The sequence below is a fragment of the Rhinopithecus roxellana genome, chromosome 11, assembly GCF_007565055.1.
Source record: "Rhinopithecus roxellana isolate Shanxi Qingling chromosome 11, ASM756505v1, whole genome shotgun sequence".
Classification (NCBI taxonomy): Eukaryota; Metazoa; Chordata; class Mammalia; order Primates; family Cercopithecidae; genus Rhinopithecus; species Rhinopithecus roxellana.
In genome coordinates this window covers 130,297,313-130,440,637 of record NC_044559.1, presented here as the reverse complement: position 1 = coordinate 130,440,637, position 143,325 = coordinate 130,297,313, and the positions used below count along the sequence as shown (strand labels likewise).

The 143,325-nt window shown below is 45.0% G+C and overlaps 1 long non-coding RNA gene and 1 pseudogene across 1 annotated transcript; one reads left to right on the top strand and one right to left on the bottom strand.

Annotated features, from left to right (window-relative positions):
* Positions 1-50,065: 50,065 nt before the first annotated feature.
* LOC104671888 lies at positions 50,066-112,883 on the top strand. Its single transcript, XR_749332.2, has 3 exons — positions 50,066-50,333; positions 109,898-110,436; positions 111,823-112,883. It is a non-coding gene; the product is annotated as an uncharacterized LOC104671888 (long non-coding RNA).
* Positions 112,884-134,310: 21,427 nt separating this feature from the next.
* On the bottom strand, positions 134,311-134,802 carry LOC104671887 (annotated as a pseudogene).
* Between the last annotated feature and the right edge of the window lie 8,523 nt (positions 134,803-143,325).

Here is a 143,325-nt window from a genome sequence, read left to right as displayed (position 1 = left end):
CTGTGAGGAAATCACTGGTCTGCCCTCGGCCTCAGTTTCCCCATCTGTGATTGGTTGGCAGCAGGATCTTCCAGGGTCCGTTCCAGCTCTGAAGGTCTGTGATGTGACCTGAGGTGCCAGGAAGCCTTCTCCCTCCCCTGCCTAGCCCCACAGGCACATGGAATTCTGCCACTGGGTGGGGCATCACTTTTCCCTCAAAGGAGTTTTCACAGTGCAAAAGCATCTGAGATGAGAATGAGCATCCAATCAGGTGATCACACCACAAGGCAGAATTTCTCAATGTGGGGTTCTTGGATCACCTGCAATGAGTTCTTCACCTAAAGGGGTTTTTTTTATTATTATTAATTTCCCCTCTTCTCTCTCTCTCTTTTTCTTTTTCTTTTCTTTTCTCTTTTTTTTTTGAGACAGAGCTGTCTCCTAGGCTGGAGTGCAGTGATGCAATCTCAGCTCACTGCAACCTCCACCTCTCAGGTTCAAGCAATCCTCCCACCTCAGCCTCCTGAGTAGCTGGAACTACAGGCCTGCAACACCATGCCTGGCTAATTTTTGTATTTTTAGTAGAGATGAGGTTTCACCATGTTGGCCAGACTGGTCTGGAACTTCTGACCTCAAGTGCTCTGCCTGCCTCGGCCTCCCAAAGTGCTGGGATTACAGGTGTGAGCCACCATGCCTTCCTCTCCTTTTCTTGAATGTGATACCTTGGGCTGCAGCAGCTACCTTTCAACCATGAGGAAAGAACACGGCATGCAAACAACAAGCTAAGGATAAGTGAAGCAGAAATATAAAAAGAAGCTGGGTTTTCGTTGGCATTTCTGAATCATTGCACCAAACTTGAAGACCCTTACTTTCTGTGTGAAATAATTAAATATCTATATTGCTCAAGCAAGTCTTGGTTGACTCTTCTGTTATTTGCAGCCCAAAGCCTTCCAAACGGAATCAACTGTCCTTATCACACTGAATAATAACAATCCTCTAGGGAGGGGATTGTTTTTGACTCAGAGAAGTGAAGTGACATAGTTAATGTCAAGCTGGCAAGTGGCAATACCTCTTTGGGAAGGAGCTTTCAGGTTGGGAGGATTTGATTATTGGTAAGAATTTAATTTCTGTCTCCTTTACTGCATCTGTCCTATCATAGTCTGACCATGGGGCATAACTTCCTCCCTTACCATTCTGGTCTTTGGTCTTCTCTCTTTCTCTATCATCCCACTCAGGGTCTCAGACTAGACCCAGGAAAAGCTGTTGTGGAGTAGCGGGGAGGTAGCAAGTCACCACAGTGCATTCCTCGATGGGCTTTTCCTAATGAGTGTGGCCAGATTCTGGTACCAATGACTGCGGAGAAACCCAAACCCAACTCAGATAATTCTGGCCTCTAAACAGCCCCTCTTTGGGGGAGATGTTATAGCAAAAGAGAGAAAGAGCTCAGAGACAAAAACAGACAGAGGAAAGGAGGGAAAAACAGCAGGAGAAAGAGTAGAGAAGGGGGAGGATGAGAAGATGGGAGAAGAGAGGATCTCAGGTTAGAATTTGACAGGCCTAACATTGAATCTCAGTCCAGACACTGACCAGTAGCTGACCTAGAAGGGTAGGGAGATTCGAACAGGCCCTTTGGAAGGCAGGGAATTTGAGAGCCACAGTGGGGTGAGCAGGGGAAGAGTAACCGCTCTAGACCCTGCAACTGATTCCCCAAACCCTGGGTGGTGGTTGTGTTTGTAAGGAGCCCTCTCTGAGGGCTGCCCTGGATTCGTGGGGAAGGCAGGGGCAGGAATGGCCTTAGACTAGGGGAAAAGAGGAGGGCCTGTGTCAAGGCACAGAAAGCACCTGAGCTTTGCCTCCATCACCTTTGGGCAGTGGCCAGAGAGGAGCCTAGGGATGACCTTTGGCCTGGGCAGTGGGCAGAGAGGAGCCTGGGGTTGGCCTTTGGTTTGGGTAGCAGGTAGAGAGCATCCTGGTGATGATCTTTGGCTTGGGCAATAACTGGGGAGGGGCTGGATCACATGTCCCCAGGGTCTGGCATACAGCCAGTGCCCTCAGCTGAAGTACTGAGCCTAGGGCTGGTGGGTGAGGAAAGGAAGGAGCAGTTTTCCAGCGTTAGCCAGGAGGCACAGGGCTGGGGGTAGAAGGGGAGTAGCTCCTCTCCCTGGGACTTGCCCTGCTCACCTGGCTAATGCCTCATGCCTATGACTTCAGGCTGGCAGACATTGCTGTTTCCACAGAGCCTTCCCCAATCCCTCAGGCCAGATGTCTCCTTACGGAGCTGTTGTAGGGGTTTAAAGCATGTCAGGGAATTCGGCCCGGCGCACTGGCTCACCTCTGTAATCCCAGCACTTTGGGAGCCCAAGGGGGTGTGGATCACGAGGTCAGGAGTTCAAGACCAACCTGGCTAACATGGTGAAACCCTGTCTGTACTAAAAATACAAAAATTAGCTGGGCATGGTGGCATGCAACTGTAATCCCAGATACTTGGGAGGCTGAAGCAGGAGAATTGCTTAAACCTGGGAGGCGGAGGTTGCAGTGAGCAGAGGTCGCACCACTGCATTACAGCCTAGGTGACAGAGGAAGACTTCGTCTCGGGAAAACAAACAAACAAACAAAAAACAGAATTTTTAGACACCTCTTTCATGAGGAGATGGAGTCTATGTCCCTTACCTTGAACTAATTTGATCACACAAGAAAGGCCTCTGCGACAGCCTTTTTGAACAGAACGTAGTGGAAGTGATGCCATGTGACTTCTGGGGCTGGGTTAGAAAAGGTCACATCGCATCTCCCAGATTCTCTTGAGCCCTTGATCTGAGAGCCATCAGGTGTCCTGTAAGAAGTCCATCTCCCCTGAGGAGGCCTCCATGTGTAGAGATCACACAAAGTAAGAGGCAGCCAGGGGCCCCAATTCATTCAGCCCCCGCTGTTTGAGTCTTTCTATCCCAGGTGCCAGATACACTCATGAAGAAGCCCTTGAGATGACACAGTTCCAGCCCCAGCCACTCTGGAGCTGTATGCCATGCATGAGACCCAGAGTGAGAATTGTCTAGTTGCATCCAGGTAACCTCCAAATTCATAAGCAGAATAAAATGATAGGGTATTAGTTTTCAAGGGCTTCCTAGGTAAGGAAAACAAATTGGGTAAAACAACAGAAATTTATTTTATCACAGTTTCAGAGGCCAGATCTGAAGTCAAAGTGTTGGTGGGGTTGGCTCCTTCTGAGGGCTCTGAGGGTAATTTGTAATTCTTTTTTTTCTTTTTTTTTTTTTTTTTGGACATAGAGTCTCACTCTCTTGCCCAGGCTAGAGTGCAGTGGTGTGATCTTGGCTCACTGCAACCTCTGCCTCCTGGGTTCAAGCGGTTCTCCTATCTCAGTCTCCTGAGTAGCTGAGATTACAGGTGCAAATCACCCTGCCTGGCTAATTTTTGTATTTTTAGTAGAGATGGGGTTTTGCCATGTTGGCCAGGCTGGTCTTGAACTCCTGACTTCAGGTGGTCTGCCCGCCTTGGCCTCCCAGAGTGCTGAGATTACAGGCGTGAGCCACTGCACCCAACTTCTGAGGGTAATTATGTTCCAGGCCCTTCTCTCACCTTCTGGTGGTAGGCAATGCTTGGCATCCCTTGGCTTGTAGCTGTATCACTCCAACATTTGTCTCCATCTTCACATTGTGTTCTCTGTGTGTCTCTGTGTACAAATTTCCCTCCTCTTGTAAATATACAAGTCATATTGGATTAGGGGTTCACTCAATCCCAGTATTCCTAATCTTAACTCATTACACCTACAATGATTGTTATTTCCACATAAGTTCACATTCTGAAGTACTGGGAGTTAGGACTTCAGCATATCTTTTGGGGGGACACAATTCAACCCAGAAGACAGTTATCATTTGAAGCCACTGTTTTGGGGTATGTAGCAGTAGTTACCCAGAACACTGGAAGTAAGGGATGGCTGGGGCAGGAGCTAAAACACCAGTGTAAATGTAGTGAGATGAAAAAAATTTACCAGAACATCCTCTGGGAGGCGACTGTATATGGCTGGAATAATTTATTTTCTGAGTAAATAAAACTGAGTAGTTTGGGGTTGAGGTGGGGCACTAGATCTTACCCCCAGAAAGTGTATGTTTCAATAGCAACATGTAGTTGAATAATAACAGACAGTTTCCCTAATGCCTTCTAAAGTAGGAAAAGAACTTGGGTTTTGCTTTGTGGGATAGTCCTTTCTCTTAAATAAATGTTGAATTTTTATAGAAAGAGAACCAATTTGAATATTAGAGTGTTTCTGGCCTCTATATATCTCAGAATAGTGTTGTTTACTAATGCTTACTCCATCAGAACACTGATTAACTGTGAGGTGCAGTTGCCTGGTTAAGTGTTGGGCTTCCCCATAGACTGTAAATGACCCTGTGGGGAGGGACAGGTTCAGTCTTGTTCCCCACTAAATCCTCAGAAGTTCTCGGCACAAAGTAGGTGGTTCATAGTTATTTGCTGAAAGCATGAACATTAGAAAAGTAACAAATGGTTTTAAATCTATATGATGACTAAAGACATACAAATCTATTAGCTGCAAAACATCTAAAAATGCTAGAAAAAGTACTTTTGAAATCCCTTCAGTTAATGGGAGAGCCTGTAAGAAGGTAAGGGAATTACCAGAGGCCAGAAACAAATTGGAAACATCAGCCCAGGAAGTAAGTGATTATGAAACTGCTGCACACTCTGAGGACATCTACCTCACTGGGCAGCCTGAAACCTCCACAGCTTCTGTGGCATAAGAAAGAAGCAAGAGGTCATAAAAATTACCAGGAAGATTAAAAAAAGAACCAAACAGAACTTCTAGAGATTTAAATATATAAGGTATGAAATTAAAAACTCAATGACACAGTTAAATAATTGAATAGACACAGCTGGAGGTGGAATTTGTAAACTGGAAGATAGATCTGAAAAAATTACACGTAATACAGCATAGAAAAATGGAAAATATGAAAGAGGTTAAGAGACATAAAGGATGGAATAAAAAATGTTTAATATACATCTAAGCAGAGTTTTGAAAAGTAATTATAAGCAAAAAAGGAGAGAGGCAATATTCAAAGAGACAGTACCTGAGAGTTTTCCATAATTATTAAAAACATGAATCCTCAGATTCAGGAATTCCAATGACCTCAAACAGGATAAATAGAAATAAATCCATACATACCTCATAGATACATCATATCTGTAGATACATCATAGTCAAAGTGAAGAATACCAAAGACAAGATCTTAAAAGAACCAGAAAAATAAGTATTTTTTTTGTTCACACTTCTTTTTTTTTTTTTTTTTTTTTTTTTGAGAAAGGGTCTCACTCTATTGTCCAAACTGGAATGCAGTGGTATGATCTCAGCTCACTGCAACCTCTGTATCCTGGGGTCCATTGATCCTCCAGCCTCAGCCCCTCAAGTAGGTGGGACTATAGGCATGTACCACTATGTTTGGCTAATTTTTATTTTTTTCTAGAGATGGGGTTTTGCCATGTTGCCCAGGCTGTTCTTGAATTTCTGGACTCAAGGGACCTGCCAATCTCGGCCTCCCAAAGCACTGGGATTACAGATGTGAGCCACTGTGCCTGGCCACACAACTTCTGCAATTAGAAGAAATTAGACTAATGGCTGATTAGTATAACAGCATCAACATCAGCAATGAAACACAGAAAGAATATTAATTTCAATAGGCTTTTAAAAAGTCCCAAAACTAGGGACTATACACCCTAGTGAAGAACTACATACCCCAGTGAAACTATCTTTTTGGAGTAAGTGTGGATCCTAGGTGTATACTCAAGAGAATTAAAAGCACATATCCATATAAAAACTTGGACTTAACATGTTCATAGCAGCATTATTCATAATAGCCAAAAAATGGGCCTGGTGTGGTGACTTATGCCTATAATCTCAGCACTTAGGGAGTATATTAGTCCATTTTTATGCTACGGGTAAAGACATACCTGAGACTGGGTTATTTATTTATTTATTTATTTATTTTTATTTTTAATTTTTTTGAGTCTTGCTCTGCTGCCCAGGCTGGAGTGCAGTGGTGCCATCTCCACTCACTGCAACCTCCAGCTCCTGGGTTCAAGCAATTCTACAGCTTCAGCCTCCCAAGTAGCTAGGATTACAGGCGTCTCCCACCATACCTGGCTAATTTTTTTTTATATTCTTAGTAGAGATGGGGTTTCTGGCAAACAAAATCATGTTGGCCAGGCTGGTCTCAAACTCCTGACCTCAGGTGATCTACCCATCTTGGCCTCCTAAAATGCTGGGATTACAGGCGTGAGCCACTGTGCCTGGCAAGACTTGCTCATTTGTAAAGGAAAGAAGTTTGATCGACTCACAGTTCCACATGGCTGGGGAGGCCTCACAATCATGGCGGAAGGCAAAAGGCACATCTTATATGGTGGCAGACAAAGAGGGAAATGAGAGCCAAGTACAAGGGGTTTCCCTTATAAAACCATCAGAATGGCTGGGTGTGGTGGCTCACGCCTGTAATCCCAACACTTTGGGAGGCCGAGGCGGCTGGATCACCTGAGGTCAGGAGTTTGAGACCAGCCTGGCCAATATGGTGAAACCCCGTTTCTACTGAAAATACAAAAATTAGCCGGGCGTGGTGGTGTGTGCCTGTAGTCTCAGCTACTTGGAAGGCTGAGACAGGAGAATTGCTTGTACCTGGGAGGCAGAGGTTGCAGTGAGCTGAGATCACATCACTGCACTCTAGCCTTGGTGACAGAGCAAGACTCTGTCTCAAAACAAAACAAAACCTATCAGATCACATGAGACTTATTCATCATCATGAGAGCAGTATGAGGAAAACCGCCCTCGTGATTCAATTATCTCCCACCAGGTCCCTCCCACAACATGTGGGAATTAAGGGAGCTACAATTCAAGATGAGATTTGGGTGAGGACACAGCCAAAGCACATCAGGGAGGATGAAGCAGGAGTAGTGCTTGAGCCCAGGAGTTTGAGACCAACCTGGGCAGCATAGGGAGACTCCATCTCTACATTTTTTTTTTTTTTAATTAGCCAGGTGTGGTGGCACGTGCCTGTGGTCCCAGCCACTTGGGAGGCTGAGGTGGAGGGGATCGCTTGAGCTAGGGACATCAAGGCTGCAGTGAGCTGTGGTCATACCACTGCACTCCAGCCTAGGTGACACAGCAATACCCTGTCTCAAAAAACAAAACAAAACAAAACAAAAACAACTGAAATGTGCAGGAACTAACGAATGAATAAATAAAATGTGGCATAGTGGCTGGGTGAGGTGGCTCACACCTGTAATCCCTGCACTTTGGGAGGCTGAGGCAGGTGGATTGCTTGAGCTCAGGGGTTTGAGACCAGTCTGGCCAACATGTCGAAACCCTGTCTCTACAAAAAACACAACAATTAGCCAGGCATAGTGGTGTGCACCTGTGGTCTCAACTACTCAGTAGGCTGAGGCGGGAACATTGCTGGAGCCCAGGAAGTTGAGGCTGCAGTGAACTATGATTGCACCACTGCATTCCAGCTTGGGTGACAGAATGAAACCTTGCTTAAAAAAAAAAAAAGTGTTATAGCCATACAATAGAGTCTTACTTGTCATGAAAAGGAATAAAATTCTAATTCATGCTATAACATAGATGAACCTTGAAACCATGCTAATTGAAAGACACAAAGGCCACCTGTATGATTTCATTTATGAAATGTCCACAATAGGCAAATCCATAGGGACAGAGAGTAAATTAGTAGCTGCCAAGGGCTAGGGGTATTGGAGGGGAATAGGGATTGACTGCTCATGGGCATAAAGTTTCTTTTCTGAGTGATGAAAGGTTCTGGAATCAGATGGTGGTGATGTTTGCAAAACCTTATAAACATACTAAAACCACTGAATTATATGCTTTCAAAGGGTGAATTTTATGGTATGTGAATTTTATCACAATAACAAATGCAAAAAACAAGACTAAGTTTGGAAATAAAGACATTTTCATTTATGCTAAAACTGAGAGAATTTATATACAACAGACCCAATGCTCCCCCAAAGGAATTTCTAAAGAATGAACATGAAGAGAAGAAAAATGATCTCAGGGAGAAAGTCTGAAGTATTAAAAAAAAGATGAATTGAGAAAATAATAAAAATATGGGTGAAACTAAATAAACACCCTTACTGACCAAAAGAATGTCTGTTCCATGGGGTTAAGCAAGAGATGAAGCTAAAAGACTGGGCCTGATATGAATGGAAGTAAAGTGTTCAAAGTGCCCTGCGTTGTTCAGTAGATGGGTACGATATTGGTTAATATTAGATCATGTTAAGTTCAGTAATCATTTTAAAATTTGGAGAGTTGGCTGGGCACGGTGGTTCAGGCCTGTCATCCCAGCACTTTGGGAGACCGAGGTGGGTGGATCACCTGAGGTCAGGAGTTTGAGACCAGCCTGACTGACAGTGAAACCCCATCTCTACTAAAAATACAAAATTAGCCGGGTGTGGTGGCATGTGCCTATAACCCAGTTACTTGAGAGGCTGAGGCAGGAGAATCACTTGAACCTGGGAGGTGGAGGTGGCAGTAAGCAAAGATCGCACCACTGCACTCCAGCCTGGGCAGTAAGAGTGAAACTCCGTCTCAAAAGAAAAGAAAAAAAAAAAAAAAAAAAAGAAATAAAGCCAAATATGTTTGTAATCTCTAGAAATATAGACTGAACTCTCCAGTTAAAAGGCATAGACTATCAGACTGGGTTAAAAAAGAGACTAGCCAAATGCTGCTTACATGAGACACATCTAAAACATGAGGACAAATAAAAAATTCTAAGTAAAACAGTTAAAACAAACAAACAAACAAAAACTAAAAAACCGAAAAACCTGAAAAATACTGACCAAAAGAAAACCAGCATAGATATATCAGTATCAGACTAAATAGACTTTAGGGCAAAAAGGTGTTACTAGAGATACAGAGGGTTGGCCTGATGTGGTGCTCCTGCCTATATCCCAGCACTTTGGGATGCTGAGGCAGGAGGATCACTTGAGGCCAGGAGTTCAAGATCAGCCTCAACAACATGGCAAAACCTTGTCCCTACAAAAAAAAAAAAAAAAAAAAAAAAAAAATTCCAGGCAGGATGGCATGTGCCTGTGGTCCCAGCTACTTGGCAAGCTGAGGTTGGAGGGACCACTTGAGCCCAATAGTTGGAGGCTGCAGTGAGCCAAGACTGGGCCACTGCACTCCAGCCTCGGTGACAAAGCAAGACTCTGTCTCTAAAAAAAAAAGTTAATTAATTAAAAAAAGAAATATAGAGGGTGAATGTAACAAAATTTAAATTCATCAGGAGAAAATTATAATTCTAACTTCATGGATACCCAATAATATAGCTTCAAAATATATGAGGTCTTTTATCAGATATATGATTTACAATATTTTCTCCCTTTCGGTGGGTTGTATTTTCACTTTATTGTTGGAGTCCTACAGGGCATAAAAGTTTAAAGTTTTAAGTTCTATTTATGATTTTGTTTCTTTTGCTGCTCATGCTTTTGGGGTCATGTCTAAGAATCCTTTGCCAAATCCAAGGTTATAAAGATTAAATAATTAGCCAGGCAGGGTGGCACATGCCTGTGGTCCCAGCTACTTGGGAGGCTGGGGTGGGAGGATCATTGGAGCCTGGGAAGTCAAGGAGGTGCAGTGAGTCAAGACTGAGCCACTGCATTCTAGCCTGGGTGACAGAGCAAAATCTTGTCTCAGAAAATAAAACAAAATGAAACAAAAAACTCTGTTTTCTTCTAAGACTTTTACAGTTTAGCTCTTACATTTAGGTCTTTGATCCATTTTGAGTTAATTTGTATAGTCCATTGACCTATATGCCTATTTGTATGCCAGTACCAAACTATCTTGATTACTCTTGCTTTGTAGCAAGTTTTGAAATCAAAAGTGTTAGTCCTCTTACTTTGTTCTTTTTCAAGATTGTTTTCGTTATTTTGAGTCCCTTGAAATTCCATATGAACTTTAGAATCAGCTTGTCAGTTTCTATAAAGAGGTCAGCTGGGGCTCTGATAGGGACTGCATTGAATATGGACTCCAGTCTTACATCACTGTGTAGGGTGACCATAGCTCCAATCAGCCAGTCCTTCAGAGGACAAAGGGCCTCCTGCCTAAGCTGGTCTGCCATGCCCCCATGTGTATGTCCTCAAGTGGCCCCATCAATGTGAGTGCTACTGGGACTGAACATGTGTATTAAGAGTCTAGATAGCTGAAATAGAAACCCAGGCTTCTGAGATCCTTCTAAGATTGTCACCATGACCGTAGTAATGGATGATCTTAGGTTGGGTCCCCCAGGAAGCAGACCCTGAGATGAAGATTTGAGTAAAAGTAGTTATGTGGGATGTGGGCCCAGGAGACACTGGTAGGACAGTGGGGAAGTGAGCTGGGTGGAGGGTGGGAGGAAATCAGGAGAGTGTGCCTAAATAAGCAGAGCATCACTGTGGGCATCTGAGGCTCAGTCCCTCTGGGAGAGGGAATAGAACAGAGCTTCTCAACCTTGGCCCTATTGACATTTTGGGCCAGACGTCTTGGACACAGAGTCTTGCTCTGTCGCCCAGGCTGCAGTGCAGTGATCTCGGCTCACTGCAACTTTTACCTCTTGGGTTCAAGCAATTATTGTGCCTCGGCATCCCAAGTAGCTGGGATTACAGGTGTGTGCCACCACGCCTGGCTAATTTTTGTATTTTTAGTTAGAGGTGAGGTTTCATCATGTTGGCCAGGCTGGTCTCGAACTCCTGGCCTCAAGTGATTCACCTGCCTTGCCCTCCTAAAGTGTTAAGATTACAGGTATGAGCCACTGTATTCAGCCTGGGCTGGATTCTGTGTTACAGGGGGCTGTCGTGTGCACAGTAGGAAGTTTAGCAGCATCCTGACCTCTACCACCGGATGCCAATAACAACCACTCAACCAAAATGTCTCAGATATCGCCAAATGTCCCCAGGAGTGCAAAATCATCTCAGATTGAGAACCACTGATGTAGGACATGACTCAGAATTGTCCCATCCATGAGGTGAGGGAGCTGGGGTATTTATACTCCAACTGTTGTAGGGCTGCTTTGTTGGCGTTAAGTCCCTAGCATCTCTGGCCTGTCCTGAGGGTTGACTGAACATGATCCCAGGCCAGAGGGAGCTCCCAGGCAGTATTGTAGGCACCCATAGTAAGAAGCCACCAGTGTGTATGGAAATATTGAGGACTGAGAGAGTGTGGGCACTCATAGTGCAGCTACATGGATCCTGCCATGTGTAGCTTTGGAGACCATGATTCCTCCTCAGATTTGCAGCTCGGCCTAGAAGCCTGTGTTATTGGGGCTTTGCAAAAGGAGCTTTGCATGTGCCAGGGCATACAGTGTTGAAACAACCTAACCCTGGGCAAGTTGTTGGCTCCTTGGCTGATTCTTGGTTCTATGCTCTGTCACAGGCCTGGCCCAACTCCTGCAGAATGAGGAAAGATGGCCTTGGAAAATTTCAGATTGAAAATCTCCAAATGATCTTGTTTGCTGGGTAGAAGGCATTAGGGGAAGGAAGTGCCCATAGAATTCTCTTCCTCTTCCTCCCTCCATCTCAGCTCCATAAAACAAGTCTCAGCTTTCTGTACCCACCTCTGACCTCTAAGGGTGTTCTCCTTTTTCAGTATGCTGTGTGACTCTGGGCAAGGCATACCTCCTCTCTGGACCTCAGTCTGTCTTCTGTAAAACATGGGCGTCAGGTGAGCCAGATAACCTTGAAATGTCCTTCCAGCTCGAGTGGCTGCTGAGAGCCCACGGAGGCAGCAGGGAGCCTCCAGGCAGCCAGAACCCGGGGGCCAGCGGAAAATGTGACTTCGTGACAGCTCGGCCCCCAGTGGCGCTGCTGGCCTCTGATCTTCGAGCATTTCCACAGTGCACCCGACACGTCGGGCCCAGTCATAGCCCAGCGCAGCCCCTCGCTCACTCAGGAACATCTGCTACAGCATTTACCACGTTAATAGATTAGCTTTGAGAATCGGGCAGGTGTTTTCCAACCAAGCCAGAAAACATCAAAATCACATTGCTCTCCAAGCCTTTCCGCACAGGCAATCGAGTTAGAATGACTCATACGGTCTAACAGATAATAAAACACACATAACATTTGCTTTAAGGTACAGGTGGGGGTATTTTGTCCCGCGCATAGGAGAAACAAAAACTCACTCTATTTGGGAATAGGGTAATTGAATACAGATGGGAGGAGGTAAATGAAAGAATTTAGCAAATATCTCAGTGGAATAGCTAATGGGAATGAGACAGAATAGGAAATTAAAAATTATTCGAAGCAGATGGACCATTCTTTGAGTTTTTAAAAATTTATTAGGACCGCGAAAAAATGTGTCTGTTTATTTTCTACGGCCATGAAATTAATGACTTGGTGAGTTTTGCTTGTGCAATTTTATGACTGCCATGTCATCTGTCATAATTTGGGGACTGTTTGATATGGATTTATGAATGTCCCCACCCCCCGCCCCTCCCTGATTTATTGGTGTGGGTCATAAGTGAATTAGGCTGTCCTCTTTTGGGGGAGCAGCTCAGAAGGTGGCTTAACCTCACAGGCCCTGGGCAGGGGCTCCGGGGAATTCCTGGCCAAAAGGTGAGTGGAAAATCTGTGGGGAAGCAGGAGGGTGACCTGGCTAAACTTCCTCTACTCGGGTGACCCCAGGCTGCCCTGGCCAAGGAGGTGGTGTCAAGACCGGGAAAACCAGCCCAAGCTGCTTGTGCTTGACTGGGGCTAGGGTGGGGCCATTGCTGTGGCCTCAACCCAGCGTAAGGGCCACCTGCCTCCTTGTCCCTCCAGTCCTTACAGCCAGGCTCACCTTCCCCCAGACCTGAAGCTCAGGGAAGGAGAAAAGTATTCACATTTATTTGGGGTCTGGTTGTGCCTGGCCAGGTGCTGGGGTTTAAGTACATTTTCTAGATGATGGTTAACACAGGGCTTTGCAACCCGCAGACATAAGTCCAGTTTTACTCTGATTCTTCTGAGCTGTGTGTCTCTGGACTGATCACTACCCTCTCTGAACCTTGATTTCCTCATCTTTAAAAACAAAATAGGGCCGGCACAGTGGCTCACGCCTGTAATCCCAGCACTTTGGGAGGCTGAAGCAGGTGGATCACCTGAGCTCAGGAGTTCAAGACCAGCCTAGCCAGCATGGTGAAACCCCGTCTCTACTAAAAAATACAAAAAATTAGCTGGGTGTGGTGACACACATCTATAATCCCACCTGCTTGGGAGGCTGAGGCAGGAGAATCACTTGAACCTGGGAGGCAGAGGTTATAGTGAGGCAAGATCGTGCCACTGTGCTCCAGCCTGGGCAACAGCCAGACTCCATCTAAAAAAAAAAAAACAACCAATCAAACAAAAAACCAGAATAGAAGCATCTAACATTAGGGAGTTTTTGAGGATCAAATGAGATATTGTAACAAACCCTGCCCCCAAACACACATAGCAGAGAGCTAGTAAGTGGTAACTATTATTATTCTTAATAATCATCCCGTCAACATCTTACGGTGGATATTGTTATTTCCCCCTGACAGGTGGGGAAAGAGGCTCAGAGAGTTTGAGTGATTTGCCAGAAGTTACACAGTTAAAGGGATGAACCTGGGCTTTCCTCCATGACGCTGGAGTCCATCTTGTTCTGAATTGGGTTATACCAGGCCCCAGTGGCACAGTTCAGGGCTACAGACTCATGACCTTGTCCTGTAGTTCCTCTGACTGGGGCCTAATCTCATTCCCTACCCAGCCTACAGGTCTATTGCAAACTCTGTCCTGGTGACCAGTCAGGCAGCAGAGACAGCCTCTTATCAATCCCATTGCTGGGGCCAGCTGGGCACCTTGCCAAAGTAAGGGCGGAGGAGTCTGTCCAGTCTCAGGGACAGGCCCATCCCAATCCCCTTACCTATTCTGACCCAGCTCACTGGACATCGGAGAGCAGGGCTTGCAATGGCAGGGCTGGAGGCTCCCCTCAGACCAGGGAGTTCTCTGATAGCGAAGCCTGCTTTTAACTAAATGTCATGCCCTGTGGTGTTTGACCTCAAAACAGGCTGTGGGTAGCGTTGAGTCTCATCTAAGTTCTTCTCTTCAGCTCCACCTGTTCCCAGAAGCCCAGTCCCCATGCCCTCTGTGCCCCTCTCAGTACCTCCAAATTAGAAACAATAAAAACTCCTATTTGCTGGACGAGTGTGGTGGCTTATGCCTGTAATCCCAGCATTTTGAGAGCCGAGGTGGGCGGATCACTTGAGGTCAGGAGTTCAAGACCTGACTGGCCAACATGGTGAACACTGTCTTTAAAAAAATACAAAAATTAGCAGGGCATGGTGGCAGGCATCTGTAATCCCAGCTACTCAGGAGTCTAAGGCAGGAGAATCGCTTGAACTCGGGAGGCAGAGATTATAGTGAGCCGAGATCACACCACTGCACTCCAGCCTGGGCGACCGAGTAAGACTCAGTCTCAAACAAACAAAAAACTCCTATTTGCCGAGCCCCTGTGATGGTCCAGGCACCGTGCAAGGTGACTTGTTTATGCAGGCAGCCATTTCTTCTTTCATTCATTAAATATCTGCTGAATACCTACTATGTGCCTGGCACTGTCCTAGCACTAGGGCTATGGCAGGGAACGACACAGACGAGGTGCCTGCCCTCACTGAACTGACATACCAGTGGAGAGATGGGCAGGCAACAGCATATCACTCTGTAACATGTCAGGTACATCAGGAGCTTTGAAGAACATCAAAGCAGAGTAAGGGAGAGGGAGGGAAGGAACAGGGATCTATCGTAGATAGCCTGATCAGGGAGGCCTCTCCAAGAAGGTAACATTTGAGCTGTGACTAGCCATCCAGGGAGTTTCCAGGCATAGGGAATGGCAAGTGCCAAGGTCCTGAGGTGGGAGGATGGCTGGTGAGTTTGAGAACAACAACGTAGAATAAACAAGGAGAATCTTTTGTTTTGTATTGTATTGTATTGTATTGTATTGTATTGTATTGTATTGTATTGTATTGTATTGTATTGTATTATTGTATTGTAGTATGGAGTTTTGCTTTTGTCGCCCAGGCTAGAGTGCAAGGGCACAATCTCGGCTCATTGCAACCTCTGTCTCCCAGGTTCAAGCGATTCTCCTGCCTCAGCCTCCCGAGTAGCTGGGATTACAGGCATACGCCACCACGCCTGGTTAATTTTGTATTTTTAATAGAGATGGGGTTTCTCCATATTGGTCAGGCTGGTCTCAAATTCCTGACCTCAGGTGATCCACCTGCCTTGGCCTCCCAAATTGCTGGGATTACAGGCATGAGCCACCGCACCCGGCTTATTTATTTATTTTTTTTGAGAAAAGTTTCACTCTTGTCACCCAGGCTGGAGTGCTGTGGTGTGATCTTGGCTCACTACAACCTCTGCCTCCCAGGTTCAAGTGATTCTCCTGCCTCAGTGTCCCAAGTAGCTGGGATTACAGGCACCTGCCACCATGCCTGGCTAATTTTCAAATTAGGAGAATCATTTTAAGTTACATTATCTCATTTAATCCTTACCACAGCTTCTCAAGGAGGGTGTTAACCCCAATTTTACTGATTGGGACAAGACTCATGGCGGTCAGGTTACTTGGCCAAAGTCACGCAGCAGAGCCAGGTTCCACACTCTACCACACGACTTCTCTGGATGTTACAACTGAGGGACACCAGCAGAGCAGGACCAGGGGTTCAGAGGCACTGGGGAGGGGGGCAAGGGGAGATGTCTGGAAGGTACAGCTATGAGCACAAGTAGGGCCTGCTCCTGTGGCCAGGAACTTTGTGGCAGCCCCAGCTATAAGGATTCTTTAAGGCCCCAGTGCTGGGCTCTGACAGGGCAAGATGGAAGGGAGCTCTGGGCTTAGTACCCGGCTGAGTTTCCTGAACGGTTTTCTCCAGATGGTCTCTAGAAAGATGAGGTTTAGGAAGATTGATTCCCTGAGAAGGGAGGACAGGAAGGAGAGGGGGCTCCTAGCTGGGCTGCCACAGTGAAAACATCTCTTGTCTTGGAATAAAGAAAATTCCTGCTTTGAAAGGTGTGGCTGCTAGGCCTCTGTGATGTGCAGGCCTCTGGAGAGGGACTGAGGACAGGAAAAGGGTGATGGTGGCACAGGGCTTTCCTCCTGAGGGGAGTGGCTCCACCTCCCTGGGCAGGGGCACCTGCAACTCCTACAGTGTTGTGGGCTTGCTTGGGTTCAGTCTCCTTGGCCAGCTGGGATTTCTCCATCTCCTGCTTCCTCCCTCTTTCACCTTTGAATGACTTTGGGCTTCTTGGAGATCCCCTGCACTCATAGCTTCATGCCTCCAGGCCTTTGCTCACGCTGGGCCTGCACCTGGAAGGCCATCATTCATTATTCTGTGGTAGGGTGACCAGTGAGGGGACATTACTGTATGTATGTAAGGTGGATGGTACATGGAACATGTATCATTGCAAGAAAACTGGCATCGAAGGTACAGAGGCCTCTTGGGAGAGAAAGGGTCAAGACTTCAACTCCTTTTGTGTAAGTTTGGAAGGTATTAAGAACTTTCGGAGTGTGTGTCTGATAAAGACTGTGGCAATATCCTAAAATTGATGGTGGGCTGAGTGTGATGGCTTATGCCTCCCAGCACTTTGGGAGGCAGAGGCCGGTGGATCACCTGAGGTCAGGAGTTCAAGACCAGTCTGGCCAACATGGTGAAACCCTGTCTCTAATAATACAAAAATTAGCCGGGCATGGTGGCACATGCCTATAATCCCAGCTTCTCAGGAGGCTGAGGCAGGATAGTTGCTGGAACCCAGGAGGTGGAGGTTTCAGTCAGATGAGATTAAGCCACTGCACTCCAGCCTTGGCGACAAAGCAAGACTCCGCATTAAAAAAAAAAAAAAAAAAAAAGATGGTGGTAAAGATTGCACATATCTGTGACTACTCCAAGAACCATTGAATTTTATACTTTAAATGGGTGAATCATATGATATGTGGATTATATCTTACTGAGCAGTATTTAAAACAACAACAACAACAAAAAGACCCAGTGACAGGGAAAGCTATTGAAGTCCTTGAAATAAAATCACCACAGGAAAGGGATAGGAGCAGTGGCCTGACTGGAGCATGGGGAGGTGGTGCTGGGAGGTAGTGGGGGAAAGCAGGCATGGAAATCTGCCTTGATCCCTTTGTCTTGAGTTGCCCTCTGAAATTTTGTATGTGGTGAATTATATATATATAATTTTTATTTTTTTGAGAGAGGATGTGGCTCTGTTGCCCAGGCTGGAGTACAGTGGTGTAATCTGGGCTTGCTGCAACCTCCACCCTCCCAGGGTCAAATGATCCTCCCACCTCAGCCTCCTGAGTAGCTGGACTACAGGCGTGTGCCATCACGCCAGGCTAGTTTTGTACTTTTTCGTAGAGATGGGGTTTTGCATGTTACCCAGGCTGGTGTTGAACTCCTGAGCTCAAGTGATCTGCCTGCCTCAGCCTCCCAAAGTACTGGGATTATAGATGTGATCCACCGCATCCAGCCTGTGGTGAATTATATATTTTAAAATTATTTTAGAAAATTTGACTGGCTCATGCCTGTAATCCCAGAACTTTGGGAAGCCAAGGTGGGCAGATCCCCTGAGGTCAGGAGTTTGAGACCAGCCTGGCCAACATGGTAAAACCCTGTCTCTACTAAAAATACAATAATTAGCCGAGCATGGTGGTGGGTGCCTGTAATCCCAGTTACTAAGGAGGCTGAGTCAGGAGTATTGCTTGAACCTGGGAGGCAGAGATTGCAGTGAGCCGGGATCACGCCACTGCACTCTAATCTGGGTGACAGAGTGCGACTCTGTCTCAAAAGAAAAAACATTTTTTTTTAAGAAAATTTCAAATAGATACAGATGCCAAAGGATTCTTAAAAAAAAAAAAAGTCAAGCAGAAGCTTTCAAATTTCAAGACAGAAAGAGAATAGTATAATAAATCCCTGTGTATTTATTGCCCAGCTTCAACAAGGATCAACTCTTGGCCAATCTTTTTTAAATCCACATCCTCACTCACTTCTGTCTTCCCAAATTATATTGAGTAAATCCTGCACATTACATCATTTTATCTGAAAATATTATTGTTATGCCTAAAAGAACTAATAGCACTTAAGATAATCAAATATTCCAGCATTATCCAAATTTCCAAATGTTTCATAAACAATTATTTAATGAAAATATAGTATGTATGAATGAGAATCTAAATAAGGTCCACACATCGTTAGTTAATACATTTCTTTTTCAAACTAAAGTTTCTCCTCTATTTTTTCTTCTTCTTGAGGTTGATTTGTGAAAGAAACTGGATTGTTTGTTAGGAAGAGTTTCTCACAGTTTGAATTTTCTAATTGTATATTTAGCAAGTTCCTCTGTACTCTGATTCTGTAAGTTGGAATTTGGGTCTGGAGGTTTGATTAGATTCAGGTGTTCTGTTGTTCTTGTCTCTGGTTTTGGCAAAGCTATGTCACTGGTGGTGATGTGTTCTATCAGGAGACACATATCTATTGTCTGTCTTTTAAAAATTAATCTTTTAAACAATTAGCCATTTGTTCTAAACTGTTGTCTTTTGGTGCTATTAGAGACCATTGATGATCAGTGCCTACATTCATAAATGTATAAGGGGCTGAAAAATCTATTATTCCTTCTTCATTTGTTAGTAAAGAGAAATACTTCTCTTCATTTACTCTTTGGTTATCCAGAGGTACAGCTCATATAAGAAAGGCAGGATTTGTCTTTTTATTTACTAGTCTTCAAAAGAACAAGTTAATTCCCTTTTATCGTCCTAAATTTGTTTATTTGCTTTTAGTATCATTATGAACTCATAGATTTAAAAATATTTCATGCACGGCCGGGTACAGTGGCTCACACCTGTAATCCCAGCACTTTGGGAGGCCGAGGCGGGCGGATCACAGGGTCAGGAGATCGAGACCACCCTGGCTAACATTGTGAAACCCCATCTCTACTAAAAAATACAAAAAACAAAATTAGCCAGGTGTGGTGGCGGGTGCCTGTAGTCCTAGCTACTCGGGAGGCTGAAGCAGGAGAATGGCGTGAACCCAGGAGGCGGAGCTTGCAGTGAGTGGAGATGGTGCCATTGCACTCCAGTTTGGGCGACAGAGCAAGATTCCATCTCAAAAAAAAAAAAGATTTCATGTATTTCAATTGGTTTTATTACCAATATGCAACTTGTTCCACCTTTGTCCAGTAGGAGGCACTTCAGGTTGGCTCCCACGTCCTTTTTTTTTTCTTTGGAGACCAAAGTTTCGCTCTTGTTGCCCATGCTGGAGTGTGATGGCACGATCTCGGCTCACTGAAACTTCCACCTCCCGGGTTCAAGAGATTCTCCTGCCTCAGCCTCCCAAGTAGCTGGGATTACAGATGTGCACCACCATGCCAGCTAATTTTTGTATTATTTGTAGAGACTGGGTTTCACTATGTTGGCAAGGCTGGTCTCGAACTCCTGACCTCAGGTGATCCACCAGCCTCTGCCTCCCAAAGTGCTGGGATTACACGTGTGAGCCACTGCATCTAGCCTCCTGAGTCCATTTGACACTACCCTAGTGGTCTTTGAAAAGTCCTTGCAAGCTGATCTGACATAGTTCATTTTGTACATTTCTTGCCTCAGAACTGGGTCAACCATTTCCCATGTGTAAACAAATCTAGGCTCGTTTTGGGGAGGGAGTACCCTCTATGACATCTTCGGCACCACGTTGGCCCTGGCACTGCAGCTCTGCCCAGGGGCAGAATGGTGAGTAGCCCTAGCTCAGTTCCCTTGTTGTGGACTTGCTGTAGTGGCAAAGGTCTCAGTGTAAACAACAGTTGCCTAAGAAAGCCCTCCTGCTCCCCCTAGACCAGATCAGCACCCCCTCTTTTACCCTTCCTGTTTTACCCTTTTTTCAACAATCAATATTCTTAGTTACAAGCAATAGAAACTGCTCCTGGTAACTTAAATGAAAAAGGGGTTGATTTTTCCCCAATTTTCTAATTGTAGTAAAATGTACATAATACAGATTAATGTATATACATAATACATCTTAATGCTTTTCAGTTATATAGTTCAGTGGCATTAAGGATATTCACATTGTGCAATCATCACCTCTATCCATCCCCAGAACTCTTTTCAACCTGCAAAACTGAAATTCTGTTCCTATTAAACACTAACTTCCCCACTTTCCCTCCCCCCAGCTCCGGCAACCATCATTTCATTTGTTGTCTATGAATTTGACTACTCTAGATATTTCATAGAAGTGGAATCACAATATTTGTCTTTTTGTGTCTGGCTTACTTGACCTTGTATAATGTTTGTTCTCAAGGTTCATCCGTACCGTTGTATGTGTCAGAACTTCCTTCTTTTTTTTGAGATAGAGTCTCACTCCATCACCCAGGCTGGAGAGCAGTAGCACAATCTCTGCTCACTGCAACCCCTGCCTCCCGGGTTCAAGCAATTCTCCTGCCTCAGCCTCCTGAGTAGCTAGAATTACAGGTGTGTGCCACCACATCTGGGTAATTTTTGTATTTTTAATAGGGACAGGGTTTTGCCATGTTGTCTAGGCTAGTCTTGAACTCCTGACCTCAAGTGATCTGCCCACTTCCACCTCCTAAAGTGCTGGGATTACAGGTGTGAGCCACCGCACCCAGCCAGAACTTCCTTCCTTTTAAAGGCTGAATGATATTCCACAGTATGGATATACCACGTTTTGCTTATCCATTCATCTGCCAATGGACACTTTTTTTTTTTGAGGAACCCTAAAGGGGTTGATTAAAAAGAATTCTTATTTTTATCTTTTTTTTTTTTATTCCAGTAATGAAGTTTTTTTTTTTTTTTTTGAAGTATTTGTTAGGATTTTGGCTTGGCTGCATAGATATAGGGTTTATTTCTCTCTTTACAAGAGAGTAAAAATATAAGATGATAGGCAGTTGGATCAGGAGAGGCTGCTCCTCAAATTTGTCCAGGAACCCAGCCTCCTTCTTTCTTGCTGTTGTACATTCTCTAGGACAGTGCTGTCCAATAGAACCTTCTGCGATGATGGAAATGTTCTCTCTCTGGCTGTCCAGTACAGCAGCCATTAGCTACATGTCCAGTGAGTATTTAAAACGTAGCCAATGATGGGGCCGGGTGCGGTGGCTCACGCCTGTAATCCCAGCACTTTGGGAGGCCAAGGCGGGTGAATCATGGTCAGGAGATTGAGACCATCCTGGCTAACACGGTGAAACCCCGTCTCTACTAAAAATACAAAAAAAATTAGCTGGGCATGGTGGTGGGTGCCTGTAGTCCCAGCTACTTGGGAGGCTGAGGCAGCAGAATGCCGTGAACCTGGGAGGCGGAGCTTGCAGTGAGCGGAGATCACGCCACTGCACTCCAGCCTGGGGGACAGACCGAGACTCTGTCTCAAAAACAAAAACAAAAACAAACAAACAAAAAAAAAACCACCAACAAACAAACAAACAAAAAAACGTGGCCAATGTGACTGAGAAATTGAGGTTTACATTTTATTTAAATTTTATTATTGATTTATTTAAATAAAAGGGGTTTTCACATATTTATTTCTGAACCAGCCTACTAGTGCAGCACATGTAAACGAAGAGAAAAACATTTTCCCAATCAAACATGTCTGACTGTCTAGATAGTGGTGACCTTGTCAGCTTGATAGTGTAAGATAGTGACCTTGATTCAGCATTAATATGTGTGTCATCTCATGCCTTGCTTGGTTCTTCTCCAATGTCTCCTCTTGGAGTTGTGCCTGATTTTATTGCCAGTTTTCATCTGAATCCACTGGGGAATGGGACGATTTTGCTTTTGTTTCTTGACCAGGAATCACTTGACCCTGAAAAATCTTGTGAGAAGACATGGCGAGAAACAGTTAACTTCACACACCATGATGGTGGAGAAAGGAAGAGCTTAAATTTTATTTAACTTTTATTAATTTAAGTAGCCACACGTGGCTAGTAGCTCCAGTATCTGGCAGCACAGCACTAGACCGCTTTCGTCTGCAGGGCTAGAAGTGCTTCTCCCTCATCCACCTTGGAGATTTCTGGCAGGGGCTCCCAAGCCGCTTCCTTTCAGGGGCGTCATCACTTCCTGTCACACCCCATTGGTCAGGACTTACCTAGATGCCCCGCCCCCCGCCCACCACAGCTGCAAGGGAGGCTGGGAAATGAAGTCTCTAGTTGAATAGCAGTAAGTCCTGCTGAGTTCAGCAGTTGCTGTTCCTAAAAGGAAGAACTGGGTAGAATGGATATTGGTGGACATTTAGAGACAAGGAAACTGGGCAACTCTAGACTGTTGCCAGGAGTCAGGAGGTGAGGAAGGCTGAGACTCAGGCTGTGAGGCCTCAGAGGCAGACATAAAGCTCAAAACTCTCGTTGGCGTGCAGATACTGAGTCCTGCTCGCCATGAATCCCCAGCACAGAGCATTGTGGGACACAACTGGAGGGTTAACATTGCCTCCCTGAATCTTCAAACAGGACCTCACAGCTCCACAGCTAACTATACATTCATCTACCTATCTAACTTTTTTTTCTTTTTCTTTTTAATTTTTCCCCCAAGGGCCCTTCAGAAATGAAAATCTTTTTTTTTTTTTTTAGAGACAGGGTCTTGCTCTGTTGCCCAGGCTTGAGTGCAGTGGTGTGATCATAGCTCACTGCAGCTTCAAACTTCTGGGCTCAAGTGATCCTTCCACCTCAGCCTCCCGAGTAGCTGGGACTACAGGAGCATGCCAACAGATCTGGTTATTTAATTAATTTTTTTTTTTTTTGAGATAGGGTGTCACTATATTGCCCAGGCTGGTCTCAAATTCCTGGGCTCAAGTCATCCTCCCACTTTGGCCTCCCAAGGCGCTGGGATTACAGCTGTGAGCCACCATGCCTGGCCTGTGCATTCCTTATTTTATCCTCAATAAAACCTCTAGGAGGGAGGAGTGATCACTATTCCCAGATTTAGAGAAGTTCACTAATTTCCCCTGGTGTTATTTTCCTGTGGTTGCTGTAACAAATTGCCACAAATTGGGAGGCTTAAAACAACAGAAATTTATTCTCTTACAGCTCTGGAGGCTAGAAGTCTGAAATGAAGGTGTCAGCCTGGTTCTACTTCCAGGGGCTTTAGGGGAGAATCCTTTCCTATGCTCTTCCAGTTTCTGGTAGCCCTGGCATTCCTGGGCTTGTGGCTGCATCACTCCAATCCCTGCCTATGTCTTCACGTCACCTTCTCCTCTTCTCCTCTGTGTGTCCACGTCTTCTCTTCTTGTCTGTCTCCAATTGCTCTCTTCCTCCTTTCATAAGGACACTTGTCATTGTATTTAGGACCCACACAGATAAATCAGGATAAACCCTTCTCAAGTTCTTTGATTATTCATATCTTTCACCATAGAAGGTAATATTCACAGGTGCACAGGTTCTGGGATTAGGACACAGACATATCCTTTGTGGGGGTCACCACTGATCCAACTACAGCTCAATTCACATGCCTGGTCAGCGGATCCCTGGGTTGCACAAATCCAGGGACACAGTGTTTAATGCAGTGGCCCTGCTGGTGACAGCAAAGCTGGGACTTGAATCCAGGCCAGCCTGAGTCCAAAGCCCACTGTGTTTCTATCTAGAATTTAAATTCTAAAGGTGTGTGAATCAGGGCAGTTCAACATGGCTGTCTGCTTATCAGTACTGAAGGTTGGATCCTCCAGGAACCACCCAGTTCCAGGCTCCCGGCTTTTCCTCTTAATCTCTCTTTTCCCTTTTACTGGCTCCTCCTCCCTTGCCCTGGAGGAGTGAGCTTTGCCTCTGAAGGGATAAGACTTCCTCATATCTATAAAGTGCTTTACCCTTTATAAAGCAATTTCACATAATATAATAACTTTTTTTTTGTTTGTTTTGTTTTAGCGTAGGTGCCATTTACTGTTCTTGATTTAAAAAGCAGAAGAGTTGAGTTCCTTTGTTGCTTTTCAAGGAAAAACAGACCCCAGATTTAGTTGATTTTTGCATATAACCCCTGCTTGATTTCTTTTGGGGGTCACTGGCCTTCGATAGAAAAAAATACCCACACTCTTGCAGCCTGAGGAAATGGAAAGGCAACAAAAGACTCGAGGAGCTCAAAGCAAGAAGAATCAGACCAGTGCTTGGGGCCTCCTCCTCAGGGCAGAGGGCTGCAGGGAAGGAGTCTGCTAAAAGCCTGGCTTTCCTCTAAGGGCACGGTGGGCCTGGGCTCCTCAGGAGGGCGCCAGGCTGCTTGTGGCGGCTGTTTCCAGAATCCCAGCACGTGTACCCTTGAGACGCTCATGCAGTCTCTGCAAAGCTGCCCACATGTCCACACTCGTAACCTACATGTGTGCACACATGCATACACATCCTGTCTCTCTCACCCACATGCACATGGATACATGATAAATGTTAATGCTAACACTTATTAAGCACTTTCTGTGCGCCAGCACCATTGATCAAGTGTCTTCGTGAATCATTTCAATCCTTATAACCCTGTAAGACCAGTAATATTATTTTCCCAATTTAGCAAATGTAGAAACTGAGTCAGAGAAAGGCAAAGTAACTTGCTGGAGTTAGATTTCAGCCCAGTCCAGCTGGGCCCAGAGTCCACACTGCTTCACCCAGACCCCCCACCTACCATAGTACGACATGCACATGTGTACACATGTACACACAGACTCCAGCCTGCCCATGTGGGCAGACACACCTGTGTTCATCGCACACGGCCAGACCTATGTGTGAGAAAAAGCACTCTGACACAACACTCACCCAACGACCCCACACGTACTGTGCTGCTTCCTCTCTTGCCTGTCTTCTCTCAGGAACCGGGTTTCTTTTCTTTTCTTTCTTTTTTTATTTTTAAGAGACGAGTTCTCTCTATGTTGCCCACGCTGGTCTTGAACTTCTGAGCTGAAGTGATCCTCCTGTCTCAGCCTCCCAAAGTGCTGGGATTACAGGCATGAGCCACCATGTCCTGCCATAGGAGCTGGTTTTCTTCTGAAGCCAATGACTGAGGCCAGGCTGGACTGGGTGTCAGAGTGAGGGTGGGGGTAGGGTGGCTGCTGACAGGGTGATGGAAAGCAGGAAAGTCACAAATAAGCAAACAGCCCTGCCTGGACACAGCTTTGACTGGGCGTTTCCTGAATGTCCAGGGACATGTTTATTTTTTGATGACTGTCCAGAGCTGACCTCAAGTCTCTCCCTTCCCAAGTGGCCATCTTCATGGAGTTGTGGCACTGTGTGGGTCTGGCTCAGTTGGGAGTGATGTTTACAAATGTCTCTCTTCTCCAACAGAGGCTGGGAGGCCCTTGAGGGTAGGCACTGTCTACTTTTCAACTTCATACCCCCAACTCAGGGTGTTCCTTGGATGCTAGCTCTCTGTCCCCAGGAGGTTGTAGTGGGCTGGAGAGTGTTCACTCCAGTCTCCTGGCCTTTGCTCAAGCTGTCCTTTGCCTGGGATACCTAATTCTTGTTCTCAAGGTAAATCCTACTCTCTTTCCTGAATCTCAACCAAATGACACCTCCTCCAGGAAGCTGTCTAGGTTCTTTCAAGGTGTGAGAAATCTCTTTCTTCCTCTGGCATTTAAATTTTTTTTTCTTTTCTTTTTTTTTTTTTAAGACAGAGTCTTGCTTTTTCACCCAGGCTGGAGTGCAATGGTGTGATCTGCACTCACTGCAACCCTGCAACCTCTACCTCCTGGGTTCAAATGATTCTCCTGCCTCAGTCTCCCAAGTAGCTGGGGTTACAGGCATGCACCACTGCCTGGCTAATTTTTTTTTTTTTTTTTTGAGATGGAGTCTTGCTCTGTCGCCCGGGCTGGAGTGCAGTGGCCGGATCTCAGCTCACTGCAAGCTCCGCCTCCCAGGTTTACGCCATTCTCCTGCCTCAGCCTCCCGAGTAGCTGGGACTACAGGCGCCCGCCACCTCGCCCAGCTAGTTTTTTGTATTTTTTAGTAGAGACGGGGTTTCACCGTGTTAGCCAGGATGGTCTCAATCTCCTGACCTCGTGATCCACCCGTCTCGGCCTCCCAAAGTGCTGGGATTACAGGCTTGAGCCACCACGCCTGGCCCTAATTTTTGTATTTTTAGTAGAGTGGGGTTTCACCATATTGGCCAGGCTGGTCTCGAATTCCTGACCTCAAGTGATCCGCCTGCTTCAGCCTCTCAAAGTGCTGGGATTACAGGCGTGAGTCACCACACCCAGCCAAAAAAATTTTTTTTTGGTGTAAAATACCTCTTAACTTTTCCCTAACTCATTTGCAGCATAAATATCTCCCATGGAGGGCTAATTTTTTTTTTTTTTTTGATATGGAATTACACTGTTGTTGCCCAGGCTGGAGTGCAATGGCACAATCTCGGCTCACCACAACCTCTGCCTCCCAGGTTCAAGCAATTCTCCTGTCTCAGCCTCCCGAGTAGCTGGGATTACAGGCATGTGCCACCACGCCCAGCTAATTTTGTATTTTTAGTAGAAATCAGACCAGTGGTTGCAAACTCCCAACCTTAGGTGATCTACCTGCCTCGGCTTCCCAAAGTGGTGGGATTACAGACATGAGCCACTGCACCCGGCCAGTGGAGGACTAATTTTAATTGTAGTAAAATACAGATAATATAAAATTTACCATCTTAACATTATTAAATACATTACACTTAATACATTAATAACATTACACTTAAATATATCCACACTCTTGTACAACCATTGCCACCATTTATCCACAGAACTCTTTTCATCTTGCAAAACTGAAACTGTACCCATTAAACAGTAACTCCCCATCCTCCTTCCCCCTAGCCCCTGGCAACCACCATTCTATTTTCTGTCTCTCTGAATTTGACTACTCTAGGTTCCTCAGAAAAGTGGAATCATGCAGTATTTGTCTTTTTGTGTCTGGTTTATTTCACTTAGCATAATGCCTTCCAGGTTCATCTGTGCTGTGGCATGTGTCAGAACTTCTTTCCTTTTTTAAGGCTAAATAATATTCCATTATATATATAGACCACATTTTTCTTTTTTTTTTTTCTTTTTTTTTTTTTTTTTGAGACGGAGTCTCGCTCTGTCGCCCAGGCTGGAGTGCAGTGGCCAGATCTCAGCTCACTGCAAACTCCGCCTCCCAGGTTCACGCCATTCTCCTGCCTCAGCCTCCCGAGTAGCTGGGACTACAGGCGCCTGCCACCTCGCCCGGCTAGTTTTTTGTATTTTTTTTAGTAGAGACGGGGTTTCACCATGTTAGCCAGGATGGTCTCAATCTCCTGACCTTGTGATCCGCCCGTCTCGGCCTCCCAAAGTGCTGGGATTACAGGCTTGAGCCACCACGCCCGGCCAGACCACATTTTTCTTATCCATTCATCTGTGAGTGGACACTTGGGGTGCTGCCACTTTTTGAATAATGCTGCTCTGGACATGGGTGTACAAATATCTCTTTGGCACTTTGTTCTTTTCACACATATTTATTCATTCATCTGTTGATGGAAATTTGGGTTGTTCCCAGTTTTTGTCTATTACAAATAAAGCTGCTATAAACATTCAACTACAAATCTTTGTGAGAACGTAAGTTTTCATTTCTCTTAGGCAAATATCTAGCAGTGGACTGGATCATTATATATATATATATATATTTTTTTTTGAGATGGAATCTTGCTCTGTCGCCCAGGCTGGAGTGTAGTAGTGAGATCTTGACTCACTGCAGCCTCTGCCTCCCAGGTTCAAGAGATTCTCCTGCCTCAGCCTCCCAAGAAACTGGGATTATAGCCACGCACCACCATGTCCAGCTAATTTTTGTATTTTTGGTAGAGACGGGGTTTCTACATGTTGGCCAGGCTAGTCTTGAACTCCTGACTGCAAGTGATCCTCCTGCCTTGGTCTCTCAAAGTGCTGGGATTACAGGTGTGAGCCACCATGCCAAGCCTGTTAGATGTATATTTAAATACATTGTTAAATTGTTTTCCAAAGTGGTTGTATCTTTTTTTTTTTTTTTCCGGAAAAGGATATTTTAAAAATTCAAGTAATTGCAAATAGCAAGCCAGAGGGGTCCCTATCCTGGGACCTACTCACTCCCTGACAGAACAGGGGAAGGCGGCCCCTGTACCTGTTATGTTCAGTTCAGTCCCCTTTGTCACTCTGCTGCAGCATCCGAGGGGCCAGGGCCATCTTCCCTGGGACTGAGGTGGCCCATAAGCAGCCTGACACATGCAGCCCCTCTTGCCCGAGAAGAGTATCTTGGGGGAGGGGAATGTGAGCAGAATAAGAGGCAATGAGAACGGATGTTCAGTGCTGGGAGCAGCAGCCGTGATAGATATTAAGAATGTAATCCCAGCACTTTGGGAGGCCGAGGGGGCGGATGACGAGGTCAGGAGATCAAGACCATCCTGGCTAACACGGTGAAACCCCATCTCTACTAAAAAAAAACCCAAAAAACTAGCCGGGCCTGGTGGCCGCGCCTGTAGTCCCAGCTACTGGGGAGGCTGAGGCAGGAGAATGGCGTGAACCCGGGAGGCGGAGCTTGCAGTGAGCTGAGATCCGGCCACTGCACTCCAGCCTGGGCGACAGAGCGAGACTCCGTCTCAAAAAAAAAAAAAAAAAAAAAAAATTATATATATATATATATGCGAACAAAACCCACAACTGTCCAGAGGTACTTTGTGGATGGGAGCCTGGGGGTGGGGCTCTCGCAGGCCGAGCTCCTTGTTACTGGCACCCCATCTGAGGAGGGGGAAACAGACTGAGTGGTGGAAGCAGGTAGGGTTGGGGCGCAGCTCCAGCTTACTTCAGGTGGCTGCCACAGGCAGCCTGGGCTTCACCTGGACAATAGGTGATCCTGCGTCTGCATCACTGCAATAGAGACTAGGATCCCAGACTGAGGGCAAGGGGGCTGGGGCCCCTGTGAAGATGAGTAGGGGCTCAAACCCCTCCTGCCTTCCTTTCTGTACCCCAAAGTGGGCCGTGCAAAGGAGTGCAGGGACTAGCAAAGGGAGGGAAGGAAGAAAAATAGGTGTGAGCTCCACGTGGTGACAAAGACACAAGTTGGGTGGGGGCATCCTGGGGGCCAAGCGCCCTCCTCCACTGGCCACACCTGTTGCCGCCAGGACAGTGGAGTGGGGCACGCCAGAATAAGAGGGGCTTTGGCTCCTTTTAAGGCCAGGGGAGCCTTCCCAGGCCCCTCTCTGGGAAACCAAAGGGAACAGTGGAGAAGCAGAGCCGGGGGCCCCCAAACCAAAAGCCCAGAGAGCAGTGTCCCTACCGATATGCGCGTGGGGACGCAGCAGGGGCTGGGTGGGGCTAAGTGGGATGTAGAGTGTGGCGCAAGTGTGTGCATGGGCGGGCAGGGTGGCTGGGAACTGAGGCCAGAGAACTGCTCCCCAGTCGCCGGCAGGGGCCCTGCAGTGGCTGCTGCGCGGCGCAGGGGGTGGTCGTGAGAGGGCAGGGTGAGGAGGTGGGGAGGGTGGGCCTGGGGGAAGGGAGGGGGCAGCGGGAGCTAGCAGAGCTGTCCAGGCCCAGGAGGAAGCTGCTACTCCTCTGAGCACTCCGTTGCCCTCCTCTCCCTCTCTCCTAGTTTTTTGGGTCGGCCCCTTGGTTTCCTTCCTGGAGTTGTGGTGGGTTTCCGGGTCTCAGCAGCGTCCCTGATTTTGCTGCCCTTTGGTGGCCCCGGGTCTCCCAGGTGTTGGCCGGGCTCCTGCGGAGGCTGCCTGCGGCCTACCCTGGCCCCCCTGCTCAGTGTAGTCCTTTTCCTGCTTGGAGGCCCAGGGCTGGCTAGATTTCGACCTGGACCCTCTCATCTGCCCTTCTCCACCGAGCAGGTGGAAGAGTAAGAGTGGTGGCGGGGATGCGCCAGCTCTGCCCGCTCTGCGGTGCGCGCTGCGGGGTCAGGGAGCAACCGTGCTGGGTTCTGACGCCCATGCGGGTGCCTTCTTGGAGCCGCGCCAGCACCAGAAATCGCCCGGGCTCGGAGTCCCAATTAGAGGCGATGGTATCGTTTTACATTCCTAGCAGCAGTGTACGAGGCCCAGTTCTTCCACATCCTCACCAACATGTGGTATGATCAGTCTTTTACATTTTAATTATTTTAATAGGTATGTAGTGGTATCATTGAGATTTTAATTTGCATTTCCCTAATAACAATTTGTCGGTTGGAAATATTTTTTCATAAAGTGTCTGTTCCAATCTTTTGCTGATTATTTTCATATTGGGTTGTTTTCTTATTATTGAATTTTGAGAGTTCTTTATATACTCTAGCTACAAGTCCTGTATCAAATATGTGATATGCAAACATTTTCCCAATCTATGGCTTGTCTTTTTGTTGCACTAACAGTGTTTTTTAAAAAATTTATTTTTATTTAATTTTTTTTTGAGATGGAGTCTTGCTCTGTCACCCAGGCTGGAGTGCAGTGGCACGATCTCGGCTCACTGCAACCTCTGCCTCCTGGGTTCAAGCCATTGCTCCTGCCTCAGCCTACCCAGTAGCTGGGATTACAGGCACACACCACCAAGCCCAGCTAATTTTTGTATTTTTAGTAGAGATGGGGTTTCACCCTGCTGGCCAGGTTAGTCTCAAACTCCTGACCTCATGGTCCGCCCGCCTTGGCTTCCCAAAATGCTGGGATTACAGGCATGAGCCTCTGAACCCGGCCTTTTTTTTTTTTTTTTTTTGAGATGGAGTCTCACTCTGTTGCCCAGGCTGGAGTGCAATGGCATGATCTCAGCTTACTGCAGCCTCCACCTCCTGGGTTCAAGTGATTCTCCTGTCTCAGCCTCCCGAGTAGCTGGGATTTCAGGCACCTGCCACCACCCCCAGCTAATTTTTTTATTTTTAGTAGAGATGGATTTTCACCATGGTGGCCAGGCTGGTCTGGAATTCCTGACCTCAGGTAATCCGCCTGCCCCGGCTTCCCAAAGTGCTGGGATTACAGGCGTGAGCCACCACTGTGCCCTGCCTCGATTGCACATCTTAAGGGAAGAGCATTTGGTCTTTCACCACGAAGTGTGATGCTAACTGTGAACTTTACAGGGCCCTTCATCAGGTCGAGGAAGTTCTTTTTATTTCCAGTCTGTAGAGAATTTCCATCATGACTGGGTGTTGAATTTTGTCATTTTTTTCCCCGCATCTATTTTTTTTTTTTTTTTTTTTTGAGGCAGAGTCTCGCTCTGTCGCCCAGGCTGGAGTGCAGTGGCCGGATCTCAGCTCACTGCAAGCTCCGCCTCCCGGGTTTACCCCATTCTCCTGCCTCAGCCTCCCGAGTAGCTGGGACTACAGGCGCCCGCCTCGTCGCCCGGCTAGTTTTTTGTATTTTTTAGTAGAGACGGGGTTTCACCGTGTTAGCCAGGATGGTCTCGATCTCCTGACCTCGTGATCCGCCCGTCTCGGCCTCCCAAAGTGCTGGGATTACAGGCTTGAGCCACCGTGCCCAGCCTCCCCGCATCTATTGAGGTAATCAGCTGGCTTTTGTCCTTCCTTTTATTAATACGGTATATTACATTAATTGATTTTTGAATGTTAAATCAACCTTGAATCCCTGGAATAAAACCATACCTGGTCATAATGTATTATGATTTTTATATATTATAATTTGCTAAAATTTCAATATGTACAATGATTATACACAATAATTACATTATCTAAAATTTTGTTAAGAATTTTTATATGAAGTATTAATATACTAGTCAACACTTTGCTCCTTTTGGTATCAGAGTGATGCTGGCTTCATAGAATAAGATTAGAAATATTATCTCCTCCTCGATTTTCCGGGAGAGTACGTAGAATTGGTGTTATTTCTTTCTTCAATGTTTGGTAGAATTCACCAGAGAAGTCATCTGGGCCTGGAATTTTCTGTGTGTATGTGTGTGTGTGTGTCTGTGTGTGCTTTTCTTTGTGGGGAAGTTTATAACTGCAAATTCAGTTTCCTTAATAGATAAAGGAATATTCAGGAAACCCTATCTCTACAAAAATACAAAAAAACTAGCTGAGCATGGTGGTACACCCCTGTAATCCCAGTTACTCAGGAGGCTGAGGTGGGAGGATTATTTGAGCCTTGGAGGCGGAGGTTGCAGTGAGCCGTGATTGTGCCACTGCACTCCAGCCTGGGTGACCTGGGTGACAGAGTGAGACCCAGTCTCTAAAAAAAAGGATAAGAAAATGATCTCCTATATTTTGTGTGGTGTTTTAGTTGTTTTGGCTGGGAGGGAAAGGGGAATCAGTCCGTTACTCTGCCTTGATGTAAATGGAAGGCCCTCGATGCTCTTTTGCTTTCAGCAATAGTGCTGATAAACTGAGAGGCTAGCTGTGCTGCAGGAGACTGAGGTGGCTGGAAGAAGAGTCACTTTATATGACAGGGTGTCCATCTCTGTGCCCATAGTTGTCCTCCCCAGTTGCACATCTTCCTGCACATCTATCTGCATGTCTGTCTGGAAATCTACCTGCATGTCTGTCTGCACATCTGTCTGCATGTCTGAAAGTATTCTGCTGGAGTCTGGGAAGCTGTCTGTGGCTGGGACAGAGTCCATCCTTTTTCCTGCTCAGGAAAACTCCATGCCACCCACATAATCATCCTGCTAAATTGCTTGATGTCCACACTCGAGTCCATCAGGCCTGGGCTGGCTGTGGACAGGCTGCTGATGAGCCAAGTAATTGCCTTTTGTAGTTCTAGTTAGGAAGACAGTGTAGGGTCTTCCTAACCAGAAGGGCTTTTCTGTTTTGAGTCTGCTGGTCCTGATCTGGGTTTTTTCCTCCCCCTCCCCTTCCACAGTAATCCCACAGGCTCTGGAGACCTGCCTGTGGCTCCTGACTGGAGTGTGGGTCTTTCTTGGACTGGGAAGGGTCTGGTTGCTGCTATAAGCCCAGACCAGGTCTTGGAGGAGCACTACCTAGCATTCTACATAATGGGTTTTTCCATGGGCCTCCAGGAGAGCTATTATACACCCAGAAGATCCAGCCTTTACCAGAGAGCTCTCTTCTTTTTCTCTCTTGCTCCCCTTCCCTATGCCAGGGAGTAGGCAAAGGTTGACATTTCCCACCTCCATAGTGCCCAGCTCATTCTGAGGCCTTTTTTTTTTTTTTTTTTTTTTGGGAGACGGAGTCTTGCTCTGTCGCCCGGGCTGGAGTGCAGTGGCCGGATCTCAGCTCACTGCAAGCTCCGCCTCCCGGACTTACGCCATTCTCCTGCCTCAGCCTCCCGAGTAGCTGGGACTACAGGCGCCCGCCACCTCGCCCGGCTAGTTTTTTGTATTTTTTTAGTAGAGACGGGGTTTCACCGTGTTCGCCAGGATGGTCTCGATCTCCTGACCTCGTGATCCGCCCGTCTCGGCCTCCCAAAGTGCTGGGATTACAGGCTTGAGCCACCGCGCCCGGCCTTTTTTTTTTTTTAAGAGTGGATTGGCACATAGAAGATGTGTCTATAACTGGTAGCACATTTCCTATGGTGCTTGGCATATGTCTTGGTCTTTTCGGGCTGCTATAACAAAATACCATAGACTGGGTGGCTTATAAATAACAGAAATTTATTTCTCACAGTTCTGGAGTCTGGGAAACCTAAGATCGAGGTGCTGGCAGATTTGGTGTCTGATGAGGTTCTGATTCCTTGTGGATGGCTGTCTTCTCACTGTAACTCACATGGCAGAAGGCACAAGAGATCTCTCTGATGTCTCCTTGATAAGTGCACTAAACCTATGCGCGAGGGTTCTACCATTAGGACGTGTTCATCCCACAAAGTCCCCACTTTCTAACACAATCATCTTGGGGGTTAGAATGAATTTTGTGGGGACTAAACATTTAGTCTATTGTAGGAAAGAAGAAAGGTATATTTATTTATTTTTTTACCAGATTAAATTTGATTCAAGGCCTCCTTTGTCAAGATGGATAATCAGTCCAAGAATTCTAGAACTTGTACAAGCCAAAAAAAAAAAAAAAAAAAAAAAAGAAATAAAAGGGGGATTAATTCAATTAAGTATATACATCCCCAATGGCCCATCAATTCAGCTACTTGGGATATCTGTATTCCAGGGGAATTTTCACATGAGTCCATAACGGGACACATACAGAGATGTTCACTGTGGTGTTGAATGTGGTGGTCTGGAGTTGGAAGCAATCTGGCTGCTGTCCTGTGTGAGGGAGGATGAGAATCAGTCATGGAGAAGCCTGCAAGGCAATATTTCTCAGCCCATGTGTCTCCTTTTCTGACAGATGGCCCTTGTTTGAACCCTTCCTGGGGTAAGCAACTCAGAGTGGTGTGTTTTGCTGCTGGGAAGCTCAGATTGTGCCAGAATTACATCTCCCTGGAGATGATTGTGGTGGGCTTGGTATCTTGGAGGGGTATGTGTGTGTGTGTGCATTTATGGGAAACACTGTGTTTTCATTCATCCATTTATTAATTCATAAAACATACGGTTGGGGGCAACAGCCCCATGCTAGGTTCTGGAGCTACAATGACCTCTGCCTTCATAGTGCTTACAATCTAATGGAGGAAACAGATACAGCTGATGATTCTGGCACTATGAGAAATAAGCATTTGTATGACAGGAGAGAGGGGGGACCCAACTTAAGGTTGATGGGCCGTAAAGGAAGACTCCTCTGAAAAAAGGAATATCTAAATCAGGCCTGAGAGCTGAGTAGAAATTAGGAAGGGGAAGAAACGGGGGTAGAGTGTTCCAGGTGGAGGTGATGTGTGCATGAGGGTGGTGTGGTAAGCGAGAGTGTGGCTGCTTCAGGGAACTGCTCTGCCTGGCTGGAGCAAGGCAGGTAAGTGGAGCCAGCTGGAGGAGAGGAGGCTGGGGATACACAAAGCCTGCTGTGTGATAAGGTGACCATGTAATTTATCATCCAGACTAGAATGCATTGAAACTGAAAGGTCGCTCTCCTAATAATATTGTTGGGATGACGGTCACTCTACTTGTAGGTCAAGTTAAAGAGTTTTAGTCTCAGGAATATGGGAAGCCACTGGGGCTTCAAGGAAAGAGAGATGTGACCTAGTTTGCACCCAGAGGGGCCTGAGATGGGGCTATAGGACTCAGAAACCTCCTACCATCCTTTCCATCTGCATAGAGGAGACACCTGAAGATTTGGAAACTATCAGAAGTCTTGGAGTAAATGAGCGAGGCAGCCAGGAGCCCAGAAATGGCCTTTGTAGTCCTGTGGGACAGGTGATGAGCACATTACAGTTGAGTGTGCTGCCTGGTTCCTGCCTGGTTCCTGACAGATGCTCCTCCTAGCAAGTGAATCTGCCCCCAGCTGAATAGGAAAGAGACAGTGATAAGAACTTTCCCATGAGTACCACAACTGGGGGATGCCCTGTCATGCCCCAGTTGCAGATGGAGGTGGGAAGGGAACAACCCCCTTCCCAATGATTTTACAAAGCAGGAGTGTGAGACGTATGATAAAATGTCCAGGCTCTCATTTTGATACCCAGGCACACTGGCTTCCAGAGTTAACCACTCAGGACATTGTCTGTCCCAAGCAGAGGCCACAGCTTGCTCTGAAGCTTACACATGGGGGAGTGATCATGGGGTCACCCCTGTCCATTCACACATAGATCCATAGACCCAGGTCCAGAGGACAAAGCACAAATTCTCTCCCTCCCCCTTAGGGGTGTTGGGATAGACAGACCCCAGAAATAATGGTAGCTTAGAAGGGAACCAAATTTCCAAAACTCCTCAAAGCTGTCTGTGCACATACCCAGAATATCAGAGTCATTCTCCAGTTGGGACTCAGGTCTCTTCCATCAGACCAAGAGGTGGCTAAGGATACGAGCTGGGTGTGGCAGACACTATCCATTGCATATCCAACAGCCACCCTGCTCCTTCCCTGTTAACAGTGTAACTTGTGTAATTACCAACTGGAGATTCTTTGATCTTAGGGAGGCAAGGACCAAGGGCCCTCCCCCAGTCCCATGAGATGAATCATGATTGGTCTAAACAAGTCATGACAACTCATTCCCTTGGCCAATGACTGGTGTGGATGGGGAGAAGGTAAGAGATATGGGATCTGGCTAATCACAGGCAAGGGTCCTCTTCCCAAATAAAAAGACAAAGCCTTGGCTGGGGGAATTCCTTTTATCCCATTTCTCTAAAACCTCTTCCCTTCCTGGACTGAAGATATGATGCTTGGTGTTGCAGAGGTCACTTTACAACCAAAATGCAAGAAGTTAGAATGCAAGGATGGTGAAGCAGGAAGATAGAAAGAGTCTGGGTTCTTGAAGTCATCATTGTGCTGCACCAGCCCTGGACGACCCTGCCCCTGGGTTTCTTGTTATGTGGAAAAAGTAACCTGCACCATGTAAGCTGCTGTAGCTAGGCATTCTGTGATGTGCAGCTGGAGGCTGCCTCTGAGTCCCACCCTCATGGAGCAGCCAAGGCTTCCATTTTGGGGGATTCTTGCTTCCATCCTTGAAGGAGGAATTGAATCACACAAAGACCTAAGGGTCTCTCAAGATCTCAAGACCATGAATCCCAGCTTGGCCTCTTCCCTAACAGGATGACCTTGGGTCAATTAGTTGTGTTGGGTCTTGGTGTCCTTGTCTGCACAATGGATGCAGTAACAGTACTTGCCTCATAGGGTTGTGGGAAGGAAGTGAGCTTGTCAATGGAAATCACTGGATATAAAGTAGGTGTTCAACAAAATCAGCTCCCTTCCCTCTCTGGGAGTTACACAGAACTGCCCCTCCAACCTGTCAGGTTGCCTATATGTTCAATGTGCATGTCACCCTTCTTGCCAGGAGAAGATTTGCATTATGGAACCTTGAGTTTTAAATTAAGTGTCAAATATAATTTGGCAATTCCAAGAATTAATTATGTGACTGCCTTCAGAAAAGCCAGGAAGCTCAACTCCAAGTGTGCAATTGGTGTCTGCCCCTAGGGAGGAAAGCTCTCTCACTCACCAGGGAATTGGATAGAAGAGGACAAGGATGGTGCTTTGCACATTAGTGCATTTCCCACCCGGGACCTTCAGAAGCAGGGCTCCTTGAGGAGTGATGAAGAGGGCAGGTGTGAGGGATAGAGAAGAAAATGTTACCAGGAGGTGTCCCCCTATCATGGGCGGCTCTGTCCTGCCTGGCCCCGCCCTCCAAAGCATGTGCACATTTGTCAGCAGCAGACACACGTGTGGCTGGTGTCAGTCCTCCTCCTAGGAGAGAAGAGAAGCATATCCTGCAAGGGTGGTGGGGGAAGAGAGAGACATGCAGGCCAGAAGGGAAGCCACATTTGTCTCGATGACAAACCAAGGACAAAAGCTCAGCCTGGAGCATTCCAGGAGGGGCCCACCTCTTCCTGAGGGCGGAGAGAACCGCTTCTCCTGTGTGTTTCCAGGGGGGAGACAGCGTGCAGGGAAGGAGCAGGTGGACGTGGGCATCAGGAACCCAACCCAAGCCAACCGCCCCCACTCCTACCCCAGCCTCCTGCCGCCCTCTCCAAGGAGTCTGGGTTTAATTTTCTGGTCAGTGTGAAAAGGAGGAGGAAGAGGATGAGGAGGAGAAGAAAGGAGGGAGTTAAAGTTCTAATGCAGTCGGCTGGGATCTGTCACTCAGCGTACAGCTCACTGACGACTCAGGGCAGCTTCAGCTGTAAGCAGCCGGTGATTTATGGACACCGAGTGAACTCCTGCGGCAGAAACCAGCCTTGAGATCAGAGCAGCAATAGGGCCCTTTTTTGGCAGGAGACAGGGCCTGCATTTTTCTCATTCATGCCAAACTGCTTTGCACGGCAATTAGCTCTGTCCTCATTTAGTCTCCAGTCCCAAAGGGTAATGAAAGTCATATATCATCTTCAGGACTGCTAATTATTGAGCTCGCTTACAGGTAGGCTTTGTAACTGTGAGAAGGGCCTGTCGGCCCAATATTTATTACTCTTCCAATAAGTAAGCAAAGAAGGAGGGGGTGGGTAAGGGAGTAGAGAGGGGAGGGAGAAGAAGGGAGGGAAGAAAAGAAGCGGGGGGGGGAGGCGGGGGGGGAAGAGGAAAAACAACTTTCTTGAAAGACAGCCCAACTCCAGCCCTGGGATCTCTGACATACCTTCTGCAAATATGCTCATCAGAGGGGAAACATCTTTATTCCACGGAGCCATTTTTCATGCCATAACAAACCAGCCTTCGAGTTCAGACAGTGGGGAGGGGAGGCCCAGCAGAGGGAGCAGCGGGCGGGGACCAGGGAGTGGGGATGAGAGTTGCTCTGGAGGGTGGGGAAGGGTACTGGGTTGGGAGTAGGGGACTGCGCGGGGGAGCGATGGGGAAGAGCGGACAGGAAGGGAGCAGAGCAGAAATAGAAGAAAAAAATTCTCTCAACCCCTACCCAGGTCCAGAACATTCCATCATCATTTCTGGACCTGATGCGGGGAACGGTGGGGTGGGTCAGGGCTTGGGCTGGGATTAGCTATGTCTGTTGCTTCCAGGTGTGGAGTGTGTAAGGTTAATACCAGAAACAGTTTTGTCTGGGCCCTTTGCCTTCAAGTTGATGGTCTCACCACCGAGTGGACATAGTGTCTGGATTATAGTCTGCACCAGCGATTTCCATGAGTGTGGTTAACTAAGGGGAAGGTCAGTATTTGTTTATACTCAAATGGACTCTAAAAATACAATTACTATTAGCTGGGGTTACTGATAGTTATTTTAAACAGAGAATGCAATTAAAGCAAGAGCTAAAGAAATACAAGTATTTAAGCACCATTAGATGCCATACTCCTAATACTCAACATGGAACCAATATTTGAGTGCCTACCTAACAGATAAGTCAGGCACTGTTCTAGGTATGGAGTTACTACACTGACCAAGATGGACGAGGTTCTTGCCCTCATGGAGCTTCTAGTCCAATGATCCATTCCTACTTATTGATCATGGTTTGTTTTCCACCTCCACTTAAATGATAATAACAGCCAAAAACCCTGACTTGAGTTATCAGCATAAATAACATCTGTGTTTATTATTTGTTATTATTAGTGCTTATTATGTGCCAGGCACTGTGCTGCAAGCTTTGTGTTCACATTTCTCATTGAATTCTCACAACCACTACAGAGTTGGTGCTGGTACTATCTCCGTTTTACAGACAGGTTAAGTTACATGTCCAAAGTCTCACAGGTAGTTAGAAATTGAACCCATACCATCTGGCTCCAGAGTCTATGCTCTAAACCCTGACACCAGATTTTCCTGAATTCATTCTGAATCATTTAAATTTCTAGTTAATGACATTGGTGCCTTGGTCTGCTTGGCAGCAGATGCCCTCCTGGACAGATTTTTTCTCTTCTGCTCTCAGCATCCCTCCCACTCTGGGCCTCCATGGATTGTGAACTCATTGACTTCAAACTAAATTAGAGAGAGACAGGTTGACTTGCAAGCCCTTGCAGTGAACACCTGCTAATCTGGAATCCTTCCTCAACTATGGGAGAAACGGTGACATGGATGAGTCTTCCTGATTCCATTCAGGGACATCATGTTGGAAGCCAGACACTGACATGATAGGAATATTTACACTATGGAAAATGGCAAATGCTACAAGTCAGGTCTTTGTGTTTGTTTATTTTCCTGAAGAGCTGGTCATTAAGCATTGACCAGCACACCGCTGGAGAGGACCCAAGGGGTCCTTGGGAAGGGGAAAACATTAGGCTGTAGCTGATGGCAACCTCCTGACACTCTGTGTCCATTGAGGAGAGAGCAGGGAGCACCAGAGAATGAGATAAGAGAATGGTGTTCTAGACCTGGCTTTGTGGCTGAGGGAGCGGGTAAAAAACTATTTTCAGAAATAGCCTGGATAGCCAGGAACGTTGGCTTACACCTGTAATTCCACACTTTGGGAGGCCGAGGCAGGTGGATCACTTGAGGTCAGGAGTTCAAGACCAGCCCGGCCAACATGGTGAAACCCTGTCTGTACTAAAAATGCAAAAATTAGCTGGGCATGGTGGCGTGTGCCTGTAGTCCCAACTACTTGGGAGGCTGAGGCAGGAGAATTGCGTGAACCCGGGAGGTGGAGGTTGCAGTGAGCCGAGACTGTGTGCCACTGCACTCCAGCCTGGGAGACAGAGTGAGACTCCGTCTCAGGAAAAAAAAAAAAAAAAAAAGAAAGAGCCTGGAGCTAAAAAATAAAGCTTACTTGAATTTAATTATGTTTTTACTCAAATATAAGGCAGTTCCACTACATGATTAAATACTGGGCTAGGGCTATGGGTCTGTATGTGGAGCCCATGTTTCTCTATGAGCCCCACTGTCTTGGGTCATGTTCCCTTGGCTTCCTCCTGCTTTCTTCTCCACCCTTGCAGCAAGATAGAACGAAGCCAGAAAACTGCCTCTTCTCTTCTCTGTGACCTTAGACAAGTTGCTTAGCTTCTCTCTGTCTCCGTTTTCTCTTCTGTGAGATGAGGATAATGGATTGTGCCTGCTCTTGGGGTGCTGTGAAGCCTGATGGAGATGCACATCAGATGCTGGGAAGAGACTTGGTGTATAAGAAGTTCCCAATATATGGTCAGTGTTGCTGCCATTTCTTCCCTGTATTGTCTCTTCTCTTGGGGGAAATGTGTCCCACACCAACCTCCTGGCTTCCAGGGCTGTACAGGGGGCCAGGGCTGAGACAGAGGGGCTGCATCGCCTCTCCAGAAGGAGCTGGCCTCTTCCACTGAAGCTGCACATCCTCATAGTTGTGTGTGAACTGTATCTTTCTAATTTACTTATGACACTCCTAGCAGCTATTGCAAACCTTTTTGTGTTCCTTAAGCTCCCACCACTGGGAGTGAGGTGTGATCCTGGTGTCTCATATACCCTGATGTGGAGGTTCCAGCTAAAGGGGCATGACCCTGGAATCTGCAGGTGGGTCAGCTGGGAAGGATGCCAGACAGGTATGCGGGACTCTGCAGCCTCCACTTGCTTTGAGCCAGTCTGTCTCTGCCCCTGTGGGGTCAGAAGTGCCCTCTGCATGGTCAGCTTCTGATCCTAGCAGGAGGGGGTCCTGGTCCTCCCCTTGTGCTTTTGGTGGTGACCATCTGTTGGGTGTCTGCCACAAGTCTGCCACCCCCCATGCTGCAGCTCTCTGGCCCCAGCTCAGGGAGATTGCAGTGCTCTTCTGTCACATCTCTCCCCACTCCAGGCATCTCCCCTACAATCTCTGAACACAAGCACACTATGTTCTTCTCTTCCATCTTCCAGTTGCCGCTGTCCCCTGGTCCTAGGGGACATATCCATCTACCAGCCTGGATGCATGTCTGCTCCCCATCCTTTCCTGACCCACTTTCTGGCTTTCTCTCCAGCCTACCCTGGAGCCCACCCTCTACTCTCAACTTCTGGGATTTCTTTCCATTTCATTCCTCAGTCTCCCACTCCTGTTACCTACCCTCCCATACCCACTTACCAGGGTCTGGCCTTTGTGATACTTTCTGGACCCATGACTTAAGGCTTCCTGAGAGTAGGTTGAACAGAGTGAGCCTTGAGCAGGGCAGGAGTGAGTGAACCAGGGCCTCTGACAAGATCAGGGTCCAGGTCTCCCTGCTCATTCTGCTGCTCCGTGTTGATTTCATTCCCTCCGCCCAGCTTTTCCTCACATCAGGGCATAGCTGCCAAAGCTATGACCTCATATCCATGCCCCTGGAGGATGAAGGATATCTATCCCTGAGTCTAGTTACAAATTCCTGAGGAAGGACTCCGGTTGTCCAAGTTGGAGCATGTGCTTAACCCTGGACCATTCACTGTCCAGGATAGGGTACTGGGGTCAGTCTGCCGGGGCCCCCTGCCCACTCTTGTGCATGGTTAGATATGGTGTTGTCCAGAGGAAAGGAGATGCAAGGCTGAGCGAGGAAAACATCACTGCCCTGCAGGTGGAGATGGACGACCCTTGAGATGGATGACCCTGACATTCCAGCACTAGCCACACCTGTGAGCCAAGCCACATTGGGCACTGAGTTCAAACACAGATGATCCTGCTCTGTCGGGGTTTGTCTCAAGAGAGCCACAGTTACATTGGCAGCAAGATCATAATCTTTTTATTTATTTAATGAACCAGAAGTATTAATTGCAGAAATTTGGGCAAAGTTCTGATGGGGTGGCCCCAGCCGAGGTTTGACTGAGGTGCACTGCCTAGTTCTGGGCAGATGAGACAAGAGTAGAGGGAGTGCGCCTGGGCCTGGGGCCTCAGAGCTGCGAGATGATGTCAGGAGCTGGGCAGCAGGTGAAGTCTGTGCAGTTGGGCTGCATGTTCAAGGCCTTTACCACACTGTCCTCTATCACCATGGAGAACTCTTGAGCCATCAATTCCCAAACAGTAGCAGCAACAAGTCATCTAGTAACAAATCAGACTGCTTCCCAAAGGCTCCAGTGGGGTCAGCTGGGAGCTGAACCTTGCCTTTTTGTGTTGGGGCTCCCTGCCACTCACCAGTCACAGATACAGTGGACACTCAGATATGCCACCACCTGGACTCACTTGGCCTGCAGAGCCCCAGCTTGCTCCACAAATCCCAGCAGGTGGGCTGTGGAACAACTCAGGGTAAGGGGGCGACTCAGAACCTGTGATGATGCAGGGCACTTGCACAGGAAACTGGGCTCAGGATAAAGAAGGAAATTCACTGACACTTTGAATTCATGGGTGGGGGTCTCAATGGCAGTCATAGAACAAAAAGTATGTTTCCCTAAACTTTGCTGCGTGTGTAATTTCCCCTCCATCCAGGCATCCATGTTTTTTCTGTGATCTGCCTGCACCAGGTACAGTAGGGACCAGGCGCTTGGTTGAGGGGGGCTGATCTGGCTTTGTCTGCAGTGGCCCACTTCCATGGACCTCTCTGAACTGGCCCAGCTCTCTTGTGAGTTACTATGGGGAAGGCTGGAGGTGTGGACACACTGCCTCAGGGCTATGGAAAGAGGGTCTGGATGTAGAGCCCTGGAGGGTGAATCTTTCCATGAGTACAACTCCTGCACTCATAATACTTCTTGCTACTTAGGGGGTCAGAGCAGATTTCCGAGGTGAGAAGGAGTGGGAGCAAAGACTGTTTATGTTAGGGGCAAGGCCTAGTTGTGAATTGTAATAAAATCTGGTGGGACAGAGGGCCATGCTGGGGGAAAGGAAGGGCCAGGGCACAATAGAGGGTGATAACTGAGTCATGGACTAGTCCCGGCCCTAGACTTGCCTCCTGCCCACAGGCCTCTGAGCATGTCCTGACCATCTTGCCCCTATTGTTCGGTTACTAATGCTACGTAATAAACCACTTGAAATGATTTTATTACGTCAGTTTCTGTGGTCAGGAATTTGGATATGGCACACTGAGAATGGTTTGTCTCTGAGACTTCATCAGGGCCAACTCGAAGACTGGGGGCTGGAATCTTTTGGAAATGTCTTCATTCATGTTTTCAATTGTTTTTATTGTGGTAAAGTATGCATAACATTTACCATCCATGGTAACAAATGTTTTTTTTTAGATGGCGTCTCACTCGGTCGCCCAGGCTGGAATGCAGTGGTGTGATCTCAGCTTACTGCAACCTCCGCCTCCTGAGTCCAAGCAATTCTCCTGCCTCAGCCTCCTGAGTAGCTGGGACTGCAGCTAACTTTTGGATTTTTAGTAGAGACGGGGTTCCGCCATGTTGGCCAGGCTATGCTCAAACTCCCAACCTCAGGTGATCTGCCCGCCTTGGCCTTCCAAAGTGCTGCAAATACAGGTGTGAGCCACTGCACCTGGCCTGTAACCATTTTTAAGTGTACAGTTCAGTGTTATTAAACACATTCATAGTGCTATGCAGTCATCACCACCATCTATCTTGAGACCTCTTCACCTTGTAAAACAGAAACTCTGTACCCACTAAACAATAATTCTCCATTCTCTCTTCCCTCTGCCCCCGACAGCTACCATTCTACTTTTTGTCTCTATGAATTTGACTACTTTAGTAGTCCACTTCCACCTGGAAGTGGAACCATGCAGTATTTGTGGTTTTGTGACTGGCTTATTACATTTAGCAGAGTGTTCTCAAAGTTCACTCATGATGTATCATGTTGCAGAATTCCCTTCCTTTCAAAGGTTGAATAATATGCCATTGTGTGCATATACCCCATTTTGTTTATCCATTCATCTGTCAATGGACAAGTGGGTTGTTTCCATATTTTAGCTATCAAGAATAATACTGTTATGAATAAGTCATCTTTCTCTTTTGGAGAATGATGTTGGCTGTCAGCTGGGACCTTGGCTAGGCTGTGGATCAGATACCTCTGTTGGCCTCTCTGTGTGAACTCTCTGTATAAGCTAGTTGGGCTTCCTCACACCATGGCAGCTGGATTCTAGGAGCCAGCATTGCTGGAGAGCTACCAGAAGCTGTATGGCCCTCTATGATAGCCATGGAAATCATTTAGTGTCACTTCTGCCACATTTTATTGGTGGAAACAGTCCCAAGCAGGCTCAGGTGGAACAGGATGGGAATTAACCTCCTTCTCTTCATGGAGAGAGGCGAGGTTATGTTGTAAGAGGAGCATGTGGAATGAGATATTGCTGCAGCCATTTTTGAAAACACAACCAACTACATCTTTGGAAAATCCATCTACCACATCTGTAAACTCAGGAAGATGAGAGGGGTTGCCTCACATGCACTTCACAGAGTGAGAAACTGAGGCTGCCAAAGTCATTGAACTGAAAAAGGGCCCTGAAAGCCCAACATCCATTCAATTTAGAGATTCCTTCTATAGCATTTCTGGGAGCTAGGCATCCAGCCTCTGCTTGAATATCTGTAGTGATGGGGAGGTCATTACCTTACAAAGGGACCATTTCAATTGTTGCATGGTTGAGATTGTCAAAAAGTTCTTAGATTGTGATAAAAACTGCTTCTCTGTAAGGCCCTTTCATTGTCTCTGATTTTGCCTCTGATGAATGAGGACCAGATAAGCTAGAAGGAAACCTCCGCTCTTTAGTGCTAACCATGTGCCAGCCTGTGCCTGGGGGTTTCACAGTCATTTCATGGAGAACAAGCATGTGTCAGACCTCTCAGTGTTGATGGAGATGTCACTTTGCCATCCTGAAGTCTTTCTCCTTTTCCTCAAAGACTGAATTTCCTAACTGCTCATCACCTTTGCCTGTGTTACAGTTTCTCAGAATTCCTAAAACATCATTTGGACATGATGCTCTAGTCTAACCTAGCTCATCTTTTTAATTTTATTTTTTAAAGAAGCCATATCATGGCTGGGTGTGGTGGCTCAAGCCTGTAATTCCAGCAGTTTGGGAGGCTAAGGCAGGAGCATCTCTTGAGGCCAGGAGTTCGAGACCAGACTGGCCAACATGGTGAAACCCCATCTCTACTAAAAATAGAAAAATTAGCCAGGCATGGTGATTTATGCCTGTAGTCCCAGCTACTTGGGAGACTGAGTGGGGAGGATTGCTTGAGCCCGGGGGTTCGAGGCTGCAGTGCGCTGTGACTGCACCACCACATTACAGCGTGGGCAACAGAGTGAGACCCTGTCTCAAAAAATCCCCACAAAACCTTATCACACAAGGCTGGCTCATCTTAAACTTGCAGTCAGCTGAATCCTTCAGTCATTTTTCACTGTAACTGCTGCTGCCCTGGTCTCTCCCATTGGTCCAGGAATCTTGTCATCACATGAGGACTAGGATAAGGATGAACATCCAGAGGTCAATTTTTGGCCCCGGAGGACTTCTGAGATTAAAATGTGTCTCAAGATTGGGACCTGTGGTCATGTCCAAGGTAGAGGAGGGGTCAATGGCAGCTCTGGCTTTCTGCTGGATGGCAGTGGGGGCAGGACACACAGCTTCATTCAGAGGCGTGAGGACCACCAGACACTTGCAGTACCCAGTACCTGTTCCTGTCTTGCTTGCGGATGGGCACAAATCATAGGGATAGGCAAGTACCATTACTGACAGGCTCAGAAGCTCAAGTGGTTTGGCCCTCACCTGGAAACACTTAGATCCATGCAGACTACTCAGACTGACTACCTGGCGTGAGGGGTGAGGTCACAGAGGGGACCATGGGGGAGGAGAGGATCAGAAAAGGCCACCACAGCCCTCCTTGTTCTCTGCCTCAGTGGGTTCTTATTCGTGTACATAAACATAAAAAGAGAGTAGAATCATGTATTTATTTTAGGTGAATCCTCCTAAATTGACATGTTCCCTGAACACAAGTCTGAGGGCTCTCTTTCATTGCAAGAGACAGAAAACAAACTAAACTTAGAGTAAGCAAGAAAGAGAATGCATTGACTCACTTGTTGGGAAGGCCAAGCATGGAGTGGGCTTCAGGCTTGACTAGATCTATGTACTGGAAAAATGCATTGGGATTTATCATCATTTACTCCTATGATACATTGGCTTCTTCCAGATAGCAGCAGCCATGCTGCTAGAAGCTCTGGGGTCCTAGCCTTACTATACGCAATCCAAAAGGATTGAAGAGCATATCTCCTTTGGAATCAATATACAAAATCCCAGAGAAGGACTCTGATTGGTCCGACATGCTTCACATGTCTATTCCTGGGCCAATCATTATTAGCAGGAAGATGGGATAGAATGATTGGCCAGGCTTGGGTCATATGTTTTTCCCCGTGGCCAGTGATTCCACAGGCACCTAAGGGCAATAAACAGGATACCCAGACCTTGGGTGACAGGCAAGTCAGAAACGGAAGCTAAGCTGTCAGATCCCTGGGATCTCGTGTCTGCTTCTTTTTGCCTACCTCCTCGTTCTTCTGTTTCCCTGTGAACATTGGCTTTGGTATTTTTTCTTCCTCAGCAGGTATGTACATGACTCAAAATGGCTGCCCCAGCCCCGAGCCCTATGTGACTTTCGAGAGCTCCACACCACCTGTGACTGAGTTCAGATTTTCAAGGAAGAGAGGATTCGATGGGTTTCAGGGATAGGTGTTAAATACTGGACCTATCAGTTGTGGCAAGGGTTAGGGATTTGTAGTATAAACACAGCTTCCGAGGTGGTCTTCCCCTTCAGCTGGCCTGTAGGGGTAGTTCGTTGGACAAGGGGGGCTGTGTGTGGGGCAGGCATTTCAGAACAAGATATCTTGCTGGTCCCAGGTGACCCAGAGAACAGCAAAGCATGGCACCATCTTGCTCTCAAGTAGTTTCAAGTCTAGCTGAGCAGGTGAGAGGCTCATCTGGTCCAGGGGTCATAGGACATCAGAGGAGGGCAAGGTCATTGTGGGCCAGAACACATGGAACAAGTTGCCTGGAGGCCGTAGGAGTGCAGCTGGCCTTTCCAGGTAGGCAGGAAGGAAGGGACATGACCCTGTGCCATGTGGAGGAGACATTGCCTCAGCAGATGCTCTTTTCTTCACACCTGAGCTGGCCCTGCTGAACAAATATGCAAATAGATTTGAAGTGTCCTGTCCATTAGGGAGCTTTTCCTCAGAGTATAAGCACTGGTCTTCCTGAGGCTTCTGTCTGACTTCTCATAACACCCTCTGTCCTTGAATTACCACAGAGTGCCCCTCTGTCCACTCACCATCTGTGTGTGCATGTGTGTGTGTGTACGCGCGCGTGTGTGTAGGTTATGGGGAGTTTTTCATGCTGTTTTGGAAAGTCAAGGAGTTTCTTCTCTCCTTAAAGCCAAGAATGGAAAAAAAAAATCTCCAGAATAAAAGGAAGGAAAAATAACCCTTTGCATTTGGAGAACGTAAAGAGATCTGTAAGCACCCTGAGGTGGAGACTTCTGTTGTCATGTTGTGGTCCACGAAAGTTCTGGAGTTGTCCAAATTCTCACGGCTGGGACTAGAACCCTGGCTTTTACTGCCAGCCCAGCTTCCCTGAGCCCTCAGGGGCAGTGGGAAGTGGGCCTGGCAGGGGTGGTCTGTATGTAACAGGAGTAGGGGAATGCCCCACCTTTACAAGGATGCAGTAGAGGCTCAATCCTAAAAAGCTCAGCCCAAACCAAGTCCAGAGAGGATTTGGAGGCTCCAGGAAGGAGCTAAGAGGTCACCAGTGTCTCCTTTGGGAAGGCGGTGAGAGTCCATCCCACATACCTTATCTGGGCAGATCTCATTTCCTGGTGGAGGAAAAGGAAGAGATCTTTGTGTTTCTCCTCTGTTTTTTCCCTTTCAGACAGACCAGACATCAGATCTCGGTCAGATAAATCCATCTGAAAGGAAAGGGGCTGAGGCCGAGGCTGGCACAAAGAAAAGGATCCCTTGCCAAAGTCACACAGGAAGGCACTCCGAAAGACCCTCCCCCAAAGAAGAGGGCGGACGGGGTTCTCCTGGAGCTCCCTTTCCCTAAGGGCTTGGTGTTCAACGTTTGATCCTAGTTCCACATGAGGTTTCATATAAGTGATTGTATTATTATTATTTTTTTGCATGGGTGAGAAGCCACAAATTATTAACGCTGAATTTCAAAGACTCCACTCTTCTCACTCAGGGGTGGCATCGCTTCACTGTTCAGGCACGGGAAGCCTCACAGAACGGACGTGGCCCAGACCTCACTTGACCTCTGAGAGGCCCTCAAGGCAGTTGCCCAAGGGCAGGGGCAGGGGACAGGGCAGACGGGGAGGACACGGAGCGGAGCGGGAAAGGAAGAGAGAGGAGGGGCGGGGAAGGAGAGGAGGGGCGGCGGGGAGCCGGGAGAGAAAGAGGGGAGACCCGGGAGAGGAAGAGGGGGAGGCCCGGGAGGGCGCGCGGAGGGGGTGTCAGCGAGGGGCCGCCTGTCAGGGTTCTATCTGCGCGATGATTGATGCGGGCCCGGGTTTTTCTGTCAGCCTGTCACGGCGCAGGAATGTTTAATGTTCTCATTATTGGTTACGCTGTTGTGTATATTTCTCTGTCAGCACCGCGGACCCAGCTGAACTGGCAGAGCACTTCAAAGGCCTACGGGTCATTCATCATCCCCATGACGCTCCGGCAAATGCTCAGCTTCAGCCCCGCGCCAGGGATTTGTTATGACTTGCGAGCCGCCTGACAGACAGGGCCGCGGCGGCCGGGAGGGGACGCGCGGGAGGCGGGCTCCGGGCCCTTCCTGTCACGCCGGGTCCGCAACTCCGACTCGGGGGGCAGGCGGCATGGCGCGGGGTGGGCCCACAGGGGCGACCCCCGGGAGGGGTGGCGGGAGGAGGCGGGAGGAGCCCTCGTGGGCTCCGGGGCGCCCCCACGCCTCTCCCTGCAGTCCCGCCCTCCTCCTCCCGGCGGGCGGTGGCCTCTCCCAAAGTTGTGCTGCAGACCCAGAGGTTGATGGGGGAAAAGCGAAACTTGCAACCGTCCAGGGCCAGGAAGGGGCGGGAGCTGGGAGCGAGAGCAGGAGAGTATCGGAGCTTTGTTTCCTTTCCCAGGCCGTGACATGATTAATCGTTTTCTTCTGATCTAATTTTGGAACATGAAAAACAGCACATTTGTCTTGAAGAAAAATGATGTGCCGAACTGCGCAGATGGAAATTTCGAGCAATGAGAAAGATTAAAGTGAAACCCCACTCCTTAGACCTAATCATGAGTTGTAGATTATTCTGTCGGCCCAGCCAGATGGTAGCTCTGATTCCACAGCCCCTTCTTATATTAATGAATACTCGACTGTTATATTTGACTTAGGTAAGTGAAATGTCTATCAGAGCTAATGGACTGCCAGCCAGCATAACACATGTTGTACCGCTAAGGGTCCTTCTGCATTTTTCATGTTTTATACTAATGTAGAACATTTTGTTTCCTACTGTTTTTCATCATTGTCACTGTTTGCTAAATATTTTCACATGGAAGGGGGGAGAGAGAGAGACAAAGTCAGGAGGAAAAAGAACCCCCCTCCAAACTTGTGTCCAAAGCTAATTTCCTCCCGTTGGGCTTGGCTATAACTCTACAAGTAAAACAGTCACCCCGAGCAATGCGTACAGGAACTCAATAGTAACGTGATTAAGTTCCTAGTCAACAAGACTACACTCGACTGTATGTTAACAAACCTAATTATAGCCCCGTGGTGATAAATTGGGCCAGGGCCCTGGTTGCACATCTCTGAGGTCATATCTAGAAGAGCAGTTTGACCCTCTTGTCTCAGGGAAGAGAATTGTCCTGGAGAGGGGTCCTTGGCTCAGTGTGGTAGAGGGGCTGTTTTCTCCTTGACCTGGTTGTCCAGCTCCTGGGAGGATGGGTGGATGCCAGGAAGCATTTCAGAGTGGAAGGTCATTGGCATGAGAACTGGGCATTAGGATTTGCTGGAAGAGGCCGGAAGGGCAGTGGCTTCTGAGCCATTGGCCCCTTTCACATTGTGAGTGGTATCAGGATGCCTGAGAGGAGAGCATGGTGTTTCTGCTTCATTGGATCCATGCAGGTCTTGGAGGGTGGTGGCTCACTGTTTCTGGGCCAGGTAGAGGGTGGCTCAGATACTCCCCTTCCTCCAGGCTTCTCATCTGTAACTGGTGAAGCCCGGAAGAGCTTGTTTTTCAAGAGGAAATCTTGTGTTACTTCTTTATGAAGGACTCCAGCCTGGTGGACATGAATGAGTCCTGAAGATGGAATCAAAGCTGTTTGGGCACAAGTAAGATGGAAAGGGTTGAGGGACATTTTCAAGGAGTGATGTCTTGAGAGAAAAATGGAAAGAAATCCAGACGCAGAAAAGAGATATCCAGACATGAAAACATGGGTCGGGGGAGGGAGACAGAGAAGAGAATGTGGAGAAAGAGAGAGACATAGAGGAGAGGACGTGTCGATACCAACAGAGGAGATGACCCATGAACTCAGAGGAGAAACTCTCCTTGCCTCAGCCAAAGTGAGTTTCCTAAAAAGCCAATTTGACCCCCGGTGAAAATTCTCTTCTGGTTATGATTCCTACGGGAGTCTGTTGAAATGTCTTGGCTTGGAATAGGTGAGTCTCTCCATCTATCCCTAGCTTCTCTCTCCAGTCTTATCTCTTGCTTGTTGTCAACTGTGACCCTGCCCTTCTGCCACATGAGCCTTTTTAGGGTCCCCAAGAATGCCAGCCTCTTTCAGAACAGTGTGATTCTATCTGTGTTTATTTCTGTCTATCCTACTGTCCTGTATTCTTTCCCTGGAAAACTCCTGCTCATTCTTCAAGACCCAGCTCTCAGGTCTCCTCCTCTGTGACATTTTCCTGACATTCCCAGGAGGCATTATTCATCCTCTGACCCCTACCCCTGACACTGGCCAGGCTGCACTAAAAAATGTCTGTGTTTGCAAGTCTCTTGCTCTACACCTTCCTTTCTCTACAGCTATTCCTCTGCTCATTCATTTACTCATTCAAGGAATATACCTAAGAACCTGACAAGGGCCGGGCGCGGTGGCTCAAGCCTGTAATCCCAGCACTTTGGGAGGCCGAGACAGGCGGATCATGAGGTCAGGAGATGGAGACCATCCTGGCTAACCCAGTGAAACCCCGTCTCTACTAAAAAATACAAAAAATTAGCCGGGCGAGGTGGCGGGTGCCTGTAGTCCCAGCTACTCGGGAGGCTGAGGCAGGAGAATGGCGTAAACCCGGGAGGCGGAGCTTGCAGTGAGCTGAGATCCGGCCACTGCGCTCCAGCCTGGGCAACAGAGCTGGACTCCGTCTCAAAAAAAAAAAAAAAAAAAAAAAAAACCTGACAGATATTGTTCTAGACACTGGGGATTTAGCAATGTACAAAATCCCCTGCCCTTCTGGAGGTGTATTTGTGGATTTCATTAATTTCAGTAGCTGTATTTGTGGATGTATTAATGAGGCTTTTTAATAGTAAGAAACAGAAACTTGCTCAGGCTAGCTCTAGAAATGGGTATTACTGTAAAATGGTGGCAATAAGGAAGGCAGGAAATCTCATAGAGACCCAAGAGCAGCTGCACAGCTGAGCCTCTCAGCTTCTATAACTCGTTAATTGGCTCATTCATGGCCCCTCCCAGGCCCATGTCATTTAAGAAACTTTCTATTGTGATAAGAAATACATACACAAAAGTGCATGTATCCCAAAAGTACAGCTCAATGAATTTTCACAAATTATAGCCCATAAAGAGGTGAAGAAACATAACATTCATTACCCTAGTACCTCCTATCCTCCTTTATTTCATTTTTAAGATAAATTCTCATCCCAGCTTCTCCCCAGCTATTTACTATGTGATGTTTTGATTTCTGTTTTCACTGGATTCATTTTTTAAGCAGCTTTATTTAGGTGAAACCTACATATCATAAAATCATCCATTATAAATGAACAATCCAATGATTTTTAGTAAGTTTATAAAGAGCAGCAATGATCACAATCCAGTTTTAGAACATTTCCATCATCCCAAATAATCCTCTTGAGTCAATTTTCAGTTAGTACTCAGTTCCAGCCCCAACCCCAGCCCCAGGCAACCAGGTTTTATGTTTAGGTCTGTGATCTATTTTTTAAAAATAATTTTACTGAGATATAATTCACATACCATAAAGCCTACACCTAAGAAAGGTAGAAGTATGTGTTTCTAGTATATTTATAAAGTTCTACAAATATCACCCCTATTTAATTCCAGAACATTTTAATCACCAAAAAGAAACCCTGTATCTATTCATAGTCACTCCCCACTTTTCCCTCCCTTTAGTCCTGGAAATCACTAATCTCCTTTCTGTCTCTATGGATTTGCCTATTCTAGACATTCCACATGAATAGAATCATATAATATGTGGCCTTTAATGCCTGGCTTCTTTCACTCAGTATAATGTTTTCAGGATTCATCCATGTTGTAGTATGTACGAGAACTTCATTCCTTTTTATGGCCAAATAATATTCCATTGTATGGATTCACAATATTTTGTTCATCTATTCCTATACTGATAGACATTTGGATTGTTTCTACTTTTTGGCTCTTATGATGAATAATGCTGTTATGAACATTTATGTACAAGTTTTTGTATGGCCATGTTTTCAGTTCTCTTGGGCATATATCTAGGAGTGGGATTGCTGGGTCATGTGCTAACTATATTTAACTTAAAATTTTTTATATACATTAAAAAAATGTTTTATTTTTTATTAAATAGAGAGAGATAGGGTTTCACCTTGTTGCCCAGGCTGGTCTTGAACTCCTGAACTCGAGCAATCCACCTGCCTTGGCTTCCCAGAGTGCTGGGACTGCAGGCATGAGCTACCATGCTTAGTGTAAGTTTAACTTTTTTTCTTTTTTTTTTTTGAGACAAAGTTTCACTCTTGTTGCCCAGGCTGGAGTGCAATGGTGTGATCTCGGCTCACTGCAACCTCCACCTCCCAGGTTCAAGTGATTCTTCTGTCTCAGGCTCCCAAGTAGCTAGGATTACAGGTGTGTGCCACCATGCCCAACTAATTTTGTGTTTTTAGTAGATATGAGGTTTCACCATGTTGTCAGGCTGGTCTTGAACTCCTGACCTCAGTTGATCCACCTGCCTCGGCCCCCCAAAGTGCTGGGATTACAGTTGTGAGTCACCATGCTCAGCTTTGTTTAACTTTTTGCATGTGATCTATTTAAAGTTAATTTCTGTGAATGGTATGAGGTAAGAATCTAAGTTTATTTTTTTGCATATGGATATCCAGTTGTCCATATGATTTTTCAAATGTCCATAATGATTTTTCAAATCATTAATTTGCACTGGATTTTGTCGGGTGTTTTTTTCCTGCATTTACTGAGTAACCTATTGAAATCTCTGAGTATTACTGTCAAATTATCTATTTCTCCTTTCATTTTCATGAGTTTTTGCTTTATGTATTTAGGAGTTTTGTTGTTCGGTGCCTATATATTTATAATTGGTATTTCCTAATGTATTTACAATTTTATCATTATAAAACATCCTTTGTCTCTAATAACATTTCTTTTTTTCTTTTTTTTTCTTTTTTGAGACAGAGTCTTACTCTGTCACCCAGGCTGGAGTACAATGGTGTGGTCTCAGTTCACTGCAAACTCCGCCTCCCGGGTTTAAGCAATTCTCCCACCTCAGCCTCCTGAGTAGCTGGGACTATAGGTGCATGCCACTACACTCTGCTAATTTTTGTACTTTTAGTAGAGATGGGGTTTCACTATGTCGGCCAGGCTGGTCTCGAACTCCTGACCTCGTGATCCACCCCCCTGGGCCTCCCAAAGTTCTGGGATTATAGGTGGGAGCCACCACACCTGGCCTCTCTAATAACATTTCTTATATTAAAATCTATTTTGTCTGATAGTAATATAGCCACTCCAGCTCTCTTATGGTTACTGTTTGCTTGGGAGATCTCTTCCTATTTTTGTGTCTCTTGTTGACAGCATTCAGTTGGATCTTGCTTTTTCATCCAGTCTGACAATCTCTGACTTTTGAATGGATATTTTAGTCTGTTCCCGTTTAATGTGATTAATAATATGACTGGTTAACACCTGCCATTTTTCTTTTCTTTTTTGAGACAGTCTTGCTCTGTTGCCCAAGATGGAGTGCAGTGGCGTGATCTTGGCTCACTGCAACCTCTGCCTCCTGGGTTGAAGCAATTCTCATGCTTCAGCCTCCTGAGTAGCTGGGACTACAGGCATTTGCCACCACGCCCAGCTAATTTTTTGTGTTTTAGTAGAGATGGGGTTTCACCATGTTACCCAGGTTGGTGGTCTCAGACTCCTGAGCTCAGGCAATCCACCCACCTTGGCCTCCCAAAGTGCTGGGATTACAGACATGAGCCATCATGCCTGACTTTTTCTATTTGTTTTGTATTTGCTTAATGTCTTTTTCGTTTCTCTTTTCCTGCCTTATTTTATGTTAAATAATCGTGTTTTTAGTTTAAAAATAATTTCAATTATCTTCATTTTATTTTCTCAGTGGTTGCTCCAAGGATTACAACTGCATTTAATTTATCACGATCTATTTCAGAAAAATGCTACTCTAATTCTGGTGAAATATAGAAACTTTGCTCCAATACGTCTCTTTTTCTTCCCTTCTCTTCTGTACTATTGTCATTTATATTACATCTAAATATGTTATAAACCCAATAATACAGTGTTATAATTATTTTTTATTGCAACCTTGCATTTTTAAAAGAAGCTAAGAGAAGAAGTGAGAAAAAATATACACAAAGAATCTTTTATATTTACTAACATATATATCATTTCTGGCACTTTTTGTTTCTTTTTGTAGAGTTATCATATAGGGGCATTTCTGTTTAGCCTAAAGGACTTTACTTAGTATTTCTTGTCTGTTTAGCCTAAAGGACTTTACTTAGTATTTCTTGTCTGTTTAGCCTAAAGGACTTTACTTAGTATTTCTTGTAAGGCAGGCATGCTAGCAACATATAATCTCAGTCTTTGTTTATCTGTGAACATCTTTATTTCTCTTCCACATTGAAGGATTATTTTAGCTGTATATGGAATTTTTAGTCAAACATTTTTCTTTTCATGTAGCACTTTAAATGTGTCATTCCATTGTCTCTGGCCTCCATTGTTTCTGATGAGAAGTTAGCTGTCCTTTGTTTTGTTGTTCTTGTTTTTCTCTTTCTGTTTACAACAGTTTTTCTTTGTCTTAGGCTTTCAACAGTTTTACTCTGTGGATCTAGGTGTGGATCTCTTTTTATATATCCTACTTAGGGTTTATTGAGCTTCTTAGATGTGTAAAGCTGTATTTGGGAAGATTTTGGCCATTTTATCTTCAAATACTTTTTCTGCCCCATTCTCTCTACTCTTGTTCTAGGATGCTAATTACAGATATGTGGGTACCCTTAATATTTCTTTACATCTCCTCTGCACATGTGCACAGGCTCTGTTGGCCAGGGATGTGTAGGTACCTTTGGTCCTCTTTGGTGTCTAGTATACATACACACAGCCTCTGGCTAACCCAGGATATGTGAAGAATCCCCTGTGGCTTAAGTTTTACCTCTTAAAACTTACTGATAAATCCCCACTAGTCCATCAGTCCTTTGCTTAGCTAAAATGGAACTGCAGCCTCAGATTGATGGAGCCACTGGTCCTTCCTGTTTGCTTGCCATTGAGATCACTTCATCTGACAGTGCTCTAAATCAAGTGTATCCTTTCCATTATCAGTGGCAAAGCTGTTGGTTGTCATGGTGCCAGAAGGAGCTGGGGTTAGGGACATGGGGTGTGGACAGCTATAGACTCATATTGTTCTTACCTAAAGTTTAGTAGTTTTCATTAAAAATATTTCTCAGTTTTTGTATCCCTTTGGTAGAATTCTAGAGTGCTGAAGTGGTTTTTGACAATTTTGTTCAGCTTCATCATTGCTTTTTGGGGAGAGGTTCTGTAGACCTCCAAACTCCATTATGTGAGAAGTCAGAAGTCCCTTGGTATATTTTCAGAGCTTCTAGTTGTTACTTACTAAACACCTCTGTCCTCCATATTTTCGGTTCAAATTTCCAATACAAAGAATCTGAGTGGTCCAAACAGGCTTGGACCATGCCCCTCCTCCAAGCCATTTCATAGGTGGCTGCTTGGCTCTGCCTTGAAAGAAGTGGGAAGGCTAGGGGAGAACTTCAGTTGAGAGAAACAACTGCATGAGTCCAGGGACAGGTGTATGTCACAATTTGTTTATTGTGGTTTCCGCCCCAGTCTAACTGATCCCACATATAGTTGGAAAGTGGTTCTGGGCAACTTTAGTGATGTAAATAAGGATTGGGTAAGGGTCTGCTTCAGGGAGGATTGGGGTAGTGGACAGCAAGGCTGTTGGGTCCACATTGCACCATGTAAAGCCAGTATAAGGCCAGCAGAGTGGGGCTGTCCAAGCTGAACTGCTCTTGCCTCACTCTTGCCCTGTCCTGGCCCTTCTCCTGATTCTTTCTTAGTTCACACTTGTCTCTGTCTGGAGTGAGTGGATACTCTAATGTTGAGTATAGTTTCTGCACTTTTCTGCAAGCATTCATTCACTCATTTATCCATGCTTAAATACATGCATTTAAGCAGTATTTGATCACTCACTTGTGTCAGATGGTGTGCTAGATGATGAGAATGTTATGGGAAGCAAGGCACACCTGGCCCTTACCCTCCCAAGGTTACAGCCTACTGAAGGCCAAGGATCCTTTCAGTATGCTGGATGACAGTGGCTAAATCTTTTTTTTTTTTTTTTTTTTTTTTTAAGACAGGGTCTTGCTCTGTCACCCAGGCTGGAGTGCAGTGGCATAATCTCAGTTCCCTGCAGCCTCTGCCTCCCGGATTCAACCAATTCTCCTGCCTCAGCCTCCCGAGTAGCTGGGATTACAGGCATGCACCACCATACCTGGCTAATTTTTGTATTTTTAGTAGAGATGAGATTTCACCATGTTGGCCAGGCTAGTCTCGAACTCCTGGTCTCAAGTGATCTGCCTGCCTTGGCCTCCCAAACTGCCGGGATTACAGGTGTGAGCCACCGCGCCTGGCTAAAGCAACCTGACTAAATCTTTACAGACAGGTTGGGTTGTTCTTTTTGTTCTCTGGTTTGTTCTTTTTGGTCTTTGTTTATCAGGTGAACAGCATAAACAAGATTGCAGAGAATATATTTAAACTATTTAAAATACCTTACTTCGTCTAAAGCCTCTAGCATTTTGTCTGTTTTCAAATTAATCTTGCTAGTTACTAATGTGTGTCATTATTCACTAAAGCAGGCCCAGTGAGACTCTCATTTAGTAAACTTGGTTATTAGTGAAAATATCATGATCTCCAAATGTATAGTAGAAGCTCTGTTAATTGACCTCCTTTTAAATATTTCTTCATTCTCTCTGTAAAACATATAGAGTGATGCCTTTAGTACAGTAAACACTCGTGACTGGTTTACTACTCTCAATATGTCCACCAGTTGTATTGGATGCTACTACAAATCAGTTGTATATGTTCCTAAACCTGCTTATGTCAGTTGTACTTGTCATTTTAATAATTTATTTAGATCATGTAAATAATAAAATATAACTATACCCAGAAATGAATATTTTCTATGTTGATAGAATGTTTTAGAAAGCCTCAATAAAGACAAGTAACAAAAATACTATTTTGAATTTAGAGTGCTATGAAAACTAGAAAAGACTGGAGAAAAAAATCACAAATTTTCAGAAGGAATTTCCATATGTAAAGGATTCTGCATGAAGATTATTTTTAAATTCTCACTATGCCTCAAGAATACAAAACTAGAACTCACAGATGACTCACTAAAAGTTTAGTTTTTCTGTAAGAAAAGCTATGTAGAAATCCAAACAGTGGAACTATGAGGGGAAAAAAGGCCTTAGGTCTAGATGAAAAGGTGGCTAGATAAATGCATAATTGTGTACTTTAACTGAAAATGTGTAAGATTACGCTGCTTTAACTTACTTCAAATATTTTAAAATATTATCATAAATATTATCCAGTTGCTATCACTATCAAAATATTGTTATAAATTTTATCATTCTGAGTAGGCATTTTCCTCGTTCCTTTCCCTAAAGGTAGCTAATGATGTCAGTTTCTTATTTATTTTTTCATAGACTATTCATATAAAACCAAAAAGGCTCCTTCCCTATTCTGTAACAAATTAACAGACTTTTTTGATAAATCAACCAAATTCAAATCCAAGTTGTATGGAATGAGAAGGCCTTTACTGCATAAAGCACCATTTCACAAAAAAATGTCTTTATACATGTTGTCAAATAAGAAGTGTAACATACTGGTAGAGATCACACAATCACATTATGTTTTCTACTTTTATTTTAAAGTATATAATTAATTTCTAGATATTTGGGGATTAACTATCTTTTGTTAATACAAGTTTTTTTATTTTGGTAAAATATAAGTAACATTAAATTGACCATCTTAACCATTTTAAGTAGTATACAGTTAAGTAGTGTTAAGTATTCATATTGTTATGCAGCCATTACCTCCATCCATCTTCAAAATTCTTTTAACCTTACAAATCTGAAACTCTGTAACCTTTAAACAGTAACTTTCCAGTCTCCCCAGCTGTTGACAACCACCTTTCTACTCTCTGTCTCTATGAATCTGACTACTCTAGGTACTTCATAGAGGTGGAATCATACAGTATTTATCATTTTGTGACTTTTTGTGTCTATTCATGGTTTATTTCTGTTAGCATAACATATTCAAAGTTCATCCATGTTGTAGCACGTGTCAGAATTGTTTTCCTTTTTAAGGCTGAATAATATTCCACTGTATGGATATACCACATGTTGTTTATTTATTTATTCATCAGTGGACAGTTAGATTGCTTCCATGTTTTAGCTGTTGTGAATAATGCTGCTATTACTATGGGTGTACAGATATCTCTTCAAGATCCTCCTTTTAATTCTTTGGTGCATATGTGCAGAAAAATTGCTAGGTCATGTGGTAATTCTATTTTTAATTTTTTGGGAAACTGCCTTAATGTTTTCCATAATGGCCCTGCCATTTTACTTTTCACCAACAGTGCACAAGGGTTTCAATTTCTCCACATCCTTGTCAACAATTTTTTATTTTCTGGGTTTTAAAAAATAACAGCCACCCTATTGGGTGTGAGGTAGTATCTCACTGTGGTTTTGATTTGCATTTCCCTAATGATTAGTGATGCTGAATGTCATTTCATATGCTTATTGACTATTTATATATCTTTTTTTTGGAAAAATGTCTATTCAAGTCCTCTGTTCATTTTTGAATTGGTTTGTCTGATATTTTTGTTGTTGAGTTTAGTAGTTCTCTACATATTCTGGATATAAATCTGTAATATGATATATGACTCATAAATATTTTCTCCCATTCTGTAGGCTACCTTTTTACTTTCTTGATGATGCCGTCTGATGCACAAAAGTTTTTAATTTTCACGATGCTTAATTTGTGTATGGGCATACCTCATTTTATTGCACTTTGTTTTATTGTGTTTTGAATGTATTGTGCTTTTTACAAATTGAAAATTTTTGGCAACCCTGCATCAAGCAAGCCTATCAGAACCATGTTTCCAACGGCATGTTTTCATGTGCTCACTTCCTGTCTCTGTATCACAATTTGGTAATTCTTACAGTGTTTCAAATTTTTTCATTCTTATTGTATCTGTTATGGTGATCTGTGATCAATGATCTTAGGTGTCATTATTGTAATTGTTTTAGGCACCATGAACCACGCCCTTGTAAGATGGTGAACTTAATCGATGAATGTTGTGTGCATTCTGACTGCCCCACCAACTGGCCATTCCCCTGTCTCTTTCCCTCTCCTTGGACTTCCCTATTCCCTGTGACACAACAATATTGAAATTAGGCCAATTTCAATATTAGGTCAATTCAAATTAGGCCAATTTCAATATTAGACCTGAAATTTCACTGACTTTAAAGGGTCCAAGTGAAAGAAAGAGCCGCACACTTCTCACTTTAAATCAAAAGCTAGAAATGATTTAGCTTAGTGAGGAAGCCATATCAAAAGCCAAGAAAGGCTGAAATCTAGACCTCTTGCACCAGATAGTTAGCCACATTGTAAATACAAAAGAAAAGTTCCTGAAGGAAATTAAAAGTGCTACTCCAGTGAACATATGAATGATAAGAAAGTGAAACAGCCTTATTGCTGATATGAAGAAAGTTTACTAGTTTGGGTAGAAGATCAAAGAAGCCATGACATTCCCTGAAGCCAAAGCCTAATCCAGAGCAAGGCTCTAACTCCATTCTATGAAGGTTGAGAGAGGTAAGGAAGCTGTAGAAGAAAAGTTAGAAGCCAGGAGAGGCTGGCTCATGAGGTTTAAGGAAAGAAGCCATCATCTCCAAAACATAAAAATGCAAGGTGAAGCAGCAAGTGCTGATCAAGAAATTGTAGCAAGTTATTCAGAAGATCAAGCTAAGACAATTGGTGAAAGTGGCTACACTAAACAACAGATTTTCAATTTAGATGGAATAGCCTTCTAATGGAAGAAGATGCCGTTTAGGACTTTCATAGATAGAGAAGAGAAGTCAGTGTCTGGCTTCAAAGCTTCAAAGGAAAGGCAGGCTGACTCTCTCGTTGGGGACTAATGCAGCTGGTGACTTTAAGTGGAAGCCAATGTTCATTTACCTTTCTGAAAATCCTAGGGCCCTTAAGAATTATGCTAAGCCAGGCATGGTGGGATCATGCCTATAATCCCAGCACTTTGGGAGGCTGAGGCAGGAGGATCGTTTGAGGTCAGGAGTTCAAGACCAGTCTGGGCAACATAGCAAGACCCCATTTCTACAAAAAAAAAAAAATTAGTCAGATATGGTGGCACATGCCTGTAGTCCCAGCTACTTGGGAGGCTGAGGCAGGAGGATCACTTGAGCCTAGGAGTTAAGGGACCACAGTGAACTATGATAATGCCACTTCACTCCAGTGTGGGCAACATAGCAAGATCCTGTCTTTAAGCAAAGGAATTATGCTATGCTGAAGAGAGGCAATGAAAAAAATGATTTATGTTAAATCTAATCTGCCTGTGCGCTTTAAATGGGAAAACAAATCCTGGGTGACAACACATCTTTTTTTTTGGCCTTTACTTTCATTATATGCATTTGTGATTCATAGGAGGAGGTAAAAATATCAACATTAACAGGAGTTTGGAAGAAGTTGATTTCAACCCTCATCTGATCTCATAAATGACTTTGAGGATGTCAAGACATTAGTGGAGGAAGTAACTGCAGATGTGGTAGAAATAGCAAGAGAACTAGAATTAGAAGTGGAGCCCAAACCTATGACTGAATTGCTGTAATCTCATCTTTTTTTTTTTTTTTTTTTTTTGAGATGGGGGGTCTCACTCTGTCACCCAGGCTAGAGTGCAGTGGTGTGATCTTGGCTTACTACAACCTCTGCCTCCTGGGCTCCCGTGATCCTCCCACCTCAGCCTCTTGAGTAGCTGGGACCACAGGTGCATGCCACCACACCTGGCTAATTTTTTGCATTTTTGGTAGAGATACTGTTTCACTATGTTGCCCAGGCTGGTCTCAAACTCCTGAGTTCCAGTGATCCGCCTGCCTCAGCCTCTCAGTGTTGGGATTACAGGCATGAGCCACCGTGCCTGGCTGAGTAGTTGCTTCTTATGGATGAGCAAAGAAAGTGGTTTCTTGAGATGGAAACTACTCTCAGTGAAGATGCAGTGAACGCTGTTGAAATAACAACAAAGCATTCAGAATATTTCATAAACTTAGTTAATAAAGCAGCAGCAGGTTTAGACAGAATTGACTCCAACGCTGTAAGAAGTTTTACTGTGGGTGAAATGCTGTCAAACAGCATTACATGCTACAGATAAAGCTTTCATGAATGGAAGAGTCAATTGATACAGCAAACTTCATTATTATCTTTTTTTAAGAAATTGCCACAACCACTGCATCCTTCAACAGCCACTACCTTGATCAGTCACCAGCCATCAACATTGAGGCAAGACCTTCCACCAACAAAAAGATGATGATTCACTCAAGGCTCAGAAGATCATTAACATTTTTTAGCAATAAAGTATTTTTAAGTTAAGGTATATACAGTGTTTTTAAGACATAATGCTACACTTAATAGACTACAGTATAATGTGAACATTTATATGTCAGGGAAACAAAAAATTCATGTGACTTGCTTTATTGTAATATTCACTTTATCATGGTGGTCTGGAACTGAGCTCGCACTATCTCTGAGATGTGACTATATTTTTATTTTGTTGCCTATGTCTTTGGTGTCATATCTAATAAATCATTTCCGAATACAATGCCATGAAGCTTTTGTTCTATCTTTTCCTTGAAGAGTTTTATAGTTTTAACTTTTGTTTAGGTCTTTAATTCATTTTGAGTTAACTTTTGTATATAGTGTTAGGTAAGGTACTGATTATCTTTTTGTTATTGATTTTTAGCTTAATTCCATCATGGTCAAAGGACACATTCCATATGATTTTTATACTTTAAAATTTCTTGGGAGTTGTCTTATAGTCCATCTTGAAAAGGAAATGAATTCTGAAATTTATGAATACAGTGCTCTAACATGTGTCCATTAGATCAAGAGCATTTTGTACTTTAGATCTATATTCTAGAACTTCCACTTAGAGGAATTTGAAGTGGGCTTACTTTTCTCTAAGTATAGTTAGAAACCATGGTCATTATATGTAAACAAATATGAGAAAACTCTGAAGGGTGGATAAAAGAAGAAAGACACTCAATGGACTCAAGGGACATTTGGGACCTGAGAAATGACCTGGTGAACTCTCTATGTTTGTCTCATATATCCCAGGCTGGGAGCTAAAGAGGCTGGCAACTCAGAAATGCCAAAGAGGGTAGACTGAAAACAAAACAAAATAAATCCTCAACAAAAGCCTGCTCTTTCCAGTCAAAGGACCAGGAAAAAGGTAGCCTAGCAAGATAGGAAACTTTTAGACAATAATCATTCTACTCTAGCTAAACACCACAGAAAACATAGGGCTCCACTCCCACTAGCAAAGGCTAGGTGAGGAGCTTATATTTAACCCTTGGAAGTCTGTAATAAAGTACTCCAAAACCCTACCAGAATGATATCAGAAAATGCAAAGTAAGGAGCAAGGACTTTCATTCTTATCAGCTGGTAATGCAGTACCTTCCTGCAGTCTAGTGGAGACCATGTGAGAAGCTGGAAGTCCCACCCCTGCCTGGAAATAATGAGGAACTCTCATCTTCAGGTATCAATGGAGTCTGGGTGGAGAAACTGGACTGCTACCTGCACTTAGCAATAATGACATGGTGTTCCTCCCTCCCCCAACCACAGCAGTGTCAGAAAAAGTCAGTTAAAACAGAAGGTTTAAAAAAGTCCCATCATCTCTTAACATAATATGAAATGTTCAGGTTTTAATAAAAAACCAAAAAGTCTTCTCAAAAACTAGGAAGATGTCAAACTGAATTTAAAAAGACAGTTGTTTTAGTCAGGGTTCTCTAGAGGGACAGAACTAATAGGATAGATGTATATATAAAGGGGAGTTTATTAAGGAGTGTTGACTCACACAATTAGAAGGTGAGATCCCACAATAGGCCATCTGCAAGCCAAGGAGCAAGGAAGCCACTCCAAGTCCCAAAGCTGAAGAACCTGGAGTCTGATGTTCGAGGGCAGGAAGCATCTAGCATGGGAGAAAGATGTAGGCCAGAAGACTAAACCAGCCTAGTCTTTCCATGTTCTTCTGCCTGCTTTTATTCTGGCCATGCTGGCACCTGATTGGATTGTGCCCACCCAGATTGGGGGTGGGTCTGCCTTTGCCAGTCCACTGACTCAAATGTTAATCTCCTTTGGCAACACCCTCACAGACACAACCAGGAACAATACTTTGCATCCTTCAATCCAATCAAGTTGACACTCAATATTAACCATTGCAACAATCAATAAGTAGCCACACCAAGAGGCAGAGATGCTAAAATTATCTGACAGATTTGAAAGCAGCCACGATAAAAATGCTTCCATAAACAATTACAAACATTCCTGAAACAGGCCAGGCACAGTGTAATCCCAGCTGTTTGGGAGGCTGAGGCAGGCGGATCACTTGAGGCCAGGAGTTTGAGAACAGCCTGGCCCATATGCCGAAACCCCATCTCTATTAAAAATACAAAAAAAAAAAAAAAAAAAAAAAAAAAAAAAAAAAAAAAAAAGGCTGGACGTGGTGGTGCACACCTCCCAGCTACTTGGGAGGCTGAGGCCTCTTTATAAACCTCTTTCCTTTATAAATTACCCAGTCTCATGTTTGTCTTTATTAGCAGTGCGAGAACAGATTAATATAGTTGTTTTCTCATCAGAAACCATGGAGGTTGAGGCCTCAGCCTCCCAAGTAGCTCGGACTACAGGCGTGCACCACCACGCCCAGCTGATTTTTTTAGTAGAGATGGGGTTTTGCCATATTGGCCAGGCTGTTCTCAACCCCCTGGGCTCAAGTGGTCCGCCTGCCCCAACCTCCCAAACAGCTGGGATTACACCATGCCCGGCCTTTTTCAGGAATGTTTGTAATTGCTTATGGAAGCATTTTTATTATGGCTGCTTTCAAATCTGTCAGATAATTTTAGCATGTCTGCCTCCCAGCTACCCAGGAGGTGGAGGTTGCAGTGAGCTGAGATTGCGCCACTATACTCTAGCCTGGGTGACAGAGTGAGAACCTGTCTCAAACAAAACAAAACAAAACAAAACATTCCGAAACAAATGACAGACTAGAAAGCGTCAGTCAAGAAATAGGATATAAAAGGAAAAATAAATGCAAATATTATAACTAAAAATACAATAACTAAAATGAAAAGTCAAGTGGATGGGATCAGAGGAAAGTGGAATGGAAGAAAGAGAAAAGAATTGGCAAACTAGAATATGGAAATATGGAGATTACCCAATCTGAACAACATAAATAAAATAGACTAAAAAATCAAAAATGAGCAAAGCTTCAGAGACATGTAGATATATAACAAAATACCTCGCATTCAGGATACCAGAATCCGGGAAGGAAAGGAGAAAGAGAGTGGGGCTAAAACCATTTGAAAAGAAATAATGGTGGAAACCTTTACTATTTGTCAAAAGACATAAACCTACAATTCAAGAAGCTGGGTGAACTCCAAATAGGGTAAACCCAAAGAAATCCATGCTAAGATATATGATAATTAAACTACTGAAAACTAAAGATAATGTAAAAAATCTTGAAAGCAGAGAGATTAAAAAAACAAAACATCACCTTAACTATATGAGAAAACAATTAGAATAGTAGTTGATGATATGGTTTGACTCTGTGTCCCAACTCAAATCTCACCTTGAATTGTATTAATATCCATGTGTCAAGGGTGTGGCTAGGTGGAGATAATTCAATCAGTTTCCCCCTACTGTTCTTGTGATAGTGAATAAGTCTCACAAAATCTGATGGTTTTATAAATGGGAGTTCCCCTGCACATATGCTCTTGCCTGCCACCATGTAAGATGTGACTTTACTCCTCCTTTGCCCTCTGCCATGATTTTCAGGCCTCCCTAACCATGTGGAACTGTGAATCCATTAAACCTCTTTCCTTTATGAATTACCCAGCCTCGGATATGTCTTTATTAGCAGCATGAGAACAGACTAATATAGTTGGTTTCTCTTTAGAAACCATGGAGGTAGAGTGATGTCAGCAAGATGGTAGAATAGGGGCTTTTTGCATTTGTCTCCTATCCACAATGAGAATACCTTTGTGAGAGTTCAGAAATCCAATGGACAAGTTGCAGCACACCACTGAGCAACAAATCCAACAATAGACTCATCCAGGAGGGTAAGAAGAAGAGTTGTATTAGACTCATGTCACCCCTCCCGCAAGGTGGCACAGCTCAGTCCCAAGAGAGACCCCCACAGACCTGTGATCTTGTCAGTATGGAAAAGCCACCACTCCTGGCTAATTTTTGTATTTTTTGTAGAGACAGGGCTTCGCCATGCTGGCCAGGCTGGTCTCAAACTCATGAGCTCAAGTGATCCATCCACCTTGGCCTCCCAAAGTGCTGGGATTACAGGTGTGAGCCACCACACCTGGTCCAACATCCCAACATCTTCACCTTTAAGGACACTACAAGAAATTCACTTCATCTTTAAGGACACTGAGTGAGCATTTGGTTCCCACAGCCATGTGGGATGCTGCTCACTTATTTTTTGCACAACCCAGGATACTGAGATGATTAGCAAAGCTAAGTGGGTGGCAGAGGCTAGGAGTAGGAAAGAGAGTCTGGGACTCTACTAAACACTGTGGACTTCATCAAGAAGCTTCTCCATGAACCCACTTGGGATGCCTTGCCTGTGGTCCCCACTGGGCTTGTGGGCACCCCAAATGCTCTGCAACTCTTCCCCCAACCTGGATTCCTTGGCATGCCCCTGCAGACAGAAGGTGCAAACATCTCATGTAAATAGCCAACTCAAATCTGTGGGATTGGGAGAAGGGACATGAACTTGAACATTTCAGGGCACTGACCTAAGGAAAACAAAGGAGAGACCCTCAGAGTCTTGGATAGCTTTGCAAAATATAGAGAAAGCATACAATCTTAAGAATCTCACCCCCCTTAAGAGGGAATGAGAGATGTGGAGGAAACACATGAGTGAAGTCATTTATCTCCCAAAGCCAGCTGGTAAAGAGTGGAGGCTTCTTCAAATGTGAAGATGCCACAGCAATGCAAGAATTCAGGGAACATGAAAAATCAAGGAAACATAACACTGCCAAAGGAAGACAATAATATTCCAGTAACTGACCCCAAAGAAATGGAGATCTGCGAATTGTTAGACAAATAATTTAAAATAATTGTTTTAAGAAAGCTCAGTGAGATGCAAGAGAACACAGATAACTCAATGAAATTAGAAAAACAATATAAGGGAGGGGGAGGGATTGCATTGGGAGTTACACCTGATGTAAATGACAAGTTGATGGGTGCTGACGAGTTGATGGGTGCTGACGTGTTGATGGGTGCAGCACACCAACATGGCACAAGTATACATATGTAACAAACCTGCACATTATGCACATGTACCCTAGAACTTAAAGTATAATAAAAAATAAAAAGAAAAAAAGAAAAACAATATAAGAACAAAATTAGAAGTTAAATAAAGAAGTAGAAATCATAAAGTAAACCAAACAGAAATTCTGAGGCTGAAGAATACAATAAATAAAAAATGCAATAGAGAGCATCAATAGCAGACTTGATCAAGCAGCATAAATAAATCTGTGAACTTGAAGACAGGTCATTTGAAAATAGCCAATCAGAGGAGAAAAAAGAAAATGGAATGAGAAAGAATGAAGAAATCCATGGAAATTATGGCACACCATCAAAAGAACTAACATTCACATTATGGGAGTCTCATAAGGTGAACACAGAGAGAAAGATATGGAAAGCTTAGCTAATAAAACAAGGCTGAAAACTTCGCAAATCTGGGGAGAGATATGTACATCAATGTAGTTATCTAGGAGCATCTATCAGCAGATTTCTCAAGAGAAACCTGGCAGGCCAGGACAGAGTGGAATAATATACTAAAAATTGCCAACCAAGAATACTTTACCTGCTAAAACTGTACTTCACAAATGAAGGAAACATAAAGACTTTTTCAAGCAAAAGCTGAGGGAGTTTATTACTACCAGACCTGCCTTACAAAAAATGCTAAAGGGAGTTCTTCAAGCTAAAATGAAAAGATGCATATTAATAACATGAAAACATGAAAGTATGAAACTCACTGGTATAATTAAGTATACAGTTACATTCAGATTAATATTGTAGTGATGGTGTATAAATTACTGACAACTCTAGTATAAAGGTCAAAAGACAAAAATATTAAAAATAACTATAGCTGGGCATGGTAGCTCACGCTTATAATCCCAGCACTTTGGGAAGTCAAGGCCAGAGGATTGCTTGAGGCCAAGAATTCGAGTCCACCCTGGCCAACACAGCAAGACCCTGTCTCTACAAAAAATTTAAAAATTAGCCAGGCATGGTGGTGTGTACCTGTAGTCCCAGCTACTCAGTAGGCTGAAGTGGGAGGGTCGCTTGAGCCCAGGAGGTCAAGGCGCAGTGAGCTGTGATCATGCCACTGAATCCCAGCCTGAGTGATAGAGTGAGACCCTGTCTCAAAACAAAAACAAAAACAAGCTATAGCTTTAATATTTTGTTAATGAATACAGAATATAAAAAGATGTAAATTGTGACATCAGGAACTTAAAATATGGGAGTTGGAAGTAAAGTGTGGAGTTTCTATATGTGATTGAAGTGGTAGTGTTATCATGTTAACATAAACTGTAATAACTATAAGATTTTATGTAACTCTTATAGCAGCCAAAAAGCAAAAACCTATAGTAGATATACAAACAATGAAGAGAAAGGAATCAAAGCATAACACTACAGAAAATTATCAAATCACAAAGGAAGACAACAAAAGAGCAAGAAAAGAACAAAGAATCTACAAAATAGCCAGAAAACAATTAATAACATAGCTATAGTCACTTATTTATCAGTAATTATTTTAAATGTAAATGAATTAAATTCTCCAATCAACAGTCATAGAGTAACTGAATGAATAAAGAAAGATAACTCAACTCTAGGCAGCCTACAAGAAATTCACTTGACCTTTAAGGACACACACAGATTGAAAGTGAAGGGATGAAAAAGATATTCCATGTAAATAGAAACCAAAAGAGAGTGGGGTAGACATAAATAGACTTTATGTCAAAAGCTGTATCAAGAGGCAAAGGTCATTATATAATGATAAATGGGTCACTTTATGATGAAGAAATAATGGTCATAAATATATATCAGACAACAGTGGAGTACTTAAATATATTAAGCAAATATTAACAGATCTAAAGGGGGAAACAGACAGCAACACAATATTAATAGTGGACTTCAATACCCCACTTTCAACAGTGGATAGATCATTCAAACAGAAAATCAATAAGGAAACATTGGACTTGAACTACACTTTAGACCAGATCAACCTCATAAACATATTCAGAACCTTCCATCTAACAGTAGCAGCATACACATTCTTCTCAAGTGCACATGGAGCATTTTCCAGGATAGATGATATGTTAGGCCACAGACAAGCCTTTTCTTTTCTTTTCCTTTTTATTTTCTTTTTCTTTTTTGAGACAGTCTCACTCTGTCACCCAGGCTGGAGTGCAGTGGCACGATCATAGTTCACTGCAGGCTTTAACCTTCTGGGCTCAAGTAATCTCCCCACCTCAGCCTTTTGATTGGCTAAGACTACAGACACCTGCCACTGTGCCTGGCCAACATTATTTTTATTTTTTTGTAGAGACAAGGTCTCTCTATGTTACTCAGACTGTTTTTGAACACATGGGCTCAAACAATCCTCCTGCCTCAGCCTCCCAAAGTGCTAGGATTACAGGCATGTGCCACCATGCCTGGTCTCACAAAACAAATCTTAACAAATTTAAGAAGATAGGAATCATATAAAGCATTTTTTATGACCACAGTGATATGAAAGTAGTAATTAATAACAGGAGGAAAACTGAAAAATTCACAAAGATGTGGAAATTGAACAACATATTCTTCAACAACCAATGGGTCAAAGAAGAAATCAAAGGGAAATTTAAAATATCTTGAGACAAATGAAAATGGAAACACAACATACCAAAACTTATGAGATGAAGCAAAAGCAGTTGTAAGAGGGAAGTTTTAAAACATTATTTTATATTTTTATTTTTTTGAGACAGGGTCTTGCTCTGTCACCCAGGCTGGAGTACAGCAGCACAGTTATAGATCATTGCAGCTTCAAACTCCAGGGCTCAAACCATGCTCCCACCTCAGCCTCCCTAGTAGCTATGACTACAGGTGCACACCACCACTCCTGGCTAATTTTTATATTTTTTTGTAGAGGTGGGGTTTTGTCACGCTGGCCGGGCTGGTCTCGAACTCATGAGCTCAAGTGATTCATCCACCTTGGCCTCCCAAAGTGCTGGGATTACAGGTGTGAGCCACCACACCTGGCTCAACATCCCACACATCCCACTTCTTAATATGGTTACAATAGAAATTAAATTTCAACATAAGTTTCGGAGAGGACAGAGGTTCAGATCATAGCAAATAAGTTCTGGAGACCTAACGTATATCATGGTTATTAAATAATGTCTTGTGGCAGGTGTGGTGGCTCATACTTGTAATCCCAGCACTTCAGGAGGTCGAGATGAGCGAAATCACTTAAGGTCAGGAGTTTCAGACCAGCCTGGCCAACATGGTGAAACCCTGTCTCAGTAAAAATACAAAAATTAGCTGGGCATGGTGGCAGGCACCTGTAATCCCAGCTACTTGGGAGGCTGAGGCAGGAGAATCGCTTGAACCCAAGAAGTGGAGGTTGCAATGAGCCAAGATCACGCCACTACACTCCAGCCTGGGCAACCGAGTGAGACTCTGTCTCAACAAGCAAATAAATAAATAAATACACACACACATACATACATAAATCTTTTATACTTGAAATTTGTTCAGAGAGTAGATTGTAAGTATTCCTACTACACACATCGAAAGGTAACTATGTGAGGTGATAGATATATTACTTAGTGAGATTGTGGTAGTAACTTCACAATGTGTACGTATATCAAAACATCATATTGTATGCCTTAAATTACATTATTTTTATTGTCAGTTATACCCCATAAAGCTAAGAAAGAAAAAAAGAAAACCACAGTGGCCAAAAAGGAGTAGCATAATATTTCCAAGTGCTGCATGTAAAAAACTGCCAACTCAGAATCCTATTCTCAGCAAAAATATTCTGGAATGAAGGAAAAAGTCAAGACAATTGCTGATGATGGAAAAGTAAGAGGCCGGGCATGGTGGCTCACACCTTTAATCCCAGCACTTTGAGCAGCCAAGGCAAAGATCACTTGAGCCCAAGAGTTTGATGCCAGCCTGGGCAACATAGTGAGATCCTGTCTCTACAAAAAATAGAAAAATTAGCCGGGTATGGTGGTGCATGCCCGTAGTCCCAGCTACTCAGGAGGCTGAGGCAGGAGGATCGATTGAGCCTAGGAGTTGGAGGCTGCAGTGAGTTGTGAATGTGCCACTGCACTCCAGCCTGAGTGACACAGCAAGATCCTGTCTCAAAAAAAAAAAAAAAAAAAAAAAAAAAAAAAGAAGAGATTTTGTCACTAGCAGAACTATTCTAAAAAAAATAGCTAAAGGAAGTTCTTTAAACAGAAAGGAAATAATAAACAAAAGAAAATTGAAACATTGGGAGGGAAGAAATAACACAGTAAGCAAAAATATGTTAAAATATAATAGGCTTTCCTCCTCTTTTTAAAATCTTCCCTTCCTCCCTTCCTTCCTTCTTTCCTTCTTTTCTTCCTTCCCTTTCTCTCTTGCTCTCTTTCTTATTTCTTTTTCAAGACAGGATCTTGCTCTGTTGCCCAGGTTGGAGTGCAGTGAAGCAATCACGGCTTACTGCAGCCTCGACCTCCTGGGGTCAATCAATCCTCCCACTGCACCTTCCTGAGCAGCTGGGACTACAGGTGTGCACTGCCATGCCTGACTAATTTTGTTTTTTAAATTTTTTGTAGAGACAGGGTTTTGCCATGTTTCCCAGGCTGGTCTCAAACTCCTAGGCTCAAGCAATCCCTCCCAAAGTGCTGGGATTACAGGCATGAGCTACTGTGCCAGGCCAAATTTTCAAAATGATATTTGATGATTAAGTAAAAATTATAACACCATCTTAGTGGTTCTGATATATATAAAGGAAATATTTAAAACAATTTTGTTGTAAGCAGGGGAGAGAAAAGGAACATAAAGGGAGGTAAGTCTCTATACTTCATTTGAACTGGTGCAATGACAACACAAGTAGACTGTGGCAAGTTATGTATATAAAATGTAATACCTAGAGCAGCCACTAAAAAAGCTGTACAAAGAGTTACTCTCAAACACCCTGTAGGTAAGTTAAAAAGGAATTTCTTTTTAAAAAGTCAAGTAACTGCAGGAAGACAAGACAGAGAAAAGAGATAAAAAACAGAAAGAACAAATTAAAAATAAAGTGGCAGACTTAAGTCCTAAACATATCAATAATTACATTATATATAAATGGTCTAGATATAATTAAAAGACAGAGATTGGCTAAATAGGTTTTAAAATATTGGGCAACTATGTGCTATATACAAAAACTCCTTTCAAATATAGTGATACAGTCAGGTTTACAGTAAAAGGCTAGAAAATGATGTATCATGCATACATTAATCACAAGAGAGCAGGTGTAACTTACATGAAATGAACCAATTTCAAGGAAAACAATGACCACAACTCACCCAATATGAAGGAGATAATTTGAAATCTTATAACTATTAATATGGTTGAATTTATAATTTTTTAAAATCCCAAATAAGAAATCTCCAGGTTCAGAGGGTTTCACTGGAGAATTCTACAAAACTTTAAATAACATTAATTCTAAACAATCTCTTCTAGAAAAATAGAGGAGGAGAGAAAATTTTTCAATTCATTTCATGAGGCTGGTATTATCCTGTTACTAAAACTAGATAAAGACTGTACAAAGAAAGAAAACTATAGACCAATATTCCTCATAAATATCAATGCAAAGAAACTTTTAAAAATTAGCAAAGAGTGACTGGGCATGATGGCTCATGCCTGTAATCCCAGCACTTTGGGAGGCCGAGATAAGCAGATCACCTGAGGTCAGGAGTTTGAGACCAGCCTGGCCAATACGGTGAAACCCCATCTCTACTAGAAATATAAAAATTAGCTGGCATGGTGGATTGTGCCTGTAATCCCAGCTACTCAGGAGGCTGAGACAGGAGAATTGCTTGAACCCAGGAGGCGGAGGTTGCAGTAAGCTGAGATCGCACCACTGCACTCCAGCCTGGGCGACAGAGTGAGACCCTGTCTCAAAAAATAAATAAATAAAATAAAAATAAAAAATTAGCAAATAGAATACAGCAATATATAGGATGGGCATGGTGGCTCATGCCAATAATGCTAGCACTTTGGGAGGCTGAGATGGGAGGATCAACTGAGGCCAGGAGTTTGAGACCAGCCTAGTCAACATAGTAAGACCCCATCTCTAAAAAAATTAAAGAAAAGATAAGAAAAAGAACACAACAATACAGAAAAATAATTATATACCACAATCACATAGGTTTTTTCCTCAGGGATGCAAAATTCTTTTATTATTTGAAAATCAATCAATGTAATCTACCATATTAACAAGATAAAGAAGAAAATCATAATCTTATAATTCTTGGTGACGGGAATTTGATGAAGAAAAAGCTTTTGATAAAATTTCACACTCATTCATTGTATAGTTTTGCAAGATGTTACCATTTGGGGAAATTAGGTAAAGGATACTGACATGGTTTGGATCCCAAATGTCATGTCAAATTGTAACCCCCAGTGCAGGAGGTGGGGCCTGGTGGGAAGCAATTGGATGATGGGGGCAATTTCTCATGAATGGTTTAGCACCATCCCCCTAGTGCCATTCTTGTGATAGAATTCATGAGATCTGGTTGTTTCAAAGTGTGTAGCACCTCTCTGTCTCTTTCTTCCTCCTGCTCTGGCCATGTAAGAGGAGCCTGTTTCCCCTTCACTTTCTGCTTTGATTGTAAGTTTCCTGAGGCCTCCTCAGAAGCTGAGTAGATGTCAGAATTATGCTTCCTGTACAGCCCGCAGAATCATGAACCTGTTAAACCTTTTCTTCATAAAACACCCAGTCTCAGGTATTTTCTTGTAGCAATGCGAGAATGGACTAATACAGAAAATTGGTACCAGAAGGGCGATATTGCTATAAAGATACCTGAAAATGTGGAAACAGCTTTGGGCAGGCAGTTAACAGTTAACAGGCCGAGGCAGGAACAGTTTGGAAGTCTCAGAAGGAGAAAGGAACATTAGGGAAAATTTGGAACTTCCTAGAGACTTGTTGAATGGTTATAAGCAGAATGCTGTTAGTGCTATAGACAATGAAGTCCAGGCTGAGGAGGTCTCATATGGAAATAAGGAACTTATTGGGAAGTGAAACAGAAGTCACTTTTGTTATGGGTTAGCAAAGAACTTGGAGGCATTGTGCCCCTGCCCTAGGGATCTTTGGAACTTTGAACTCATGAGTGCTGATTTAGTGTAGCTGGTGGAAGAAATGTCTAATCAGTATAGCATATAAGATTTGACCTGGCTGCTTCTAACAACCTAAGCTCATATGCATGAGCAAAGAAATGACCTAAAACTAAAGCATATTTAAAAGAGAAGCAGAGAGTAAAAGTTTGGAAAATTTGAAGCTTGGTCATAGAAAAGAAAAGAAAAGCCTATTTTCAGGGAGGAATTTAAGGAGGCTACAGAAATTTGTATAACTAATAACAAGTATTTTTCATATTGTTCTTCTAGTATCTTAATATACATTCTCTTAGAATTATTTTAATAGTTGCTTGGAGCACTCAATATACATCTTTGATTTATTAAAGTTCAATACGAAATAGTACTTTTACCACTTCTCATTCTAGGCAAGCACCTTGGAATACTTTTGGAATACTTTAGCTTTATTTACTGCCACCAAAGTTTTTTTTTTTTTTTTTTTTTTTTTTTTTTGAGACAGTCTTGCTCTGTCACCAGGCTGGAGCGCAGTGGCTCAATCTTGGCTCACTGCAAACTCCGCCTCCTGGGTTCAAGTGATTCCCCTGCCTCAGCCTCCTGAGTAGCTGGGATTACAGGTGCGCGCCACCACACCCGGCTAATTTTTTGTATTTTAGTAGAGATGGAGTTTCACCATGTTGACCAGGATGTTCTCTATCTCTTGACCTCGTGATCTGCCCTGCCTCAGCCTCCCAAAGTGCTGGGATTACAGGTGTGAGCCACCATGCCCGGCCCACTGCCAATTTTTTATGCTATTGTTTTCATGTATATTAGTTCTACATATATTTTAAACCACACATGATATAATTTTTCTATGGAAACAATGTTTATTTTTTGGCCAGGCGCTGTCACTCATGCTTATAATACTAGCACTTTGGGAGGCTGAGGTGGTAGGATCGCTTGAGGCCAGGAGTTGGAGACCAGCCTGCATAACATGGTGAGACCCCATCTCTACAAAAAAGGAAATTAAAAATAAAAAAATTAGCTGAGCATGGTGGTGCATACCTGTAGTCTCATCTACTCTGGAGGCTGAGGCAGGAGGATTGCTTGAGCCTAGGCGTTTGAGGCAGAAGTGAGCTATGATCAAGCCACTGCACTCTAACCTGGAAAAAAGAGTGAGATCCTGTCTCAAAACTAACTAACCAACCAACCAATATTTATTTTTTTGTTATAATTTGTATTTCATTTTGAGTTTTCCCCATATCCTGGTTGTTTTTTTAAATTTACGTACAATAAATTTTATTCTTTGTTGTGTACTCTTCTACAGGTTTTTGAAATTCACAGTTGTACCTCCACCACTAGTCTTGATTTAGAACAATCTATTACTTCAAAATTCCCTTGTTCCGTGTTTTCCCCTTGCAGTCAACCTCTCTCCAATTCTAACCCCTGGATGTATCTGTTTTCCTGCGTAGCCTTCTGGCTCTGACTTCTCTCACATAGCAAAGGGCATTTAAGATTCATCATACATGTTGTGTGAACCAATAGTTTATTCCTTTTATTGCTGAACAGTGTTTAATTGTATGGTTGCACTATATAATGTTTATCCATTTGCCAGCTGAAAGACCTCTGGGTTACTCCCAGTTTTTGGTATTTATAAATAAAGCTCTTAAAAAATTATTTATTTTTATAAACATAGGTTTTCATTTATCTTGGCCAAGTACCTAGGAGTGGGATTGTTAGTTTGTATTATATGTGTATGTTTGATTTTTAAGAAACTGCCAAATTGTTTTCCAAAGTGGCTGTACCATTTTGCATTTCCACCAGCAATGTTTGAGGTTTCCAATTGCTCCACACTTTGATGGAGTACTTGGATATTGTCTTGATACTGTCAGGTTTTTTTGTTTGTTTGTCTGTTTGTTTTTAGTATCTCATGGTCGTTTTAATTTTCATGTCCCTAATGACTAATTGTGTTGAGCATCTTTTCATGTGCTTATTAGCTTATTATTTTCTTTGGTGAAGTGTGTGTTCAGAACTTTTGCCATTTAAAAAATTGGGTTGCGGACAGTCACAGTGGCTCATGCCTGTAATCCCAGTACTTTGGAAGGCCAAGGTGGGCAGATCACCTGAGGTCAGGAGTTCGAGACCAGCCTGGGCAACATGGTGAAACCCTGTCTCTACTAAAAATACAAAAAATTAGCTGGGCGTGGTGGCAGGCACCTGTAATCCCAGCTACTTGGGAGGCTGAGGCAGGAGAATTGCTTGAACCCGGGAGGTGGAGGTTGCAGTGAGCCAAGATTGCGCCATTGCACTCTAGCCTGGGCAAAAAAGAGCGAAACTCCTTCTCAAAAAGAAAAAATAAAATTGGGTTGCTTGTTTTCTTATTGTTGAATTTTGAGCATTCTTTATACATTTTATATGCAAGTCTTTGTAGTCTTTGTCAGAAATATGATTTGCAAATATTTTCTTGCAATCTATGGTTTGCTTTTGCATTCTCTTGACAAAGTCATTTGCAAAGCAAAAAGTTTTTAATTGTAGTAAAGTTAAAATTGTCATTTTTTCTTTTATGGATAATGCTTTTTTGGATCATGTTTAGGGTCATGATTATTTTCTCCTGTATTTCTAATAGAAGTACTATTACATAGTACAATTAGGTGTATGATCCTATTTTTTTTTTTTTTTTTTGAAACTGGGTCTCACTCTATCACCCAGGCAACCAGGCTGGAATGCAAACGTGTGGTCATCGCTCACTTCAGCCTCAAGCTCCTGGGCTCAAAGGATCCTCCCACCTCAGCCTCCCAAGGTAGCTGGACTACAGACACACACCACCACACCTGGCTAATTTTTAATTTTTTTAGAGACAGGGTTTGGCTTTGTTGCCCAGGCTGGTCTCAAACTCCTGGCTTCAAGTGATCCTCCTACCTCAGTCTTCTAAATCTTTGGGATTATAGGCATGAGCCACTGTATCCAGCCTATGATCCACCTAGAATTAATTATATATGTATATATATTTGTTTTATTGAGATATAATTCACATACCATAAAATTTACCCCTTTAAATTACATAATTCAGTGGTCTTTAGTACATTTGCAAAGTTATGCAACTATCACCACTATCTAATTCTAGGGCATTTTATTCCCATGCTTATTTGCTGGGATTCCTAGTTTCTCCTCCCCTCAGCCCTAAGTAACTATTAATCTACTTTTTGTCTGTGTACATTCTTTCACTTAGCATAATATTTTCAAGGTTCATCCATTATGTGGCATGTGTCAGTACTTCATGACTCTTTATGGCTGAATAATATTTCATTTTATGGATATACCCATTTTACTTATCCATTTATCATTTGATGGACATTTGGGTTGTTTTCACTTTTTGGCTATTATGAATAATACTTCTATGAATATTCATGTACATGTTTCTGAGTACACATATGCTTTTAATTATCTTGGGTATATATCTAGGAGTATTGAGTTAATTTTTGTATAACGCATGAGGTATGGATTGAGTTTCATTATTCTAGAACCTGTTGTTGAAATGACTATCTTTTCTTCATTGAATTGCCTTTGCACATTTGTCAAAAATCAGCTGACTCTATTTGTCTGGGTTTATTTCTAGACTCTGTTCTGTTTCATTGATCTACATGTCTATCTTTTTGCCAATACCACACTTTTTTTTTTTCTTCGAGACAAGGTCTTGCTTTGTTGCCCATGCCAGAGTGTAGTGGCACAATCAGCTCACTCATTGCAGCCTTGAACTCTCAAGCTCAAGTGATCCTCTTGCTTCAGCTTTTTAAGTAGCTGGGATTACAGGTGCAAGGCACAGAACCCAGCTCCACACTATCTTGATTACTGTAGCTTTAGAGTAAGTCTTGAAATTGGGTGGTTTGAGTTCTTTAACATTATTTCTACTTTTTGAAATTGTTTTGGCTATTCTAGATCTTTTGCCTTTCTCATATACATTTTAGAATCAATTTGTTGTTAGTGATAATAAAAAGTATATGGAGATTTTGATTGGGGTTGCAATGAATCTATAGATCAATTTGGGGGGAATTGTCGTCTTAATAATTTGATTCTTTTAATCCATAAACATGTCATATCTTTCATTTATTTAGTTCTTCTTTGATTTCTTTTGTCAGTATTTTGTAGTTTTCAACACACAGATCCTGCACATATTTTGTTAGATTTATAACTAAATCCTTCATTTTGGGGGTGCTGTTGTAAATGGTATTGATTTTTTTTCTTATTTTATTTTATTTTTTTTTGAGATAGAGTCTCACTCTGTCACCAGGGTAGAGTGTAGTGGTATGATCATAGCTCATTACAGTCTCCAACTCCTGGATTCAAGTGATCCTCCAGCCTTGGCCTCCCTAAGTGCTGGGATTAAAGGCATGAGCCACCATGCCTGACTGCAGTATTGCTTTTATTAGGTTGGTGCAAAAGTGACTGTGGTTTTTGCCATTGAAAGTAATGGCAAAAACATCAATTACTTTTGCATCAACCTAATAAAAATTGGAATTCCAGCGTTCATTGCTAGTATGTAGAAATAGAATTTTTTTTTTTTTTTTTTTTTTTTGTATATTTGCCCTGTATCTTATGACCTTGCTAAAGTCACTTGTTAGTTCTAAGAGTTTTTTGGGTAAATTCTTTGGCATTTTCTATATAAACAACATATGCATTTTAGTTTTACAGACATCTTTACCATTCCTTTAGCTCTTCATTCTTTTCTGAATATCCATGATCTTAATCTGGTTATTTTCCTTCTGCCTGTAGATCTTTCTTTCTTTCTTTCTTTTCTTGATATAAGTGTGCTAGTTATAAATGTTTCAATTTTTCCTTGGCTGGAGATGTCTTTATTTTCCATTTATTTTTGAAAGATATTTTTGCAAAATATATAATGATGAGTTGGCAATTATTTTTAACTTAGGACTTTCAAGATATCTTTCATTGTTCTGGTCTTCATTGTTTTTGTAGAGAAGTAAGTTATTGCTACTACTTTGAAGGCAATCTTTCTTTTTTTTTGTCTGACTTTAAAAATGTTTATTGTTTTATTATTATTTTTCTTGACACATAATTAATTGTACATACTTATGGGGTACAGTGTGATTTTTTTTTTTCAGACAAAGTCTCGCTCTGTGCCATCTCGGCTCACTGCAACCTCTGCCCCCTGGGTTCAAGCGATTCTTGTGCCTCAACCTCCTAAGTAGCTGGGATTACAGGCTCACGCCACCACGCCTGGCTAATTTTTATTTATTTTAATTTTTTTAGTGGAGACAGGATTTCACCATGTTGGCCAGGCTAGTCTCCAACTCCTGACCTCAAGTGATCTGCCCACCTCGGCCTCCCAAAGTGCTGGGATTACAGGCATGAGCCACTGCACTCAGCCCAGCGTGGTATTTTTGATACATGTATACAATGTGTGATGATCAAATCATGGTAATTAGCATTCCATCACTTCGAACATTTATTATTTCTTTGTGTTAGGTACATTCAAAATCTGCTTTTTTAGCTATTTGAAAATAGACAACAAATTATTGTTAATTATAGTTACACTGTAGTGTTTTAGAACGCTAGAACTTATTCCTCCTGTCTGGCTCTACTTTGATATCTATTAACCAACCTTTGGCTATTCCCACCCACCCTGCCCCTTGGCCCCTACCCTTCCCTACCTTTAGGAATCGCTATTCTACTATTCTGCTCTCTACTTCTGTGAAATCAACCCTTTTAGATTTTACATAGGAGTGAAAACATTTAGTATTTGTCTTTCTGTGTCTGGCTTATTTCACTTAACATTATGTCCTCCAGGCACATCCATGTTGCCACGAATGACAGGGTTTTGTTCTTTTTATGGCTCAGTAGTATTCCATTATGTAGGTGTAACATATTTTCTTTATCCATTCATCTGTTGGTGGATGCTTATATAGATTCTATATCTTGGCCATTGTGAGTAGTGCTGCAATAAACATGGGGGTGCAGATAATCTCTTTGACATACTGATTTCCTTTTCTTTGGATATACCCAGTAGTAGAATTGCTGGATTATATGGTAGTTCTATTTGTAGTTTTTTGAGGAAGCTACATACTGTTTTCCATAATGGCTGTCCTAATTTACATTTCCACTAACCACATATAATAATTCCTTTTCTCCGCATCTTCACCAGCATTTTTTAAAAAACCTTTTTGATAATGGCCATTCTAACTGGGGTGATATGATGTCTTATTGTGATTTTGATTTGCATTTCTCTGGTAATTAGCGATGCTGAGCATTTAAAAAATCCACCTGTTGACCATTTGTATGCTGTCTTTTGAGAGATGTCTATTCAGCTCATTTGCCCATTTTAAAATCAAATAATAATTATTATTATTTTGCTGTTCAGTTGTTTGAGTTCCTGATGTATTCTAGATACCTTGTCAAATAATGGTTTGAAAATGTTTTCTACAGTTCTTCAAGTTGTCTCTTCACTCTGTTAATTGTTTCCTTTGCTGTGCGGGGGTTTTTTAGTTTGATGTAATATCATTTGTCTATTTTTGCTTGTTGCTTATGCTTTTGAGGTTTTCTCCATAAAATCTTTGCCCAGACCAATGTCTGGAAGTATTTCCTTTATGTTTTCTTCTAGTAGTTTCATCATTTTGGGTCCTACATGTAAGTCTTTAATTTATTTTAATTTTTTATATGGTGAGAGATAAGTGTCTAGTTTCATTTATTCTGCATGTGGATATCTAGTTTTCCTAGCACCATGTATTGAAGAAACTCTCCCTTCCCCAGTGGGTGTTCTTGGCACCTTTGATGAAAATCAGTTGGCTGTAAACACATAGATTTATTTTTGGGTTCTTGTTCTGTTCCATTGACCTATATGTTTGTTTTCTGTTTTTATGCCAGTACCATGCTGTTTTGGTTGCTATGGCTTTGTAGGATATTTTGAATTCTGGTATTAAGATGCCTCCAGCTTTGTTCTTTTTGTTCATGATTGTTTTGGCTATTTGGGGTCTTCTGCAGTTCCATACAAATTTTAGGATTTTTTTTTTCTATTTCTGTGGAGAATGTTATTGATGTTTTGAGAGGGATTGCATTAAATCTGTAGATTGCTTTTGGTAGTATGGTCATTATCACAATATTAATTCTCCCAATCCATGAATATGAAATGTCTTTTCCTTTTCTTTTTTTTTTTTTGAGATGAAGTCTTGCTCTTGTCCTCTAGGCTGGAGTACGATGGTGCGATCTTGGCTTACCGCAACCTCTGCCTTCTGGGTTCAAGCGATTCTCCTGCCTCAGCCTCCTGAGCACCTGGGATTACAGGAACATGTCACCACACCCAGCTAATTTTTGTATTTTTATTAGAGACAGGGTTTCACCACGTTGGCCAGGCTGGTCTAGAACTCCTGACCTCAGGTGATCCACACGCCTCGGCCTCCCAAAGGGCTGGGATTATAGGCATGAGCCACCGCACTCGGCCTGTCTTTCCATTTTTTAATATCCTCTTAAATTTTTTTCATCAGTGTTTTATAGTAAAAGATCATACAGATCTTTTAGCTTCTTGGTTAAATTTATTCCCAGGTGTTTGATTTTTTGTGTAGCTATTATGAATGGGACTGCTTTCTTAATTTCTTTCTTGGCTAGTTTATTATTGGTGTATAGAAACAGTACTGATTTTTGTATGTTAATTTTGTATCCTGCAACTTTGCTGAATTCATTTATCTGTTCTAAGAGTTTTTTTGGTGGCACATTCAGGGTTTTCTTTTCTGTCTTTTTTCTCTTTTTTATTGAGACTATCATAAAACAACATCTTTCCGTTTCTTTTTTTTTTTGTTACAGAGACAGAGTTTAGCTCTGTTGCCCAGGCTGGAGTGCAGTGGCATGATCATAGCTGTCTAACAGCCTTGATCTCCTGTGCTCAAGTGATCATCCTGCGTCAGCTTCCCAAGTAGCTGGGACTACAGGCATGCACCACCACACCCAGCTAATTTAAACCATTTTTTTTTTTTTTTTTTTTTTTAAATAGAGATGGAGTCTTTCTTTGTTGCCCAGGCTGGTCTCAAACTCCTTGCCTCATATAATCCTCCTGCTTCTGCCTCCCAAAGTGCTGGGATTACAGGTATGACCCACTATGCCTGGCCAAGCTTTTCTATATATAAGAGGATGTCTGCAAACGGGGACAGTTTGACTTCCTCCATTCCGATTTGGATATCCTTTTTTTTTTTTTTTTTTAATCTTGCTTAATTGCCCTGTTTAGGACTTCCAGTACTATACTGAATAGAAGTGGTGCAGTGGGCATTCTTGTCTTGTTCCAGCTCTTACAGGATCTTTTCCCTGTTCAGTATGATGTTGGCTGTGTGTTTGTCATTTATGGTCTTTATTCGTTAAGATGTGTTCCTTCTATACCCAACTTATTGAGAGCTTTAATTATGAATGAATATTGAGTTTTATCAATTGCTTTGTCTGCATCTATTGAGATGATCATATGGTTTTTGTCCTTCATTCTGTTGATGTGATGTACCACATTTATTGACCTGCTTATATCAAATCATCATTGCATCCCTGGAATGAATCCAGGGGTTCCATGGTCACTTGATCATGGTGAACGATCTGTTTTTTGGGCTGCTGGATTTGGCTTGCTAATGTTTTATTGAGCATTTTGCATCTATATTCATCAGGGAGATTGGCTGAGAGCTTTGGTTGTTGTGTCTTTGTCTCGTTTTGGTGTCAGGGTAACCTTGGCCTCATAGAATGAGTTTGGAAGAATTCTTTCTCCTTCAATTTTCTGGAAGAGTTTGAGAAGAATTTGTATTAGTTCTTTACATGTTTGGTAGAATTCTGCTGTTAAGCCATTGGGTCCTGGGCCTTTCTTTGATGGGAGAATTTTATTACAGATTGAATCATGTTACTTGTAATTGGTCTGTTCAGGCTTTTTATTTCTTCTTGAGTCAATCTTGATAGGTTGTGTGTGTCCAGGAATGTATCCACTTCCACTGAGTTTTCTAATTTGTCGGCAAATAGTTGTTTATAATAGTCTCTAATGATCCTTTGTGTTTCTGTGGTATCAGTTGTAATACCTTTTTCATTTTTGATTTTATTTATTTGAATCTTTTCCTTTTTTTTTCTTGGTTTGTTTAGCTAATGGTTTGTCCATTCAATTTATGTTTTTAAAAAACAAATTTTCATTTTGTTAATATATTGTATTTTTGGCCTTAATTTCATTTATTTCTGCTCTGACCTTTGTTATTTCTTTGCTTCCACTAATTTTAGGGTTGGTTTATGCTTGCTTTTCTAGTTCCTTGAGATGCATTGTTAGGTTTTTTATTTAACCTTTTCTACTTTTTTGATGTTGGAATTTATTGCTATAAAATTCCCTCTTAATATTACTTTTGCTGTATGCTGTAGGTTTTGATATGTTGTGTTCTTGAAACTTTCTTCTTAATTTCTTCGTTGACCTATGTTGTTTAATTTTCAGGTATTTGTACAGTTTCAAATGTTCCTCTTGTTATTGATTTTTAGTTTTATTTCATTGTGGTCAGAAAAGATACTTGATATGATTTCGATTGTTTTACATTTGTTGAGACTTGCTTTGTGGCCAAACATGCGGTCTATCCTGGAGAATGTTCCATGTGGTGGTGAAAAGAATATGCATTCTGCAGCTGTTGGGTGAAATGTTCTGTAAATGTCTGTTAGGTCCATTTGGCCTAAAGTGCAGTTAAAATCCAGTGTTTCTTTGTGGGTTTTCTGTCTAGATGATTTGTCCAATGCTAAGAGTGGGATGTTGAAGTCCCCAACTTTTTTATATTGGAGTCTATCTCTCCCTTTAATTTAATTTATTTTATTTTTTCAGAGACAGGATCTCACTTTGTCACCAGGTGAGAATGCAGTACCATGATCATGGCTCACTGCAGCCTTGAATTCCTGGGCGCAAGTGATTCTCTTGCCTCTCTTATAGCTGGGACTACAGATGTGTGCCACCATGCATAACTCAAAAAGATTTGTTTTTAGAGATGGGTTCTCATTTGCTTCTTGGCCTTTTGGCTATGACCAAATGTAGAGATGAAGTCTTGCTATATTGCCCAGGCTGGTCTTGAACACCTGGCCTTAAGTGATCCTCCTGCCTCAGACTCCCAAGTAGCTGAGATTATAGGCACAAGCCTTGGTGCCTGGCTACTGTATCTCCCTTTATATCTAGTAATATTTGCTTGATATAGCAGGTGCTCCAGTGTTGGGTGCATGTATATTAACAATTGTTATACCCTATTGTTGAATTGATCCCTTTATCCTTATATAATGACACTTTTGTCTCTTTTTACTGTTTTTGACTTAAAGTTTCTTTTATCTAAGTATAACTACTTCTGCTTGCTTCTGGTTTCCGTTTTTTTTTTTTTTTTTGGAATATCTTTTTCTAGTCCTTCACCTTCAGTCTATGTTTCTGTTTTTAAAGGTTTTTCTTTGTCTTTGAGCAGTTTTACTCTGATGTGCCAAAAGTGTGGGTGTAGTATTCTTGTATTTATCCTACTTGGATGTCTTAGCATTTTTTGAATATGTGGCTCGATGTTTTTTGTTTGGGGAAAATTCATAGTCAATAATCTCTTTAAATATTATTTTTGCTCTATTTTCTCTCTTCTTACCTTCTGGGACTTCAATTACACATATGTGATGCCTTTTCATCATGTTCCAAATCTTTAATTTTGTCTTCCTTTTTTCTCCTTTTGTTTCAGCTTGTATGTTTGCTACTGACTTTTTTAGCTTTCTAAGTCTCTCTTCAGCTGTGTCTACTCTGCTGTTAAGCCTATCTATCCAGTTATTGTGTTTTTCAGTTTAAGTTTTTCTATTTGATTATTTTAAAAAACATATTTAAGTTCTCTTTGAAATTCTCCACTTGGAATTAATTTTCTTTAACATATTAATGACATTTTTAAAAATTCTATCTGAGAACGCCCATATATAAGTCACCTATAAGTCCATTTTTATTATTTAGTCTTTCTCCAGTTTTTGGTCACTTGGTCTTACCTCCTGGTAAGTCTTATAATTTCTTATTAAATGCTGGACATTGTGAATAAGAAATTATAGTGCAGATTTGAGGCTCTAGGTAACACTTTCTTCCTCCAGAGAGGATTTTCTTTTGTCTCATGTCAGGGTCAAATCATCTTAATCTCATCTTGCATCAGGCTGGTTTAAATTTGTGCTTCAGCTTTTGCAATGGCTGATTTATTTATATATTCTAGAAATAAGGTGAGGCCTTATTTTAAAACTATATGCCATCAGGAGTCCCAGTGGAAAGCCGGAGATGCTTTCTAGGTTCCTACGCTTATGCCAGCCTAGAAGTCTTTTTTTTCTCTTTAACCCTGAGTCCCAGGAGACTGCTGAAATCTCTGCTCAGCTTCTGGATCCTTCAACTATTTGTGTGCAAATCTGCAAATTACTTCTGGAGAAAAATGCAGTCAGATGTCTGCTTCACATGAATGATCTCATTTTCTTCATGATCTTTGTCTTCATTTCCCTATTAACTTTTCTTCATTTTCAAATCAGATTTCCTAGTTGTTTTTGGCAAGAAAGCTGGTCTGATATGAGTCAATCCACCATATCCAGAAGCAAAATTAAGAGTATGGACTTTGAAATCAGACTTCAAGGATTCAAATCTCAATATTCCATCATTTACTTGCATTGTGATCATGAGCAAGGTATTAACTTTTCTGAGCCTTAGTTTTCATATCTCTAAAATGTGGATAATACAGTAGCTACCTTATAGGGTTGTTGTGATAATTTAGAATGTGTGTGTGTGTGTAAACTCAGAAAAGTGCCCAGAATACTGAGATGCAAAAAATGCTATATTGGTGTTTGCTATCATTATTTTTACTTGACTAAATTTTCTTTCCAATTATTTTCCATTGTATAATTTCAGTGACACATCCTTAATAGGCCTCCACTGGCTACTGGATAAAGTCCAAACTCTATATCTGCTGTTCTCAGCCCTGGTAGAATAGCAGGGTAATCTGTGGTGCTTTTAAAACTCTTGAGAACCCAGCCAAACCAGGCCAATTACATTAGAGTTTTTGAGATAGGATCTAGATATCAGTAGTTCTAAGAGATCCCCAGGTGATTTCAATGTTCAGCCAAGATTGAAAACCTCTGGCTCTCAGGATCACTAACAGTCTAGTCCCAACCTATCTTTCTAACCATGGTTCTCCTTTATCCCAACATGGGCATTTCCTTGTAGTGAGCCTATTTATTCAAGGTCCAGACTTCCACCTATATGATCTCCTGGTGGCTCACGCAAGGCTCAGAAGCTGATGGTTTATCTCTTCTACCCTGCTTCCATGGTGGTGTGGGTGGGAACACAGTCTTTGTCCCTCCCTCCTGGCTTTCATTTCTGGTTCATCATAACTTGAATCTGTTTCAAAGCAATGTTTGCCATGTGTTCTTTTGTTTTCTGTTCTTCTTCCACTACTCCTTCCAGACCTTTTGCCTTTTCACCTTTCTCTGTCCAAGACTAAGACATCCCCCATTCCTCACTAGAAACACACTCTTCATCTGTTTCCCTGATATTATCAACTGGCAGCATGGCATGGTAACTAGTTTCCAAACATAAGGCTGGAGAAACCTGGCATACCCTCAGGAACTGACTTTGGCCAACATCATTCTCATTTCTACTTCTGTTTCTTTGGGCTACCTCATCAGCCTAGAGTATCTATTCCTTCCCGTCTCTCTGCTAATTTGCAGTCTATTCCACCTCAGAGTTTTGCTTCTTCTATTACGCCTACTAAGCATCTCCAATGCACACCGTTCTTCCACTTTCCCTGTGCTTCTACTCATCCTGTCTATTCACAATTTTAGGTCCAAATTATATGTTCCAATGGAGGACCTGGAAACACAGTAGAAACTCAATATTTAATACTTCCTTGTTAGACCTACACGGAATTGTCAAAAAAAAAAAAAAAAAAAAAAAAAAAAAGCCTAAGCTGAAAATTCCCAAAACTGATTTTCAAATCATCATCATCATTATTATTTGCCTTTGAAGTGAGGCACATGTTGCTAAATGTTAGGAGGCTCTGGGGAGGAGCATGGGTTGGTAGGAATAGGATAGGGAATTGCACTCACTTTCTTCTGCTGCATGACAGATGACCAGAACCACAGCAGCTGAAAACAACACCGGTTTATTATGTCTCAGCTCTGTGGGTCAGAAGTCCAGGTGGCTTGTCTGATTTCTCTGTTTTGGATCTCACAAGGCCAAAATCAAGATGTTGGCCAGGCTGGGATCTTCTTGGAGGCTCTGGGGAAGAATCCATTTCCAACCTCATTCAGGTTGTTTGCAGATTCAGTTCCTGGTAACTGGGAGACTGAGGTCCCCATCTTCTTGCTGGCTAGGGGGTCACTCTCAGCCTATTGAGGCCACTCTGAGATCCTTCCATGTGGCCCCCTTAATCTCAGCAATGGAGAATTCCCATGCATTGAATTCTCCTGACTTATTTTTCTGCTACCAGCTGGAGAAAACTCTCTGCTTTTAAAAGGCTTGCCTTACTGGGTTAAGCCCGCCCAGCTAATCTCTATCTTAAGGTCAACTGACTTGAGTCTTTAATTATATCTGAAAAATTCTGGCTGGGTGTGGTGGCTCACACCTATAATCCCAGCACTTTGGGAGGTCAAGGCGAGTGAATTGCTTGAGCCCAGGAGTTTGCGACCAGCCTGGGCAACATGATGAAACCCCATCTCTACAAAAAATACAACAATTAGTTGGGCGTAGTGGTGCGTGCCTGTGGTCCCAGCTAATCCGGAGGCTGACTTAAGGTAGGAGGATGGCTTGAGCCTAGGAGGCCGAGGTTGCAGTGAGCTGAGATTGTGCTACTCTCCTCTATCATGGACAACAAAGTGAGACCCTGTCTTAAAAAAAAAAAAAAATTATTGGCAGGGCACGGTGGCTCACACTTGTAATCCCAGCACTTTGGGAGGCTGAGGTGGGCCGATCACAAGGTCAGGAGTTTGAGACCAGCCTGGTCAACACAGTAAAACCCCATCTCTACTAAAAATACAAAAATTAGCTGGGCATGGTGGCAGGCATCTATAATCCTAGCTACTCAGGAGGCTGAGGCAAGAGAATCACTTGAAACCATGAGGTGGAGGTTGCAGTTAGCCAAGATCATGCCACTGCCCTCCAGCCTGGGTGAAAGAGCTAGACTCCATCTCAAAAAAAAAAAAAAAAAAAAAATTATCCACAGCAGTACCTAGATTAGTGTTTGGTTGAATAACCAGGGTATGGGAGTCTTGGGGAACCATCTTTAGAATTTTGCCAACCACAGGACTGATGAAGCAGAAAGCCAGAGAACCAGTAAGGAAAGGACCACTTAGGTTCAGTGGACCAGTGGCTTGCAGAGCAAAAAGTACCCTTCAGGATCACCTAATCCAGCGCTTTTATTCTTTGGATTGGAACACCAATACCTAGAGAGGGGAAAGGAATTTATAATGAATCTTCTACACATCCACCCTGGGCCAGATGTTGTACTAAATGCTTACAGAGAATATAGAGATAAATAAGACCCAGCATCTGTCCTTAGGATTTTATTACCCATGCATCCAAGGTCCATGGAAGTTTATCTTAAGAAAACAGCTTACTTAATCCTTGGGAATTATAGAATTGTGTGCTAGAAATGGACCTCAGAGATCAAATGTTCCAGTGTTTCTTAAGAATAGAAACAATGACTTTAGATGACATGTAGACCAACATTTTAAATTGTGATCATAATGTCTTTATGTTAATGTTACCTTCTACTTATGGCAAATGATGCTATTTCCCCTGCATTACAATGACATAAAGTTTCCTTCTGCCCTCTTTCCCTCACTCTCTCTCTTTTCGTTTTTTCACTTTGCATTTATGGAACACTTACTGTAGAAGACAACAGAAGATGGTACTTAAGGCTTTGGCTCTGGAAAAAGAGATACCTGGATTCTGATCCTGATGCCTCTCACTTAAACTCTACAAGCCTCACTTTCTCAACAGGTAAGTAAGGAGAAATCTATTATTTCAATGACATCATGTGAGTAAAGTGCTTAACAGAGGGCCCAAAACATTGTAAGGATCTAATAGATGTTAGCAATTATAAAATTAACCCTTTTCTGGTCCAAAGGGAGAGGGGATTTCTGCTAAGGGGAGCTGGGCCTTGTTTCCCTGACCTTTCTGGGGAGTGGCAGCAGTGCTCAGGGCCCTCATCCCTCTCCTCCCCTCTCCTGGGACTTTTGAGAGTTTGGGAAGGTGCCTGAGATCTGGAACTTTCTGGAGAGAGAGCAAATGGATACAGAAAATAAAGGAAGTAATGGAAGATGTCACCATAGGGACACGCCTGTGGGAATTATCCATTCTTTAGGGGAGCAACAAACACAGATTGGGCACCAGCAGTGTGCCCTGCTTCGAGAATCTTGCCAGGAGTGAGGCAGCTGCAATGGTTCCCATTCTGTCTCTACCCTAAGCCTCCTCCCAAGTCACTCTCACTCTTTGCCTCCCTCTCTTTATTGAAAGAGTTGTTGAAATATCTCCTCGCTGTAAAGTATCTTCTTGCTCTGTTTGGAGAAGGAAGGTGTTTCTCTCATTTATAAAAAAAGGACTTCAGGTGGCTGTAGAAGAGGGAAAAGAGGGCTAGAGTCAGGCATTCAGATGGCCAAAGGCACCGGGGTCACTTGGCAGTAGGTGAGAGGGGAGCTTTGGAAAGAAGATGGGAGAGCCTCCAAAACACTTGTTAGCTCATAAAATGTCACCTGAGACAACCTCTGAATGTTTAGAAAACTGCTTAGTATATACCGCCAGTGACAGACATTCAAAGTGCTGTGACACGCTGGTGGGGGAGATATTTTATCAAGAGCTAAAGAGAGAGCCCAGTGATAGGTGCCTATTCTGCCAACACACAACACACAGGGTGTCTGCCAGCGAGGAGCCAAGCCGCCTGTGCCTTGGTGATGCCCTCAAGGAGGCAGAGTCCCTGGGGGGAAAGGAGAGTGTGGGGCAAAGGTGAATGGTATGGTAGAAAATGGCTTTATACATCTTGATGCTATTTAAGTTATGGAGACATAGCCTATAGGTCTTCTGCCAGCCAACCATTGATTCGTCATGGGAAATGGGTTGTGAGACTCTCTGGTTCAGAATGTTTTTCTGGGCTACCTGTCTGCTTAGACTAGGGAGTGGAAACAAGTGACATAGATTTAAAATAATAATAATCAACTGGGCGCAGTCGCTCATGCCTATAATCTTTGGGAGGTAATGCGGGTGGATTACTTGAGTCCAGGAGTTTGAGACCAGCCTGGGCAACATGGCAAACCCTATCTCTACAAAAAATACAAAATTTAGCTGGGCATGGTGGTGTGCGCCTGTTGTTGCAGCTACTCAGGACACTGAGGCGGGAGGATCGCCTGAACCGGGGCTGGAGGTCAAGGCTGCAGTGAGCCATAATCACACCACTGTACTCCAGCCTGGGCGACAGAGTGAGACCCTGTCTCAAAATAACAACAACAATAATAATAGTCACACACAGTGCAGTGAAACAAGACTTTCAACTCCACTGAGGGAGTGTAAATTTGTCTGGTCTTTCTTGAGGCATTTGGGCAGTATCAAAAGTCTTAAAAATGTTCATACACTTTATCCCAGCAATTCCACTTCTAGGAATGTGTTCTAAGAAAATAGTTGGAGAAGTGCACGAAGATCAGCATATAATGATATCCTTGAGAGTTTTGTTCACAGTTGTGAACAACTGAAAACCACCAAAATATTCAGCAATTAGAGATTGGGTAATAAATGAAGGCAACTTCACAGAATACCATGCATCTTTTGAAAAGGACACTGCTGCTGTCTCTTTTTTTTGTTTTTTTTTTTGTGTTTTTTTTTTTTTTTTTTTTTTGAGACAGAGTTTCACTCTTGTTGCCCAGGCTGGAGTGCAATGGCATGATTTCAGCTCACTGCAACCTCCACTTCCCAGGTTCAAGCGATTCTCCTGCCTCAGCCTCTGAAGTAGCAGGGATTACAGGCGTGCGCCACCAAGCCGGGCTAATTTTTTTTTTTGTATTTTTAGTAGAGATGTGGTTTCACCATGTTTGTCAGGCTGGTCTCGGACCCCTGACCTCATGTGATCCACCCACCTCGGCCTCCCAAAGTGCTGAGGTTACAGGCGTGAGCCACCGCACCCCACCTCATATTTATTGATAGGGAAAGATGGTTGTAATGTTTTTCGTGAGAAGAGCAGATCTCAGGACAATATATTCATTCTGATCCTATTTTTATAGATAAAAGTAGATAAATTCCTCTATTTTAGTCATTATTTCATTAAAGGTGACTTTTTTGCTGAGATTGCACCATGTGGACATCCAGTTTTACACAGGCTACTGCTCCAGATTAGTTTATAGTGCCATGTTGTGAAGGTTACAGTTAGACTGTGTACATTACTTTGCATAGTGTCTGATACATAGTAGTGCTTAGAGGTAGAAAAAGTATTACTTTCAAAAACTCTCTTAAAGTTGTAAAGAGACTGCCCCTCTAGAACAGTTTGGTATTTTAATAGAATAGAAACTCTAATATAAAAATTGGCAAAGTTTGGTATCCTGAATACATGTAGTTGATATGATCTCAGCCTTGAAAAAATAGTACATGCACCCGTAGGAAAAGTCTGTGAAAATATAAATAAAAATGTTAACAGCGTTTGAGTAATGTTGGATCATAAGTGACTTTTGTCTCTTTTTTTTGCTGTAACACACCAGCCTCATGTGACTAGAACAGACAAGTCTTCATTTACGTCTTCCTCTTCACTCAAAGTTTTTTTAAAAAGACTTTAATTAGTGATATAAAGTAAAACAATTACTTGTGGGTTGGCTGAGAATTGCTAGAAATTAATAAATAGTTTGGAAATATTTAGTAAATTCTAATTACTTAGCAAAAGTAATTAAAATATTTATAAGCGAACACCCATAAAACACCACCAAGCAAATACATTACTCAATAAATGGTTTAATTAGTATTTCATTACTAGAAATTAATCTCAGTAACGAAACATTACTACAAATTACATGTAGGATAGACAACTTATTTTACTGCTATTAATGATTTCAATTACTAAGTTTGTGCAAGCCTAATTTCTTCCCGCTTCCCCCACTGCCTCCTCCCGCTCCCACCCAGGCAAGTTCCCACACACTGGGTCTGAATTAGGATGTTTGGGGCTGGTCTGGAACTGCATTGTTGGGAATCCTTGGCACACAGATTAACAATTTCCCTTGGCTTATTTCTTGGTTGTCTTGCTGAAATACAGGCCCTGGGTGCCTCTTAATCAGCTAGAATCAAACTCCAGGGGCTGGTGGGCTTCTTACCACAGATATACTCTCCTCTGGAATCTTCTAAATCACTTGGCTGCAAGGATCTATTCCTTCCCCTCTCCTGTGCCAAGGCCTTTCTGGCACTGGTTTGTATCCCTGGTCCACCTTCCAGGCTGGGTCGGTTGGGGGGGGGCGGGCTACTATCAAGTCATCAGAGGACATTGTCACGCAGATTAGAAAAAGGGGTCCGGGCCGGGCGCGGTGGCTCAAGCCTGTAATCCCAGCACTTTGGGAGGCCGAGACGGATGGATCATGAGGTCAGGAGATCGAGACCATCCTGGCTAATACGGTGAAACCCCGTCTCTACTAAAAAATACAAAAAACTAGCCGGGCGACGAGGCGGGCGCCTGTAGTCCCAGCTACTCGGGAGGCTGAGACAGGAGAATGGCGTGAACCCGGGAGGCGGAGCTTGCAGTGAGCTGAGAGCCGGCCACTGCACTCCAGCCTGGGCGGCAGAGCAAGACTCCGTCTCAAAAAAAAAAAAAAAGAAAAAGAAATAGCCGGGCTCGGTGGCTCAAGCCTGTAATCCTAGCACTTTGGGAGGCCGAGATGGGCGGATCACGAGGTCAGGAGATCGAGACACGGTGAAACCCCGTCTCTACTAAAAAATACAAAAAACTAGCCGGGCGACTTGGCGGGCACCTGTAGTCCCAGCTATTCGGGAGGCTGAGGCAGGAGAATGGCGTAAACCCAGGAGGCGGAGCTTGCAGTGAGCTGAGATCCGGCCACTGCACTCCAGCCTGGGCGACAGAGCGAGACTCCGTCTCAAAAAAAAAAAAAAAAAAAAAAGAAAAGAAAAGAAAAAGGGGTCCCTTCCTCCAGACAGATGCAGTCACACACCAGGGTGGATTTCCGCTCTCACTTTTTTTTGGTCAGGTTCCCCAAGAAAAGACTCGGGATTTGCAAGCAGGAGTCTAATTGGGGAACGCTTTCAGGAACTACCACCCCTGTATGGGAGTGAGGGAAGCAGGACTGTGCAGAAGAAGTTGAACAACTCCATGGAAAGCTCTGAAGCTGGGAATCATCCTTCCAGAATATCTTGGATTGAGACAATGGGTGGGGATTGTTATTTCAAATTGTTAACCACACAACGATGGGTTCCGTCGCTTGGCAGGTGACAGCCCAATGACCACAGTCAATGAGGATTTAATAGGGGATTTCATTACTAGTAACAAGTAAAGCTGAAACTGGGGATAGTTCTCAAAGCAGTGCCTCCCGGTGGTGGGGCGGGGGGTGGGGTGGAGGCGGGGAGAGTGGAGAGAGGGTTGTGGGTGTGGTTTGCTGCTGGCTTTGATAGCTTTGGTACACGAGTTGTTGTTCTGCTGGCACTGGGGGAAGTGTTGCTTTTGGTGTTAGAGTGAACCCTTGCTGGGACTTCTGCCTAGACCATAAGCTCCAGAAGGGCGGGCTCATGTCTTATGGTATCCCCAGACCTTAGCCCAGTTCACAGCTCCATTAATATTTGCTGATTGAATGTATAAGACTAAAGACAAACGGTCACTTAAATGCATTCGTGTGAACTTGATACACTTGACAAAAGGAAACAGAGAATCTGATCTAATCTGAGCGGTCAAGGGAGGCTTCTCCAAAGAAGTGACGCTTGAGCTGAGACCCAGGACTGGGTAAGAGTGAACCAGGCAAAATGTGGGGAAGGGGGTGCTTCCCAAGCCTGCCCTGGACAGGTGTTCAGCTTTGCCACCTCCTGTGTGTGTCTCCTGGGAGGAAACAGAACTGAAAAGGCAGGCTCACTGAATTTCTCCTGTTATCTGTTGCTGAAATGTATCCTTTGTCCGTATCACAGCCTTATCTTGTACAGATTCATGTGTTCGCGAGCTCATTTCCACCAGAACTCAGCCCAGGCTGCTGTGGGATGGAATCACCGGCACCTGGATGTGCTTTCTGGACTGGTACGCAAGGCATCACGGCTGGAGGTAGAGGGGGCCTAACCCGGGGTTGCCCAGGGAGGGGTTTGCACACAGACGCTGCACGTTGTGGAGGAACTGAGGGTGGAAACAGCTGGGCCACCCCACATCTAAGCCCGTGTTTCCCATCTGTCCTTATCTACCCTGCGCCCACCCTTACCGCTCCGGGCCTGTCTCAACTCCCCACTGCCCCAGGACTGTGGCCTGTTCATTTCATTTCTCCTCCACACCTGTTCAGGGGGCCTCCCCTCTCTGCAGTGACCCTCTTGATGCACAAAATCCACCCAAATCCCCTCATTGGAGCCCTGCCCAGCGACTCTAGGTCCTGCTGTGCTCAGCCCTCCCTGGATTTCTGCGGCCCTCAGCTGCAGATTCTTTAGGGCGGAGACTTGGTTTGTTTGAGAAATCCCATGCCTGGTGCCAGGCCTGCTTCAGAGCACAGAGATTGGGAAAAGGCTGCAGGAGAAGCTGAGCCCTGAAAGAAAACCCAGCATGCCCACCCCTGTTACACGATGCCCTGGTGGGTGCCAGGCCTTGTGAATTGTGCCGGAGGTGACATCTGCTGGGCCTCCCCATGCAGGCAGACTGTGAGGGGGCCACAGGCTTGGCTTCAGCTGGTGGTGGCAGGACTGGGGGTGGAGGGGAAAGGAAGATGGAAAGTTCACATTTATCATGTCTGGGACTTTGCCTGCCTTGTCCTTAATCAGTCTATAGCTAATTAGCTGCCTCTCCAGCTTGGCAGAGCACCATTAATCACCGAAGGAGAAAGCCAGCAGCAGTGCCATGGGGCTCAGGGGAAATCAGGCTCTTTGGGTGGGCCCTTCTTGTCTGTAGCACTGAGACGGCCACAGGGGCTCCTCTATGAGGGTCCCTGGGGTGGCTGGGAAGGGGCCATGGGGCCCTGTGGCAGCTGAGATGACTGTCAGAGGAAAGGTATGGCATCTCCTCTTCCTCCTTGCTTCAACATTCCACTTCCATTCATGGTGAAAATGTGCCTAGCCCCGGACAAGAAATTCCAGACTCCCTTGCAGCTAAGGAAGACCAGATGGCACAGCTCAGACCAATAAGGCATAAGCTGAAACCTTCAGCCTGGCTCTAGGAAGTCTTTTCCTTTCCTCATGGAAGACATTGGATGCCGCTGGTCCTGCCCCTTCTTGCCCTTTCTACTTGTTGCCTTGAATGAAGACTTGAAGGCTGGAGTTCCTGTAGCCATCAGCCTCTATGAAGGAAAGACCAAGAGAACTGTAGTGACACCAGCCCTGACATTGTTGCTGATAAACCCATGCCAGTAACCATTCTACCTCTAGATTTTGTTATGTGAAAAGAATAAATCTCTATTTGTTTAGGCCACTGTTGGCTGGGTATTCTGTTACTTGTAGCCAAAGACATTTCTAATATAGAGGGAATTCTGGTTGGTGCCAGCCTCATTGCAGAATGTCCAAGGTCCATAGAGTACTTCAGACATCCCCAAACTTCGCCAGCCATGGGGCATGAGAGAGGCTATAGTGGTAACAGTAACCCAGTGTCACCAGCTCTGCCCCTCCAGTCATGTAGCCTCTGCACTTCTTTGTCCTTTAAAGTCTCATTATCCAACCCCTTTAAGCCACCCATGTCATGAAGAAAGTTTCAGAAAGTATCTGGTGTGACATTGATATATCAGTGATGTTAAACTCTACGCAATGGAGCACCTGGTAAGGCAAAAGTAGATTTTCTGGCAGATAAACAGTGTTTCTTCTCTTAGTTGTGTGATTTTGAGGTAAGTAGGCAAATGCATTCCTCTGGGAAAGGGGTGTGACAAGGAATGCTGTGATGCTGAGCAGGTTTGGGTGTGCAGAGCTGGTCACAGAGGTTGGGATATTTCATAGAGGCCAGGCAGTCTCCTGGCAGGACTGAGATCAAGACCCTGACTGATCTTTCCCTGCTGGGGTATAACGTTACTAGAGCCTTTCTGATGAACTGAGTCAGTCTCTCTAAGACCCTTTGGCATGAAAAGGTAGAAAGGACCCTGCGGTGGCTCACACCTGTAATCCCAGCACTTTGGGAGGCCGAGGCGGGTGGATCATGAGGTCAGGAGTTCGAGACCAGACTGGCCAACATGGTGAAACCCCGTCTCTACTAAAAATACAAAAATTAGCCAGGCGTGGTGGCGGGTGCCTGTAATCCCAGCTACTCAGGAGGCTGAGGCAGGAGAATGGCGTGAACCCAGGAGGCGAAGATTACAGTGAGCCAAGATCGTGCCACTGAACTCCAGCCTGGGCGACAGAGCGAGACTCTTTCTTTAAAAAAAAAAAAAAAAAAAAAAAAAAAAAAAAAAAAAAAAAAAGGACCCCAGAGGGGAGCTCACCGTCAGGAAATGGGGAGTGGGAATAGGTGAGCCAAGTTGATATCAGGCTTAGATGCTTGTTATGGGGGCTGGCGCCAGCCCAGCATGTGGCAGGGTAGAGACGCTCCTGGACCCAGGCGTTCCATGCTGTGGGAACAATGGCTGCACACAGGAGTATGAAATAAAGGAATTGTAGACTGGAGCGCACAGTGGGGCTTCACTATGCTGTGTGCGTCCAGACATCTGGAGCACAAGAGCGTCACTTGCTGGTGGATATGGAGGGGGGGTCAAACTGTGCAGGATCAGTGTTCAACAGTAACCTCTTGTGGCAGCCGACTGATAAGACTGTTCAGTTCTGTCTGCACCTGGCTTTTAGAAACAGCAGATCCTGATGAAAAGAGTAAGCATCTCTTGTTCTTGGACAGTTTGGAGGAAGTGAGGTGAGGGGAGGAAGATCCTGAGAGGTAGAGGTAATATAGCCTAGTGGTTAGGAGAATGGGCTCTGGAGCCAGATGGCTTCGGTTTGTGTTCCTGCTCTGCTACTTACTGGTTTACCTTGTGTACAGGTCTGGCTTCACAGATGTGAAGGGCCCTGCCCTTAAATAGATCCCTATGCTTGGCTTGAAGTTTAGTGTCTCAAAAGTCTTAGTAATTTTTGAACAAGGGCTCCCTATTTCCTCTCCTCCCCTCCCCTCCCCTCCCCTCCCCTTCCCGTCCCTTCTCTTTTTTCGTTTCCTTTTCTCCTTTCCTTTCCTTTCCTTTCTTTCCGTTCTCTTTCTTTTTTCTTTTCTTTTTTTTTTTTCAGGGTCTTGCTCTGTCACCCAGGCCAGAGTACAGAGCTGCAATCTTGGCTCACTGCAGCCTCAACTTCCTGGGTACAAGCAATCCTCGTGCCTCAGCTCCCCCAAGTAGCTGAAACTGTAGGCACATGCCACAACGCCCAGCTAATTTTTTGTATTTTTTTTTTTTTTTTTTTTTTTTGTAGAGATGGGGTTTTGACCTGTTGCCCAGACTGGTCTCAAACTCCTGAGCTCAAGTGATCTGCCCGGCTCGACCTCCCAAAGTGCTGGGATTACAGATGTGAGCCACCATACCCAGTAACCTCAGCCTCTTTGAGTAGCTGAGCCTACAGGCGTGCACCACCACACTCAGCTAATTAAAAAGAATTTTTTTTTTTTTTTTTGTAGAGACAGGGTCTCCCTATATTGCCCAGGCTGGTCTCAAACTCCTGGACTCAAGAGATCCTCCCGCCTCAGCCTCCCAAAGTGTTGGGATTACAGGCGTGAGCTGCCGCGCCTGGCCAGGCCCCCCATTTTCATTTTGCACTGAGTCCTGCAAATTACATAGCCAGTCATGTCTGGGCTATTTACTTCTCTTATGCCTCTGTTTTCCTATCTCTAAAATGTATTTTAAAAATATTATCTGCCTCGGAGAGTTGTTGTGAATATTAAATGAGTTATAGACACATAAAATACTTAGAGCAGGGTATGGCATGTAGTAAGCTCCGTGTAAGTGTTAGCAATTGCTATCATGCCTATTAATTGAGGCAAGTGAGGACTCTGGCAATTAATTTGCAAAATACAGGGATGTGACTACGTTCATGTCTCCAGCTAGTGAAGCAGATCAGATCAAGTACATAGGGAAACAATGAAGGAGAGGAAAATGTGACCCCTCGACTTACTTCTCACACAAGAAGACATGCGTCATTAATCCCACATCTATCTGAGCCCACAGGGCTGACAAGAGAGGAGAACGCAGAAGCCCGAGAAGCGTGGAGTCAAGGCCAACCTCCTGCCGGAGGGGCTGGCAGCAGAAGTCAGGCATGGCTTAGGGGGGTGGGATAGAGCACCTCCTGGAAGCAGCCTGCGTCCTCCCCAAGAGGCCAGGCAAGGGGGTAGGCTTTCCTTAACTCAGGCCTCATTGCCCTTCCCTGAGATGGCACCGCAGTCAAAATGGGGGGCCCAGCCCCAGCCTTCTCTCCCCTCGAGCCTGTCTCACATTTCCAGATCTAGATCAGAGGACAGGATATTGTGAAGGTTGGTTTATTATGATGATTATTCTAAATAAACTTTTTGTTGACACCTAACATACACACACAAAAGAGGAGAAATAATAGGTTCCCACCTCAAAAATCCTCCCAAATACTGAGGTCAAGAAATAGGACATCCTGGAAGTCCCCAGTGAGCTCCCCTCCCAGTTACTCCCTTCTTCGCGAATTCACCACTACCTTGCCTGTTATTATTATTATTTTTGAGATGGAGTCTTTCTCTGTCCCATCTCGAGTACAGTGGAGTGCGGTGGCACAATCTTGGCTCACTGCAACCTCCACCTCCCGGGTTCAAGTGATTCTTTCGCCTCAGCCTCTGAATAGCTGGGATTACAGGCACCCCCCACCATACCCGGCTAATTTTTGTTTTCTTTCTTTTTTTTTTTTGAGACAATATTGCTCTGTCATCCAGGCTGGAGTGCGGTGGCACGATCTCGGCTCACTGCAACCTCTACCTCCCAGGTTCAAGCGATTCTCCTGCTTCAGCCTCCCCGGTAGCTGGGATTACAGTCATGTGCCACAACACCTGGCTAATTTTTGTATTTTTAGTAGAGATGGGGTTTCACCATATTGGCCACGCTGGTCTTGAACGCCTGGCCTCAAGTGATCCGCCTGCCTCAGCCTCCCAAAGTGCAGGGATTACAGACATGGGCCACCATGCCCGGCCTAATTTTTGAATTTTTAGGAGAGACAAGGTTTCACCATGTTGGCCAGGCTGGTCTTGAACTCCTGACCTCAAGCGATCTGCCCACCTCAGTCTCCCAAAGTGTTAGGATTACAGGCGTAAGCCACCGTACCTGGCCCCTATTACTTTTTAAAACCATTAGATTTCACTTTTCCTAATTTTTTAATTTTTAAAATTTCAAATCTATAAAATAAATTGGAAGACTAGACTAGGAACACCTATATATTCACCTAATATAACAGTTGTTAGCATATTGCTATATACTCTCTCTCTCTCTCCCTTTCTGTTTCTCTTTTTTCTCTCCCACCACTACACATTTTTTGAATCATTTGAGAGTTATTTGTAGACATTATGACACCTTATTTCTAAATATTTCAGCACACATCTCCTAAGAACAAGGGCATTTGCAGAGTGCAATTACCACACTCAAGAAATTTAACATAGCTACAATGTAATATAAGTTTATATTCACATCTCCCCAGTTATCCCAATAATATTCTTTATAGATATATATATTTTTAAAACCAATAATCCAATCTTGGGACACACTTTGCATTTAGTTGGATGTCTCTTCAGTCTTTTTTTTTTTTTTTTTTTTTGAGATGGAGTCTTGCTCTGTCGCCCCGGGCTGGAGTGCAGTGGCTCAATCTTAGCTCACTGCAAGCTCCGCCTCCCAGGTTCACGCCATTCTCCTGCCTCAGCCTCCAGAGTAGCTGGGACTACAGGTGCCTGCCACCACGCCCGGCTAATTCTTTGTAGTTTTAGTAGAGACGGGGTTTCATCGTGTTAGCTAGGATGGTCTCGATCTCCTGACCTCATGATCCACCCGCCTCAGCCTCCCAAAGTGCTGGGATTATAAGCATGAGCCACCATGCCCGGCCAGTCTTTTTAAATGTAGAACAGTTCTACATTTACAAAAAATCTTTCATGACATTGACATTTTTGAAGCGTATAGGCCAGTTTTGGGGAATGTCTTTGAGTTTGGATTTGTCTGTTTCTTCATAATTAAACTCAGTTTAAACATTTTTGGCAAGAATGCTGCATGAGTTTTAATGTTAACCTTATTTTTTTACTTATAATTAATTTATTATTAATAATAATGACTGCAATTTATTGAGTGTCCATCATGTGATGTGGGGATTATTGTGTCCGTTTTACAGATGAGGTAACTGAGGCAGAGAGTGGCTAAGTACTTTTCCCAAGGTCGCATAGAAAGAGGATGGGCCGGCATGAGGTCTGTCTGACTCCAGTGCCCATGCCCATAACCACTGCAGCAACTACTGTAGTGGCAATCACTACTGCCAGTGACGGCTGGTCCCATTGGAAGGAGACCTGAGGCTGTGCCTGGAGGCAGGGCTTCCACTCTGTTCTCTGCAGAATGCCAAGCTTAGCTAGGGCCAAACCCAGAACCAGGGTCCAAATTGTTTATTGAACAAACAAATGAATGTTTGTTCTGTGGACAAAAGTTAGCATGGAGTCCATGGACCAGTGTCACCAGAGTCACCCAGAAAGCCTGTCAGAAATATATATCTGTGGGCCCTGCTGCCAACCCACTGAATCTGCAATTCAGTTGGTGGGCCCTGAGGATCTAGTGAATTAGGTTTGCCTGATGATCCTGATATAGACAACATTAAGTGAAAAGAGCAAATTTTAGAACAGTGCATACTGCGTAATCACGTATGTCTCTTTCTCCGTTTGAAGCTTATGTGGTTACATATGGATTTACAGTTTCAGGAAGGACACTAGAAAACTGTTACCAATATTCACCTCTGAGGAATGGGGCTGGGAGCCTGGAGGGCTGGAGGAGGACTTTACCTTCTACCTTATGCATTATTAGACGTGACACAAGTGATAAATTAATACATTCTTAGTTGTAAAAAATTAAACATTGCAGATAAGTAGGGTCTATATAATTTATCACAGAAACCGAACGCTTTGGGGAGTGCAAGGCAGTGCTGTTGTTAGTTACACCAGCAACAGAGAAAACAGAAGCCATCCTGGGCAAACTGGGATAGGTGGTTACCCTGCGAAACCTGAAGTCCCCTTCAATCCTCCCATCTGGTTACAACCACCCCCAATCGGAGGTAACCACTGTTATCAGCTTGATGTGTATTTTGCAGACCTTTTAAGTACAATATGTAGCCATTGAAAGTACTTTGGCCTTTCTGTTCTTGTTTTTTTGAGACAGGTACTCTGTTGCAGGTTGGAGTGTGGTGGTATGATCATAGCTCACTGTAATCTGGAGCTCCTGGGCTCGAGCCATCCTCCTGCCTCAGCCTCCTAAATAGCTGGGACTATAAGCACACACCACCAGGCCTGGCTGTTTATTTATTTATTTTTTTATTTTTCTAGGGACAGGGTCTCACTGTGTTGCCTGGGCTAGTCTTGAACTCCTGGCCTCAAGTGATCCTCTTGCCTCAGCTTCCCAAAGTGCTAGGCATGAGCCACCACGTCCAGCCTGGCACTTTTTCTTTTTACATAAATAATATCACGTGAAATATATCAACATGCAAGCTGTCTTTTCTCACTCAGCAGTATGTCTTGGAGATTTAGCCATGTCCTGCCACATGGAGTTATTTCATTTTTTTGAGCAATGCATGCTGTATAGCATTCTACATATTCCACATCTGAATCATCTACATGCTCTTGTGGACGGGTATTCAGGTTGCTTCCAGATCTTTGGAATGATTAACAGTGCTAATGATCATGATTATGGGGATCTTGTCTCAACAGTGGAACAACCTGGTAGCCACCAGAAGTCAGCCTGACATTAAAATATTATCAGGAGGTGGCATTTTTTTTTTCTTTTTTGAGATGGAGTCTTATCCTGTCACCAAGGGTGGAGTGCAATGGCGTGATCTTAGCTCCTGCACCCTCTGTCTCCCAGGTTCAAGCGATTCTTGTGCCTCAGCCTCCTGAGTAGCTGGGATTATAGGCGTGCACCACCACACCCGGCTGATTTTTGTATTTTTAGTAGAGATGGGGTTTCACTATGTTGGCCAGGCTGGTCTCAAACTCCTAACCTTCAGTGATCTGCCCATCTCGGCCTCCCAAAGTGCTGGGATTACTGTTGTGAGTCACCATGCCCAGCCAGGAGGTGGCATTTTTGAGGCACAACTGAATTTATGCACATGGTCCCTCACTAGGCCTGAGGACTCTCCACTTTTCATATCCAGGGAAGATATAGATGGGGTTCAGAAGTGGGGCTCTCCCCAGCTTCACCATCAGAAGATCCTCAGAAGGTCTTTGGCCTCTCCAAATCTTTCCTGTAGTTGAGGTTTAGCAGAGGCTCCCAGGAGAATCGACTCCTCCATTCTCACTCCTTATTCCTCATCTTCCCTTCCCTCTACTATTCATGAGGCTCTTTTACTTACCCAAGGTGGCATTTGGATATGGTGGAAAGAGCCTGGACTTTATAACGGGACAGACTGTTTGATTCCCAGTTCCACCATCAACTGGTTGTGTGACTTTCAGTGAATTGCTTTACCTCTCTGGGCCTCCAGTTCTTCCCCATTTTACAAATGGGGACATATTATCCACCTCCCGGGATTATGAGTTTATATGTTGGATAACACAACAGGTCATGTACATGCCCCTTGCCGCCGCAAGGTGAGTGCTCCCTAAGTGTTCACTCTAGTCCCCTTCCCTCTCTCGCCATTGTTCTGTGTGGATTAGTGCCACTCCAATATTGGAATGTCTATGGGTGCTCCAGAGAGCAAAGATTGTCCTTCTCCCCATTTGCCACTAACTCCAGTCTTCCCAAGCCCTGGCACAAGTTTGGGGCACATTTGGAGCCCCCAAAAGGAGGTAGAGATGCAAAGGGGCTGGTGTAGGGGCCTGGTTTTGTCTTTATGCAGGGTCCTGGGAGGGCTACCCAGCAAAGGACAGAGAGGCAAGGCCCTGCCCTCGGATAGATCTCTGCCTTCTGGGATTTTCAATCTGATAGGAGCAATAGTTCCTAACTCTGGGGTCTAGAGACCTGGTCTTTTTCCCCAGGAGATCTTCTAGCCTGTTGGGAGAGGCCTAGTCAATATCCTCTGAAGCACCTCGCCTGATGAGGGAGACTTGATTTGATATCAATTCTCAGGAAGTTTCCAGGCTGATGGAGGAAACACACTGTCATCTGGAAAGCCTTCTCAAGGTTCGGTGAGGACTTCCACTTGACGTGAACCTCTCTTCAGGCACCACTTCCCTACGTATGAATGCATGCTGGTCTCGGCTGGACTGAGTTGCCTGAATGCAGGCATATTATCTTACTTTTGGGACCTCTGGTCCCAGCTTGTTGCTGGCCCATCTTGTTGCTGGCTGCAAGAATGCTTGCAGATTGGGCACATTCTCAGGGGCTCCCTATCTATAAAAGAGTCAGGGTCCTTGAATAACTCAAGGGCACAGACAAAGCAATTCAGAGCATGAGAGTGAGTGAGTCATCAAGGACAGCTGAGAGTATGGCATGGACGGGGAGGGGCTACCTGGGCCTAGGGCAGAAGGACCACATGGGAGCCAGGCCTCCACCTCCCTCAACCACGCCTGTCTGCACTGCCTTCTGGAAACTGCTACAGGTCTGTAGGTGGTGTTTTAGAGGAGCACCTACACAACCTCTTCCCATGGGAGCTGTGTGCCGAGGGGGGGCACCTCTGTACTCGTAGGAGGGGAGAAAACACGTCAGACCCTGAGTTGACGGGCAAGTCAAAACTGCTGGTTAAATGACTTTAAAGTAGTGGCCATTTATAAGTTAATGAAAGAGAAAATAGGCACATTATACATACAGATTTGTCCTTAATGAGGGGAAAAGGCATTGTTTACTGATGTTCAGTTCTAATTATCCATGCACAGGGCTAGCTTTTTTCCAGCAGTGCCTCCATTCTCCCGTCTTCCACCACGTTCTTTTAACCCCTTCAGTGCCCACCCGGGCTCTCACTCATCCCCCAGAGCATCAGGTTCCAGTGCTGACTGAACGGCCAGTTCCTGGCTGACTCTGTGGAGACCCTTGACCCTGGCAGACAGCACAGCAGCTGCTTGTGTCCTCTATTCTCCTCAGCTGAGCGGCCAGATGGAGGGCAGCACAGCCAGGACCCTCAGGGCAGCCACCCTTGGAAGGAGGCAGAGCTCAGGGGGGTGCCAGGGAAAACCCAAATGAGGAGGCAGGTGGAGTCTGAAGACTGCAAGCCAGGGACTCTCCAAAAAGCCAGGGCTCGGTAGAACCACCCACCAGTCCCATCCTTTGCAGTTCTTCTGAAACTATCAAGAAGGGAGGGGGCTCCCCTGGAAAAGGCAAACAGCAGGGTACCTCCCAAACGGGCAGCTCACTGAACCATTGCTAAGGTGACACCTGTCCATCCTCACTTCAGGATAAGCAAATGGCAGATCACTCTGGGATAAATAGATAACCCCTTGCTGCCCCATAAGCTCTCGTCTCACCCCCAGATCGATCCCAGCTTGCTAGACGCTGCTTGTCCTCAGTGGGGGTAAATAAGCAATAGACACGAGAGTGGAACATGCATGACCACTCCTGCCAAAGTGAGCTCAGCGTTGGCTCAGCTTGGGAAATCGGCAAGGAGGAAAGGAGTTACTCGCTGAAAGTGGGGTGGGGAAGATGGCTTGCTCAGCCCCAAACCCTCATCATCCAGTGGCACAGTTGAGGTGTCTTCAGGAGACTGTGCTGGGAAGGGATCTGGCTTTTCTTTGAACTTTTTGGGTGAACAGCAGTTCTAACTTACTGATACTCAGAATGCATTCTCCACTCTGCCTTGGGAAGCCCAGGAAAATGCGGCAGTGGCTACAAGTGGTGGTGGCAAACCATGACCATGAGACAAGAGAACACGGGGTTACCCACGACACAATTTTGGAGGTTTGATCAAAGAGGGAACTTCCTGATTGATTAAAAAGGCAGTTGGGCAACATTATGCCAATAAACGTGAAAACTTAGACAAAATGGACAAAGTTGTAGAAAAACACAGATTACCAAAACTGACAAAAGAATAGAAAGCCTGAATAATCCTATAACAATGAAAGAATTTGAATCCTGCTGGGCTTGGTAGCTCATGCCTATAATCCTAGCACTTTGGGAGGCTGAGGCAGGAGGATTGCTTGAGGCCAGGAGTTCAAGACCAGCCCACACAGTATAGTAGGACCCTGTCTCTACAAAATTTAAAAAATATAATTGGCTAGGAATGGGGCGCATGCCTGTAGTCCCAGTCCCAGGCTGAGATGGAAGGGTCACTTGAGCCCAGGAGATCACTTAAGGCTGCAGTAAGCTATGATCACGCCACTGCGCTCCAGCCTGGGAGACAGAGCAAGACTATATATATAAAAAAAGAACAAGACCCTGTCTCTAAAAAAAAAAAAAAAAAAAAGAATGCCGGGCGCGGTGGCACATGCTTGTAATCCCAGCACTTTGGGAGGCCGAGGCGGGCGGATCACGAGGTCAGGAGATCAAGACCATTCTGGCTAACACAGTGAAACCCTGTCTCTACTAAAAATACAAAAAATTAGCCGGACGTGGTGGCGGATGCCTGTAGTCCCAGTTACTTGGGAGGCTGAGGCAGGAGAATGGCGTGAACCCGGGGGTGGAGCTTGCAGTGAGCTGAGATCGCGGCCACTGCACTCCAGCCTGGGCGACAGAGCAAGACTCCATCTCAAAAAAAAAAAAAAAAAAAAGAACTTGAATCTTGAATGAAAGATCGCCACACAGAGAATGCCAGGCTCCGATAGCTGCCCTTCCTTTGTTGTTATTGGGCATCTGCTGCTATTCATTTTTTTTTTCTTTTCTTTTTCTTTGAGATGGAGTCTCACTCTGTCACCCAGGCTGGAGTACAGAGGCACGATCTTGGCTCACTGCAACCTCTGCCTCCCAGGTTCAAGGGATTCCCCTGCCTCAGCCTCCCAAGCAGCTGGGACTACAGGCATGTGCCAGCACGCCCAGCTAAATTTTTTTTCTTTTTTTTATATTTTTAGTAGAGACAGGGTTCCACCATGTTGGTCAGGTTGGTCTCAAACTCCTGACCTCAAATGATCTGCCCACCTTGGCCCCTCAAAGTGCTGGGATTACAGGTGTGAGCCACGATACCCAGCCATCTGCTGCTATTCGTAAAGCCAAAGCTTCAATCCACATCTTCCTTCTTATGCCTGTTTTCTACACATTAAAACCTTGAGACAAGGAGAGTTAGGTTTTAATTTTCCTTCCCCTCCTTAAATCAGAGGAGACATCCTACAGCACTTTTTTTTTTTTTAAATAAAAACCTCCTATTTATTTGCAGATTGGAATGGGTAATCAAAAGACCTTTCATGATATTATTTATTCTGAGTCCTTGCATCAAGCTTGCCACTTATTTAATCTGCACAAGTGTCCTGCAAGAGAGACACTAGGATCCCTGTCTGAAGCCTGTTCTCTTCCCATGATACCTCCCTGCTGCCCCAGAACAAGCCTACTCCTCCCTCAGGGATAGGAGGGTCATGACTGAGTCCTGCTCACCCTCCATGCCCATCTAGCCATCAACATCTATGTCAGAGTTCCAGGCCCCTCTCCCTTGATGACAGTGCTTGGGAATTTCTTCAGTTGGTCAATGACCTTCTTACACAGCTGTCCCCAGAACTGAACCTAACATTGAAAGGTACAGTTGGCTATCCTACTTATGTATTGCTAGGTTAGAAAATACCCCAAATTTAGTGGTGTAAAACAACCATTTATTATGATTATAGGTTCTATGGGTCTGGAATTCAGATGGGGTATAGCAGGGAAACTTTGTCTCTGCCCCACAGTATATGGGCCTCAGCTGGAAGATTCGAAGGCTGAAGGTGACTCAACTTTTGTGGGCTGGCATCATCAGAAGGTTTGTTCACTCATGTGTCTGGTGGGTGGGGCTGGCTGTCAGCTGAGACCTTAGCTGGGACTCTGGGCCAGAATATCTTGTGTTGGTCTCTCTAGTTAGCTTGGGCTTCCTCACAGTATGGCAGCCAGGTTCCCAGGAGAGAGTGACAAGTGAAAGTCACATTACTTCTTAGAATTTACTTTTGCCAGTTGTGCAGCATGACATCTGCTACATTTCATTTGCCAGTTCTGCCCAATTTCAAGGAGCGGGGATGTCAAGATTCTAGAAAAGGGGGTGTCACTGTAGATACTACAGTGAACCTTTTTAAAAATTTTTATTTATTTTATTTATTTTTTGAGACAGAGTCTTGCTCTGTTACCCAGGCTGGAGTGCAGTGGTGCAATCTTGGCTCACTGCAAGCTCTGCCTCCTGGGTTCACACCATTCTCCTGCCTCAGCCTCCCAAGTAGCTGGGACTACAGGCCCCCACCACCACACCTGGCTAATTTTTTGTATTTTTAGTAGAGACGGGGTTTCACTGTGTTAGCCAGGATGGTCTCCATCTCCTGACCTGGTGATCCACCCGCCTCAGCCTCCCAAAGTGCTGGGATTACAGGCGTGAGCCACTGCGCCCAGCCTACAGTGAATCTTTTAAGAAAGCATCACGTAGCTCATCTGCCTAGCTCAAAGGAAGCTCTCCAGGTGGGAGGGCTTGGGAGGTGCTCAGGGTGTTAGAATGTCATTCATTCAGTCAGCACAAGTGATCAGAGTCTACCATGTGCCAGCTGCTATCCCCTCATGCCCCTGGTGGCCAATAGCTACACTGCCTTTCAGCCCCAGCCCCATCCAGGTTCTCCCGTTGAGGCCCGGACAGATTTGATCAAGACGAGAGAACTCTGGGCTTCTCTCCAGCCTCCTGGGAAACATTGCTGTGGGTCACTGTGGCTATAGCCCAGAGAATAACTCCTCCCCTGGGGGCTGCTGTTGAATGGGAGGTTTTTACTCCCATTTCTCAAGGTGTAGGCATGTCGAACAGTTTCTATTTATTGAAGAAGAAAATAAGTTGTTTTGTATTTATATATAGCTCTTGTTTTTGTTCATCCCACAAGAAAAAACAGGGTTCCTCAATTGGAAGGTTTCTGCCCTTCCGTAAGACTTAGAAATGGGAGAATCTGTGTGTGAATTAGGTCACTGTAGTATAGAAAATGAAGTTGGGAGAGCTCCTCTAATCCTTTGTTTAGCACAGGAGCATGGCTTGTACAGCTGGTTCACTGGCTGTTATACTGGAAAGCATAATGAGTGAGTCAAGACAAGTGGAGGTATAGCTAGCACGATAATCACAATAGGGCCGGGCACAGTAGCTCACACCTGTAATTCCAACACTTTGGGAGGCAGAGCTTCGAGGATTGCTTGAGCCCAGGAGTTCAAGATTAGTTTAGGAAACATAGTGAGGCTTCGTCTTTACCAAAAAAAAAAAAAAAAAAAAAAAAAAAAAAAAATTAGCTGGGCATGGTGGTGCACGCCTGTCATCCCAGCTACTCAGGAGGTTGAGGTGGGAGAATTGCTTGAGCCCAGGAAGTTGGGGCTACAGTGAGCCAAGATGGCATCACTGCATTCCAGCCTGGGCAACAGAGCAAGACTCTGCCTCAAAAAGAAAGAAAGAAAATAATCACAATCATAACCAATATATATCATATTCTGGGCTCCGAGCATTTTATACGGCATTGTGAAAACGATATTAGTACCTTTCTGACAGCATTGTTAGCAGATTAAATGGGACAAATGAGGGAAGTAAAATCTCTAAGGCCCAGAGATGTTAAGTAATTTGCCCAAGAGCACACAGCTAAGATGTGGTAGAATTGGGATTTGAATCCAGGCCCATGGGCTTCAGAAACTGTCCTCTAACATTGGGCCATGATATGCAGCTAGCAGGCCTGGTAGCTTAAAGGGAGGGGCAGGAATTGGAATATAACGGGTGAGGCACACAGGCGCTGGGTGTTGGGTCTCTCTTGATTAGACACCAAAGACTCATTCTGAGTCTCCCCATCTGGAAATGAGTTTTCTCATCTGGAAATGAGGATAATACCTACCTGAATGAGTTATGTAAGGCACTAGCACAGCGCTCCAGACCCAGTGGGTGCTCAGTGCACTGTTGGAGAGTCCCTTTCCTTTTTTCCTTCCTCTATATTTTGTCGTGGGCCACTCTATGGAGAGGACTTTCCTGCCCAGGCAACAGGGAGATGGCCAGGATGATTTTGCTATCTGTGGCAACTCTAAGGGAACTCTGGTTCCCTAAGCTTTTGCTGGATGTCAGAATTCCAATCTCTCTCCACTGTGCTTTTTTTCCATTGGCAGAACTTTAAATGATTTTATAAAACTGCAAATGTACAAGGTAATTGAGTCTTCTATTTTATTACCCTGGGCTGCCTGGACCTTGCCCAGCCTCCTCCTCACTCACCTAGCCGCCGGAATAAAGTTGGAAGTGTTTGCGCTGGTAATATATAGGACTTAATTAACCTGGCCTTTTATAGCATTTCCAATGGAGGGTTGGAACGAACTTCGAGGCAGCCTGAAAAAGGGAAAGGGGGGCCTAGGGTGAGAGCGTGTATGTACATACAACACTTGATGTTTGTTTTTTTCTTCTGTTCTTTTCTCCAGTACTTTAATCAGCATTTAATGACCCAGTCGAAAATTCATCGTTTGGACCCAAGTACTGGTGGGAAAGGCGGGAGGGGAGGCCTGCCTTCCTCTCTCCCTCCCGAGCCCTACAGCAGGCCATGGAGTGGTGAGCGAGTTCGTACCGTGCCAGCCACATTCCCAGAAACTTCCAGCTGAGGTTAATCCTGCTTCTCTTGGCTGGGAGACAATGAATGGATATTAACAAATGGACTCCCTGTGTTGGCGAATGCCACTCCCTACTCAAACTAGGATGACTCCAATGGTGCATGTCCCCATTCTCGGGCCCCAAGGTTGCGTTAATGTGCTATCCTGACTGCCTCTTCATCCTCCATCCCTAATGTTCCCACTCCTTTCCCCTCCCAACACCAAGCCATGCCTGAACTGGACACCCTTCCATACCAACCCAGGAAAAAGTGATTCAGCTCCGGTCCACCCTGGGTGCAGCGGTCCTTCTGCCAAGATGCCTTCATGTCATACAGCTATTATTTTCGGGAGGGTTCCAAGTGAGGGCAGTCAGGGTAAGTGCCTCTCACCAGCTTCCTGCTCAGACCATTGCTCCACATACCCTAGCTCATAAATCCTGCCCCAACCCTGCCGACTGGTTACATCATCCCCAAACCTCATGCAACAATTCGATTTGGAAATAAAAAGGCAGGTGTTAATTGACTCACTCCCTCTGCCCCTTTGCAGTGCCCCTGACCCTCGATAGCTTTTAACCTCGCAGTTAATAAAAGTTTTGGGCCCAGTCCTAGCACAGTTCCTCATTCATTCTTTCACAACGTCAGCAAATTCTTCCTGAGTGAGTGTAACACACAAGTCACTGGCCAGAGCCTTAGGGAAGAGGGTTAGGTGGCTGAAGATGAGCAAGAAGCATTTTAAGCATTTCATGCCTTAGGAAAGCCTGCAGAGGAGGCCTGCAAATAATGCAGATTTGGGCAGCAGTCCTGTGGGCCTCCAGAGAAGCCAGAGTTTTAGAAGCATCTCCCGCTCTTGAGTTGACCGCTCTTGAGTTTGCCTGTTCAGTACCCATCCCTCCTGCAAGAGCACCCAGATTCTTCTTTGGAGATCCCACATCTTCACCAAATCTATGTGGTTCCAAATGTGGTTGAATGTCTGGGGTCCCCAGGAGTCAGCCCATGAGTAGAGCTAGCCATTCAGGGCAGGTTAGCCCCCCGTCACAAGAATCATTTCAGCCATGGGCATGAGGCTCGGGCTGGGCCAGTGAAAGCTATTGCTGCAGCTCCTGGTAAGGAGGAGCTCTCTTTTTCCACTGGGACTGGCCAGAAGTAAGCCTGGAGCTGCTAGTAACAATCTTGCCCTCACTTGGGAGAGGCTTCATAAACCTGAGAGTGAAGCCCATCACTTCATTTGCTCCCGAGGGACAGCCTCTGACTTCAGGTCCCTACTGTCTCCTGCCCCGCAATGAGAAGCTCTTGGTTTTTAGGTGTATTTACTACCCAGGCCCAAGAGACTCTCTGTCTCCCTTCAACTAGTCTGTGCCTAAGCAGAATATCAAGGAAAGCGGAGCTGAGAAATGGAAAGAAAAAGATGGTTAAGGATGTTGGGTGGCTGCCAAAGGTTTCTTAACCTCTACTTTTACTCTCCAACTCAAGGGTGGGCCAAGGAGACATGGTCCCCGCCTCCCGCTACTTTCCCATTTGTGATAGAGCCAGGGCAGTTCAGGGTCAGGGTCTGGCGGTGCATCATTTGGGGGGCCCTTGTTTTTAAGGTTTGCACTTGTGCAACTCTGAGAGTGAGTGCCTCCTTAAATTTTGTACCCTAGGTTCATCTCTCTTCTCCCTATTCCTGGCCCTGCTTAGGCTGCTGGAAGTCCACCCCTATCTGTCCCTGAACCCAGTTTGAAGAATTCAGAGTTGATTGCTATTATCTTTCTTCTCCCACAGGTAGGCTTGGTCCATTCTCTAGACTTTGGAAGATGATGTTCCATAGAGGCCTGTTCTGAAGCTTTACCAGGTCAAACCGGAGAAGAACCCAACAACGTAACTCATCCCAGCCTAACTATCCTTCAAGGGCAATCAACCTACAGCATCCAAGCACAGAGAAATCAAATCCATAGAGAATCTTCAAATTAGGCTCAGAATCCGTTTGGGACACTGGATTTACTGTTATCAAGATCTTAGTTGTGTTCATCCATGATCTGACATATCTTAGAGTGAGAAGATATTCTTCCTGGGCTCAGACTAGTTGAAGGTAGAGAGAGAGAGAGAGAGTGAGAGACCCTTGGGTGCGGGGAGACCTCCCCTGGGATAATACACACACAAAACTAAGAGCTACTCACTGTGGTGCAGTAGACAGCAGGGGCCTGAAGCCAGAGGCTCTCTCTGTGTCCTTGAATACAACACTTTACTGCTCTGACCCCTGTTACCGTGATTGGGAGAGGCAGACAATATATAGTATGGGCTCTGCAGGCAGGGATGTCCAGTTACAATCCCAGCTCTTACTAAGTTAGGTAAGACTCATTCTGAGACTTAGTTTCTTCTATCATCTCTCAATAGAATCATAAAGGTACTTTCTTGTTAGTGTTGTTTTAAAATTCAGTAAAATAACGAAGGCTTAGCACAGGGTCTGATGTAAATTTTCAATGAATTATTGTTGTCAGTTATTGTTCTAGAAAACAAGAGGGCATATTAGATCAAAAGTACTGCCAAGCATTGAAATGCCAGTTCTAGATCCAGTTTCAGTCCTCTGAGAACTGATATCATTGTTTTCGAGCCATTCAGACACCAATGTGAATTGAACACCTAGTATGAGCTCTCTGGGGGAAGAGCCAAGTCCTACATTTTCGATCTTAAGGGGTCTTCAGTACCTCTAGCCCAAAGCAGTATCTCCATCAGGATTCCTCTCTGACAGTGTTCATTTCTTTTTTCTCAATGGAAAAATCCAGCAAGGAACCTGTACTCCTCAAACACACCACTCAGGTGACCATTAAATCATTTACATTGTTAATTTCTTTTCATATGTGTGTCTTTTTCCCTAGTTACATCATTAGGACCTTGAAGGCAGGAACAGGTCTTAGACTTCTTGATGCCCCCATAAATCTAGGTACAGAGTAGGTCCCTGGACATCAGTATAAGGCCCATGAGCCTGATAGCTGCCCAGGTGGGTGCTGTGTTCCCGGGGCTGGGAAGGACAAAAGAGAGGGCACTAAAGGGGTTCCTGGGAATGAAGAGGTCCTCTAACTTTAGAGGGGAGCCCATACACTTTTTGGACAACTGTAATAATTAGAAAGTTCTTCTTGGGGCAGCAGCAGCCAGAAAGACCTGGGGCATTGGGTTGACCAAAGCCCTTCCCAAGGCTGCAGTGGCCTGAGCTAGTTAGCCCAGCCTCCCTACCAGCCCCAGGGCTGCAACTGAACAATGTTGGCTTCTTAATAAAAACAGCACCAACACAAAGCCCTAACTTCACTGGAGAAATAGCCCTGCGCCCTTCCATCCATTAACATTTTGCACCTTAATGCAGCCAGTTTTCGGAAAGCCAATTCATATTGGCTGAGTAGCTTGGTTCATATTGGTATGCAGCTCTGGTTAGGGGTGGGGGATCCTGGGAGGGGGCACTCTGCAAAGGGGATGCAATTAAGCCTCAGAATGTTCGATATATGCCCCAAAAGGGGGGCAGTACTTAGAGGACCTAGAGCAAGAGTGATGGGCTTGTCCAAAAGGTTTGTGTGTATGAAGGTTTGACCATTTCTGGGAAGTCCCACTGTGACTGCCACCTTGCTCACCCCCAGTCCACACCAGAGGAGGGCCACCCACTCACCCTTTGGGTCTCTAACTTCGAATTTCCCAAGCAGACCCTATCGGGCAGCTCTTCTCAGATAAAATACATCATCATTTGCTCCATTAGAAAATAAATGTATGGCTATATTATGGGATTTGCATTCCATTACCTTGGTTTGCATGCCATAAAACATTTATTACACCCTTGGGCTAAAGTCTTAATAATGACTGGGTGTGAGGCACTAATGTGGTGCTGGTCTTGCTCAGGAACCAGAGATTAATGCCTTTTGATGTCACTCAGCTAATAGTTGTGCTCACCAATTTGTCCCATCAGAAGACATTAGAGTCAGGCCCTGTGTGAGGGTGGGGGAACCACTGCTCAGCTTCAGCAGCTTCAGCTGGGAATCGAAGCTCCCCGTTCCTGCCTTCCTACCTGGTCTTGTTCAAAATGGTTGGAATGAAATCTCAGAGTTCCCCCTCTTCAATCCCCCATTCCACTTCTACCCCCACCCCAGCCTTGGCCAAGTCCCCACCCCTGGGTGTGAAAGCTACAAGGAGGGGTTTGAATGTCTGCCCACCTGTCAGACAGCAGTGGAGGTGGCAGGAGTCAGTGTGTAGGCATGGGTGTGTGTGTGTGTGTGTGTGTGTGTGTGTGCATGCATGCACACACACACACACACTTATCCCTTCCCTGTAAAGGAATTGCTTTGCCAGGCCTGCCAGCTATGGATGCCCAGCAGCCCAGAAGAGGAGGGTCTAGCCCACATTTACCCCACAGCTAGGTCTAGTCACAGCGCCCAGCCAGGGAGACAGGCCCAGGATGGAGCTGAGCAGACCCTTTGGGGCTGTATTGTGGGTCTTTCTTGTCATCAGCTGACTTGGCTGGAGGAGCCCCTGCGGCAGGCCTTGGGGAATGTCCTCTTATGGGTTGTTGTGATTCTCTGTGGGGTCCAGGAGCATCCTTCTCAGAGACTGGAGATGCCCCCCACCTCTTTTGCTCAAAGCCATGGCCAGGAAGTGACCAGTTATCTAACACTTTTGCCTCTGTTTCTCCACGTGGAAATGCTGGCATTTAGTGTATGTGTGTATGCGTGAGCCAAGGGTGCTGTCTGGATCCTGCAATGTGCAGGACAGTCTCACCCAGCGAATAATTCTCCCGCATTCCATACAACTTTTGAAATGCCCACCTAGGTCGCTGCGAACTCCACAGCCCTAGGGGGCACTATTCATTTCCATGATGAAGTAAATGGCTGTGCAGTGTACAACCTGCACAACCATCAGAGAGGTCCTAGGTTTGACAGTCACCCCAGTGGAAAAACCTGTTTACAGTGACTAGAGCTCTAAGCCTAGCTGTTCTACATATAAGCACAGAGTATTTTTGCATGGCTGTAATATACACTGGATTTTCTAGGATTGCAACTTTGCAACAATTGAGAAGGAAATTGTCCTCTGTTCTGCACAGATCCTTACCAAGAGTTGTGCACCATTTCAGAAACCACCATTCATGCAGCCATACTGTGGCCCTTAAGTCACCAGGACACTGCCCCGCGGCAGGCAGCACTGACCGCACTCCCACTGGGTGGGTCTGTCTTTAGGTGCAAGCATTCCACTTTTTCATTATTCCTGAGCATTTACATGTTGAAATACATATTTTATTATAACTGACTTTCCTTTGATTTCTCCTTTACCTTACAGCTGGGTCAATATATTGATTTTTTAAAAATTCCATGGATAGGTTGCTTATGTTATCTCTGCTTTCCATTCTGAGATAATAAATGGGGCGTGACAAACCTGGTAATGAAAGAAAGCTGTGGGTCTGATGGACTGGGTGCTGAAGCCAGAGAATTCCAGCCTTGACATCTCTAGGAAGCCTATTCTGACCACTTTTACCCCACGCTCCCACCCAAAGCCTGCTTTCCTTCCTCCCTGAAATGAAGTACTTCATAATGCCTACTTTCTACTTTTTTTTCCTTGATCATCTCAGGGACAATCCTGTCAACTGTGCCCCAATAAACATGAAAGCTCTCCAAGGACAGCCTTGAGGTGGTCACTGTTCATGGCCCTGACCAGGCCCTGGAGTAAAGGACACTAGCTTGGCGTACTGACCTGAAATACACAAGTCTGGCAGTGGTAGGGCCCCTGGGAGAAGAAACCAGAGACAGGCACCCACAGAAAAGTAATACAAAGTCCAGAAAGCCCCAGCTTGAGAGAGCTGGGGCAAAATAGAGGGCCCCAAGACTCTAGAAGAGATGTTTCATAAGTCTCATCAAATTAAAGACTAATTAGAAAAAAAATTCATGGGAAATCATTGAAAAACAAGTAAACCATCCAAAGCCTGAGACTGTTTAAAAATAGCTTATTGGAAAACCAAAGACAGGACATGTTGAGGAATGAAAAAAACATCTTGTGTGGTGAGATGGTGACTTTAAAGTGACTTCTGTGGCAAAGAGGCATGCTTTGCAAATGGGAAGATTGGCCAAGCTCAGAGAACAGGTTTAGGTAAGTTAATGGATGATAGTGCCATAAAAGTTTATTAAGGGAAACTTGGCTCCCCTTAGGAGCCGCACTTGTGATATCTGGGGGATGACTGCACATTCCCGAGGCAGAGTCCTTGTGTCCTAACCTGAGACAGACCATGGGCCCAGAACCTGGAAGGAAGGAGGCACTGCTGGGTCTCTGGTTATTTCTAGGGGTCCCCCATATGAATGCGACAGTCCATCTCAGTTTGTCTTTTTTTTTAAATTTGAGACGGAGTCTCACTCTGTCGCCCAAGCTGGAGTGCAGTGGCGTGATTTCAGCTCACTGCAACCTCTGCCTCCCAGGTTCAAGCAATTCTCTGCCTCAGCCTCCTGAGTAGCTGGGCGTACAGGCGTGTGCCACCACGCTTGGCTAATATTTGAATTTTTAGTAGAGATGGGGTTTCACCATGTTGGTCAAACTGGTCTCAAACCCCTGACCTCATGATCTGCCTGCCTCGGCCTCCCAAAGTGCTGGGATTACAGGCGTGAGCCACCACGCCTGGCCTCGTTTCATTTTTTCAAAGAAAGAAAAAAGGAGAAATGATCAGATTCGTGCTACATTTTTAGAAAGTCGATTTTTAAATGTGTATGTATTTCAGGTCAGAAGAATCATGAAAGAAAACCCAGTAGGAGTCTAGTGGGTTGACTTCATCACTGGGTTCCAGACACTGTCTGAGTTCATGTCCTAGCCCCCTAACTACATAGCTGGATGACCTTAAGCAAGTTACTTAACCTATCTGTGCTTCAGCTTTCTCCCCTCTGGAATGGGGTTAGTAATATTACTTTGCTGGCTTATGAAAATGAAATGAGTTAATATGGTATATGAAAATGCTTAGAATAGTGCATGGCCTATGGTGAGTGCTCGGTGTCTGCTTAGGTTGTTGTTACTCTCAAGAAAAGGGCCAAGTTGTATTAGTTCCCACTCCCTTCCTGCTGATTAACCAATGAAGGGTGGCTCTGGGAACATAAGGGAGGAATCAGGGCAGGCATACGTGCCTCTCGCTTTCCCAGAGGAGCCCCAGTGAGGAGGTCAAGTGGCCTGGTCCTGGTTCTAAATCCACTGTTTAGAGTAGCAAGTACATTTGAAGTGGAGATTATCCCGTTGGCCGCAAAGATTCAGCTAGGTAGGTGACAAGGAGTGACTGTGTCACTATATAGTTAACTACATAGGTAATCTGTGCCCCCCAAAACATTTTGATCAGAGAACATTGTGCTTAGGAGGAATACTCCCTCTAGGCCATGGGAATAAATAGCTTTGAGCTCTTTTGTATATACCATTGCTTGATAACAGCTGTGGGCTCTATCCTATTCGGGATTCTGAATCCACATCTGGATGCCAGGGAAAGGGTGCCAAGATCAAATAATTAGTGCTGTCGGCTAGGGACACAGGAGACAAAAGTGTCAGCATTGGCTGGAGAGTAAAAAAACCCCGTCTGCTCATAAAAGCCTGGCTAGAGGCAGCTTGGGTTCCTAGAAGTGGCACCCACATCCCGAGCAATGCTATGGCAGGATGGTGATTGGCTGCTACCAAAAGGCAGGCAACCTGACTTTTCAGCTCTCCTCCATCAGGCGTTGGGACCCTGGGTGCTTCATCCCACTTAACCACTGCCTCTGTGTCCCCACATGTAAGTGCCTCAGAGGGACATCCAAGGGGTACTGGAGAAACTGTATGATGTTTGAACTGTACAAGGTCCTGGAGGTTGTAGCAGACACAGTGCTCCAAGGCCTTTGCCCTTACCATGTCCGTGCTCCGAGCCTGATTCCAGCAGCCAGCATCTGCAGTTCTTTGCCTGAGAGCTTTCTCTAACCTCTGATGTGCCTTTACAAGGCAGGTTGAAAGCAGTCCTCAACCAGTGACCAACTCAATCCTGTGGTCAACCAGTGACCAACAGATCGTTGTGTAAATATCCTAACTCTTTCATCCTGTGGATGAGATAACTCTGAGATGTATGTTCTCCAGTGTCTCCCAGAGTTTCCCAATGGGAGAGAGCTCCAGGTACCTGTACAGCTAGCTTGCTTAATATACCTCTTACTGGGTCCTCCCCTTTCCTGATTCACTTCCCCCTCTTGGGGTCACCTCCCAAATCCTCATCTCAGAATCTGCTTCTGCCAAACTAAGGCAGAGGTTAGCTGGCTGCACCAATTTGTGTTATTGAAGCAAGATAATTGCCAACACGCTTGCCCACCAGAAGGGTCCTATGTGCAGGGCGTGATAAGTATTCACCTAGCAGGGCCTACAAACAGCCCAGTAAGAATCAGAACATTTGCATCATTAGGAAGAAGTTCCCTCCCCCAGCTCAGGAAATTGTCTCTTTGCCTCCCACCCAGAAAATCTTGTAGCCTATGATGAGACCTCCCTCTCTGGCTTCTCTCTCACCAGCTGTGTGTTCCTAACAACCCCACCCACGCACTGGAGCCTCTCTGACTTGATATTGCAGGATGCTGTCACTTGAAATTAATTGCAACTAATTAAAAATGATCCGGTTAGGACAATTGCACAATGGCGCTCCAGAGACTGCTTCATTCCCGGAGGTCTGGTGGCGTTTGCGGCTGCTGCAGCCCTGGTCTGCCGGACGGGGCCATACATCATCGTGTCATTTTACATTGTTATTTCTCCGAAAGCAGCAATTTAAAAGAGTCTCAGATGAACCTTGAGCAACTTCGTGCTAAAAAGAAAAATGTTACTGTCCAAGATCTGTAAAATATAACATATAGGCTCAAAGAAGCCTCTTGACATGAAAAGCGGCCTTAAGTTTGTGCTGCGATTTGCATATAATATATAATGTTGTAGTAAAAGGATCCACAAAGCAGAAGGCGGCTGCGGAGCATCGATCCTAGTCCCCTTTGTTCAAACTGGGTCACCTACTGTTCCTGGTTATTATTTTATCACAGCCATTCCTCACACAAGGTGACAGGACAGTATCTAACCTACAGGGTTGCGGGGACTGCCACATCTCCCCCTTATTTAGTGGAAGACCCAAGGGTCCTTCTTGACTCTGATTCTGAAAGCATTGCAAGTCCTGCTTGGCCCTGCCATTTTCCAAGCTGATCCCAGGAGCAGTAATCCTGTTAGGAAGAGCCACTTATTGGGCTTGGGGAAGGCCCAGTAAACCTAGAGTTAGGGCATTGAACCTCGATAAGCATCTGGAACGCCTCCACACGTCACTAGGAGTGAATTCAGGCAGCTCAAATGAATTTTGACCCCATGTCCTTGAGCTACAAATCATTCCTCTTAGGCTACACACCTCCCTCTCTAGCTCTGTGGTCTCCATGGTGCCCTTCAAACCTCTCTGCCTCAACAGTACAGGGGAGAAGCAGGCATTTGAGCAGAAAGGGGTATGTCCCAAGAGTATCTTCCACAATTATTCTTCTAATGCTCTGTGGCTCATTCTGCAAGCTTAAAAAATAAGTGGATTTTCAAGGATTGCAATAAGAATAACAAATCTCTGCAAAATAGAAAGAGAAAGCTTCAAAAATAAAAAATCAAGATCTTTAAAATTAAAGGTCCAGGAATAGACAGATAAGATGAAAGGCAAAAGAATAGTAAACAGATACGCAGATAAATCTTATGTAATTATTAAACTTTGGCTCTGGGCTTCCTGGAGGCCAAAGCAAAGAAGGAAAATAAGACATACGATTACTTACAAATGTTATGCAGTTTTTAAAGAAAAAGTAGACCACCTTCTTAGCAGAAACAAGGTTCTTTTGCATTGACCTCATGTGGGTCATGTACCTGGCATCACCCTCCAAAAACCCTCATAGTTAAGGCTCATGGAGATCCCTGCATTGGAACTGGATGACCTGGCAAAGCCAACTCTCTGGGAAATCCAGGAGATGTGCATCAAATATGTGGTTCAATAATGGATGGTTTCATTCAGGGGTGAAACTTTAATACTGGAAAAGTGCAAGGACTAACTTCAACCGACCTCCAAATTATTCTCCATACAAAGTGTTTCTTTTGGCTCTGCTTTTATTGGAAGCTGAGCAGCAAATAGTTTAAGGTTATAGTTTCAGTCAAAGACTGGAATGCAGGTATTCCACATGACTGAGAATTGGATTTAGATACATCAATTACAGCACATCTGTACAGTGGGATACTATGCAAACATCAATAGGAACAAGGGAGATTTTACATGCTGTTAGGAAAGTTTTTTTTTTTTTTTTTTTTGAGATGGAGTCTCGCTCTGTCGCCCGGGCTGGAGTGCAGTGGCGCGATCTGGGCTCACTGCAAGCTCCGCCTCCCGGGTTCACGCCATTCTCCTGCCTCAGCCTCCCGAGTAGCTGGGACTACAGGCGCCCGCCACCTCGCCTGGCTAGTTTTTTGTATTTTTTTTTAGTAGAGACGGGGTTTCACCGTGTTAGCCAGGATGGTCTCGATCTCCTGACCTCGTGATCCGCCCGTCTCGGCCTCCCAAAGTGCTGGGATTACAAGCTTGAGCCACTGCGCCCGGTCTTTTTTTTTTTTTTTTTTTTTTTTTTTTTTTTTTTTTTTTTGAGATGGAGTCTCACTCTGTTGCCCAGGCTGGAGTGCAGTGGTGCGTTCTCGGCTCACTGCAAGCTCTGCCTCCCAGGTTCATGCCATTCTCCTGCCTCAGCCTCCCTGTAGCTGGGACTATAGGAACCCGCCACCAAGACCAGCTAATTTTTTGTATTTTTAGTAGAGACGTGGTTTCACAGTGTTAGCCAGGATGGTCTCGATCTCCTGACCCTGTGATCCACCTGCCTCGGCCTCCCAACGTGTTGGCATTACAGGCATGAGCCACCGAGCCTGGCAGGAAAGGTTGTTTAAGATATATTATTAAGTGGGGGGAAAAAAGCAAGTTGCAAAACAGTGGGTATAGTATGATCCCACTTGTATCAAAAATTAATAACACGTGGGTATAGAAAATTTCTAGAAGGATACCCAAAAATTGTTAAGTGTTTAACTTTGGGTGAGAATTTTATAGCTTATCCAAGCCCTCCTTACTATAATTATGGATTGTTTTTTGATATGGTTTGGCTCTGTGTCCAGACCCAAATCTCACCTTGAATTGTCATAACCCCCATAGGTTAAGGGTATGACCAGGTGGAGATAATTGAATCATGGGAACAGTTTCCCCCATGCTGTTCTCGTGATAGTGAGTTCTCATGAGATCTGATGGTTTTATAAGGGGCTTCCCCCTTTGCTTGGCTCTCACACTTCTCCTTCCTGCCATTATGTGAAGAAGGACATGTTTGCTTCCCCTTCCATCATGATTGTAAGTTTCTTGAGGCCTCCCCAGTCATGCAGAACTGTAAGTCAATTAAATCTCTTTTCTTTACAAATTACCCAGTCTCAGGCAGTTCTTTATAGCACCGTGAGACCAGACAAATACACTTTTAGATTTAAAAAATAGATTTTGAAAAGCTAATTGACAAAGCAATGCAGTTTTGTTAAAAAGAATGAAGCATATTAGTGTTACTGAAGAAGTAAGATATGAAGGGAGAATCTGGATAGATATAAAGTGGTTATCTTGGTGGCCAGGCTAACACCTGTAATCCCAGCACTTTGAGAGGCCGAGGCGGGCAGATTACCTGAGGTCAGGAGTTCAAGACCAGCCTGGCCAACATGGCGAAACCCTGTCTCTACTAAAAATATAAAAATTAGCCTGGCATGGTGGTGTGTGCCTGTAGTCCCAGCTACTCAGGAGGCTGAGGCAGGAGAATCGCTTGAACCTGGGATGCGGTGGTTGTGGTGAGCCAGGATCACACCACTGCACTCCAGCCTGGACGAGACTCCATTTCAAAAAAATAAAATAAAATGAAGTGGTTATTTTGGGGAGGTTAGAGTACAACAGACTTCCACATTCTAAGTTAATTTCTGTAACATTTTAATAAGTAGGTATTTACTTTTATAATAATTTTAAAAACACTAAGCCAATACTGTTAAGTTGACTCTCTTTTATGACAATGAAGAAGCCTAACCAAGACTTGTGCAAATGAATGGCCACCCTACCCCTTCAGGGCAGGGGCCAGGAAATAATCTGCCAGCAAGACAATAATTTTTCTTAAGAAAATAGTGGGCTATTTGGCACAGAATAGTGTCTATTCTGGCACACAAATCAATGAATGATCTTGACATTAACATTCTGGCCTCATGAACATGGATGCTTATCTGGGAAGGTGCTTGTGGCCGAATCCTGAGGCTGGGGTGCTTTACGTTTAAAAATTCCCAGTTGGGCATGGTGGCTCACGCCTGTAATCCCAGCACTTTGGGAGGTTGAGGCAGGTAGATCATGAGGTCAGAAGTTTGAGACCAGCCTGACCAACATGGTGAAACCCCCGTCTCTACTAAAAACACAAAAATTAGCTAGGCATGGTGGTGCACGCCTGTAATCTCAACTACTCAGGAGGCTGAGGCAGGAGAATCGCTTGAACCTGGGAGGCAGAGGTCGCAGTGAGCCAAGATCGCGCCACTGCATTCCAGCCTGGGTGACGAAGCGAGACTCCATCACAACAACAACAACAACAACAACAACAACAACAACAACAACAAGCCCATTATTTTACAGTAAGATGCATTGGAACTATTAAGTAAATTTTAACAATTCTGGCTGTTTCCTTCCCTATGTCTTTCCAGCCTGCAACCCCTTCAAGCGAAGCTGTTCTATGCTGGATGCCTCAAGGAAGAGAGGACAGCAGAAAGAGATGTCCTGATTTCGACTTTTAAAAGCCTAGTTCAAAGTGAGAAAACTGAGGGGCAGGAAAAAAGGCCCAGGGAAAGAAGTAAAAATGACGTAAGAGAATATCTCACTGCCAAGACTAGCAAATGGGGACCTGGGAGGTTCAGAGGTGAGGATCTGAGAGGACCAGGACTAGCCCCGGAGGCATTGTGCCTGGAACGGAGACAGCATCCACGGAGCTCCGAAATTCCTCTTAGAGAAGCTGAGTCAGCACCCCTGGTCCACAGCGTCTCCATCTAAGGGTTAAGATGTGGATCAAGAAAGGCCTGGAAGGCTGCAGGACTTCAGGAGGGAATACAGGAGGCCACTCAGCCTGGGACAGAATTGCTCAATGGTTTGAACCCAAACACTGGGAGCACTCAGTAGAAATCTGTCATGGTTTGGCAAGAGTGGGTTGGTGTTTCCAGAGCTGACTGGATCCCTCTCCACCTCTTCTCTCTCTCTCTCTGTACCTGCTTCAGCCTTTGCTGTCACTGCCAAAGATCTTTTCCTGCTCCTCAGTCTATCCGGCCTACCATGGCTGCTCTCAGACTTATACATCCTTGATTTCACACCCAGAGCCAGACTGACTTCTTTCTCGGGTCTCGGCCCCTTATTCCTGAAGCCATTTGTGATTGGCCCAGCTTGGATCAGGTAGGTGCCCATCAGGCATTCATCCCTGGACCAATCTGCTGCACATGGGGGTGGAGTCCATTGTATTAAGTCTGCAGATACTCCGATCTATGATGGGAATGATGAGGTGGGTGGTGTGGGGTGGTCACTGAGCAGACCAGGTAATTTCGCTAGGCTGCTCCTAAGAGACCATGAAAATCCCCCCTGGCTTTCAAGGCTTGCTGTAACTACCATCTTACTTCTGCCACTGTCTGCTCAACATGCCTGCCGGCCTTGTTCAATTAAAAAGAGGGTTTTTTTTTGTTGTTGTTGTTGTTTTTGAGACAGAGGCTCAGGCTCACTCTGTCGCCAGGCTGGAGTGAAGTGGCACAATCTCTGCTCATTGCAACCTCCGCCTTCTAGGTTGAAGCGAATCTCCCTGCCTCAGCCTCACGAATAGCTGGGATTACAGCTGCCCGCTACCACTGCCCAGCTAAGTTTTGTATTTTTAGTAGAGACAGGGTTTCACCATGTTGGCCAGGCTGGTCTCGAACTCCCGACCTCAGGTCATCAGCCCGCCTTGGCCTCCCAAAGTGCTGGCATTACAGGCGTGAGCCACTGTGCCTGGCCTAAAAAGAGTTTTTATTGTGTATTTTTCTTAATACAAAAGCAGCATATGTTCATTGTAGAAAGATAGACTCTTACGTGCCAAGAAGCACAAGTCTCTTGGATTCAGAAAATAAAAAAAGACGTGGTCCAGAGAGGGAGGTGAACAAGTAACTCAGTGACATTTATACTGAGCATTGGGATTGAGCTTGTCTACTCCACTAAAGGGCGAGGCACTCCAGAGCAGAGACGGTATCCACCGCGGCATCAAAATAGTTCAAAGTAGTGCATAGGTTTTCTGTAAGCACTTGCCTGACTCAATGAATGACTGTACCCCTAGGCTCAGCCTGGTCAGGGTGGCTGGGAAATCCACTCAGCCTGGGACAGGATTGTTTAATGGTTTGAACCCAAACACTGGGAGCACTCAATACAAATCTATTGTGGTTTGATAAGACTAGGTTGGTGTTTTCAGAGTTGACTGCAAGATCAGACTAAGCTACTGTGGGCAACAATCCCTAATCCAAGCCCGAGTTTCCTGGATTCTGTTCAGGTTTGGGAGAGTTCAGGGGGCATTTTCCCAACTGGAGCGCTCTTTGGGTCCCCATGGCACCCCAAGCCCATTTCCATTACAGCCCCCTTAGACTCTTGGGGGCACTTTCTCATTCACACCTTGGTTTGCCCAATAGGCAGACAGCCAGAGAAGGCAAAGACCTTTTCTTGTTCACCCCTGTATCCTTGAGAGCTTCCTTCCAGAGAGACCCAGTGCCTTCCTTCCAGAGGAAGGAAAGAAGGAAGGGAGGCAGGGGGAAGGAAGGGAGGGAGCCAATCTGCTCTCGTACACTGGGAAAAATGAATCTCTTCTTAAGGTGCACAAGCTCCGCTCCTCTTCAGGGTGGTGCACGCACCCACCATCTTCCGCGACTATCAGCTGCGGACGGCTCACAGCTCAGTCCTTCACTGGGCATTGCCCTTGGCCGCAGGGAACTGCTTTGCCCAAAGTTATGGCTCTATCTCTGTGGCCTGTGGCCAGTGACTGACAGATGGAGGCAAAAAGGCCAGCCCTTTGTCTCAGTTAAGGACAACTCTGGGGGCCATCTCAGCTCCAGAGCATCCTGCAAGACTGGATGAGGCGTCTGCTGCAACCACATTTGGGGTCGTTTTCTCTCCACCCAGTCCTGTCTTCTCAGTTTCCTCACAGATGTATCTCCTGAGAGCACTCCCCAATAAACCTGCATGCACTTCCTCATCTCAGTGTATCTTTCTAACCGAAGACACTCACCTTGCAGACTTGGATACCCGCAGGATATCTGGAGCCTCCATTAAAGGCTGTGGTCACTCACCCACCTGGGATGCCCTTTCCTACAGACCAAGGGAACTCTGCGCACCGTTCTCAACACCAGACCATGTGAGGCTGAGGGAGAGGCAATGGAATGAGAGAATCTGGAAGCCCTGGGTTCTGCCACTGGTGAGCCGGGTGACTTAGGCAAGTCCATTAACTCCTCTGACCCACAGGGTTCTCAAATGCAAAACCAGGAGAGGAATTTCCGATCTCATAGGGTTAATTCAGAATTCTTAAGTGAATGGGCTTTGCACAGTGCAGGGCACAAAGTAGAAATACGCAAGTGTGAAAGTTTGGCTTTCAGAGCTTCCTGCCCATCTCCAGCTCCCTACCTTCCTCTATCCTCGCCCTCTTTCCACACATCATTCTAGGACAGGTGTGGCCAGCAGCAGAAAGGCCAACTGACCCCCACCAGGGGGACCTGTGACTTTGGAATGAATGTTGCTTTCTTTGGCTCTCCACAGCGACTTGGCATACTCTAAAATGTAAGTCACTTAAGGTCTATTAAAAGGCAAGTCATGGGCAGGCACGGTGGCTCATGCCTGTAATCCCAGCACTTTGGGAGGCCGAAGGAGGTGGATCACTTGAGGCCAGGAGTTTGACGCCAGCCTGGCCAAAATGGTGACACTCTGTCTACTAAAAATACAACAATTAGCAGGCCATGGTGGTGCACACCTGTGGATCCAACTATAAAGTGGGAGAATCGCTTGAACCTGGGAGATGGAGGTTGCAGTGAGCCAAGATCACGCCACGGCACTCCACCCTGGGCCACAGAGCAAGACTCCGTCTCAAAAAAAAAAAAAAAAAATGCAGGTCACGTCCACTGTTCTCATGGCTTCCTATCTTTCCGACCCTTTTCTGCAACTGAGCCTCTTATTTTCTCCAGCCACATCAGCCTCTAGCTGTGCATCACGCACGCCAGACGGACTCCCACCTGGGGTCTTCGCACTTGCCACCCCCTTGTCCTAGAACAACTTTCCACCTGGCTCACTCTCCTCTCCTTCAAATTCTTACCCGAAGGTCAGAGAGGCCTCTCCTGACACCCCTGCCCCATTAAAAATTGCAAAACTCCCTGGCCCTGCCTATCCCAACTCTCCCTTCAGCACTCCTCACCATCCAACATGCCATGTGGTTTCTTTATTCACTGCTTGTCTTTCTCCATTGGAAGAGAGGACAGTCTACTGTCTCCCAGTACCTACACCAGCATCTGGCATGAAATACATGCACAATATATTTTGTTAAGTGAATGAATGAGCCTGTTTGTGTGCTTCATAGGCAGGTGAAACCTAACAAAGCAAATCCACTAGTGAAACCAGGCAAATTGATGCCAGCCCTTGGAAAAGGAGGGATAAAAGTCCCCAAGCTTGGCTAGAGTTTGTGCCAGGCCAAGGCAGTACCTAGGATCTCTCCTGCGACCCCAACTGGGAGCTCCTTGAGGGCACGAGCCATTGCCCCACTATCTCTCTATTAGCTGCTCAGTGACCAGATCAGTCCCTGGCAAGTGGAAAAAAGGCTGTGATCCAATGAGTTTGAGAAGGATTAAGTAAAGTTAAACAGGTTTCCCAACTCCAGGATTTTTCAGACCCCCCACCTTTTTTTTTTTTTTGAGATGGAGTCTCACTCTGTTGCCCAGGCTGGAGTGCAGTGGTGCAATTTCAGCTCACCGCAACCTCTGCCTCCCGGGTTCAAGTGATTCTCCTGCCTCAGCCTCCAGAGTAGCTGGGACTATAGGCACATGCCACAACACCTTGCTAATTTTTTTGTATTTTTAGCAGAGATGGGGTTTCACCGTGTTAGCCAGGATGGTCTCGATCTCCTGACTTTGTGATCCCCGTCTCAGCCTCCTGAAGTGCTGGGATTATAGGCATGAGCCACTGTGCCTCCCCCAGAGGCTTTCATATGTAAATATAAGTTACAAGTCCAAGTGGGGGCTTATGTTTTGAAGTTTTCCAAATTATCTGACCATGGAATCCATCTTTCTTTTTCCTTTTCTTTTTTTCTTTTTGAGACAGAGTCTTGCTCTGTCCCCCAGGCTGGAGTGCAGTGGCACAGTCTCAGCTCACTGCAACCTCCACCTCCCGGGTTCAAGAGATTCTTATGCCTCAGTCTCTGTAGTAGCTGAGATTACAGGCCCATCCCACCACGCCTGGCTAATTTTTGTATTTTTAGTATAGACTGGGTTTTGCCATTTTGGCCAGGCTGGTCTTGAACTCCTGGCCTTAAGTGATCTGCCCGCCTCAGCCTTCCAAATTGCTGGGATTAAAGACATGAGCCACTGAGCCTGTGGAACCCATTTTTCAAGAAGAGTGAAGGATCCGCAGAGTATGCTTTGGGAAACAGTGGCATAACCTCATATCTATCCAAAATGCAAGGGATTCTGGAGGAAATCTAGTGCTCCACTCCCTCTTCACAGAGGAGGAAGGGAGAAGTGAGAGAGGGAACCCCAGAGAGGGAACCAGAGGTACTGTATGTCACAAGGCAGATCAGAAGTGAGGCCGGGGCTAAAATAGCCATCTCTAGCCTCCAGAACATGTGCTGTTTTCAGTCCTGACTCTGGGGTTCTGGACCTTGGATTATCAGGCCTGATTTGCTCACTTGCTCTTAAGAAGTGCCAGAAACTTAAAAGAAGAAAGGCCTCAGAGATGTGGAAGTCCCACTGCTGATGTCACTTGCTGTTCTGACCTCCGCTTCCTGCCGTGACCCAACTCTGGGCTTGTAATCTGTGCCTGGGAGCCCAATGTTTCCCACCTACACCTCCTTCCTTGCCCCCCTACCCCTCCCTGGCTTAGGTGTCATATTAGTCCATTCTCATGCTGCTATGAAGAAATACCTGAGACTGGGCATGGTGACTCATGCCTGTAATCCTAGCACTTTGGGAGGCTGAGGCAGGCAGATCACTTGAGGTCAGGAGTTCGAGCCAGCCTGGCCAACATGGCGAAACCCTGTCTCTATGAAAAATACAAAAAGTAGCCAGGTGTGGTGGCACACACCTGCTAGTTGGGAGGCTGAGGCATGAGAATTGCTTGAACCTGGGAGGTGGAGGATGCAGTGAGCTGAGATGATGCCACTGTACTCCAGCCTGGGTGACAGAGGGAGACCGTCTCAAAAAATAAAAAAAATAAAAATAAAAAAGAGAAATACCCGAGACTGGGTAATTTATAAAGAAAAGAGGTTTAATTGACTCACAATTCTGCATGGCTGGGGAGGCCTCAGGAAACTTACAGTCATGGCGGAAGACATCTCTTCACAGGGTGGCAGGAGAGAGAATGAGTGCCTTCCCTTGGGCGAAGGGGGAAGCCCCTTATGAAACGACCAACTCTTCAGTGAGAACTCACTCACTATCACAACAGCATGGGGGACCGCCCCACGATTCAATTATCTTCACCTGGTCCTGCCCTTGACATGTGGGGATTATTACAATTCGAAGTGAGATTTGGGTGGGGACACAGAGCCAAACCGTATCAGGTGTTCTCAAAGTGTGGTTCTGGGACCAGCAACATCAGCATCACCTGGGTGCTTGCTAGAAATGCAAACCCTTTAGAATCACCCCAGACCTACTGAATAAGAGATTCTGGGGGTGGGTCCAGCAATCTGTGTCTTCACAAGCCCCCTCAGGACATTGTGACTCAGGCTAAAGTTTGGGAACCACTGCCCTCAACCATGCTAACTCAGACTACACAGCTCCAGAGAAGGGCCTTTCCTGGGCCTTTCAGGTGCCCAGTGACAAGGTAACCTCTAGGGCTCTTAGGAAGGATCATGGAAAGCCCAGGACACAGAATCTCTAGAGTTTCTTATAGAGCTCAGTGGGTTCCAACCACTTGAACTTGTCACCACCTAAACGCTGTAGTTAATTTACTCTCTGCTTTATTTCATTTGTTGGTCTAATCGATAGCTGCAATTTTACAGAACAGACCTGGGCTGGGGACTTTTTCAGGGTCCTGTTCTGAAATAAATCCTGGCAGTTGGTGGGCTATGTGACACATGCATCGGGTGTCGGGAAGCATCTGGGTTCTACCTCAGTCCATGTAAGCCGAGGTGAGGTCTTTTTAGTGCACCAAGAGAGGTGCCTCTATTGAGTTCAATAGGTCCTTTGGGGGAATCCATCTGCTTCCCTCATTTCTTTCCAGGTTGAAGTGGGCATGTGGGATTTTTGTAAAGAAACTGTAACCCTAGGGTTGCTGCATGGAATAATTCCAGGGAATGCCATCGTGCAATGCGAGGTCTGCACGGCCACACAAGGTGGTCCTGGGACACTGTATTAGTCCATTCTTGCATCGCTATAAAGAAATGCCTGAGAGCGGGTAATTTATAAAGAAAAGAGGTTTCACTGGCTCACAGTTTTGCAGGCTGCACAGGAAGCATAGCAGCTTCTGTTTCTGGGGAGGCTTCAGGAAACTTATAATCACGGTGGAAGGTGAAGGGTAAGCAGGTACATCTTACACCGCCAGAGCAGGAGGAAGAGAGAGAGTAGGGAGGTTCCACACACTTTTAAACAACTGTCTCATGAGATAGTGAGATCTCATGAGAATTCACTATCGTGAGGACAGCACTGGGCGGCGGGTGGGGAGGGATTGTGTTAAGCCACGAGAAACCGCCCTCATGATCCTATCACCTCCCACCAGGCCCCACCTCCAGCACTGGGGATTACATTTCAACATGAGATTAGGGTGAGGACACAGATCCAAACCATATCAGACCCCATCCTCCTTGCTGTCACTCAGAAAAAGGAAAACCCCTTCTTTTCCACTCCCCATCCCCAACTGGCTTCACAGATGAGCAGGAAGCTCCTTGAATGTGCCCATCAGAAGGGTGGCTGGGCGAAGGTGGGCCACTATCTGCTCCCCACCAAGCACTATAGCCCTGGTGGTCTCCTGATTGCATCTCTGGTCACTGTCTCACCTCCCATGGCTTATGCTTCCTGGGGGAGAGTGTAGATAATCTGGGCACCCACCCACTCCACACTTATCCATGACCCACTCCCTCCTCCCTCCCTCCCTCAGCCCAGGCAGCAGTGCCCTCTGCTGCGGCAGCCCTCCATCCATCCTCGTCGTTCAGAGGCCTCTGAAAGTATGCCTGTCAATATAATGCACAGCCTGTTAAGGGGAAGTGACATTTTGAATAGTGGACACTTTTCTGGGAGCATTCATCCTAGGTCAGCCTCATGATAAATAAATACATTTGGCATTTGAAGTCAGCAGGCAGGATACAGGGACCAGAACACAAGCACAGATGCACACACCATAAGGCTGAGTTGATGGGGTGGACGTAGGATGTGACAGAAAGGGAAAGAGGGAAGGCCCCACAAGCAAATTTTGGGGGCAGTTTATTTCCTTTCTTCCTGGCACCTCTAGGGAAAACAGGAAGCAAAAGAAGCTGCAACTTCCTTTATTCCTGAACCACAAGAGGGTCCCCATTTCCTACCACCCCGTCTGTTCCTCACCTGTGCCTCTCCACAGCCCCCGAACCCCAGTTCCGATCTTAATTACCCCTAACAGTGCCCTAAACAAAGTATTTATAAGGCTTACTGTGTTTGTCTTCCCGTTCCTATTAATAAAGTCTGGGAATGTAGGAAAGAAATATGGGCTGGTGACAGGGTTTTTAATGGTGCCTCACCTTAAATGCGTTTTAAAATATGTAAATCAATAAAAAAATTATTTGTAATAGCAGCCTAAGAGTGCTGGTTAGCTTGGCGCGGAGTGAAATGCATGCTACAAGCCCTATTACCATACATCCTGGGAGCTGTAGTTAGGATTAATCTGTCAAAGGGGATGGTTTAGTGTTGATGAATATGACATGTGACCATTAACGATGTTGATTTTATCTCCCGAGATTAGCATGATTTACTTCGGATGGATAATAATGTCATTTGCTTGATGCAGTAGATCTGTTTACGAGCTGATTAAATTGTAAGGCCTTGCCTCATTTCATGCTATTTGGTTTACAGCTTCATTACCACAATCACAAAAGCTGGGGAAATGTCCCACATTCCATGTCACAATAAATCACTGCTTCATGTTGCTGGGATGGATTTTAGCAGTTCTGCCCAGCACGGACCTTTCTTGGCTCCCCACTAATCTGTGATCCAGAATACATTAGGGGGATCTTCAGGAACACTGGAATAAGAGGGGGCAGAAATCCTCTTGGATCTTTTAATTGAGTGAGATTAAGGAAGTCCTTGAGTAATTAGCTGTAACAAATTACCTTATTATTTAGACAGTGAAGTCACTGTTTTTGTTGTAGGAATGATTACCATAAATATGCAGAAAAGTGACACTCGAGGAACCAGAGGGAAGTGTGGACGCAAATTTCATTTTTGCCCTGTGATCCTTTGCTGTAGGAGAGAGGCTGTCCGAATACAAGGTGGGCAGAGGATCCTCGTCCCGTGCTTCTTCCAAGCGGGGTGGGAGGGGGTGCACACCACACACTCACAGCATGGCCTGCTCAGCACCTCTGGGTGGGAAGTGGCTGAAGTGGAGGGAAGAGAGTGCCTGGTAACATGGGTTAGAAGTGTGTGAACCAGAGCTGCTCACTCGATGCCAACCCTGTGCCCAGACTGACCTGGCAGTAGAGACTCTCTGTTCAGTACATAAGGGAGGGGGAAGAAAACAGAGATGGAAAAGGCGGGGCCACTTACCCCTTGGAAGACTGGGGAGGCAGATTTAACACAGGCCTGAAATGACTGTCTCCATTTCCAGAATACCTAAGAGGTTTAGAGCGCTTACCACCTGCCAGGTCCTGTTCTCCCCAGTTATGTAACCCTGGGGGGTTGGGACTATTATTCTCATCCTATGTTACAGATGACGAAACTGAGGCTCAGGGAGCAACATGCCCAAGGTCACAGAGCCAGCCAGCTACAGAGCTGGAGCTTGAACCCAGGCAATGGGGCCCTGGAGCTGGGCATGGTACCTATAAGCCACTGAAGCAGGCTCTAATGACTCAGGGTGAGGAGGGCACATTTTCAGGATTTCTGCTTCTGGCTCCAGAATTAAAGCTGGTAACCCTGAATGGGCCCTGTCTGGGAAGGATTTAGGATCAGCAATAATGAGGGGCACTGAGGCCAGGTCTCGAGTGGAAACTTTAGTAAGATTTTGCAGTGAGCAAAATCAAAGAGGATGTGAAACTGCTTCCTCAAGACTCGGCCTTTGGAAATAGAAAGCAATCATTTCAAAGAGCAAAGGTGGCTTCTCTGCATCTCAGCTCAGAATGTCCCTAAGATACCAAGGGATAAAGGGGAAAAATGTGGCCCCTGAAAATTCTGCAGAAGAGGTAATACTGTTTCAAAGCTTCATGCAATTTTACCTCTGAACTTGACACTTGGCCCCCAAGTGCCTGCACCCACTAACAAGAACCCATCATGAGCCCCTTATGGCAGTGACCATACAGACCTCGAATTGCATGATGGCATTCCCTGGAATTATTCAGTGCAGCTGAAATTATAGTTTCTTTATGAAAATCCCGCACGATCACTCCAACCTGGAAAGAAATCCAGGCCCTCCAATCTCCATTCTTTCTTTTTCCTGTAATGAAACCCTGATTTGTAATTGATTTTAACAAAATAAAGACTGCATTATCCAGCCTCTCTCGTAGCTAGATGGGTCATGTGACCGAATTCTGGCCAATAAGATGTAAGAGGAACAGTTGTGGCAACTTCTGGGATGTGCATGCGTGATTTTTGTTTGCTTGTTTGTTTTTATTTTGTTTTCTTATGAGACAGGGTCTTGCTCTGTTGCCTAGGTTGAAGTGCGGTGGTGCCATCACAGGTCACTGCAGCCTCAACCTCCCAGGATGAAGCAATTCTCCCACTCAACCTTCCCAGTAGCTGGGACTACAGGCACATGCCACCATGCCTGGCTAATTTTTTTTTGGTAATTTTTGTGGAGATGCGATCTCACTGTGTTTCCCTGGCTGGTGTCAAACTGCTGGCTTTGAATCCCCCACCTCAGCCTTCCAAAGTTTTGGAATTACAGGCTTGAGCCACTGTGAATGGCCTGGGATGTGCTCTTAAAGGGAAGGGGTACACTCTTCTCTTTTTATTCCTGTTGGCTGAGAGGCAGATGTGATAGCTGGCACTCATGCAACCAGTATGGACCATGTGAAGAGGATAGTGGAGCAACAAAATAGAAGAACTTTGAGTCTCTGATAACTTTATGAATTTGCCATGCCAATCCTGGGCTGTCTGCCTCCAAATTTCAATTGTGTGTATGTGTGTGTGTGCAGTGGGGGGACAAATGGATACAGAGAGTTATTTTCATTTTCTGTCACTTGCCACAGAACCTAATTCTTCTTCTTCTTCTTCTTTTTCTCCTTCTCCTTCTCCTTCTCCTTCTTCTTCTTTCTTCTTCCTCTTCTTTCTTTTTTTTAGACAGGGTCTCCCTTGGTGGCCCAGGCTGGAGTGCAGTGGCACAATCTCTGCTTACTGCAACTTCCGCTTCCTGGGTTCAAGTGATTCTCTCATCTAAGCCTCCCAAGTACCAAGTAGCTGAGACTACAGGCATCAGCCACCATGCTCAACAAATTTTTTTTTTTTTTTTTTGGTAGAGACAGGGTTTTACCGTGTCGACCAGGCTAGTCTCGAACTCTTGACCTCAAGTGATCCACTTGCCTTGGCCTCCTAAAGTGCTGAGGTTACAGGCATGAGCCACTGCACCCAGCCTACAGAACCCAATTCTAATAAACAAACACGTAATTCAGTTCAGCCATGAGCCAAAATGATGGTAGTCAAATACTCCCTTGAAGTATGAGGGAGTCATACTTTTTTTTTTTTCATGTTTCAATGGTATGTTTAATTAAACAAATGCTCATGACAGATTTTCACAACAGCAACAAATGTTATTTCACAACATCAAATCTTCCTTACTAAGGAAAAAATGAAAATAACAACAAGGCTGATGGATTTGGATTATTTTTCATGTTTCCTGGAGGTGAAACCAGTGTCCTCACCTGTTGTCCTCTATTTCCTCAAGTTGGAGACTATCTGTTTCCATTCTCCTTACCTCCTCTCTGGCTATGTGTCCCCAGAAGGCAGCTTGGATTTTGACAGCAGCAACCCCTTCTTTTTCCTTATCTTCCTCAGAAGAGTCTAAGATGGTGACTGGTGTCTCTTCCTCATTCCCAGATATCGGGGAGTTTTCTTGTTTAGGATCACATTTCTCAGGTGGTTCTTGCTCCTTGAATGCGTGGCTGTTCTAGAAGCGGTCTTCTACCTGAGTCCCCCATTCTGCTGGATCAAAAGTAGTTTTCTCTCTTTTCTCTGGAAAGCTCTCAAAATATGCTGCTGCAAAAGCTGTATATTATCCAGTTGCTCTCTCAGAATCTTGTGTGTCAGCCCTTCAAGAAGACTCCCAAATCCTTGCAGAATTCAGTAGTAGATGTTGGAGAATGGAATCGACATCCTCTTGGTAAGAGCTGCCTATGGAGCCTCTTCTTTCTCTGAGAGCTGGTGCCGCTGGTCCAGTTTACTTCCTCCTCTGACCTCATGTTCTAGGGATGCATGATCTCTGTCTTCTAGGGCAATTCAGGACCAGCACTGTTCAGCCTGCATCCTTCTTTACTGATATCTGCCTTTCTTTCCCTAGGCTTCCTAACACACTGTTCTGGATTCTCTGGTTGAAGGTTCAGCTGTGACTGCAGCTCTTGACTTGCTCTTGATGTCATGACACTGCATTAGAAGTCCCAAGGGCCCATGGTCGTCATCATGTAACCTGGGAGAAGGTTGGGCTTTTACACATGAGTCCTCATGATTTTTCTCGAATGGATTCTTCCCCATCCCAGCGCACACCTTGCAGCCTCTTGACAGAGCACCCATCCATTTAGGGCTGGGGTAAAACCAGAACTCTCTGAGCAGCAAGCTCTATTCTAGGGTGCTCCTCAGCCCCCATTCCTCCTGATGTCTGCCATAGGTCCAATCCTCTTCCTCTAAGGTTCCAGCTCCTCTTGCCTGAGCTTTCCCTAACTTCTGCTTTCTTTTCTGGAGTTTTCAGACCTCCAGGGTCTCCCAGGGCAGAGGTCATCCCACCTGAGCATGTATTGGTGACTGCAATCTCTGTCCCTCAGACCCCAGCATTTCCTGAGCTCTATGGGCCGCCCAGTCATACCCTCACCCAGGCAATCTCAGAGTCATTTTGTGACTCAGCCGCTCAGTCTCCTGGTTACTTAGTCACTCAATCAGCTCTTCGGTAGTTAAATCAACTAACGACTCACATCCCTGGGCCCTTGGCCAGGTGCTCAGATACTTCTCACTCCGCCATTTCATTTGCTATCTTTTCATTGATCAGCCATTCACTGAACATGAATGAGCCAGCCCTGTGCTAAGTTAGTGGGGATAAAGAGACACCAGGTACAAACCCTGTCCTCAATCAGGGGGGCTGCCAGTCTGTGTCCATCAGTCATTGGTCTGGCAATCTGTTGGCTGTTTAATTGATCTGTTGGTCAATCAGCATGCCAGCTATTTGATCAATGGCCAGACCCTTGCCCTGGCAGGCACTAGTCCTTGTGCTGAACTCTCAGGGTGTACAGCCATCAGTCCGTTCTTCAAAGGTGATTAGGAGACCTCAAAGCCTCCAGGAGGAGGTGCTCTGGAGCTATGATGGAAGTTTAGGACCAGTCTGGTTCCTGTGGGGACTGCAAGGCCTGTGGGGCTTGCTCCCAAGGCAGACCTCAGCTCAGGTCCTGGGAGATGTGGGGCAGGCGACACGGTCTGCTCTGTGTGGTGGGTGATCCTGTCTGAGAACATTGAGGGCCCTGGATTCTAGCCCCTCTTTCTCCCTCCCTCCTGGCGATGGTGCAGACAGACACACACACATGCACATACACACACTGATAATCTCACACATGCGCACACAGACTCACACAACACACATAAACCCACAAACTCACATATATGATCGCATACAAATTCACAAACACAGACACACACACTCATACACACTTTCCCATATGGACTCACACAGGCAGAAGCACACACTCATATACACACATAGTGTCACTTGGGCTTGTCCAAAAGTAAGTTTGTCTCCCATCACAGCCAGGCCCCCACAGATAGCCCCGTGCCACATTCAGAGATAGGTCAAGTAGCACTCTTACATCACGACAAGTGCCACATGGACACACCTCCCTTGCCACATCCTCACTCCTGGCCCCTAGCTAGGTAGCTACCCAGCCAGGCCCCTAGCAGGGACACAGCCCTGCAGCCCAGCACCCAAATGATGCACTGGCAATGGAGCCCTGCACACCTCCCCAAAGCCCCCACCTGGTTGGGGGCATGCTGAGTTTGAGGAACCCTGAGTCCCCACACTGGGGCCACATTCCCTCTTGAGCCAGTTTTCCTCTGAGGTCTCTTGTCCCCACAGGACATGATACCTCTAGCCACCTCCCTGTCCCCAGCCCCCTGGGCCTGCCCGTTGGTCTCAGAATCTTCCTCGCTGACCTTCATCCCTCTGCCTCTCCAAGTCTGATGTTTTTCCTCACACAGATACTCAAAGGGAACTCGGACATCTTTCTGTCTTTGGTGCTAAGACCCCATGCTATCCTCCCAGTTCTCTGCCAGACCACCCCTCTCGAGATGGAGATAGATGAGGGATGGGGAGCTGGGAATGTCCTTTTGAGGGGGTTCCCTATGGAGCCAAGCCAAAGGCAGAGCCTAGGGGAGGGACAAAGAGGTGGCCATCTTAGGGACCCAGAGATCAGCAAGGCAGTGAGCTGAGAACCAGAAACATGGATAGAGGGACTTGCTATGGCTGGAGAAAGGCCAATCAGGAGACACACAGGATGGTCACCCAGGTCACCCCTCTTCTGTATGGCTGGGAGCATTCTCTTGGGATGGGAAAAGGGATTCTGGCCTGTCTCAATTATCTACTGCTACAAGAAAAAGAGTCTCAAATCAAGGGGCTTAAAAACAAGTCCAAATTTTATTTTATTCACAAATTGGCAATTTGGGTGAGGCTTAGTGGGGAGGGCTCATCTTGCTCCACTCCATTTTGGTCAGCTGGGACAGCCCAAAGGCTGGGCCAGGAGTTGTCTGAGCCTCGTTCACTCACGTGGCTGGCAGTTGACACTGCTGTTGGCTGGGGCTTCAGCTGGGGCTGTTGGCCAGAACACTCCCATGTGGCCTGTCCTGTGGCTGCATGGCTTCCTCACAGCATGATGCCTGGGTCCCAGGGTGCGCATGTCCAGAGGAAGCTGTTTCACTGGTTACAATTTAGCCTTGCAAGTCCCATAGCATCACTTCCACTCCAACCACAGGCCTGCCCACCTGCCCAGATTCATGGGGAGGGAACATAGACCCCATCTGTCGAGGAAGGAGTGTCAGCTCCATAGTGTGAGAAGAGTATATGGGATATATTGGTGGCACCAACGATTGGAAAATACAACTGGCAGAATGACTGCTCTTCATAAGCCTTCCTCATGAGTTTCAGCCTCCACCCTTACTCTAGCTTTCTTCTGTTTTTTTTTTTTTTTTTTTTCCTTGGGTACACATCACTCACCCTGGTTTCAGCTTTCTCTTCTCTGTATACAATTCACAAATTTACAGCTCCAGCCCTGACCCGATGCAGGCATCAGAAACTCAAGCCATATAAAACTCTACCTCCCTGCCAAAGCCTGCTCTCCCTCTAGAATTTCTTCCAAGTACCCAGGCATGGGTTCTACTTCATCCTTTCCCTCATTTCCCCTGGTACATGGAACAATGAGAGACTGGAGATGAAGCCAGAACTATATTTTACAGCCTCTCTTGAAGCTGGGTGTAGCCATGTGACTATAAGCAACTTCTTTCTCACCTGTTTGAAAGGACACTGTGCACTTCTTCCTCCCTCTACCCTTCTGTGACTGGAGTATACCCAGATTTGATCACAAGAATGAGCACAATATCCTAGGGGACAAAGGAGCTCCAAGATGGAAAGAACCTGGGCCCCTGAATGGCATCATGAAGCAAAGTAGCCACGGAGACCATTACCTGAGAGAGAAACTTCTTTCTGATTTAAGTCCCTGTATTTGTTTTACCATTGCTTAGCCCAATACCTGAGTCTAAAGACCTCAGGATCTTCTTCACCCTCCTGCTGTCCATTCCAGTTCAGCCATTCACCAGGTACAGTCCATTCATTCTACCTTCTCACTGCCCCCTGGAACGGTCCTTGCTGTGCCTGTCCTGCAGCTTCTCCCTTGCTTCCAGCTCTCACTTTCTCCCTCTTAACTACAAGACTTCCACATTTGTTTCTTTATATCCAGTCTCCCATTGTTCCATCCCATAATGTTCTTCCTCTGCTCAAAGACCTCCAATGGCTCCCTATTGCTTATTGAAGAATAAGACACCAACTTTCCTGCTTCCATCCGTTTGATCCTGCTGGTCCTTCCTCCTGGATCCCCAAATCTGCCGTTTTCTAGCCATCAAATGCCTACTCATCATCCAAGCCCAGATCAAGTGCTGTCTCCTCCCTGATAACTTTCACATGTTCCTATTGGAGTTCATCCTGGGCCTCCACTGATTATATCCCTCATCACAGCCCGCCTTAAGGCAACAATTGTCTCTACGACCCACTAGACTGGACAGTAAGTTATTTGAGGGCAGAGACCATGTCCCGGTCATCTTCCCATTGCCTCCACGCCTAAGATAATGCTGTGTATACAGCAGGTGCTCAATATGTGCTTGCCAGTGAACACTCACTTTCCATGGCTGGAGGCTCACAACTCTGTCTGGGCACTGTTCTTGCCACAGGTGATCAGGGTTGTCTTCCCTCTGGCCTTGAGGGCTTCCCCAGAGAATCCCGGAGTAACTGAGGGGTGCTACCCTCCTCACACTTGCCTGGGGCCTGGGGAAGGAGCAGTTGTGAACATTCTGTTTGCTCTGAGTGCAGAATCTGTGAGTGGAAGTGCACAGGTTTTATTGGCAAGGGCTTTAGAATGAGACAGACCCAGCTTTGAATTTCAGCCCCACCACTTTTTAGCTGTGGGACTTCAGGCATATTGCTTAACCTCTCTGAGACTCAGTTTTCTCTTTTGTAACATGAGGTTACTGTAGCTACTTATCTCCTAGAGGTCTTGTGAGGATATAAAAAGATAATGTAGAGAAAGCACTACATACAGTATTTGGCACAAATAAAGTGCTCACTAAATGGTATCGATAATCATAATTCCAATTTCTTTCCTGATACTCTGTCTGGTAAGAGTGGATCAGGGCATGTTTCACACTAGACCTGGTCCACCGGAATCCTTGCTGTCAGATGGAGGTTTCCCTATGGACAAGGGTCAGAGGATGTGCCTTGTCACAACTGAGTTAGAGCTGGGTTTTGCTGGGTGCCCCCAGAAGGTGGAGGAGAGGGAGCAGGGCTGGTGTCCAGTGGGGTTAGGGTGAGGGGCTGGCTGTTTGCTAACCCCAAAGTGGCTGGGTTAAACCAGATCTGGCTGGCAGGTGCCTATAGCCAAGGGTACAATGTCAGGGGTAAGATATGGCAGACTTCAGGGGCTTCCAGGCAGTCAAGGGCTGTCTGCATCAGATGGGCTGCCAGAATCATCCCACAGTGCTCAGTTTCCTCTGGTGTAAAGGATCTGGATCTATGTGGGAGAAGGGGTCCAGGACCCCACATGAGCAGGCTTGGTTTCCAGCAGTGGAGAGGTACTGGGGGCAGTTGGAAGTGGCCCACATACAGTGGCGTCAGAGAGAAAGATTACACTCATCCTAAATATACAACAAGCTAATCCTGGGGACAGCAGACCATGTCCAAGTCCTCCTCACTGGCAGGGAGGGGCCATGATTCGGGGCCTGGACAGCTGGATCTGCAGGTTGCAGTCATTTGGACTAGAACAGGTAGGGCCAGTGGTGAGCTGGTAAATGGTGAACAAACAGCTCTGTGGTGTTGGGAAAACTTTCATTTATAGCACTTGCCCATTGCTGTGGTGTAAATACTCCTACCATGGCTGATTTCAAGCTACTAACATAAACATCACTGAGTGAGGAGTTGGGAAAAATGTGCACAGATAGCTGTTGGGAGCCAGTAGGAGCTGATTCCAGCACACCACTGGGTGGGGTCTGACACCTGCATTTGGGGAGAAAGGCAGCTATCTGTGACTTCAGTGTACAGAGAAGTAAAGGTCACTATACAGTGTAGCAAACAGTGAAAGGCGCAAGAATAACAGACCCTGGAGCCTAATACCTATAACAAATCCCCGCTCTGCTACTTCTTGGTTGTGTGGTTTTGGGCAAGTCACTTTGCCTCTCTGTGCCTCAGTTTCCCCATCCATAAAGTGGGGCTAATGGTAGTGCCTCCTTCATAGAGTTCCAGTGAGGTTGCACAAGTGTGCACTGGGCTGTGGTGGGTTGACAGAAATGTTATTTATTACAGTTGATCACACAGAGTAGCTGGAATGTCCCATTGGTCAGAATAATTTAGAAAGGAAAACCCAGAGCCCCTCAGGGCATGTCCAAAGGCCTTGCTTTTTTATCTTTAAAATCTTGGATTTCCTTCAAGGTCAAGGATTTAAAATTTGCAGGCCCATGAACTACATGAAATTAAGTTTCCCACATTGAGCATGTGGACTCGTTTCTTTGAAGAGGGGCCACAGCTTTCATTAATTGTCAAAAAAGGTTGTGGTTTCTGCATCCTTCCCTCAACCTACAAAAGGCTTAAGAACCGCTGATGTGGATGGAGCGTGTAGAATTCCCAGACCCTAGGAATTGCCTAATTGCCCCGGAAGGGTTTTGGAGGAGAGGAGATGTTTGTAAAGTGTGTGAAAGAAAAATGGCAGAGATGGAGAGACACAGAGAGTCAGCCGAGAACTCTGAGATGTCTCTTCCTTGTTGAGACCTAAGGCTGGAGGAAACTTCCAGCAACGGGACAACCAAAAGGCTCACATTCATGCTCACTGCCTCTCCTGGTTCCTGCATTCTCCTTACTCCCTCTAGTTTCCCAGGGATCTCCTCTTCTCTTCTGCAAGTCTCCTTCTCCTCCCAGTGCCCTCTTGGACCCAGCGTAGGTATCCCCTGGGCCACCTCTTTGTAGGTGCATAGAGGCAGGGTTAAAAGTAACTCACATGGGCCAGGCACAGTGGCTCATATCTGTAATCCCAGCACTTTGGGAGGCTGAGGTGGGCAGATCACTTGAGATCAGGAGTTAGAGACCAGCCTGGTCAACATGGTGAAACCCCGTCTCTACTAAAAGTACAAAAATTAGCTGGATGTGGTGGCACATGCCTATCATCCCAGCTGCTCAGGAGGCTGAGGCAGGAGAATCGCTGGAACCTGAGAGGAGGAGTTTGCAGTGAGCTGAGATTGTGCCACTGCACTCCAGCCTGGGTGACAAAACGAGACTCCGTCTCAAACAAACAAAACAAAACAAAACTCGCTCACCTGTTGTTATGATTCAGTGACACCATTTGTCTTCTCTATGGTTGGATTTTGTTTCTTTCAGGTTTCTGTAGTTACACCATAATTATTTAAGGCAGGGTCTGCCTCCGTTTTGGGTTGGAGCCTGTATTCAGTTTTTTTTTTTTTTTTTTTTTTTTTTTTTTTTTTTTTTTAATCAGTAACATGGAAGCAAGTGGCAGATAGGTTTAATATGCTTCTGCCTTTCCACCCAGCAGCTTTGCTTTTCTCCTTTTTTCTTCTTCTTCCGCTTGAGTGTATCGGTTTCCGGGGGGGAGGAGGAAGAGGGATACAGACGAGGAAGTCCTTTTCCAGGAGGAAAGAAGAAAGAGTCCGGAGGGGATCCTCTTCATTATCCTTCTTCTCCTCCTTCCCTGCCTGTCTCTCCTTACTCCTCCTCCTTCTCCTTCTCCTCCTCCTTCTCCTCCTTCTCCTCCTTCTTCTCCTTCTCCTCCTCCTTCTCCTCCTCCTTCTCCTCTTCCTCCTCAGGGCCAATCCTACTCTACATCATTGCATTGTACATTGATAGGCACCTAAAATTTAACTGAATTGCACCAACTCTGAATTACAACTCTGAGGGCTTCTCCAGCAGCACTCCTGCCCACTTTATCAACAAGAATTTGTGTTTAAAAGGGAGAAGTCACCATGCTGTGACCCACTGAAGGTCGGCAACAAGAGGGCTCTCTCTTGACTCTGGCTCTGGGTGATCCCACTCGTGGGGTGCAGGGGAGTCTGCCAATATTCTATTTCTACTCCTGCCCCTCTTAGTAACAAAGCCCTTTGTGTTAGTCAGCTTGGGCTGCCAGACAAAATACCACAGACTGAGAAGCTTAAACAATAGAAATTTATTCTCACAGTTCTGGAGGCTAGAAGTCCAAGATCAAGGTGCCGGCTGATTCTGTTTCTGGTGAGGGCTCTCTTCCTGGCTTTTAGATGGCTACCTTCTTACATGGCCTTTCTTCTGTGCATTGGTTGGGGGTGGGAGGTTGGTGGTATCTCTTCCTTTTCTTAGAAGGCCACAAATCCTCCCAGATTAGGTTCTACCTTTATGACCTCATTTAACTTTACCTTCTTAACAGCCCTATTTCCAAATACAGTTACATTGGGGTGTAGACCTTCAAATGAATTTTTTTGGGGACACACTTCAGTCCATAGCAGACTTGAGTTTATCTGAGGTGGCAGTGTACCCAACTAAACATGACATTTCCCAGCCTCTCTTACAGCTATGTGTGGCCAAGTGACTCTACACAATGAGGTACAGGCTGAGGAGCGGTGTGGCTTCCAGGAAGACCCATTCAAAGGGAGAGGGTCCCTTTTACCTCTTGTTCCTTTTCCTGTGGTTTAGAATGAGCTGATGGTACCTGAGCTCAAGCAGCCATCTCAGACTCAGAGATGACATAAGGATGAAAGCTTCCTGGACTGGCAGAGCTGAAGACAGAAGGACCCTGGGTTCCTGGTGACCGAGGGCTCCCCACAGCCTGGACTGCCCACCTCCAGTCTGGGAGATTATCTGCCTTCCATAAGCCACTATTTGGGAGTCTTTGTTATTGTCAGCAAATGCTA